General features: G+C 42.9%; 2 protein-coding genes across 4 annotated transcripts; one reads left to right on the plus strand and one right to left on the minus strand.

Annotated features, from left to right (window-relative positions):
* Positions 1-3052: 3052 nt before the first annotated feature.
* LOC118726772 (protoheme IX farnesyltransferase, mitochondrial) lies at positions 3053-113528 on the minus strand. 2 transcript variants are annotated; one of them, XM_036451915.2, is made up of 7 exons: positions 113406-113528; positions 108597-108730; positions 107062-107383; positions 85335-85459; positions 34604-34674; positions 12680-12912; positions 3053-3797 (listed from the first exon to the last, which is right to left on the minus strand). In XM_036451915.2, exons 1-7 carry the CDS (start codon positions 113446-113448, stop codon positions 3397-3399), a joined length of 1329 nt encoding a protein of 442 aa, XP_036307808.1. In that variant the 5' UTR covers positions 113449-113528; the 3' UTR covers positions 3053-3396. The 2 variants fall into 2 exon arrangements, with proteins under 2 accessions (XP_036307808.1, XP_036307809.1); XM_036451916.2 differs by lacking the exon at positions 34604-34674.
* On the plus strand, positions 112810-119706 carry LOC123652937 (translation initiation factor IF-2-like). 2 transcript variants are annotated; one of them, XM_045586519.1, is made up of 3 exons: positions 112810-113941; positions 118699-118941; positions 119437-119706. In XM_045586519.1, exons 1-3 carry the CDS (start codon positions 113126-113128, stop codon positions 119455-119457), a joined length of 1080 nt encoding a protein of 359 aa, XP_045442475.1. In that variant the 5' UTR covers positions 112810-113125; the 3' UTR covers positions 119458-119706. The 2 variants fall into 2 exon arrangements, 1 of the variants encoding a protein (XP_045442475.1); XR_006742524.1 differs by having other exon boundaries at positions 113686-114023.
* The last annotated feature ends 24473 nt before the right edge of the window (positions 119707-144179 follow it).

Consider the following 144179-nt stretch of genomic DNA (forward strand, 5'->3'; position numbering starts at 1 on the left):
TCATGTCATCATCTTCTGGAACATCATCATAACAATCCAATTCCTGAATTTCCTGGTGAATTTCTTGTGACTCCATTTCTTTCAGAATCAGTGGACCAAATCTCCCATGTTTAGCAATAGCATTCTGAGACAGAGCCTAGGGAGAGGAGGGGGCTTATTTTCGGGGGGATGCCTTATATTTCACTCAGAAGGAAACCTGTAAGTAGGTCTTATTTTCGGGGAAACATGGTAGGAAGTGCGGTCCAGCGTTCTTTGACCCAGAACATCACTTTACATGTTATATTTGGTTAGAAAATGCTGGCAATCTGCCCAGCATGAGGGACATTATACTTGAATTCCACCAGAGCAGCAGATAGACAGCTCCTCTTAGCTCCACTCAGGCAGAGGAGTAAACACTCTCATTTGGGAAGTGGACAGCTAGCAGGTAGACCGCAGGCAGCATGCGAGCGCCCAAGCTGATTGCTGGACCGTTGGTTGGTTGTCTGTTTGCCTTTTTTCTGATTGCCTGGCTGGATGACACCACTGAGCCTAGGGCAGGGTGAGTGGGTGGTCACACCCCATCGGGTTCGTCACTCGTCAGATGAGGTGCCCTCCAGGCAGTGAGCACGACTCGGGGGGTCGAGTGGGCATTGCCAAGCCCTTCCGTCGAGTCCCGCTCAGCTCCACAGCCCACCACTTGGAGCGTGTCGGGAAGGGGAGGGCAGGAGGTGGACACAGACCCTCACTCCGGCTGAACTCAGGAGTGTCCTGACACGAGTCGGCAAGCAGAACAAGCTTTGGTCTGCACCTGGCACAGCCACTGGGCACCCAGTGCCAAGTCCCAGCTGCTTCCGTAGCAAAGGGGCAGGAGAGTGCTGGGCAGGACGGACCGCGGTGAACGCGCTTCAGAGGGAACCCCAGCCTGCATGGACCCGGAGCAAAGCGGTTGCCAGGGTTTCCTCCCCAGTGCGGGGCGGGCCACCTCGGGCAGCACAGAGCCAGCACAATTTGGGAGATGGGCCCAGTGACGAGGCAGAAGCCCGTCCAGCACAGACAGCCCTGTGGGACATGTGGTTGTATCCTTACCTAACCCAGCGCTTTCACTGAACGTAAAGGGAGCTGGTAGAATATTCCCCACGTCAGAGAAATTCAAGGTTAAAATCGTGTTTTTAAAAAGCTGAAGGAACAGCCGTGCCCCTCTTCCTGCTCCTTAGCTGGCTCATTTAGAATAAGCAAACCCTAAGCGGAGTCCTGCTCCACAGCTCGAGCCCGTCCCTGAGGTGTGGCCCCCACAGAGCCGGCCTCCAGGCCTGTCTGCACTCACAGCCCGGAGCCTGGAGGACCCAGCAAGCTGGGGAGGGAGAGGAGGTGCAGGCAGCACCCCAGGCTGCATCCACCACCGCTCCATGGAGGGCTGGGAGGGGTCACACAGACGGGCTGGTTACACAGGGCCCTCGAGGGGCCTGCAGTCCTGGGAAACTCCAAGGTGAGCAAACTTGGATTTCATATTTCTAACTTTGAGATTAGGGCCAAAGGAGAGGCGGTCAAAGTAGAGCCTCTGGGCAGGTGTGGAAACAGGTCCCAGGACTCCCGGGGCCTGGGGCTGTTGGGGTCCTGGGAGTGTGACTTGCACAGTCCATCCATAGAGGGTGGGGGCGGGGAGGCGTGGGAAGCAGCGAGAAGGCAGTGGAGGCCTTGCCTGGCAGTGTCCCCGAGAGAAATCCGGGTCTGAGGGCCCGGAGGCGCGGTCCTCCGATGTTGGGGGACAGCAGCCCCGGGAAGTCCCCGAGCAGAAGGACAAGTAGAGTCCCCAAGGAGGGTCTAAGTGATGGATTGGAAGGAAGAAGGGGGACATATGAGCTTGAGAAGGCGGGGTGGGGCAGGGCGGGGCGGGCAGCGGGTCATGGCCTCTTGCTGCTGCTTTTGGGTGCACAGGGGCTCCTTCCCTCCCTGCAGTGGAACCACCAGAGCCCCCTCTGCTCCGCTCACTCAGGAAAAGGAGTCAGATCCGTTCTACCGGGGGTGTCCACACTCCGCACGGTGACAAATGAAACCAGCACAGCGCCTGTTCTCATCCTCATTTACTGCAGCAGACAGGAGGACGGATGCATTTACACATTCCAGGGTGCGACAGGTCCCAGGCGTTCTCCCAGCCACCCCGGCCACGTCCCCACAGAGGTCACCTGGCTCCAGCAGGAGGGAGCACTTCAGATGCGCGGACACAGGGTCAAACGGATGTGCGACCGCTTTAGCCATCTCTGAGAACAGGCATTTGCAGTGGCCGTTTCCATCCACTGAGCCTACAGCGGGGGCTCAGTTGTTGTGCGTTGGCCTGTGTATGAACCAGGCCGAGGTTTGATTCCTGGTCAGGGCACAGGCCTGGGTTGTGGTTCCGATCCCCAATGGGGGGCGTGTAGGAGGCAGCCAGTCAATGGTTCTCTCTCTCTCTCTCCCTTCCTCTCAGAAATCAATAAAAATGTATTTTTAAAAAATAAGTAAATGTGGTTTAACTCTCCACATGAATCCTGGCCCTGGAGACTGAGCAATTAAAACACCGTTAAGCTTCAAGACCTTCAGGGAAATGGAACTGGACAGTGGACAGTGAGCCCACAGGTGGTGAGGTCACACCTGGCCACAGGGAAACCCTCACGGAGCCCCAACTGGAAGCAGCCCCCAGGAGTCACACTCCCCAAGCCCGTGAGTGCGGGGTAATTTCTGAATTCAGGAGGAGGAGGGAAATGTGTTTCTTGCTGAGGGAACCAGAACAGGAGCCCGTGGCTGGGGGCCCGCTCACTTCTGATTCCTTCCCTACGGGCTGAGCGGGCCCCCAGCCACGGGGGGAGGGTGTTGTGCACACAGGCTGAGGGACAGCCGTGGAGCGAGCTGGGGGTTTGGGGTGTTAAGTCTAGCGCTCCCCGACCCTCCTGGAAAGATGCCTTGGGTTCCCAGGGTTTGGAAATGCTGATGTGGGGGACAGGGCCCCTAGGCAACCGTTTGGGATTCTCCCTCCACATCAGCGTCGCTGGGAGGACTATGTGGCTGAGTGGAGGACAGAGAAGATTGGGGGGGGGGGGAGGTTTGAGATGGGGGAAGGTGGTGGTGGAAGAGGTGCACTTATTCATGGAGGTGAGGAAGAACAGCAGTGGGGGGAGGGGCGGGAAGAGATATGTAAAGGCCCTGGAAGGGAAATATAGGCTTTCTTTGTATTAACCCACTGAGCCAGCCCAGATCTTATTTGGGAAGATTTTGTGTGTCATCACTGAAAACGTTGTTGCATGATCATGAAGCACCAAATCGCTTTGCAACCTTGTACTGAACCCGGGGATTTCTTTTCTCCTCTCGAATCCCCACCATTCTCGCCTCCCGGCAGAGGGCAAGGTGTGCGCTCCCGGTGTTTTCCCCGCGGCCGGAGCGACTTCAGCTCCGGGGCTGCCCGCCGTCCCTGTCAGTCGGCCGCTTGCAGGTGAGCATGAGCAGTAGCAGCAGGGGCAGGTGCCACAGGCTGCAGAAGAACAGCTTCCTGGAGCTCTTCCTGTCCGCGTCCACGTAGAAGCGGAAGCCGAGGTAGGAAATGTACAGGTTGATGGGCAGTGCGATGGCGGGGAAGGTCCACGTGGTGACGCCCAGGGCGGGGGCGGTGGCGGACAGCACGAGCAGCGCCAGGCAGTGGCGCAGGGCCACCCGCCGGCACAGCGCGGGGTGCGTGACGGACATCATGCAGTAGCCCCCGCGGGAGTAGTCTTCCCGGAGGCCCCAGCTCAGCGCGTTGAAGTGCGGGAACTGCCAGGAGTAGAGGATTCCTCCCAGAAGAAAGGCTCCTGCGGAGACAGGGGAGCAGAGCGCGTGGGGGTTTGCCAAGGCACCCTTCCCTCCTGCAGGCACCCGTTCCCTCTGAAGGTACCCCTCCCACCTCTCCCGACGGCACCCCTTCCCACCAGACAGCACCCTTCCCTCCTGAAGGCACCCCTTCCCACCCGCAGGCACCCTTCCCACCCGCAGGCCGCCGGCCCCAAAGGGCTCTGCCCGATTTCACCTTCATGGGGGCCCAGGCCCTGCCAGCCTGGTTCTCACCTCCATGTGCCCAAGCTTGCCAGCCTGCTCTCTGTGACCTCCCCGCCCCAGCTCTCACCTGGGTGGGCAGGGCACTGGCGGGGGAGGGGGATGCCATGCTTCAGGGCTTGGAGTGACACATTTTGAAGCTCCTTGGCCTTCCCCCCACCCCCAAGAGAAGCCCCTGCAGCACAGGGAATGCCTTGGGAGGGTCTGCCCCTGGCGCTCTGTGCTGGGCTCCCGCTGTGCCCACATGACAGCCAAAGAGCATCTTTAAAAGAAGGGATGTGCACTGCTTTGTAGACATAATGCCAGCGGGCGCTCAACAGACTAACGCGTTTCTGTGGACAGTGAGTGCCTCTGGGGAATCAGGAGGCACAGAGGGCAGGTTAGACCACCAGATACAACTGAGTCACACCCGCGGGGAGAGGAGACTGCTCCTTGCAGTTTGATGGGAAAACAGATATTCCTCTGGGCTTTAAAGGAGCCAGTGAAGAGAAAGTGCTCAGAGGCTCTCAGGGCTGGGCCACTTGGAGGCTTCTGAGCACAAAGTCCAAGGACTGGCCATCCCAGCACCTGTGCAGCCTCTGGCCTCCGGGAGGGTTAACCAGGACAGCGTGCAGCTACGCAGCCATGCACAGGGGACAGAGCAGCGTCAGCCATGATGTAGAAGCCGAAGAAAATGGAAGTCAGAGCCCAGTATCTGTCTATCGAAGTGGCTGAGAAGGAAACAGCCCTGAAAGGGTTAAAATCAGACCCAGATGGATTTCTCCCTCCTTCTCGGAAGCCCCCTTCTCAGTGTGCCAAGGGCAGGATTCTGCTTCGCTCAATGCACACTTTTCAGTTATGCTTCTCCTTAAAATAACAACTTAAAAAATCATTTTCCTAAGAGTAGCTCGCTGCTTTCTATGAGAGAGGAAATTGTATGGGTTTGGCCCATGTCACAAATGAAAGCGCTTTGGAAACACAGTGCAGCCTTAATGGACTAATCAGAAAACCACCGCCCCCACAGTTCTACTCGGCCGCAAATGCGCAGCGCATCCACAGACGGAAACAAATTCCTCCCTCATCAAGATAAGGACTCGACCGGAAGACCTGGGTTAATCTGGGCTGTGGGACCCGCCTTCCTTGTGCGGTGAACACAAAGCACTGTTACTAATTCAAAGGCCTGCCCTCAGCCCTAAGCCCAGAGTGGCCTATTTTTATTGGGCCGATCTGCGGTAGCAATGAATATTCCTGTGCGCCCACTGCGTGATGGGTGCAGCCTGGCGCCGAGGCCTCAGCTGACCCGGGAGACAGCATCAGGATTACAGCCCGAGGCGGTGCTTACGGAGAGCACACCCGGGAGGAAGACCAAGTCAGCCTGGGAGAGGTCAGGGAAGGCTTCCTGGAAGAAGCCATTTGTAAAGTGGACCTGAGGATGGTCTTGGAGGTTCACACAAACTGTGTGTCCTCTGTGACTATTAAATGTATGTTCTCATTTTCCTATCTAATTGCAGCACATACTTGCTTTAACTGTATTTGGAAGAAATGTCTGCTTCCTTCATTTTAATCCGTTTTTTGCTGGTCTGTGAATATATGAAACTAGAGGCCTAGTGTATGAAAATTCATGCACTGGCGGTGGGGGGAGGGGGGTGGTGGTGTTCCCCTCAGCTTGGCCTGCCCCCTCTCACAGTCTGAGAGCCGTCAGGGGTGGAAGGCAACCCGGCGATCAGGGGAAGGTAACATGCCATCACACCTCTGCTGCTGCCACTGCCGGCAGCGTAAGCCTCAGCCTGCCCTGGTTACCTGAGCCTCGGTCGGCCCTGGGTGGCTGAGCAGCTGCCATCCAAGGCTTGCATGCACCTTGGGCCGACCCTAGGAGGCTAGAGGGCTGAAGGGACTGGGGACTTGGGAGACAGGAGTATGGAGTGGCTAGGCCTGCTTGGGGGCAGACCTGGCCTTGCCACATGCCTGTGGCCCTGGCGGGGCTGAGGGGACAGGGTGCAGCCATCTTATGGCTGTGAGCACCACCATCTTTGAGGGCAGGGACAGTCAATTAGCATATCCCCTTTTTATTGGCTGTGGGTGCCATCTTTGTGACAGTGTGAGGGTCAATTAGCATATTCCCTCTTTATTAGATAGGATACTGAGAATCTGAAACGGTGGCACGTCTGTGGGTAAGTTCTCCGGAGAACAGCAGTTTCCTGAGACCACGGTGCCAGAGGCCCAGCCACAGGCCACGCCAGAGACGACACGGGAGTCGGCATGCTCACTGCCCTCCACACAGAGGACTCAGGAGCAGGCCTGCTAGCTGTGTGTCAGCAGCTGGGGGCCCTGCTCTGACCCGGGGACAAGGCTCAGCAGCGTCTTCCGGGAGACTGAAAATACACCACAGCCTTCTGAACGCAGAACCCCTGTCAGTCACTCTGCGGGGAGGACCTCCGTGGCCACCTCTGCTCCAACCGGAGTGCTGCCGGCCAGCGTGCTGCTGTCGTTCTGCTGGCAGACAGGCCCGGCACTGGCAACCGGCAACCCAGCTGACCCCTTTCCAACTGAGGTCCTCCGACTCCCTTCTTCCCAGAATGTTCTTCCCAGAGTATCCCTCTGGGCGGGCCCGCGGCTGCAGCTCCTCTCTCTGCTGCCTGGGGCTTACACTCACCTTCCTACCCAGACACCCAGTCACTCGCTGTCCATGCGTGGCCTTGAAGAGGATAGAGAAGGGTTCCCACCGTCGGCTCCCTCTCCCCATGGCCCTCACAGCCCCTGGTACATGCCTGGCTACCTCCGTGCTGGGTGTAAATGGGGGAGGGGCGGCTGGGAAGCAGGGCCTCAACCAGGGCTTGGTGCTCAGGGATCTCAAAGCCTTTCCTTTGAGGTGAGCACAAAGCGGCAGGAAACAGAGGCCTCAGCTGCAATAGGTTGGGGTGGGGGGAAGCGGAGGTAGCCGGCGCGGGAGATAAAGGGGAGAGGACGTGCGCCAGTTTAGGGCAAGGCCTCAAGTCCTCGGTCAGCTCCTGGGGAGTGGCCGGAGTGCTGCCCAGGCCCAAGAGGGCGCCTCACCTCACTGCACTCCTATGTCCAGTGGACACCTGGGTTTCCTTCGAAGGGAAAGAGGAGGCTAAGGAAGTCACCAAGCTCTGATTCCAAACAAAGTGCTCCTTGCCCTTCCCCTCTTACCCCTGGAGGGCAGTTTCGAGCACCTGCGAGTCCAACACACTCAGGCAGTCCCGAGGGACCCCCACTGGCCTGTTCCTGATCGGTGCCTGGCCAGGGCTCGGCCACCAGGCACCCGCTGCCACTTCCTTGGGGGAGGCGCCGACCCTGCACCCTAAAAGCTCCGTCAACTGACAAGATGAGCACGCTGAGGCCAGAGCCGGCCCCTCACCCCGCCAGCCTCGGCTCTAGCTTCACGTTTCCAACCCCCGCCCAGCCTCTGCTTTCGCCCGGAGGAGAACGGCCTGAACACTGTTTGCTGTGCTAACACTCCCATGAAAACATCCCTTGTTCCTCTGTCTTTAAAATATCATTTGTCTTAATTAACCTGAGCTCTAAGGCTAGTTATGAACAAAATCTCACACAAAATGAACACACTCATTTTTGAGTTTGATTTTAACGGGCAGTATTTTAAAAAAAATCTTTAACAGTGCTTCTTGGGTTGAACAGAGTCTGGGAAGCCCTCAAATATTTGCTGGGTGAATAAATTATTTCCATTCTTTTTTCTTATCCTGGAGTGAAGGAGGTAAATAAAGTAAAACAGGACTGAACATTGTGTAGTTTACCAGCTGTAAACTCATCCTCTTTTTGTTCTAAAACCATCCATCTGCAAAATGCCACTTCCTGATAAGCGCCCAAGTCTAAGTCCTCATTTGTACCTGGACGGTGTCTGACATAATGCTCACCACACAACAGCATTTGAACGACAAACCAAAGGTAATTTATGAATCAGCTCCACGAGCCTGTCACAGGCCCATGCCATAAACACCCAGACTGGGGTTTACTCAAATTCAGTAAAACTATAAAATAGAATCTGAGCCTTTTTAAGAAATGGGGATGATGAAAGGAGAGGTGGGCTTGGCAAGGAAGGAAGGAAGAGACTCTAACCTGAAACCCCGGGCAACTAGATAGCCTCTGAGATAAGCACTGGAGAGGCTACTGCTCGTGGCCAGGCCCTCGGGGAGCTGGGTTGTCCGCTGCCCACACTTGTCTGCAGAGCCCCCACCCCCACAGGCCACTCCCTTCTCTGCTGTCCACTGAGAGCAGAATCAAACCCAGTACCTCCACCCTAAGGCACAGGGAGGTGCCTCTGAACACCCACTTCCTTATTCCCCAAGCCCCTGGCTGCACCATTTTCTACAGCGAAGGATCTCCCTTTATCTCTGCCAACTGGATAGTGAGCTCTGCCAGGCCGTCCACAGGTGGGCTGCGCTGCTTCCTCCCCATCCTGACCTCCATCTGATGGCTGGCCCCAGGGGAGGGCTCTGCACAGGCACACACGACCCAGAGGCAAAAGCGACCGTGCTGGGCCGCCGATGCCCTGGCTGTGTAGCCAGGGGAGACGGGAAAGGAACGGGATGTGCTCAGGGACTCGCTGCCCTTCATTTATCCTTCCCTCCCACCTGTGCGTCACTGGTGCTCACCAGCTGCTCTTTCAGTGCCAGACCGAGGCCTCCCGAGTGGGGCAGCCTCGAATACGGGGAGCCCTACTGGAGAGGGGAGGAGCTGATGGGGCAGGAGAGGATGCCAACCCCACAGAGAACCAGCTCTGCACACGGCAAAGGTGAACCAGCCCTCCAGTGGAAACCCGCTGCTTCCTGGGAAAGCCTCCAGTGGGTCACTACCTCCTTCCGATAACATATCAACTCCTCAGGTCATGTCCGTGCTTGCTCTTGTTCCCATGGCTACATGCTCTGTGTACATGCTCTTCCCTCTCCTCGGAAAGCATGTCCACTTCGCAGGTGAGCTCATCATGACTTAACCCGGAACCCGCTGTGCTCCACGGTCGCCTCAGACCGGCTCCCAGCCCGCTGCAGACCCCTTTTCTGCTACGCCTTCGCTCTGTTGTACCTGCCTGCCTCGCCCTAAAGAGGGAGTGAGGCCTGGTTTCTGGGAGGACTGGATTGTAGTAATATCTGTGTCACTCAGTGCCCAGCACACAGTAGGGCCTCAACTGACCCCTGCACAATGAAGCTGCATATGAAGGTGGAGGTCTCAGCAATTCCTAGTCCAGGCTGGTCCACTGAGAGGTGATCGCCCAGCCTCCTCACTCTCTCCTCACCCTCCTCTCCCTCACCACCAATATAGCTCAACGCAACATTCCTCACGGGCTTCGGGCTTCTCCTAAGTGATCCGTCTTGGGAGGTTCAAAGACAACATGGCTTGGAGATACCACTGAAGAGGGATTTTCAAGCAAACAAGTCCCCTAAGATAAGAACTCAGATGAGAGATGTAACTTCTGTGGCTAATACAAATGAGACCATTGGTGCATTTCAAGTAATGCCTCTGCCCATGCCCTCTGCCCAATCCCTGGGTATTTCCAGGAATTCTAGCAGCTGGAACCCTCCGGGTCCTGTCTCAGTGTGGTGTCTGCACGGGGCACCAGCAGCAGCAGCAGCAGCACCACCACCACCTGGGACTTGTTAGAAATGCACACTCCCAGGCCCCTGCCCCAAATGGGAAGTCCTGAGCCTGGGATCCATCTCAGCAAACTCTCCAGGGGTTCCCGAGGCACTGAGGTCCGAGAACCGCTATGTTCGACTTTGGTGAAACCACAGGTATGGACCCCACAGTGCAAACTCGCCTGAGGAAATGGGGCGCAGGCTCACAGGACATCCGTCTGTCCCTCTGGGTGTAACTGTCGTGATAGCATGCGCCAGGCCCGTGCTGTCACACAGCAGCTGTCAGCCACACGTGGCTGTGGGCGTTTGGAACAGGGACAGAGGGACCAAATGACGTCTTATGTTTAAATTGAAAAGTAAAGAGCACATGTGGCTAGTGGCTGCCACATGTATGAGACAGTGCAGTCCTAGGAGATGGCAAAACGACCTAAAAATCGCATTCAACCTCATTCCTAAAACCTAGCAACAAGCATCTTTAAACTTGATCCCTTGGATGCCTACTTCTTCGTATCGCTTCCTCCTGTGAGGTGCCTTTAATAGCTGAAACTCAGCAAATATGTCATCTGTTACATAGAAGGCATTTACGCACTGATTCATTCATTCAAAGATCTGCTGCTCGTCTCTAGTTTGCTCTATCAATATAGTGCTTGAGCACCTTTTGAAGCTGTTTGAAGCATGATGTAAAGTAGCATTATTCTTTCTGTGCCAGTATGATGGGCTTTGGGTGCTCGGTGTGACGGTGCATTAGAACGGGGCAGTAAGCCCTGCCGCGCTGTGGGACCCGCACGCATCATTAAGAATTATAGGAAAGGGTGACAGCTGCGAGGAAGTGCCCTGTGGTAGCACAGCCCTCTCATGCACGCCAGGTCACTTCAGGTAGAGGAAGGATCTCCTTTACAAGATAAATACACATTTTCATTTTGCTTCTTGAAACAAGGCATAGCCTGGCTCTTAGCTGTCCCTCATTAATGAGTTCGTATGTAAATGCTTAAATCTGGATCACGGAAAAATCATACCCCAAACTGCCTTTAAAATATGTCTACAGCAGCTTAGCCAAGTCCAGACCGCCCCTGAACAGTGGGGGCTCCTGCGAGGGGGGGGGGGTGCTTTTGCAAAGCTCTCTCTCTGGCCGACTATGCTGAGGCTCCCATTCTAACAGGAAGCTGCCTGGGAGGGTGACAAGGGCACCGAGCCCTTAGCAAGAGCCTGGGTCCAAGACCCCACACAACTGAGTGACCCGTTCTCCTGACCTGGATTCGAACCCCCCCCCCCCCCCCCCCCCCCCCCCCGTCTCCAATGATAGCTGTCCTGCAGCTGTTCAGATCTGACACTGGTCCCCTCTGGCCTGGGATTCCCAGGATGGAAAAGGCAGCTGTGGTGCCTTGCTCCTTCGTACAGGTGAGAGGACACGGAGGAGGGCCTGGCATTCCTGGCTTGTCAGGCGGGTGGCTTGGCGAAGAGCATGTAAGTGGCAAGCAGTTCTGCCTGGTGTGGAAGGGATGGCACCAGAGGCTGAGAGCCCGAGAGTGCTCACGTTCTTTCCCCGCCTCCCCCACTTGGCCTGGCGGGGCATCCACTTGAAAGGCATGGAGGGCCCAGGAGGGGAGAGCTGGGCTAGCGCGGAGAGGGAGTCTGGACCAAGTCCAGGTTGAGACTCCAGGAGGAATCTGAGCAGGAGTGTGGGGTGTGCAGGTTACTCCTTACATTTTAATTGTAACCTGGGGGGAACTCCGACATCATCTGGTCCAGGATGCCGAACCCATGTGGTCCACCCTTGCCTGCCTCATGCAGTGCAGACAGCACGGCGCACCCCCGAACTCTTTTCCACCAAGCCAGGAGCCCCCCACAGTCTCAAACAACAGCCAGGTGCATGCCGATAAGATCTCATGACCTTTCTTGATCCATATTAATCTGCCCACTGTATGAATGAGGAACACAAACATACCAGTAATTCATTTAGTCCTCAATGTGACGAGAAGGGACCGTTATTAGCCCCGTGGGGGGGGCGGGGGAGGGAATAAGAGGACACAGCATAAAGGGCTCAAGTACGTTCTGAAGGGCCTGGCCGTTAGGTGGAGCTGGGCTCACCCCGCGCCCCCCTCCAGGCACATGCTCTGTGGGGACGAGATGGCCGGAGGCTCCGCACAGACCAGACAGGCGTGTGCCTTCTGGAACGCTGCATCTGTAGGTTCACGGAAGGCCGGCTTCCACAGGATATTAAAACCATCCTCAGAGACAATCACGGTAAAGGTGCAATCATCTCTGTTAGCTTGCCAAATCGGAGCCTCAGAGCTTTTATGAAAAGTTTCAGAAATGTGGCTTACAGGGTAACGGTTTATGGTCAATTGCCTTTTGATCTCTCATGTGAAAAATATGTACTTACATATATTGCAGGAAACCTCACCACTTCCTAAGTGTCGGGCAAAAACACTAATTACTTGACTAATTAGACTGTGAAACTTCCCTTACAGATGGTAAAAACGGGCCATTCACCCCACAAATGCAGTTGTGACATACCGCCAGAAAAATGTAGCAATGTCTCAATGGTTTTATTGTAGACAGCATGAACAATTTAGGCAAACCATATAAAAATAAATGAGAAACTAATGAAAATAGTCTGTTCTTTCAGAGGGGAAACACCGGGTCTGTGGGAGGAAGGAGCTAGTGCCGCCGGCCTGCCAGTGAGGGGCGGCGGTCCCGGGGAGCGGAGCCTGCCAGCACCTCCCGGAGGGACGCCCCCCCGTGAGCCCCCGGCCAACCGACGCGTGCTCAGAGGGCACTTTCCTCCCCTGCACTTGCAGCCGAGGCTGAGGCAGCTCCCTTTCCTCCCCCCTTCCCGTGAGGGAGAAGCCAGGACAACCTCCGTGAGCCGTGCACACGCTATTTCAGCCTGCCCGGCCCACTGCCCAGAGCCCACTGACATGCACTCCACCACCGAGTCCTGCCGTCGGGGGAGGAAGCGCCTCTGACCGGTGCGTGCTAACGCTGCGGGGAGAGCCTGGGTGCCTGCACCCACACCCGCCACTTGTCTGCTGGGCGCGGGGGCCACTCACCAGCATCCAGGCTGCCCGTTGCTGCTGTCCAGCCCATGACGGGGGGGATGGCGCCCACCACGGCTCCAACCCACGTGTTGGCGATGCTGACCCTCTTCAGCGGGGTGTAGCAGCAGGTGTACAGGAAGATGTTGAAGAGCCCCAGGGCTCCGGTGAGGGGGTTCACCCCCCAGGTCAGAAGGGCGACTCCGGGGACGGCACAGCAGGTGGCGAAGGCCACGGCGAGCAGCGGGCTGGAGAGTGGAGCACAGTGGTCACTGTCAGCGTGAACCCCCTCACACCCCCCCCCCTGCCCCCCCATCTGAGGAAGCCAGCTGGGAGCAGGGCCGGCTCCTTCCCGTCCGGGCATCTTCTTCACAGAACTGGAAAAAGTACGAAAAATGCTACGGGAAGCTGCTATGGCAATGACGGCCGCAAACATCATTCTCAACAGTCTACCAGCCTTTTCGAGTAAACTTTGTGCCGAATCTCGTGGAAGACTGAAGTGAACATACACTGGATGTACTAGTTTCTGATAATACGCCTGCTCATTTATTCCTTAAGAAACCTGAGGTCACTCCACCGGGCCTCTCCCTACAGAGGTCAGGCCGGGGCCTCTGCGGACACCTCCCCACGGCCACCTGTGACCCCACCGGCAGGCTCCACACTCGCCCACTGGGAGGCGGGAGTCAAGGGTGTGCAGCTTCCTGGGGGCTCAGGTCTAGCTACGGCCAGTTCCCCGGGAAGACAGCTTTCCCCCCTCCCTGCCGCCCCCCCACCCCCGGGAGGCAGCACCCTCCGTGCCCAGGGATGCAGGGTCCCAGGCAGGAGGGAAGCTGTGCTCCCAACGCTGCCTCGCCAGAAAAAAGCCTGCCTTGTAGAAAAGACAAGTCAGGCTGGGAAGGGCTGAGAGAAGCCTGGTGGGTCAGGGAAACAGGACAGAGAGCTGGGAGGGACTGGGAGAAGCCCCGCTCCCCCTGTATGCTGAGTGCTGGGCCTGAGAAAGCGCCCAGGAAGTGGAGTTGGAGGGAGCAGAACACACAGGGATGCGCTGCTGTACGAGGCTTTAGGTGGAAAGCCCGGGGCTACACTGAGACTGCCCCCTGCACGCGCAGTCCCAGGGAGGGCTTCCTCCGTCCTGGCCGCGGCTCCCAAGTCCTGTCAGCTACGTCTCCAGCCCTCACTCCGCACCCTGTCTTTATTCTGTCTCTCCCCACCATTCCCACCCCGGGCCCCATCTCTGAATCTGCCTGCTGGCCCGCTGTGTCCACTCCTGCTACAGAAAGCCCTATAACCAACCACTTCCTCTCCCCTTTCGCAAGCCTCTAGATTTACCCTCCTCTTCACTGCCTGACCCTTCTCCCATTTTGGGGGGAAGGGGACACCTTCTCCATTGTTAAAGACAAACTCTACTTTTGCTCCGATTTAACCTCCTCCCGAACCTGTCTTTATCTCCTATCTCCACTGTCCACTGACCTTTTGCATCCTCTGAACAGTTACTTTGTTCATATTTCCCCCGAAGTTCTTACTGTCCTTCTTCAAACCGGAACATGCTGATGAAGCAGACTGCCCAGGGCTCATCCTCCAGCCTGGCTTCCTACCGCACCCTCCTCCCCCTGTCCTCTCCCACCCTCTGCACAGGGCTCATATCCCCCCCCCCCCCACACCCCCTCTGCCCAGGGCTCATGCCCCCACCCCTCCTCTCCCACCCTCTGCCCAGAGCTTGTGCCTCCAGCCTAGCTTCCTACCTGCCCTCCCCCCTCTCCTCTCCCACCTTCTGAAACGACTTCTCACTCGGTTCCCAGCTATGGCGTGCAGTGTAGCTTCACAGAGTCAAGTTTAGGATAGTGCCTGTGTTGTTCCATCTCAAGTATACCCAGAACTGAGATGGCTAAAGAGCAGTGCAAATATTATAACTTGTTCTTCTTTCATAATGTGCTTTACAGCTTATAAGAACAGATTTCCCCCTTCCTATGGGATTCTACAAAGCAGGTTTTATTTTGGGTGGGAGAAAAATGTGGCTCATAAACACTTTTATTTTTCCTCAGTTGGACCTTGTGTGTGAAGAAAAGAAAAAAAGAGAAGGTTGTTCATTCCTTCTCCCAGGTCTGTGGGAGCCAGCTGTATTCAAATTGTGGAAAGCCCCCTTAGAAAAGCACACCTGAATCTAATTTATCGCGATGGGCAATTGCATGGGGAAGCTTAATTCCTGACCCTCCTCGGCATGGCAGGAAGTCATGGGGCTTACTTCTGGTGTAAGCCAGCGTGCTCTGGGGCACGAGTGAGAGCGGAGCAGGTGGCGAGGCCCGCGGAGGACACGAGCACACCTCCCGGGGGGCGGTCACTCCGGGACCAGCCCCCCACCGACCGCCGCCCCTGGCCGGCCTGACCCGGAGGGCAGGGCGCCCACACGCCCTGGGCAAAGAAGACCAGTTCTTACTCTGAAGTTTGTTTTCATGATGCTTTATTTTCCCTAAAGCATACCTTATAAAAGCAACATATGCTCATCTTGCAAACACTGAAACTATCAAAAGTCATAAAGAAGAAATTCTAAATTGGTTATTCAGGGAACCATATTGGTTTCTTTCTTTCTAGCCTTTTCTTAATAACATAGCTACCTAAAAAATAACCGAGAATGTACAACCAAGAATGTACTGAATTGTGGTTTTGTTACTTACTTAATTTCAATATGTCTTAATAATTTCCCCATGCCATTAGGAGTTCTTTTACATCATCATCATTAGTTACACAGTGGCCCATTCTATGGCTATACCACAATTAATTCCATCTCCTGGCCCTGTTTGGATACTTGGTATTTTTCCATTTCTTTACATAGAAAAAATGTCGGGACGCATACCTTACAGACAGACCGCTATTCACAGCCCCGATCAGGATACACTCTGAGGGTAAGTTTCTAGATGTGCGATTGTTAAGCCAGACTTCAGGCATTTTGCACGTTTTAGGGATTTGGACTTGCACCACCCACCTACACTCAGGAGGTTACACTGGTTTATCTTCCACGGGCGGCATCGGAGGGAGCCTGTTTCCAGGACTTGTATCAACACTGGGAACGGCATTGAACACAAAACAAAATGAACCAAGTACAGCCTGGCTATGAGACAGTCTTGCCTTCCTGTTATAGATGAGACACGGAGACTCACTAAGGAAATAGCTCGGGAGCAGGACCTGGACTCAGGTCACTCGCTGGCTCCTCATTTGGCCCAGAGCTCCCCCGGGGGGGCGGGGGGGCCCGCACTGGTGCAACAGGGCTCACTGACTCCCTTATTTCTCGGGTCTGCTGTGAGCTGGGACCCCCAGCCAGCTTCCTTTAGCGGGGAGCAGACTCCTATTGGGTTTGAAAGTTCCTGCAGCTCTAGCTGGTTTGGCTCAGTGGATAGAGCGTCAGCCTGCAGACTGAAAGATCCCAGGTTCAATTCTGGTCAAGGGCACATGCTGAGGTTACAAGCTTGATTCCAGAAGGGGATGTGCAAGAGGCAGCCAATCAATGATTCTCTCTCATCATTGATGTTTCTATCTCTCTCATCCTCTTGCTTTTCCTCTAAAATAAAACACACACACACACACACACACACACACACACACACACACACATATATATATATATATATATATATATATATATATATATATATATATATATAAAGGAAAGTTCCTTCAGTTTGCCATACTGTACTATAGCCTGACTTTCTATGGTACCCCTTGAGATAGAAATGATTGGAAAGCACTAAAAAGCCCGGATAGAATGTGGGAGCTGGCAGGCAGGAACCAGGCAGCAACAGTCGTGTGTCAGCAGAGGAGATGGCAGCCTGGGAGACCGATGGACAGAGAGGGGCGGAGGGTGCCCAGGGAAGGTCCCAGGAAATAGTGACCTGCAAACAGACCTGGCAGATGGGTGGGTGGGAGAACAAGGGCAGAGGCGGGATCCAGGCAGGGAGCCAGCAGGGCAGGGTCCACCCGCCTGGAGTGCAGCGTGGGGGTGGGGGTAGGGGTGGAGGTGGGGCAGAGAGCAGAGGTCGGGAAGGCCCAGCCAGACATCTAACATCGCCTCTGGGCACAGGCAGGGCAGGGCCAGCATTTGCAACCAGGGCAAGAAGAGATCAGACCTGCTTTGCTCCGCCTGCCAGCATGATCAGCAATAGACGTGCATCCTCCGCCTCACAAGGGAAATCACGTCAGACATTTCGAGGAGAAAGAATCGTGGCGTGTGTTTATCACATGCTAGCTGAAAGGCACAGAATTCGCCTCGCTAGCTCGTCAATCCACCGTCTGATGTTCCCAAATACGCTGGTGGCGTGGACCAAGGCAGCAGAGAGTAGGCGCCCCTTCCCCTGTGGCTCTTAGACTCACAGGGGTGGCCATGGTCTGCATTTTCAGATTGATTATTTTTGGCTTTACCTTATCTCTCCCAAGTCTTCTTTTCATGCGGTAGATTTTTAAAAATATAATTTTATAATATAATTTTTTGAAAATTGATTTCAGAGAGGAAGGGAGGGGGAGAGAGAAACATCAGTGAAAAGAGAGAATCATTCATTGGCTGCTTCCTACACACCCCACACTGAAGATTAAGCCTGCAACCCAAATATATGCCCTGACTTGGAACTGAACTGTGACCTCCTGGTTCATAGGTCAACACTCAAGCACTGAGCCACGTCTGCTGGGCTTCTGGACAATTTTGTCCTATTTTACATAGCCTTACAAGTTAACAGAGCTTTGTCTAAAATAAGGTAGAGTACAAGAGCTAGATAAACAAAGGGTTTATCTCCATAAATGGCAGGGTTTGTACATAATGAAAATACGTCAGTAACAGAAGCAAATTCTTTGTGAAACTGTAAGTAGGAGGACTTGCAGAAATGATGGTTTTGGGATAAGGAGAAATGATATCGAGTGGATTATTTTTTAAAGTCTGATTTACCACAAAATCTTTGAACAAGGTGGTGATTTAAAGTTAAGTTTAACTGTTTTAAAGAAATCTATTCCTGATACAGAGATTAGAGAAGCTCATTTCTTCCCTCAGGCCAACACAACTGACTCACCAGGGCCAGGGCCAGAGCAAGGCCCGGGTGACAATTGTGTCACTGACTTATGTGGTATTTTAGCTCAATTATTCTTCCCAATCACACTGCTCAGCCCTGATCAAAGCCTCATTTGCTCCCCCTATTCCTAAATGGGTATGGAAAGTATCCCACAGCTGTAGAGAGAGAGAGGAAGGCAGACAGACAGATAGACACACCCAGAGTTATTTCTCCTTTTATCATTTGTTTATCTTTTTAAATTCTCATATGAGGATTTTCCCCCCATTGCTTTTCAGAGAGTGGAAGGGAGGGAGAGAAACATACATGCGAAAGACCACATCAACTGGTTGTTTCCAGGACGTGTTCCCCTGTGGGGATATGGGGCAAACCTGAAACCCAGGGATGTGCCCTTGACGGGGAATCGAACCCCTTTGGTGCTAGGGCTGATGCGCCAACCACTCAGAAACACCAGCTATGGCATTTATTCTTTATTTAAAATTAAAAAAAAGGTTTTTTTTTTTTTTTTTTTTTTTTTCCCCCATTAGCCTTTACCATTTTAATTCCTTTTGCTCCCTTTTACCATGTAAATTCACTTACTTTTCAGATGCTACTCAAAGGTCTAATTTCTAGAGCAGACAAGAAGGCAGGCTAAGCAGGCTACCTTTGTTTCCTGGGCTGAGGGGAGAGGACTGAGCACAAACTTCTGGGAGAACCTAGGGTTCTAGCTAAGTGTGGTCCCTGGACTCACAGTGTAGCATCCCTTGGGACCCTGCTACGAATCCAGGCGACGTGGAGGCTTGCTCAAGTCAGAGACCCACTGCACCCATTACAAGGGTGATGCTGGCTTCAGCTGCCACTTCTGATGAGCTGAGCCCTCCACTGTCACCTGGCTTCAATGCTGACTATGGCTGGCCCGGCAGGTCACCACTTTGTTTGCTTTTGCTTTTTTTTTTTTTTTTTTTTTTTAAATAAATCTTTATTGCTCATATTATTACAAATGTTCCTCATTTGTTTTTTTTCTCCCTCCATTGTCAGTTTGCTTTTGACATATTCCAGGGGGAAGAACACAGGGCAGCAAACTAGTCCTGTTATCAGCTGAGGGACCACAGGCGTATCCCTCCACTTCTGTGCTTCAGCTGCCCTAACTGAATGTGGCCATCCAGCTGAACGTGCTTTGGCCTTTCAAGGGTGAGATGAAGCAAGTGTGGCAAATAGTAGACAACTCAGCCCCTGGGTGGTGGGATATGGGGTTCACTGTACGATGGTCCCCATGTGTCTCCAGAAATGCGTTCATGTTCTTCACCAGCACTGCTATGTGGGGTTGGCACGCAGTAGCCTAAATAAGCATTCTGGATAGGAAGCGGGTTGCTGAGGCTGTGTTCTGATTCTGATGTTCGCTGGGTATGTAAAACTGGGCTGATTATCAAACCTCTCTGATTCTTGGTTTCTCAATGAAAAAGTAAGGGATATATTAGGGCTCTGCTATTTGTCAAGACTGAAACCTTAGTCAAACTGGCTTATACAAAAAACTCAGTGACAAGACCACGGGGGAGGCGGGTTCTACCCTATTTAGCTGTTTAATTATAACGAGTTAGAGTTTAGTTTCTTTATTTGTAAAATAGGGACAACTTACTACATAATAAAAATCAAATACTACTACAATAATGTAAGTAAAGCAACGTAGTGTTCATTTGTTCATTCCTTCAAATTTCTCATTGCCTATAAAGTTAGCCACAATGCTAAGTGTGGGTATACAGCTGAGAACAAAATAGACAGCAAAGTTTAGTCTAGAAAGAAAGGTAGACATTAAACAAATAAACACAAGTATTACAAACTCTCAAATGATAAAATCATCTATCAGAAAGAGAACAGGTGAAATAATACAGAATTATGTATTTAAATAGGATGGGCCTATTTAAAGTTAGAAGTAGGGGCAGATAAACTTAAAATAAATTGTTTTCATTGATTTATTTTTTTTAAACTCAAAAAAGCATGTGTGTGTGTGTATATATATATATATATACACATACTCAAGAATGTCATTTCTCAATTATAAATGATAAATGATGGCTGTGAATTAAAATGGCAAAACTATTTTTATTTTCAATTACACCTTTAAATTAAGAATTTAATTTTATTATATCAAATTACAAAAAAAATAAAGCAGCCCGAGAACAGACAGACTGTCACTTGCAGACTGTTTTTAAGAACCGTTGCTCTTGCACACCTACAGCGTGGTGCGATGGCCTTCATTAGGACAGAGAAATTCATGTCTCTGGGAGCGGCGCTCCCTGGAGTACCACTCCAGGAAATGTGTACAGAAAAGATCAGAAAAGCAGGTGCATGGGGCATGATGACATTGCAAAAACATTCTAATTTTTAATAAAATGGAACAAATGTGTGAATAAAGAAAACAGTTCTATTTGATGGGGGAGGAGGGGAGGAACATGGTGGCAGAAAAAAAAAATCTAATAATTTCCTTGAAGTAAAGAAACAATTTGTATTCATTCACTCACTCATGCAAATAGGTTTATGGCTCATGCTGAGGGTTGAGTGATGACCTATTTCCAACTCATATCCAAAACGGAATTACATTTTAAATTGCGGCATCTTTCCACCGAGCATCAGTGCCTGAGATCCTTCCCGGCCGCCTTCCCTGCCCCAGGCTACCTCGGGAAGAAACTAATAGACTATGAGGGAGGGGAAATCTGTCAACACGTTTCTATGAATTATTTATTCCTCCTTTAAAACACAATACTTCTTTGCTTACTAAACGCCAATCCTTAGTTAGCCTGATCAAAGGGGAATTTTCTATAAAAATTAGGAACAAATGAGAATAAATATACAAGTTTTAAAATTTGATTTCTATTTATTGCACTTAATAAATGTAATTTAAATCACCTGACTTTTAAAATAACTTGCTGGAGAGATGTGGCCTTTCTGTGTAAGCAGCGTGTCAGAGAGGGTGAAGAAACGTTATGATGTTAAGCCAATAAAGCTTTATATTTTAAGCAGCTCTGCAGGTAATTGGTTTACACAAAAATTAATCTCGTACTTCTGGCTCATTATTTCAGCACAAAAGATTTTTTAATTACAAAATAAAATTTCCTTTCTTCAAAAACAAAAGAAAACCCCAAACCTTAATCAAATCGAACTAACTTAACTTTAATTTCATGTGTAAATTTGACATTTGAGTTTTGGCTTGCATTTTTTGAGAAAGTCTACAAAGATAACTGTTCTAAAAACATCTTCCCACACTCTTATTTAGGAATCTTCTATTTCTGAAGAAGTCTCAAGTGATAGGTACTGTAGGCAGCAGAGGACTGATGGAAATTTAAGGAAGTAGGAAGAAAGAGAGGACACAAAAGAAAATTGATTACAGCAGTGTTTGGAAAGCTATCAATTACATAAAAATGAGAGCAACCTGCTTAAAAGTTAAATTAAATGTCTAAACATGTTAAAAAGAAATTCAAGAAAAAGGAAGTATTTTGGGCATGATTATATTCAGAACACAGGGACTGTGCATTATATTAGAAAAACTTTCTTCAAGGGAAAAAACAAAGCAGGTCTGAGCTGATGAGTTTTTTTTTTTTTTTTTTTTTTTAAATGACAGGCATCTTATTAATCTACAAGGGAGATAAACAAATAAACAAAAAAGCTTTGATGACCCTCCACTACTGATCTCCGAGGCCCAGCCTTCTAATTCAGGAGGAAACGATGGGGACCCGAGTCTGTGATATCAATTCAGTTTGCATTTCGGGTCAGCAATGCACAAAGGGGAGACTGGGAAGGCTGGGTTCTCAGAGGGGAGCCTCCCATTATCCCATCCACCCATGACAGAGTCACCTCCAGCCAGCGGTCCAGGCTAGGGCTTCCTCTCAGTGCCTGGTGCTTGCCCAGGACCACCTCCGGAGGCCTCTACGGTCCCAGCTCCATTACTCCTGATGCAAGGAAGCACATATTTCCCTTTCCTGACTGGGCCAATGGCTTCATCCTCTAGTCCGTTTTAATTTACAAGATTTTATGTAAAAAAAAAAAAAAAAAAAGAGAAAAAAGGAGCAGCATCTCAGTTCACCTACATAAGATGCAGACACAGTAACTCCATCTCCTGCGCCCACTCAGGACCGGGCCTTGGTGTAGGGCAGTGTGTGCAAACAGACACCACAGGGCCAGGCTGGCGTAGAAAGGAGTAAAATGGGGCCTACTGAAAGAAAATTAGAGTGGTGAGGACTGTGGGAACTGCTATTCAGGTTTGGCTAGCAGATACCATGGAGAAATGTGCCAAGAAACCCAGAAATCTGGGGCTTTATGTTAAATTTTTCTATTTTTAATGTTGGCAAATGTAGAGCAGCACAGCAGGCCAAACAAAAAGTGCCTCTTCAGGACTTGGCCCGCTGCTGCACCCTGCAGCCCTGGTCCAGGTGCCAGCGCTCCCTGAGCCCTGCACCAGGCCCTCGGCCCCAGGACTCACAGCCTCCCACTTCACCTCCCAACAGTCCCCTCTTTCCTGGGAGCATTTCCGCCTCTTCCCTTAAGCATCAGCCTAGACAGCAGACAAGCCCTCCCAGAGCGCCTTCCCTGGGCCTTTCCCCTCCTCGTCCCCTCCCTCCCTTCCTCTTCAGTGCTGTCCTCTACACATCTTCACAGTCCTTGTACCCAAGACGGGCTCAGAACGTTGCTGAAACAAACCTTTACCAACCATGCAAACGAGAGCACTGTCTTCACTCACAGGCTCACATAACACCGATCAGTGAGAAGAGCATTTGATCATCATGTTACTTGAAAAGAGAAGGAATTAAATATAAGGACATTAGACCAAATAGCTCCGGATTAGTAAAAGGTGTTTCTGTTATGACTTCTCAAGTGGCTACAAATGATCAATTTAGTTACTATATGATAGGTAATTCTTTATATTTATACTAGAGGCCCAGTGCATGAAATTCCTGCATCAGCCTGACCTGCACCCTCTCCAATCTGGGGGGCTTCAAGGGAGCCCTCTCCAATCCAGGAGCCCTGACGGCTTAGGCCCACTACCCTCTGCAGGGCTTGGCCACTCTGTGCCTGTTGCCCAGAGGCTTTCCTCAGCTGGGGCAGGACGCTTGCCTCATTGTGGGCTTGATCCCCAGTTGGGGGTATGCAGGAGGCAGCCAACTGCTGATTCTCTCTCACTGATAATGTTTCTGTCTCTCTCTCTCCCACTTCCTTCCTCTCGGAAATCAATGAAAATATATTAAATTAAAAATAAAGAAGAAGAATGAATAACACAAAGCAAAAAAACAGCCATTCTCCAGATCATTGTCCCAACCCCTTGAAATTCTGCTTCCCAGAAAGTGTGGACAGTTTGGTTCAAGTAAACTCATGGGAGTTCTCTACAGTAGGGGTGTCGAACTCAATCAGAGAAGGGGCCAAAATCTAAAATCCAGCCTAAATCGCGGGCCGAATGGTTTACTGAACAGTCAGAAACTGTCATTGTGATGGAAACGCAGCGGAGTGCAGTGATGACAGCGCAGTGCGGGCCACATTGCAAGGCCTGGTGGGACGGATTTGGCCCGCGGGCCTTGTGTTTGACATGTGTGCTCTACAGGTTTAAATGTTTTTACGTGGGAACATGAATATACACCTGTTGGTTTCTGAGGGTGAGGCAACAGAATCAGTCCATGAGGTCTGCTGTGAAACTGTAGAGGAGTCTGTTTTTGCTGCCAAAGCCAGGTCACCCTTAGAAAGAGGGCAGAAAACCGGAAATGGGGTTTACAGAGAGAAAACAGACAGAAGAGAACAGAGGGATGCTCCCACAAGCACTCTTTTCCACCCAGACAGGCCTGTTTCTCAAGCATCCTCCCTCCCTGAAGCTGGTGAGCTGTGGCCTAAGGGGCCTAAGGGTGGGGGAGTCAGAAGCCTGAGGCAAGAACTGAGGCTCTGACATCACAGGAGAGCTTTCTGGATTTGAATGAGGCCTTGGAGTGAGATCCTTTGGAATGAATCACCCTGTCCTCCTCTTCTCCTGCTTGCTCCCTACCCCAGCCCCTACTCCCTGAGCCCAGGATCTGTCTGCTCCCAGCTGCCTCCCAGGAACACGCCAGGCCCAGGTGGATCCCAGAGTGGGCACTGCTCCCCACAGCAGCACCCAACTCCGGAGGGTGCCAGCGCCCTGCTGCTGGTGGTGCTGTGGTCCTAGGGACAGCAACACCCAGTAATGGCGGGTCCTCAGCCTCTCCCTCCAGACACAGGAGGAAAGACAACCTAAGCAGCAAGCCTAAGGGATAGCCAGGAGGGATGTGCTTGCTGAGCTTCCATATAGAAGGCCACGTGTGTGTGCTACCCAGAAGTCCGCTGGGGGCCGGGGTGGGATACTTGCCTTCAAGCAAGGGTCTGGCCCTGGCTACTCTGCCTCGGGGGCAGAACGCTTGCCTCATGGCTGTGGCGATGAAGCAAGCATTTCGCCAGGCCGCTCACATTGCCTGCTCTCAGTGGTCACCCCTCTTCCCCCACCACTCCCAGGACTGGGGGGACTCTGGAGGGTGGAGGGAACTGGGCGCTGCCATCTTGTGGCTATGGGCGCCACCATCTTTGTAATGGAGTGACAGTTAATTTGCATATCACCCTTGTATTAGATAGGATTTATTAAAATACCTGATTATTTCATGGTTATAAGAAGGGTCATGAGAACTGAAGAACCTCCATCTCAGGATTACTGTCAACAAATGCTCATGAGTCACGATGCTTCAGGATAATCATGAATGCTCTCTCCTCTCTGACCTGACCTGGGAGGAAGATGCCTTTTGGTGCTCCTCTCCTTCACCCCCCATGACAACCAGGCCTGACTGACCTGCACAAAACCTTGTTGTTGACTCATCATTTTGTGGCTCATAACCTTGAATGATAAGGTCAGAGTTCTCTATGTCAGCACCACTATGATTAAGTCGAGACAAAATTTGTTTTTCCTGTCACTTCAAATGACTAGCTAACAGCAAAAACAGAAATTCCTACACTTATAAAATGTTTACGTTCTTATTTGCAATCTATCCAGGAGGCAGCGATGGAGACTGATCACAGCCACCTCGGGAGCAGTGCAGAGTGGCAGCCTGGCCAGCACTGTGAGCCCAGTGTGACTGCCGATGACTAATGTTCACAGCTCCCCTGCAGCCCACAAAACGTTTACATTTGCTTAAGTGCTTACTGGTAAAACCTTCAGTAAATTTGAAAAATGTCTCCTGCAAATCCCTATAATACTTAGGCTAAACCTGTTCTTTGCGTTAATAATGCCAGCTAAATAATCCATTTTATTTTTAAAACTCAATCTTTGTCATTCATGAAACACCAGGTATTGGCCAACCCCAATTCCAAGTGTTTAAATTTCTCCTCTAAGTAACCTTTCACTCTGCCTTATCGCTCTATCTCCAGCTTACAGCCCACACCCAAAGCTCAGAAGTTATGGATCACTCCCATCTGATCCATTAAGTTGGAAAAACTAATGCTGACATGTATTATTTCCCTGTCAACACCGCCAAGCTGAAAAACAGCTAATCAAAGGAGATGTAGAGAAAATAAAGATGATTTAAAATAACAAGGAAGATGGCCCAGCGCAGGCTCCTCCTCAGGAAGCTCCCCCTGGCCAGGCTGTCCTTGCCTGCCACAGGCTCCTCCTCAGGAAGCTCCCCCTGGCCAGGCTGTCCTTGCCTGCCGCCTCTCTCTCTGACCTCCGGGAGAACTTGGTGTTTGTGCCAACTCATTCATTTCATTCACTACATGTTTATGGGCTCCTCCGTCCTGTCTGCTAAGTATTTTATACATCTGGCTAATTTTTTCACTGCGATTATAAGCCTACTGAGCATTATAAAAACAGAACAGACAGTGCTGCTGGTAACATTATAGGTAATCAATACATTCTTAATGAATTGTATTAGACAAGGGAATTATTAATTCTAAAATGTATAGAAGAGACATTAAGCTTTGACATTCTTAAGAAAGATGAATATTAATTAGGATAGACCAGAAAAAAAGATTATTACTTAAAAAAAATACATGTGTAAATACATTACAAATTTAAGTCTGAGGGACTTCAATTTAGATAAAGATGACAGACCAAAATCAGAGACATAAAACAGAAAATTTCCTCTTTGAAAGAATCAAGATACAGTCTAAAGTTCCTTCAAACTATAGGGAAGGCTGAGGGAAGACACATACCCCTGTATGTCTGAGACAAGAGGACGGAGTTAATTTTAGATTTAAGAATTTCTACCTTAGACTGCAAACCATGGGAGAACTGGATGTAAAATGTGTACTGGGGTGAAAGCTGGATAAGTTAATCGGGGCCTGAGACCACGCCTGGCTGAGTGAAGCTCCCCTCTGCAGAGGCAGCCCTGGCAGGAGCAGGGGTAGCCTTGGGTGCTCTGTCCCCACACCCTATCCATCGCCACAGGGACTGTGCACTAGGGATGAAATGTCTGGCCCAAGCTGAGCCATCCCATCTTCTCTCGAAGGCTCTGGAATGGGACAGAGGATTCAGCTGGAAGACCTTGGGGCTCCGGCTGAGGTCACCAAGTTGATGATGCGTCAGTTTAAAGTGAAAGTGGGTCACAAGAGCAAACCAGAGAGAGGATGAAGGGCAAGTACAGAGAGAAGCAGAGGTGCACAGTGAGGGGGAATCAAGGAATGGTGCGCGGACCACCCCTAGCAATCTGCCTACAAGAAGAGAACAGAAGAAAGCTGACTAGTAGATTTCTTAGGACAGAGTGTGGGGCTGAAGAGGCACCGAGAGACCCCGGGGTGAGGCTGAGCTGCACACCTGCTCCAGGCAAGCTGGCCCCAGGTCTTAGGCACACAGAACATAAGGCAAAAACGGGCCCTACAGGCCGATGGGGTCTCACAACTCCCCAAACAGGTGTTAGATTCTGGCAGCTAGAATCTTAGGAAGAACTAGTGGGGATATTCACTTGTACCTACACCTTGTTCTCACTCGCCCTCACGGCCACCCTAAAACTACTAAATCCTTATCCCATTAGCCAACGCTGCAAGTACCACAGAGCTTCCTGAAGTGGAGGAGTTCGAGGACCTGGGTGCTGGTGTGATACATAGGGTGAAAGGAAAAAAGTTACTGGAGAGGATGTAAGAATGGCAGAGAACTGTGAGGTGTCAGACAAACCGCATCTAGGTTTTGCCCATGACTAGTCCTACTATCATGCATGCGTCCATTCTGCCAGCATCGGGGACCCTCTGGCTGGGCAGCTGTGGTGCTTACGCTCAGGCAGGGCAGATGCAGTGGTTTGGCTCCACGTGTACAGGCTCAGCCTGGGGTGAGGAGCCAGGCTGGAGGCAAGGCAGCGCCACCCTGGCCCTCTGGGGCCCTTCTCTCCAGACGTCCTCAGAGGCAGACGCTGGAGCAAGTGGTGCCTAATGCGCCTGACTCCGAGCTTATCCTGTGCATCCGGGGGCTGGAGTGATGCGAGGGGCAATGAGCTCAAATCCACCAGGCGGCCTCCAGCCATTAAAGACTGATAAATAATTCCACCATCCAGGCCCAGAGCTGACGTAAAAAGCAGAAAGCCACGGGGTCAAGTGTTTCCATAGGAATCCCATTTGGTAAATGGAAGCTGCAGAGGGATGTTTCTATTAACCACCTGCAATCATAGTAAAACCCTAGACTAGACAGAGCAACTAATAACTTCGTGTCCCTGCAAAGTGGAGATGAATTTAAATCTGAAAAAGCAGTATTTCCCCAGGTAGTTGATAAGAGAGACAATCTTTTCCTTCCTTCTTTTCTTCTTTTTTTCTTTTACTGTGGTATTTTATTTTTTTTAAGAAAATTATTTTTATTGATTCCAGAGAGGAAGGGAGAGGAAGAGAGAGATAGAAACATCAGCGATGAGAGAGAATCACTGATTGGCTGCCTCCTGCATGCCCCACATCAGGAATAGAGCCCACAACCCAGGCTTTTGCCCTGACCAGGAATCGAACCTTGACCTCCTGGTTCATAGTTAGACACTCAGCCAATGAGCCATGCTGGCCAGGTCATTGTGCTACTTTAGACATACAGAATTGGCATTTTATGTAGGTAATAAAGAGATAAAGTACTGCCCTCTGAATTTTCCTTGGGGATATAAAACAAATTACAATGTAATCTTATAGATTTTATTCTCATTAACTGGTATTTTAGGTGTAAAGATTTTCCCCTTTGATTCTAAAAAAATTAAAGATAATTTCTGTTGCCTAAATATAAAGGGTATGTTTACATTGTAATTGACAATTTCAAGAACAGTCAACGACCTTACTATTTTTTTTATTATATATATTCAATGTCATTTTCTCCATCATCTGAAACAATACAAACAAAAGGCAGCGGCCCCACCAAAGGAGAAGCAGGCAGCCCAAGACTGGCAATCAAGCGCAATGGGCCGGATGCTCGTGCATCTCCTAGAGCTGCAGTCTACGGAGTTTATTGAGGTCAGTCCTAAGGTGGATGTGTATTATACTCAAATTTCCTACGAAGTCTCCTGAAGTCATCCAGAAAGGACACATAAGGTTACGTGTATACAATTCTAGAAAGAAAGAAAAAATAACTGCATCCACTAAAGTTTGAGAATCACTGAATTACGTAAAAAGGGGGAACAAAAGGAAAGTCTATATTTAGTGGCTGGGCATTCACAGCCCCTGACTCTCGGAGGAGATGAAGAATTCTGAAGGGCGCATCCCTGCAGGGTCTCGCCATTCTGCCTGATTAACCTCGAGTGCTTCTGCTGCGTTGGTTGTGAGGATGTGACTGGCCTGGGCTGCGTCTCCTCAGGGTCAGGTTCTCACGTCCCCTTTGCTGTTCTGCCTTACGATCAATTTTGTGGTCCCTGTACAAAGAGCTACAGAATTTAAGGAAGGTAGACGTACAAGCAGAAGGGACAGAAATACTCTTTAAGGAACAAACATTGCAGGGCAGAGAAAAGACAGAGGCTGGCGGGGAGGGGCAGAGCTGTGATGATCCATGGGAAATGCGTTGGAAAGTAGACACAATTTAACACAACAGGGGTCGGCCTCAATTCTGAACTGATGGACAGCAAGATGTCACCTCTGCCGTGTCCACCTGGTCCAAGCTGCCCAGAGCTCCCGCTGGACCTGCGATAGTTCTCTGCTCACTCCTGGGACCCGCAGTGCCCTGTGCAGTGCATGCACTCCCTGCCTTGGCGGAGCTCCCTCAGTGCGGTAATCAGAGCAGAGGACACAGACAGGGCGTGTGCTCAGGGGTGCTCTGACAGGGGCGCTCAAGGAACAGAGACAAAACACCCACCACCATCTCCCCCGGGTATGGAGACAGCTGTCCCCTCCAGGGGAAGGAACACTCGGCATGAACCCCAGCCAGGCAGTGCAAGAGCAGGTGAGCACACCAGGTGGAGACGAGGGAAAGCATGGCCCTTCAGGACAACACCAGCAGTTCCACTCGGTCACACGTAAGGAAGAGGATGAAAGAGAAAAATGCGCAGAGTGAGGATGAGATGGGAGGACGGGAAGGATCAGACCCTGAAAGGCCTGCTATGATATGGTGAAGAATTTAAAATAAGAATTTATCTTAAATATATTTAGGAAACCCCAAAGTTTTAGGCAGAAATGTGATCGTTTAAGAAACCCCTATCTGCCAGCTGAGTGGGAGGGAAGAGAAGGGTTCAAGAGAAGGAGAGCCCGGCTGGGATGCTGTTGTAACAACCAGCAGAGAACTGCTGATGGTCCGAGACGGCAGCCCGGGCCAGGGCACAGACTGCGGGTGATGGAGGGGCCTGAAAAGACATGGCTCCTAGGACAATCAGGTGAAGGGAGTAAAAGGAAAAGAACACCCAGAATGACTTACAGGCGCCTGACTTTCTGATGTAAAGTTACAATTATAATGAAAAAATTTGGGGGAGAACATGATGAATTGGGACCTTAGATGTCTCCAGGGGCATCCCTAAAGAGATTTCCAAGGGCCCGGGCGATCTGGGCCGGAGGCACAGCAGATAGAATGCAGTGTCTGGATGGAGTGAGATGAGGAGGAGGCTGAGGACCACCAGCAAAGGAGCAGGAAGTGGAGGAACAGAAAGAAGTCTGGGAAGGCACTGCCAGGGCAGCTCATTCTTCCTCATCCTTTGGTTCAAGTTCTAAGACATCACGCCCTCCCAGCCACCCAACTCCTCAGTCTGGGTTAAGTTCTCCACCTGTGCCCATCACTTAGCACGCCCCTCTCCTGGTATTCACCACCGCACCACACTGTCAAGCGCAGGCGGCTGGCAGGCGCACTGAAAACACGCACTGCTGAGTGGAGGAACCTTTGCAGGCACTCATGTCCTCATGCATGCGCACTGCCTTCTCCTCCGGTAATGCTAAGAGGATGGAGACGGTGTCCTTTACCTCTTAGGAAGCTGAGCAACCAGAACACTCTTCAGTGACAGCACCCTCCACAAGCACTGATGATGACAGCATGAAGAAAGACTCAGGAACTGCCCACCTGCCACTGCTGGGCCCACTCAGGCATAATAATGCAAACATGTAACTTCCTTCCCCCTCTCCCTGTAAACTAATCTGACTTGCCTGACAAACATGGAAATATTTATTTTAAAGCAAATTTTGAAAACAGATAACAGTTCTGAAAACAAAGCTACATTTCTCTAGAGTTTGAAACCCATTCCTCAACAACGAACTGGTATTTACAGGATTTTATTGCTCTTACTGTTATCCCTAAAACGTTATGTGTAAGGCGAACATGGTTGGAATTTTGACCCATATATGTGAGAAAGTGGTGGTGTGGAAAGATCAATTCAATGGCTTGCCCATGCTTAGAGTCACCTAACATTCTAAATTTCCATATGAAGAATATCTGAAGACTGTGAAGTTTTCTAGTACATACATTTTAAAAAGCTGCAAATTAACTTCCTCTAGGCACCAAGTTAAAATTGGATTAACCAAATCTGCCTGTCTGATAAGAAGGTGAGCTCATCTTCATTACATTACAGGAATGCGATTTCTTCCGTGGGTTTCCTCACCTTCAATATAAGTTCCCAATAGGTGACACACGCAATTTCAGGCGTGCTCTTGGCCAGAGAATAAAAGGGAGCTCTAAACCCAACTTTCCTCAAAACAGTCATTCAGAGCCGTGACATTTTTGCCAGAAACATCCAAACAAGTCAGTTGATCTTATTCTTTTCCAATTTACAAGAAAACATAAAGATATTGAGTGTCACTTTTAAAAAGCAATTCAAAGACACCTGCATTGCACTGTCTACCTACAAACTGATTTACATACATCACACTTTCCTTTTATGTATTTCTTCCTCTTTAGTGCAAAATAAGCAATTGGAATTTGTATGAAATAGCCTTAAAAATAAGGAAATTCTATTATCACAGTCATCACTATCATATGGCATACAGTTATCATCCAAACTGGACACTGCTGAGAGTGAGAGGGCCCAGCCAGTGTGACTCAGTGGATGAGCGTTGACCTAGGAACCAGGAGGTCACTGTTTGATTCCTAGTCAGGGCACATGCCCGGGTTGTGGACTTGATCCCCGCTGTAGTGTGTGCAGGAGACAACAGATCAATGGTTCTCTCTCATCATTGATGTCTCTCTCTCTCTCTCTCTCTCTCTCTCTCTCTCTCTCTCTCTCTCTCTCTCTCTCTTTCTCCCTTCCTTTCTGAAATCAATAAAAATATATCAAAAACAATAATTTTGCTGAGACAAGAGGTGTAAACCAGGACTCTCCTCAGCAAATACAAATGTGTGGCCAATAGATTGAGCATATTTTGCAATCTCACCATGTGGCTCAGCACTCTCCCCTACATTATCTTTTCGATTCCAGCTGTCACCTGATATACACGTAACACTGCACCCTCCCTCCTCTTCCTCCCACTGTCTCAGTCTGATCTGGGACCAGCTGCTAGACTCACATCCTTGGGCTGTTATGCTTGGCCTAGAGCCCCCTATCCCCCCACGGTGTCAGGACCACAGAGTCTAAATGCTTCTCACTAGGAGCTGTTTGCTCTTTGATATTTTGTCTCTGGCTTGCACCAGGTTGCCTTAGAAATCTGCTATTTCTTTGGTCTACGGAATTCAGGAGGACATTCTTCTAATATCATCACCAAGTGTCCCTTCTTATTTTTAAAAAGAGGCAGAGGTTGGGTCTCCCTTGAATGTTGTTTTGTTCTCAGGGACAATGCTCTTTTAGAGACAGTTATGAGCAGGGTGAGCAGTCAAATGGACTAGGTAAAATTTTTGTTCTGTCAGTTATTCATGATTCAGTTTTATTACCTGCAAATTGGGGGAAATTGAACATCATCTATCTTAGGACCAGCAATAGGATGTCTGTAGCTATGATGTTACCAGGAAATGCACAATGAAATGGACAGGCCAGACTTATTAACTACTAGAGGCCCGGTGTTTGAAATTCGTGCACAGGTAGGGTCCCTAGGCCTGGCCAGCGATCAGGGCCACACAGCCTTCCAGCTGCTGGCCAGGGCCCTCCTTCCAGCTGCTGGCTCCCTTTGTTCCACCTGGGCCTCCCTTCGTTCCAAGCCGCCCCCTGGTGGTCAGCGCATAAGATTATGAATAATCAAACTCTCAGTCTCCCAAACTCCTGAGGGGACAATTTTCATATTAGGCTTTTATATACATAGATGTGCATCTGATAAACTTCCATTGTGACCTTATCATTTATCCCAAATTCTATTTTTTATATCCCTTATTGCCTACTTCTCTATTTAACTATTGTAGTGTTATCCCTCAAATCTTTTCTGGAATAAAAGTAAACTAAACAAGAAAACAAAAGCACTGACTCCTGTGTCAGCTCTGGAAGGCGTTCAGTGTGTGCCCACTGAACATGTGCCATGTCATTCTGGAAAAAGAGGACCGAGAGCTCAGAGCAGGGGCGTGTCAGATGGGTGCACATGTGCAAAGGGCCCCTCTGGGTCCTCCGGAAATCTCAGACCAGCTAGTCCAAGCACACGTTTCTTAAATAAAAATTTTCAAAGTAAATTGCAATCACTTGAAAAAGTTAATGAAATACATTTTCTTCATAAATGTTTATAAATGTCTTTAGAATGAATAGAAACCAAGCTATGTACAAAGGCTGAAATAGTTTTCAATGGCAAAAGACTTGGAAAGATTCCTTTCCCAGACCTACTATATTACTGCCCATCAACAATAACAGGACACACACTTTACATGCCAGATTGTAAATGACATCTGTTGTATAGATTCAACAGGCAACCAGCCCAAGTAAAATGGGGCAGTAAACGCCAACATAAATAAATAAATAAATAAATAAATAAATAAATAAGTAAATAAAAAATATTGAAAATACACTGGCTATCCTGTGCGCTTAAATGTGCAATAGCCACTGTGAATGTGAGAACCACCAAAGCTGAGAAGTAAATGTTAGCAGATAGTCTGTAAGACTTTCCAGTGTACCCCTACAGCTATCCACTCATAATACATCTGTGCAGTGATAGTAATTCACCGATTCATAATACACACTAACTGACAAGATATAAAGTCTTCTGCCCCAGACTCTTAACACCTCCTTGTACATAGTTAATAAAATACATCCTACATATAAAAGTAAGTTTGAGTCTGTGTCCGCCTATAGCTTGCTCTATAAAACAGCAATTAAGGTTATCATGCAAACAAAAGGTGAAGTTATGAGACTAACAGTTGTACCGTAGCCTCTGTCTGTGACCATCCCCAGGCTGTGTGCTGCCCTGGGAGTGCTGTGCATGCTGCTCCCCGGCGGGCAGGGAAGGACCGCACGGGGCTAAGTAAGGTGAGCTCCTAGGAGTCCGCTGGCTTTCATCGAGTCACGCTATATGCCTGAGGACCACATCCCGGTCTATCCTGTTATCCCACTGGTTCTAAAGAAGAGGATACTATGACTGAGGAAAAGTGAATGAAAAGAATTTCCAAAGAAGTAAGAACCTGGCGTGACTTAACCTGTGGTGAGAGCAGCATTTGAGATGAGTTACAGAATTTGCATTCTTCCACCTAAAACTTGTCTCAAATAAAAATACTGAGAGATTTTCTAACTATAATCACAGCAGGAAGCATTATTTATATTCCCAAAAGGAAATAAAATAGAAGTAGATGATATTTCTGTTCTTACAAATTTTCATCTGGCTTTCTTGCTCTTTTCAATAAAATGACATTTTAAATTCAGTAAGAATGGTATGGCTAAAAGCAGTTAATATTAAGAACATTTTTACAGACTCACTGCCTATCCCTGCATTTGTTTCCTTTATTGTGTTATCACCCTGTGTGGTTATTTGCTCCCAATGGACGGGAAGCTCCATGAGGGTACAGCCTGGACCCCGGAGAGAGGCCTCTCTGTCTTGGTCAGGATGAGGCAGCTAGCTCTTTTTATTCTTCTCAGCTGAGAATACGCTATTGGATTACAAATATTTTAAGTGCCAGTTTCAAGGCCTCCAGAAAGTAAAAGATTTAATTATTAATCATTAGTGATATTAAAATATTTATATGCCTTTTAGTTTTACTTAATTGAATTCGGTGAAAAGGAGAGTAATGGAGGCAGTAATTGGCTAGGCATAAAACAGCATTATCAGTTTATGTGAAAAAATAAGGCTTCAGACATAACTTTCTTCCGTGACCCCATATGGATGTGTTGGAAATCATTTGTGTTAACGGAATGCTTTTACTTACAGCCACTATAAGTGAAAGAATTCACGTCTCGAAATGGAACTGAATGAGTAAGTCTACTGCATGAGTTATCCCCACAACAGACTGTAAATCTCAGATCCACTCCAAGTGCTCTGGTTCAAGTTAAGAGCACAATGTATCCAAACCTTTGGGGCGTGTTATTTTCAATTCACGACTCAAGGTAAAGACCGGGGAACGATTTGGGATGAATAAGCAAAGGGATGTTCTGCAATGTGAGACTTATATTCATGGTTTTACCTGATCTGCCCACGAACCAGAGGTCTGTTCTTTGTCCTATTCATGTTTGAATCAAACGGCACCTCAAAAAACTGCAAAGAAGTTGAAAAAAGATAAAAAACATTAATTATAAAACAAAACAATTCTCTTCTGCTTTAGTTCCATAAAATTCCCCACAGTAAATACACAGTGAATTTCACTTAACTTTGACGGTACACATTAACCCTGCTGGTACCATTTGGAGGAAGAGCTCCCGGAGACGCATGTAAACATCATCTGCATTAATGGTCAGGAATACACACAGATCCTCTGTTACCCACTGTGAAACCACTTACACATACAGGTGCATTCTTCAAAGCCACTGTTTCAGGTTGGGAGAGAAATACTTTCATTGTGTTTGACAAAAGCATGGCTTTGCTACTGCTCTATTGGAAGTTAAGTATGACTGCAGGATGTATCCAAGTGCCAAGCCTACAAGGTGAACGTGATGGCCACGTTGCAGGTTAGCTAAGCCGGACTACGCTGCCCAGAATGCCCGTTCCTGTTTACCTGCAGCTCAGGGGCAGCCACAGGAGATGCTGCAGGAGACCGGGGAGGTGGGCAGCAAGCGGCAGCTGTGTTTACGCAGGGAAACTGGGGTGAGGTCAGGCACTACTGCAGACACACACGTGCGTGGGTCTGCTGTGTCACCTGTAGCACCGAGCTGCAGCCTCCCCAGCTCCGGCCAGACCTCGGGCTTCCAACAACCCCTGCTCGTCAGTGTCTCCCAGTCCCGGGCTGAGTGCCCGTGCTGCTCCACACAGTGCACCGCTCTCTGCAGTCCCTGTAGCACCAAGTTGCAAGCTTAGAAACTTGAGAGACGCACGGTGCCATTTGCTCTCATGAGCTTTCTCACCCTCGTGGGCTGCAGTCACTCTCACTTTCCTCTGCTTTCCCGATGGATGGCTCTGCTACGTCAGACCAGCACCAGGGACAGGTCCAACAACATCGTAGCCCGCCCACCTCCCAGGACCACAGCCCTCACACCACTCAGCGTGGTCCTGACCCCTCATCAAACCCTAACTCATACAGGCTTCTTCCCATACTTTCAACAAGGCCACCATTTAAATGCATCTAACCTCTCAATATGTTCACTCTATCTAATGATCTAAATGGAAGGCTTCCTGAGGTATGTGAATTTATATTCTTTTTAAAAATATATATCCATTGACTTCAGAGAGAGGAAAGGATAGAAATATCGATGAGAGAGAATCATTGATTGGCTGCTTTCTGCACACACCCCACTGAGGATCGAGCCCGCAATCTGGGCATGTATCCTGACAGGAATCGCGTCATGACCTCCCATTCATTGACTGATGCTCAACCACTGAGCAATGCCAGTTGGGCTGAATTTACATATTCTTGTTAAAGACAGGTATGCAAATAGTTACTCAAGAAGTAATTTGTTAAATAAATCATCAGAGCAAAAATATGTATGTTTGCAAATCGCCTTACATTCATTTAAAAATAATACATAATTTATGTGTTAAAACATTCGTTGCCTATAAGAATATACACTGAGTGGCCAGATTATTATGCATTCAGAGATAATAATACTCTGGCTACTCAGTGTACATTCATTATTGAATTAGTTCAAGTTACAAGTCATTAAAATGTTCTGTGTTGACACTCCCTCCCTTCCCAATATTCAAACACATTCCATAGGTATTTCAAATAATCTTTCCTTCATAACCATTAACTCAATTTCACAGAACTAATGAGGACTGCAAAGAAAAATAACATTATTTAAATGCTGGTAAGATATTATTTATATAACACAAACTCTTGCATTAATAGCTATTTTGGTAATTCTCAAGTCAGTGTGTGTGTGTGTGTGTGTACACATGCAAGTTCTTAGTTCAGGAATTCTAATGAGTTATTTCATCTGGATGAAGAAATATATTATTTTTTTCTACATTCTGGCAAATCAGCCACCCAAAGATGGGAACTGAGGACTGGACTGTGTCAACCGGCCTGCAGGTGCATCACTTGGCAGCCGCTTCTGTGCCCTGAATGCTTACACTTATCTGGACAAGCAACCTCTGGGCAGAAATACCACATAACCCAGACTGAGGACTCATTCCAGCGAGGGCTGGGCAACGCTCTGGCACGGAGGGGCCAGAGCTCGCCATGTTACTGCATTCTGTTTTTCAGTATTTTCTGTAATGCCTTCTAATAGTTAGGTTTACTGCTTTGGTTTGGATATTTAGACCACATCTTTAAAACACAAGCACAGTATTTCAGATGAGAAATTTAAACACTTTAGAACCTATAGTTTGCTTTGGTCTGTTTACATTTTTCCCTGTGCTTTACATAATTTTTTAATAACGTGATTAACATTTCAGTTGGAAACAACTACTTCTATAAAAGGAGCGAAGGACACAGGGAAGTGGAGGCGTGACCCAACATTGATTCCTTGGGTCAAGTCAGGTCCCTGGCTCCACCTCTGCCCTTTCCAGGTTACGTCAACCCTGTATGGGTCTACACTTCTTGCCTCCAATGTTCTAATACATGAAGACTAAAAATTTCAAACATCTGAGCAACGTACTGCACAGAAATGAATACCATGCTTTCTCCGTCAGCACACAACTTATTTTCTGTCTGTTACATTTTCAAAAAAAAAAAAAAAAAAAAGGAAAAAAAAAATTTTTCTCCACATCTCTTTCTTCATAAAAATCTATCTTTTTTATTCAAGTTCACTGCCTCACCATCTTCCTTCCAATCAATCAGATAATCCTTCACATTTCTTGCCTTCCAGCAAACCTAACATCTTGGGTTGCAAATAGCAAAAACAAAGAAACACACAGACAAACGGAAAACAACCCAGACTAGCTCAAATTAAACTGGGGCTGTACCTCTTACAACAGGTTGTCAGGCTTTTAGAAATGATTGGATTCTCATGCCAGGCCTTGAATCTGCACCGTGTATGCCTGTACGCGGGCTCTTTCCATGAAGCAGGCGAGACGTCACAGGCAGGCCCAGACTCTTCCTCAAGCAGCCAGAGCAGAAAGGCTGGCTCCCATGGCTCCAAAAGACAAGTCCGGCCACCACGGCCACCACGGCCACACACCGTCCTGGCTAGGGCACCAGCGCCGGCCCGGTGCGCAGGGGAAGGGTGTGGGTGGAAGATACAATGACATAGTTCTCACTAAAGCCACAATATTGTTTTTCTATAGAAAAGGAAAATTCTATTACCAGAAGAAAGTGGGAAGATGTCAAGCAGACAGATGTAGTGAAATTATTTAAAACTCAGAGTAAAGTTGACAGCCCCAAGTCAATTCATTTCTTACGTGTCTCACCTATAAAACAGCTTGCCTATCGTGGGAGTATTCTTAGTTTAAGTACCTGTGAGGCATTAATCACTGTAAACAGCCCTAGCTGGTTTGGCTCAGTGGATAGAGCATCAGCCTGCAGACAGAAGGTCTCAGGTTCGATTCTGATCAAGGGCACATGCTTGGGTTGCAGGCTCGATCCCCAGCAAAGGGCATGCAGGAGGCAGCCGATCAATGATTCTTTCATCACTGATGTTTCTATCTCTCTCCCCCTTCTTTTCTGAAATCAGTAAAATATATGTTTAAAAAAATCACTGTAAACATAATTTATATTAACCTCTCTCATAAGCAGTTTAATAGAGTACTAAATGGATTGCCCCCCATAGTCACATGATTAAGACATAGGGCACTATTAATATCAATGGATATATATTTATTAGAAATCTATTATAATATTTTTGCTTTCTATCATACTGTGGTTTTGGATTAGTAGACAATTGTTATTAATCCAAAAAGATGATGCTCAGCTATAGCGTATGCATATAAATCCTTCTAAAAGACAATACACACTTATGATACTATCAAATTTTGTAAGCTAAAATGAGATACCCAAAGTGAACAGGAATGTAACTTGGCCCAAGTGGTGAACTTTTCGTCCCTACGTTGATTGATTATATTCTCTGAAAAAATAGATGTAGTCCAGAGATGTTTGTCAGGCTCAGAAAACATTTAATGTGATAATGAGGTGCAACTTTTTCTTTCCCTCTACTAAACAATGACAGCAACATTTTTTCTCAATACTGAACAGAAAACCAAACCCCGAACCCTGTCAGAGTTTGTTGTTCCATCCATCTTGTGTCTGTCATTCCAATGTGTCTCCCATCTTCCAAGTCCAAGATAACGTCTCAATCAATCTCAGAGCAAGTTGAAGGGATGCTGAACAGAATAAATAAATACACAGGGAGAGGCACCGTTCCCAGCAGGCCCTGTACACCGCATTTCAGTGTACACATCAGCTGCACACCTGGCCGGCCATTACTCTGTCCTTGTCACCAGTGTTTTCCTGCAATGCCCAGAATAAATAATTAACTGGGCTCGTGTTCCCGCGAGTTTTCCCTGGAGAATTTGGAATGTGAGGGCACGTGACTCTGGCAGCCCTCTCAGAGCGGCTTTCCCTCATGTGGGGGCTACAGCAGAATGCTCCTTAACCTCTCATGAAGCTGCATTTAAGTTTCCCCTTAAAGGAAGACAATAAGAGGTATAAAGGGTCCCAGAACACTCAGTGGAGGCAAAGTGCCACGCTCTGCAGGTGAAACACTCAGAAAGGCACACTGGTTTGGACCAGTCACACTAGTTTTGACCTGCTATGTGCTTATACTTTCTCTGCCAGGAAGATCTCACCTGGTAACACTGCTTTCCAAAGAAGATAAAAGGAAACACGGGGAAATATTTATAATAATTGTCTCTGGGTAGAGAATGTGGGATGATTTGTTATTCCTTACCTACTGTGTTTTTCAATGGTCTATTAAAGTCAATGCATTTTATACTTAGGGAAGAAAGGTAATAAAGTCTACCCAAATGATACAAACACACAATCCAGACAAACACTTTTTAGGTAAACTAATAAAGAATTACTAAACTGATCTAGTATAAAAGCAACACTAACGAAGGCATAGCCAATTAGGACCTTCTTGCACCCAGAACAAGCCACAGGAAGACCAAATGATGCTAGTGTTTCTGGAATACTTCCCCTTTCCCTCCGAGCATCCTCAGTGGCAGCTCCTTCACTCGGGCTGCTGGTTTATTTTGCCCAGATGAGCTCAGCCTCCTACCCACTTCCTCCCTCCCACCGATGCTCACACAGTCCAAGTGATCTTTGCAGATGCAACACAGACCACACCACTCTCCAGCACAGGGCTCTGGCTGGGCCACCACTGCCCCAGGAAGGCCACGCTGTACTGTGGCCGGTACAGTTCTTCACAGAAGCCTGGCCCCAGCACCTGCTCAGGCTCCTGGCTGCTCCGCCCCCTGCCTGCTCCTCTCTAAGCATCCTGAACACTTCTCAGCTCCTCCAGGACATGCTGTCCTTTCTTTACATACTCTACCCCCTGCCACATCCTACTGCTCCCAGGACTATATCCTTCTTCAAACAGCTCTTCCCAGTCCCTGGCAATCTTACTGTACCCCTCCAGTCAACTGGACCTGCTCTGCTCCTCCCCACAAGGAGGCCTCACGTCTGGTCCACTCATGAGCATCTGACTTCTCCTCTATCTCCACACCCTTCCTTCCATACATGACATGGCCTTCTACTTCACAAAACACAGAAGTCCTCTGACAAAACACTCCTTCTCTCCTACCAGGACTACTTAGTCCCTCCCCCTCACTGCTATCCTGTTCCCTCCCCGTCCTACAGTTCCACTGATTGATTACCCCATTTCCTACACAGCATGTTCCGCCCGTGTCTGTTAGCTGGATTATTCCCATCTATAACCACACATGCTTAATTTCCCCATCCCAACCTCTCTCCAAGCCCCCGCACAGCCCCAGTGTCCTATCTGACTTTAGCATAAGGTTAGCATTTGCAAAAGAGAGAAAACAGCCGCTTCTCTTAATATACATGGAGTTTGGGGCCCGCATCTTAGCCAGCATGTTTAGTAAAACAGGGTGTCCGAGGTGAAGTTAAGAGTCTTCTGAAAATTTCCAAATAAGCTCAAGGGAATTTACTCTCTAACAGCTGCCAAGGGCTACACTTCCATTTTTGCAAACACCATTTTAAAAGGTTAATTCTGAAGGCCACTTTTAAGAACACATAAATGCATTAAAGCCCATTAAAGCTCATATGAACAGACTTTTTAAATTGCAAAATAGAAAAGATCTTTTTAAACTAAGGCTTAAAAAATTAGAGAATCTTTCTTCAACTAGTGCTCTGTCATCATAATACAATGTGGACAACAAGACCATCATAGAAATAAATTCCTGTGGGTCCCTCCACAGCTATAAGACAAACAGGCACGCTGGCTGACAACATGGACAGTGATAAAATAATGACAACAGAATGACCTCAGAAACAGTTCCTAGAAATACTACAAAGACTTTAAAAGCCACTACTGAAAAAAAAAAAAATCAGAACATCAACATTTGTAAAAAGCAAGAAATAAGTAAGATCATCTCTATCTGGGACTCCGTGGCAGAAGAGGGCTCCGACACTCATAAAAAAAGGTTATGCCATATGCTGAGCAGTAAAACTGGCAAATGCAGAGGTTTAAATGCTGCTATTGCGTACATCTGGTCCCGATGCTGTGGGGGTAGAGGCTCGAAAATCATTAAGCAATCTGAGAACCGCCAAACAAAGAAACTGTAAAATTCTGGACTATAAAGCAAAGGAAACACACTTAATCCCGCAGGAGCTGCAGTGTGTGTTTCACTGGGCGCCCCTCCCTAGAGGACCCAGCAACCCGCCCGGCTGAGTGACACAGTGACACAGTATCGCTGCCGCCGCCTGTGGCCCGCAGCCAGCTCACTCCCACCCCGGCACCTGTTGCTTTAATCTCGTTTCTCTACGCGGCAGAGAGAAACAGGCGAGCAGTGAGGAGGTGGCCGGAAGGCACTGGGAAAAAACAGTCTCATTCATTTTGTCTATCAGAGAGTATACGCCTTAAAATAAAGTTACATGTGTAATACTTTCATCAATAAAGATTAAAAAAATAAAGTTACACATGCTTGCTGTAGGTCTTTAATATGAAAAGATTAACACATTTATTCTAAGATTAGTTAATTTTTGAACTTCAGATACCAACAATCGAGCAAAACCAGATTAGATTTATTAAGAAACATCCACTTTCTATGGTAGCGTCTCAGCAAAGCGATTTGTAACCTTCTCTTAATGAGCCCAAGTTTCTGTGATGGGGGTACAATCATGTGTGTTTCCACTAGTAAAATTTTCTCTGTTGCCCATTTCCCCCACAATCCTAAAATATTCTTGATTCCCTATCATTATTTTATGATAACTTTATGACAACCTCCATGTTTAAAGCAAGTACAGTCTATTACAAAATGTTCTTTATGAATTTAAGTGGGAAAAAATGGAATGTAAATAAAAACAATGACTATTACATGAAACAACAATGAATAAATAATAATAGAAAGAATAATACTTGCATCAAAGGATACAAATAGCCCAGAAATATACTGTGTTGGGACATTTTGAAAGAGTCAGAAGGAAACACAGGTGCTAGACAGTAGACGTTAACTGGAATACTTTTCACAGCTTTTTACCGTTGTTTCTGTTCCTATGTCCCCAATGCCTTCCCTTCACCTGCTTACTAAGAGCGCCCCATTGCTGTGCCTGCTGCATTCGGAATGTGCACCTCAGCACAGAGTGGGGCTATCCACGAGAGAGGAGGGCCGACAGCTCCTTTGCTCAAAGGTGAGAAGAGCTGAAAATCCTTTTAGTCGGGCAGGACACTGGTCATGCACCAAGAGACAGGATATCGGGTAATTTCCCTGAAACCTCTAAGGTTTCAGCTTCTTTCCTGAGAATCCAAACCACAGCCCGGAGAGTGCTCCGAGCTCAGCCACTGTGAGCTGAGTGCAGGACACGCCCTCGCCCACCTTCCAGAAAGGCCTGCAGAGAACACAGTGGGCAATCCATACGCACTATCTTTTCAGTCTGTTGAGAGCAGGCTGGGAGGAAATGGGCCTTTGCTGGAATATGTACCTTAATTATGTATTTATGATTTTCTATGTTTCCACAAGCTATCCATGTAAAGTAGCAATCTAATTTCCTGACAGATAGGAGTTAAGAGTGTTAATGTCTCGATGAAGTATTTCCAGAAAAAAAGGCTTTATTTTTTTTTCCTTTTTATTTCTTTATTGATTAAGGTATTACATATGTGTCCTTATTGCCCCATTACCCCCTCATCCCTCCACTCGTGCCCTCACGCCCACGCCCCTGGTGTCTGTGTCCATTGATTAGGCTTATTTGCATTCATACAAGTAAAGAGGCTTTACTTTTACTAAATATCTTTTGGTGGAAGGGCAGGTCTTCTAAGGGAGCCCTCACTCCCTTTCGTAGTTCCGTTAAATGGGAGCAGTAAAAGCACAGAAGAGGAGAGTAAAGTAAGGGCACAACAGAGAAAGGGCTGATAGTAGTCATCAGTTTGGTAAAGTAGCAAATGGTGACAAGCTGGTACCAGACTAAATTCCAAACAATACTCCAAGTCAGATTTTTCATACAAAACATTAAAAAACTTATTTGAGTGAGTTTCTAATCAGTGATTTTACTTTATAAATGTCAAATGGATCACAATTCTCAATTTAACATAATCAACTACTTAAAATATCTCCAGGGTCAGGTGCTCCTTCTCTTATGTGAGGCAGAAAAATTCTAAATTGTATGTACCAGCATATAACATGCAGTATTGAGAACCATTCCCACCCCCACAAATCAAAAGGTAAGCAGACCCTTTATAATTAAATCTGTACTAATATAAAGCAATGTTAGATATAAATGTCTTTATAAGAAAATAATCTGGCCCTAGCTGATCTGGCTCAGTGGAAAGAGTGTCGGCCTGTAGGCGGAAGGGTCCCGAGTCCCGGGTCCAATTCTGGTCAAGGGCATGTACCATGGTTGTAGGCTGGATCCCCGGACCTGGTCAGGCATGTGGAAAGGCAACGAATCACTGTATCTCTCTCACATCGATGCTTCTCTCTCTCTCTCTCTCTCCTTCCACTCTCTCTAAAAATTAGTGGGAAAATATCCTCAGGTGAGGATTAAAAAAAGAAAATAGTCTGAAATGTTGACTATTAACTACATTTATTTTAGCCTAGCCACTTCACAGTGACTTTTAATAAGAACAGTCTAAAATAATCCCCATTTTACAAAAGGCAGCCTTTATAGGTACAATGAAAATTAATAAGACAAGTCACATTGGGGAAAGGCACTGGGAGTTTTTCAACTGATTTTTAACAGTCAAATAAATTAGCACTTTAATTTATAGTTAGGCTTAGAAATCCTAAACATTATCCGGGTATAAATTTTTGAAAGAACACATGAGGAACAGCAATAAAGCAAGATCTAATTTATGTCAATATAATTTTTCAAAATGATAGCTCTAATAATTAAGTATATTTGAGGCATCATTTCCTTCATTTATCGTAATGCAATGACTTAAAACTAATTTGATTAAAAGTATTTTTTTTTAAATTACCACCACTAGTCAAGATTTTGAAATCTATGCAACCAAGAAATCAGATATAACACTGCGATTAATGAAGAGCAGCTCATGGAATATTATTGATCACATACATTACATGATATTTAATAATGTAAATTTTTCACTGCCTCATAATCAATGGGACTACCATTAAGAATATAAAATGCTTAAATTAAAAACAAAAACATAAAGACTATGAAAATAAAATACAGTATTTCAATATTATCATTTACAAATAAAGAGGGAAAATGTTCTTTTAAAAAATATACATACTGGTTATTATTGATTTCAGAGAAGAAGGGAGAGGAAGAGAGAAACATCAATGATGAGAGAGAATTATTGATGGGCTGCCTCCTGCACACCCCTACTGGAGATCCAGCCCACAACCCAGGTATGTGCCCTTGACTGGAATGGAATCTGGGATCCTTCAGTCTACAGGCTGATGCTCTATCCACTGAGCCAAACCGATAGGGAAGAAAATATTCTTATCAAGAACAATAAGGAACTCTAAATTTAATGAGTTTAGTTCATTTCTAATAAATTTCACTTCTGAAATTACATATTAAGGAAACGGTCCATAAGTAGAGGAGAAAACGACAAGCTAAAAATAAGAAACGTGCCTGCTATAGAGAGAAACTGGAAGGAGCACTAGAGCAATGGTTAAAAGGAATGGCTAAAATGTGTAAAACGCCTTGATGGAATATCCGGCAGTCATTAAAAACAGAAGACTGTCCCACTCCCTCTCCTTTCCTCTCTGAAAACAAACAAACAAACAAACAAACAAACAAACAAAACAGAAGACTAGCCCTAGCTGGTTTGGCTCAGTGGATAGAGTGAAGGGCCTGCAGACTGAAGGGTCCCAGGTTCGATTCTAGTCAAGGGCACATGCCTGGGTTGCGGGCTCGATCCCCAGTAGTGGTGTGCAGGAGGCAGCCAATGATTCTCGTCATTGATGTTTCTATCTCTCTCTTCCTCTCTGAAATCAATACAAATATATTAAAAAAAAATAAAAGACTAATAATATGGAAAAATGCTTCAAACATTAATATTGTAATCTGTTTCATAGTAGTGGGTCTGTGTTTTTCTTTTCTCTTCTTTTCAGAAGTTTCTTTTATTGTAATAAAAAGAAGAAAAGTAAACAAAAAGTATAAATTTTACAGACAGATGTGGCTACTACATTCTTTATAAGAGATTTGCACCCAGTTCGCAAATATTTTTAAAAATTAAACGTTACATCACATTTTCCAAACCACATTAAAACTTTTAGGTTTTCTAAAACACATTAGAAATGTAAGTTTTCGTCACCGATGCTTTTGAAGGTTAGTCTGAGGGAGGGAAGCCCTTTTAAAGATGGCAGGTCAAACAGACTTACAGAAGAAGCTCCTTTTAGAAAAGGCTTCTTCACTTTCCCCCCATCTTTATTTGTTTATGCAGAGCTGCAGCTCGCTGAGCCCAGGTTCCTCAGGATTTCTCTTTTCTGGGACTATTATTTTAGCGCACACTAGTTTGCTCAAGCACTTACAGGCATTCCTCCGAAAGGCGAGGTGGCAATCCGGCAACTACAAGCTGAGATCGTTTTGATACTTAAGTTTTGGAAGCAACAGAAGGATCCTCATATAAGTTTGCCAACCATTGTCAGTGGTCGGCAAACTCATTAGTCAACAGAGCCAAACAGCAACAGTACAATGATTGAAATTTATTTTGAGAGCCAAATTTTTTAAACTTAAACTTCTTCTAACGCCACTTCTTCAAAACAGACTTGCCCGGGCTGTGGTATTTTGGGGAAGAGCCACACTCAAGGGGCCAAAAAGCTGCATGTGGCTTGCTAGCTGCAGTTTGCCAAACACTGTCCTAGGTATAAAGACTCAGATATGCACATCTGCAGCTTTGAGCTATCATGTCAATGAACAAAATATCTAAGTGTGCAATCATTATGCAATTTTATATTATTGTCAAAAGGTCCTTTTTATTCATTTAAGCAAAAACAATAACAAAAATCTTTTAACTAGGTTACTTCATTTGAAATTTCCTAATGAAAATTTCAGTAATAAAATTATGACACCATTTATTTTGATCAGCTTTCCACTTGTATACTGTTCTCAGCTATGGCTTTAGTAATTAAGAGAATATATTTCCTAGGAGGTGAAACAATATTTGTTACAAAGTGGTAACTGACAGATCCTGGCTGGTGTTGGGAGAATTCCTTAAAATGGGAGTCTCTCATGACAACCATTCACAACTTCATCAAAGCAGGTCAAAATCTATAGTCTAGAAACTGAATGAATAGAATAGAATAGACAAGCAGAATACAGAACACCATGGGACAGTGCCTTTTTTAATACTGGTAAGACTATAATAATGCAGCCTTTTTTAAAAAGCAGGAACAATGTCCTAGTGACTGAAGACTTAGTGACTGAAGGTTTACTGTTACCAAGCTGGGCTGTTTTGGGCAGCAAGCATTATCTCATGGATAATCCTCACCATAGCTCCATTAGGTATATGTCATCATTATCTTCACTTTAAGATGAGGAAACAGATCTGGAAAAGTAATTAACCACAGTTGTAAGGCTTGGATTTGAACCCAGGCAGTTGGATTTCGGAGTAATCACTCCCATATACCACACAGCTTGGACAAGAGATAACGGCTAGGATGAGGACAAGATGAGGCAGGGCGAGATTAAGACCCTGGCTCCGGCTCACAGTCTAGTTCAGGAGATAAATCTTATAAAACGGTAAGAGGCAGTATGATAAGATTCACAGAGATGCAAATAATAACTGCCAATAATAAGTTCAAGAGGAAGGACAGGTTCTGACTCTCCATACCGATACACCCCAAATTTGGCCTACCAGGCACTTGAGAACTTTTAGCAAAAATCTACCTTTACTTTTGCAGCTATTCAAGAACTGGTAGGAGAACTCTTCACAAGTAAGAATTGTGGACTTGAAAAACCAATTTTGCAACCAATGAAGCAATTATCATTAGGAGGATAATACAAAGACTATGTTTCAAATGATTTTATTATATTCAAAAAGAACCACTGGTGTGATTACCTGTGGTGGAAAAACATAAATTATTACACCTAATTTCAATGTCCAACAATATGAACCTAATGGCAAAATATACAAAATTTAAAAAGTTCTTTAAAAGCATATAATGTTTAGTAACCTGGGGAAGTTCTTGATTTGCTATGAAGATAAACAAGTCACATTATACTATGTGATTACAGAACAATGCCTATTTGTGTGCATGTGTATTGCAAAAGAGTGGACAAGAGCTATTCCTCTGTAAGGAAATTTTATTCATGTGTGTCCCTTTAATGATTATCACTTTATGAAATGATTGAAAGAGTCAGAACCAATACCCAGTTTATTTTAAAGTAGCAAGATTGCTCAGTTGTGGGAATGTTAAAGGCGTGTATTGAATTGGCCCTGATATTTAAGGAACATTTTGGAATAAAAGAGGTCTGAAAGAACCATAAAACTGAATCTACATAGAAAAAACAATAACACAGGAATATAGGCAATATGTTCAAGAACATACCAATTAAACTAGACTTATAAATTAATTACATTTGACAACGGAAAACAGCGATAATTTTCCCAATACTGAAGTGAAGATATTTTTGCCCCCAAAATGTCAGCACTCAAAATCTTCCATCCTTTTGACACCCAATATAGTAGCCTTTCTAGTCGACATTAGTGCTATTTATTTTTCCTCTGTTCACTCATTTGTTATTTTAAAGTGATTTGTTTAGAATGTTCTTCTAGTCCGTAGATAAGCATGCATTGGAATGCCAACCATACACATTTAACACTATCCTTAAAATTTCCGGTATTGAAACATTAAATATATAATAATTTTCACAGGGAGGATTATTTTTACTCTCCTCATCTTTGTTTAGTGTTTTAAAAAGTGGTATAGCTATTTATTTACTTTCACTTTAGATACATTGATTTCCAAAAGGAGAATCGCTGGTTTAAAAGGTATAAATAGTTTTGGATCTATCACTTAGACATATAGGTATTATATACACCATTATAACTTGATGTATTTTCGTTTAACACTCATAAAGTTCTGTGTCGCTATTATTTGGAAATGTGACTTTTATGAGATTGTTCAGTATTCCATTACATGGATAAAACATAATTTTCTTTAGCTGAGTTTGTATGTTGAAATTATACTTCATGTTTTTATAATATATAAAATATTTGCATATATTTTGATAACTTATTTAGAAAAAAAATTCTAGAAATGGTATGCTAGGTTGAAGGGAACATACATTTTTAAGGATTTTACACAACACGTCTAAAATTTCCCTCAAGAAATATTGTTCCAACATATATCCTCACTAACTTTAGGTAAAACAACTAAAAAATAAGAGAACCTAAAAACTTCTTTACCCACTTAATTGCTCTTAATCTTAGCCTTCTTATTGATTTAACAGCAAAAAACAGAAAACAAAATTCTTAGGACACTCTAAGTAAACTTGAAGTGCAAACAATTTTAAGTGAAAAACATCAACAAACAAGCAAAAAGATTCCAACATAGGATATAGACTAAACCCTACAATTTTATAAAATCTTTAGGTGAATAAAGTGTTGGTTTTTAAAACGAAGGAGTGAGCCGCATACGCATGAACAAATTGTAGTCACTCATGTCTTTTCCTGTCTCTTTTTGCCGTAATTTCTAACACCGAGAATCAGGCTGTTCTGGTTCTGCTAATCTCATAAATAAGGGGAATTAAAAAGAAACACCCAACCAGAAAAATGCATTTTGACGTAAGAGACTCCCCGTTAAGTTTCGAAATGTGCACATCAAGAAAACAACTAAGTAGAGAATCCAAGTAACCAGTGTCTCAACCGTGCTTTATGGAGAGAACTTGCTGAAACCTCAGGATGTCACAGCCAAACCAAATGTCAAAGGTGAGGCTAACTGTAAATAAGCAAAAGCAAATGCAGACTTCTTTGTTAATAGCAAGTAAGTCTTTAAAAAAAGATATATATTATATATATATATAATCATCCATCTTTTTCTTAGAAATGCCTATTATTCAAAAGCCAAGTGAATAATAAAAAGCTGCACACAAGTGAACTTTCTAGATTAATGAAGTTACTTTCCACTTTGAATAGCCATATTTATAAAATTCAGATCAGTTTTTGATGAAAATGTTTCCAAAATTTCTATTTCTCAATTTTTAAAAGAATTTACTGAGCACCATTCACCTTGTTTTCCATGCCTGGGATGGGATGCCTGCCTTCACATCAGACTGCTCTAACTCCTCAGCTTTTAAAAAGAAATCTCCTTTTTATTTCCTTTATTTTGTCCTTTGCCAATGTTTTCTTCTTCTCTGCCTTCATGTCTAATTCTTAGCTTCTTACTTTTACTTTTTACTACTTAAAAACTTGATGGAAAAATAAAACTCAACCAACCTAAAGGAAGGCAGAGCTTTTAGGGTGATTCTCAACCTCTCTTCCAAGGTCTTTGCTTTCTGTGCAAATGCCTTTGCTTCCTGTGAGTTCCCGGCCATATGTTTGAAAAAGATTTGAATTAGAGGACAGAGGCGTTACTGATTGCGATGCTAAAATGTAAAAATTCTAATAGCTTAAGTAATAAGGCTATAAAAGACAGTAATTCCATATTTGTACAAAACTCTGGAAAATAAGAACAATGTTCTTTATACACACTTAGAGAAAATTATAAACATTCTAATGCTTCTACAGTATAATGCTGGATAGCCTCACTATCTAATAAAATCAGTGGTGTGCTTGCTACTTACTAACACATTTTTGTTTTACTGAAATAGCTTCAGTAACTCCAAAGAAATGTTATCATTCTGATTACCAAAATTATCCAAAGATTTCCACTTAATATAATCTGTATACTATGTACTCTAATAAAACAAAACAAAACAAAACAAAACAAAACAAAACAAAACAAAACAAAATTTGGCAATGGAACAAATAAATTATACTGCATAGAAAAACAAAGAACAGTCCATATAAAATTTATTAAGATCCACCTATTCAAAAATGAACATCTTCATAGTATGAATCTTTGTGCCCACACAGTAATAAAACAAAACTCATATATTTCAAGTGTGAAACTTTAAAGATAATGTACAGGTACGCACTGTTGTCCTTTATTAAGAATAAGAGAAAATCTCCTTTATTAAGAATAAGAGAGAATGTGCTATGCTTGGGCTACGTGGAAAGACTCATAAAGCATTTTTTAAACATGAAAGAGAGTCAACATTCTGGCTGTGAGACTAGACTATGATTCTGTAAGATGTTATCACTGGAGGAAACTGGGAGAAGGATAGGGAACATGGGATCTTTGTATTTTTTCTCAGAACTGCATGTAAACCCACGATGATGTCAAAATAAAGAGTTTAATGAAAAACATACCAAGAACATTTACTTTACCCAGGTCCAGTGAAAGAATTACTACTTTGGAAGGCATACTCTCTGCTATGAAATTAAATGGCATTGCTGTTGGTTGTTGTCTTTTAGATTATTAAGCTACTTGATTTCAAAATCCTACCCCATACTGTACTATAACACACATTTTTTTTTTGGGGGGGGGGCGAGGAACAAGTTTAATCTTCTTTTTACGTGCTTGCTATCCCTTTTTGGAGGTGAAAACATCTGTGTCCCACATTCAAAGTAAAATTAGGCATCTTACCAGTCCTCACTCCGTGCTCTCTGAAACACTATCTGGCGAAGGCAGATGCTTTCATCTTCCGCTGGGAGCAGCCATTAAGGTAGTTCTAAGCCCCAGTTAATTTTTTCCAGAAAACAAACGTTTTCTAACATATAGGTTGTTTACTACAGCAAACAGAGAAGGCATGTGTGCGTTTCCATCTCTTCAGATTCCTTAAGAATATGTTAACAAGCATGGAAGTGAACCATTAATAATATTCCTAAAGGTCATGAGTGTCAGAGACAACTTGATGAAATGTGGAAAACTATATTCTTTAAAGATCTGTCTATGATGGATTATGAAGAATCATTGCTTTTTCTTTCATGCACTAACATTTGTTAAATCTGAAGATATTATGAAATCTACATCACAAAACCTTATAATTACAAGTAACTGAAAAACTATTAATATTATTTATGGGGTAAAAAGAAATTCTTTAACCCCAAAACAAAGAAGAACTAGACAGTTTGGAAACACTGACTGGAGGAACTGCTAAGAAGACCAGGATCCTCTCGGTACGAGTCAAGCCATTCCGCGCCAATGCTATTACACATGTTTTACCAAAAAGGAAAAGGATTTCTACCTGGTAACATATAGTCTCACTTGTGCCCTAAAACACCACTAATTAAGATTACAATAGAACTAATAAAAACATGAATTAAAGACTAGTTTAAAAAAAGTTTCTTAATTTCAATTATGATAAACATTTCATGAATTTAAACTTTACTAATCAGTCATTTCCCCCCCCATCAACCATATTTAAATCAGGATGAAATAAATGATCTCCGTTCAGGAAATCTTTTCATTGTACACAGTGTTATTCCATAGTTTTAACACTATTTGCTATTAGGTTAGGTACTCGAGTGACGGCAGGCATTTAAAATGCTTGATAACCAACTGTTTCAGTGTCTTCACGCATATTTAATCAAGTATTTTATGTCATACATTGAGTATAAATACAAATAATGTTTGCTAATTCCATGAATTATACTGTTAGCTCCTATGGGGCACACAAAAACAGATACAATAACCACTCTCAAAGATTACTCTTAAGAATACGAAACTCTTCAAGGACTTTATTATCCTAATTTAATTGGAAAAATAACAATATTGGATTTCTTCAGAAATATTCCATAATTTGAACCTTCCCCAAATCCAGTTAGTACAAATTAGCGTAATTTAACTTTAGCTATAATAATACAGAGTACAAATTAGTGTAATTTAGCTACAATAATACAGATTAATGGATAACCAGAGGTTCCCTCGATTCTTTCTTCAATGTCTGATTCACAAAAGTATTTCATTAGCAATTCTCCTAGATGTAAATATGCATTTCTAAAATATATTCAATTATTAAAAAATACATTCAACAAACTACAAACACAGTTACTACATTTTTTTTGTTTTCATAGAAATTGTGAAAGTAAACTGCAGCCCAATCTAATTAAAATACAAAGTTTAATAGCTAAAAAACAGTGTCAAAGTTTTACTAAATCATTTCTAAAAACAAACAAATAAACAAACAAAAAACCCCTATTGACTAAATTATTTTCAATAAATTCCAAGGAAATTCTAGGGAATTTTATCAAACCCTTCACCTTACTTAGTTACTTTGTAAAGAACTTTACAAACACCGTACATCATCTCTATAAATAAGCTACAAAAGTAACATAACAAATTTTTAACTTAAAATTTCAATGAACTCTCCATATTGATTGTTGTAGTTTCATTTATGAATTAAATAAATCTAAAATGAGCTAAACTTAAAATAAGAACCATTAAAGTTCTAATCACACAATTCTTTCAATAATGATTTACTAGATTATTAAAATTCTACAGTAATAATGCATAATTTTTCTCTAATACTACCTAAATATTACTTATGCAATGAGATAGTTTTCATCATAAACACAGAAATAAAAACATAATGGATTATTCTCTGATATAAACGTTTCTTACAAAAAACATTTCTTTACTTCCTCAAATAATTTAGTAGGTCAAACTATTGTATATGTTTGATGGGAAATTTAACACTTTTTAAAAATATTCTGCAACATGCTAATATGTTTGTTAATACTGAAAAAATACAATTTTATTTTTTAAGATTAGGGGAAAATGAACAGAAAATACAAAAACACAAATTATTGTGATCACATACTGCTATCCAACCATTCATTAAATTGTTTATAAACCCAAAGTGATAGAAAACAGAGAATCAAGGGAAGAACTATTTAGCAATAAAAGCATCATACCTCATGTTGTACCAATTGATATACCAGTTGTTCAGATGGAATTATTTTAGGTAACAGATTTGACCATCTACGCTTACTCTCCTTCAGAACTTAAAAATAACAAAATTGCAGAACCTGGTTTTACATACATATCCTAGGACAAGTGATCGCACAGCTGTGGAAATCTCAAGTATCAAAAATTCCTGATATAATAAAATGGTGTAAACTTAAACCACCCATTTCTAATCCAATTACTTTATCTCCTCACCTCATCTGCAATGACTTCATGATGTTGGATAAGGAATGATGTGGCATTTTGTTCATGATTAAATTCTAACAGAATGTAGAAGTATTGTGGAAAATGAAACCCAAACAAAAGCAAATTTAAGTATTTTTAACATAAATGTAAATGAAAATGCACATATTATTAAGGAAAAATCATTTCATTCCATAAACAACTGGTTGTTCATCGTTTTATAATTTAATCATTCAATTTTGTGAAGTCAGAAAAAAAACCTCTAAATGAAAAGGATTTTGACAAAAAGCTACTGGCTTGAGGTTTCAAAATCTCCGATACATTTTCCATGTATGATGAATGTTAGTATGGTAACATCCATAACAACATTTGTTATTACACTAAGTTGGTCTCATCATGCTCCTATGTATTTGCTAACACATGTAACAATATAAATTTTAATATATAATAATTTATTTAAAGGGAAAAATCTTTTTATAATATTTTTGAGTAATGCTTTCTAAATTATTGCCATTAGAATACTTGAAATGCATGTTTTGTCTGTCTTATTTGCTCTCTCCAGTATATTTTATTTTATTTTTTAAAATGTATTTTATTGATTTTTTACAGAGAGGAAGAAAAAGGGATAGAAAGCTAGAAACATCAATGAGAGAGAAACATCGACCAGCTGCCTCCTGCACACACCCCACCGGGGATGTGCCTGCAACCAATGTACATGCCCTTGACCAGAATCTAACCAGGGACCCCTCAGTCCGCAGACCTACGCTCTATCCACTGAGCCAAACCAGTTTTGGCTCTCCAGTATATTTTATGGCACAGTGATCAGTCGATCCACACTGAGCTATCTAAAACTGCTTCACCCAGCAAAGCCCAGGCCAGAACAAATCCCCTCATGGGGAGCTTACCTTCCACAGTGAGAATAAGTTGAGAATCGAATTTTCCCTTTCCCACCCCTGGGTTTTTGCTAAGGGCCCTGGCAGACATGGAGGTAGCTTAACATCATCCCAGTTTTTTCCAAGAGAAGAAAAGCCAGAGGCAGAAGCACCTTTGTGAGTAAGAATTCAACAGGGAGCAGAGGAAACAAGCTAAGGCGCGTGTTTTGCATGTTTCCTTGAACTGTTTCACTGGTCTGTAACAGGATTACCATACCTGCCGCCCAAAGTTGTTATAAGGATTAAAGAATCCAGTAGGTAAATCATCTAAATCTGGCACAAACTACGTGCTCAATGAAAGATTGCTTTCTTATTTATTACCATCCCATAATCACCATTCAACAGTTTTTTAGTTGCAATCAACCTACTGTCATGGAACATTTTAAACCTTTCAGCCTAAAAGAATTAATAAATTACCCTTAAATAGCATTTCACAACCTACATGGTATTTTCACACGTATTGTTTCACTTGAAAGTGTTTTCTCCTAGACATGTTTTTATAAAATCTTAGGTAACATGAGAGGGGTAGGGTTGTGCCATTTGTTGTTTCTGTGTATATTATCATTTAGTTGCTTCTAGATTTTCTCTTGGCTAAGATTCTCTTACATAAAACTGAAATCTTTTTGGCTAAAATGATTGTTGATGCAATCTTTTAACTACAACATGTAAGTGATACATAGTATGGACGACTCAAGATATTTAACAACGAATAAAGCATGGGCATGGGCCAATCCAAAGGGATCCTGACACCTCGCCACCACCACTGTTCGGGAAGTCTTGGGGGCCCTGGGAAAGAGGGGGGTGGGCTGCCTAGGGGTAGTGGTTGTTTACCAGCTCATATTATAATACCCAGGAACTGCTGACTACCAGCCCTGCCCAGAGCTTGTTGTCCCTGTGTTTACACTGAGCTATTTCACTGATCAGAAGAGATGTGAGAATGGATCCTAGGAACTCATTCTTCAAATTTCATTCACACAGCCCTCAACTTTTCTATCTTCCTTCTTGTACACTGTACATTTTAAATACCTCTACAATGGCTCTGGCTAGATAGTCCAGTAGGTTGGAGCATTGTCTAAAGAGTTGTGGGTTCAATTCCCAGTCAGGACACATACCTAGGTTGTGGTTTGATCCCCGGTCAGTGTGTATGGAAGGCAACTGATGGATTTTTGTCTCTCTCCCTTGCTCTCTCTCTAAAATCAACAAAAGCATAACCTTTGGTAAGGATTAAAAATAAATAAATAAATAAATAAATACCCCTAAAATGGTCTCTTGTGGTAAGAGTTCTGGCTTGTACATCAGAGGCAGAGGTAGAAGCTCCTGAAAACTTAGAAATCTGAGCTGTTACAAAGTAGGGTTTCTACCTCTTCACATTTAAGTTTCACAGAATTGCTATTTTTGTTTCAACAGCAATATTGATGGAATTAAAAATTGCAGTGAATCTTCTCTTATATTTACAAATGAGTAGAAAATAAAATAACAAAAACCCTAAACTAGGGATCAGAGCACTGAGAAGGAAGACCCGTGTCTGCAGTGTGCACCTTTCAGCATCACTCACTGGAATGAGCTGAGGGATGGTCCACTCAATTGTGAAGGAAATACTAAAAACTTTAAAGCACTGAGAGAAAAGGTCTAGAAATAGATCACTAAAGATTGTGTTTAATTACTAAAACAAATGATAATTTTAAGCTTGATGGCCATATTCATAACCCCTCTAACAATAGGCAAGTCAATCTGTTTACACATTATCTATACCAGTGGTTCTCAACCTGTCTAATGCCTGGACCCTTTAATAATACAGTTTCTTATGTTGTGGTGACCCCCAACCATAAAATTATCTTCGTTGCTACTTCATAACTGTAATTTTGCTACTGTTATGAATTGCGATGTAAATATCTGTGTTTTCTGATGGTCTTAGACAACCCTGCTAGTGGTTCTCAACCTGTGGGGCGACCCACAGGTTGCGAACTGCTGCTGTAGAGGATTTCCCAAGAGTATTTGGAGAGACCCAAGTTTCTGGCAAGTTCCTGAAAGCTCTTACATTACAGGGGCTGCTGGGCTGCTTAGTGGGGAAGAGGAGGAGCAAAGGGAAGGGAGAGATGGGGAACAGGAAATGGGTAGAAGAGAAGTAAAGCACAGGAGAGAGAGAAAACCAGATGAGGATGATGAAGAGTAAGATGCACATGAAGATGGATCATGGCAAAGGCAGCGGTGACCACCGGATGACAGCCAGGAAACGCAGGCAATGCCAAAGGAGAAAGTTTAAAAGAACAGACCTAAATTAATCCTTACACAAAAATAACCTTTGGGATAGATGTCGCAGGCCGTGGTTTCTATATGAAAAAGTGGTGGTTCAATGAGAGTAAGTGGTTACATACACAACACACCCAGAGAGTGGAGCTAGAATCGATGCCAGGCCTGTTAGACTCCCAATCTGGAATCTAAACAGATGTAATGATATAGATTTCCATCTATTACAGATACTGGATCAGAAGTTCCTAGTAAATGTTAACTGCCTATGAAGCTGCATTTCAGAGGCAGTAATTGGACTTCCTATCTTCCAGTCATTGATAGACATTGCACAGATTTTACCTTTAAGTAGTAAAATTACTAAAAACAATCCAGTGCCTTTACCTGTCAAAACACATTACAAACCTGGGAACAATGTTTTCTAGAGAGGGAGGAATTGTTCTGAGGGACGCAGGATACACTTACCCCCAGGGAACTTAGTTCTCCAGTGCCATTTAATTGGGGATAAAAATCTCAGCATTTATGTCCCAAGGATTTCACTTCCTTGACTTGTTGCAACTCCAGGCTCCAGCTCTCCCACACATGCTCCCAGAAGAGGACACGCAGGGAGACGGTGGGGCTCACAGGTACACAGGCTGCCAGTAAGGAGTGCCACAAGCTAATGTATGTGTTTCTTAACATGTGGCTGTCGTGCTTCCTAGACAAGCTGCCACAGAGGCTAAAAGAGGAGAAGCGGGCTTGCAATCTTGATTCTTCAATAAATATAAAAAACCACCGAACATATTTGGCCACAGTCACCCCAAGTGTCCCGTCCTCTTGCTCTCCTCCCTCTCAGATGCTGACTCTGACGGGCATGCTTTCCAGGTACAGAGGCCTGGCTTCCTGGAACACAAAGAGCCTGCGGCTTCACACCTTTGTCACAGGGACACGTAGGTTACATGGGTTACAGTGCTTAGGGTGCGTGATAAGAATCAGGGTGATCATTATGAGTGTTCTCAAGGGGCCTTCAAGAAACAGTGAAAGCAAGCAAAATTAGAGCAGGATACAGAGCTAGCTCCCCCACAGAACAGGAAATAAGAATAGCTCTGCCACTTCAGCATTCAGCACCACGTTCTGGTAAAGATGGGAAAAGATGTACCAACCACCGGAAGTGGGAAGCTGCTTCGGGCAGTATGCACATTACCAAAAATCAAATGGTGGGATTCAGGTAGGATAAACTAAACTGGAGTGAACAGTTTTTAGTGGCAAGGGGCTCATCAGCTGAGGAACGTTTACTTTATTTAGACAGTGATATAGAAATATAAAGTGCTATTTCATCAAAGAGAAGAAATTTCATTTCTGCAAACAAAAATTAAAACGTAGTGTACCTAGCAGTATCTTAAACAGAAAGAAAAAGATTTATTTCACTAATGCAAAACGGATGTCTAAAATAAATAAATGTAGAAATAAAGGTTTTAGAAATGTACCTTGAGGTCTGCTCTCTTAAAGCGAAACGCTTTGTTTAGGTTCTGTCCTCGCTGTAACTCAGTGCAGCTGTACAATCACAAATCCACCCCTCACGCACTTCACTCCCCATCTCAAAGCTCCCTGCACCCTCCTCTAATACCTTTTTTATTTAATTACCTAAATATTTGAGGTGGAATCATTTTTACAAGAATTCATGCATGCAAAAAAACACAGCAGAGAACCCCTACTCTATGCTTACTCTATTAGGAGAAATCTGGATAATTTGTACCATAAGTCACTAAACTTTGATAGTTTATTATGACCAAATGAATATTTAAAAAGTTACTTTTAAAGTTACTACCTCTTCACATTTAAGTTTCACAGAATTGCTATTTTTGTTTCAACAGCAATATTGATGGAATTAAAAACTGTAATGAATCTTCTCTTATATTTATATTACAAAAGTATATTTCTGTCCAGAAATATAAAATAGACTACAAATAACACAGGTATTATAATCAAGTTATAATTAAAGAAATTACCTATCTGATAGTCAGCATTTTTGACCAATGCTAGGATAGCCTTTGTTATATAAGTACTGCTTCCTTGTAATGTTTAGACAAACATTCTTTATCTCATAAGTATATGACAACATAAAAAACACACAATGGGTTACAGCTGAAAATGCAAATGCTCATTTTATCTGCCACTGAACTGTAGATAACAAGACATAATTCTATAATCCCTGTGATTTAAAATCTATTTATAAGCATAAGGTAGTTTAAATTTTTAAAAAACTATATAAATCCAGTTCAATGAAATTTGCTTGTTAAACTGTTAGAGAGGTTGCAAAGTAAAAATAAATAAATAAAAAAAATTCAATGTAAGATGTCTACACTGTAAAAAAGATATATCAGATTCATATACAGCATCTGCAACAAATTTGAGGTACTGGCCAAGCCTTCAAGGTTCTATGCTGTAATTTAAAAACCACACACACACACAAACACACACACACACAGAAATTCAAATTACTATTAAAAATGCAACTTTTGACGAAAGTAAAAACATTTCTGAAGGTGGTTCTAACTCTGATGTGGCCATGTTACCAGACTGTTTTGGTACTTGAGGGAAAAATAATCACTTCTCAGTGGCATGTAATTAATAGAAGAACATCTCAGTGTGCAAAAAATATTGCTTTTTATATTTAAATATAGAACAACAGAGTATTATTAATATGTAACAGGGAAAAATATATAAATCCTCACTAATACATATGCAGAATGTCCATAAAGAGTATATACACACTTTAACAGCTGATAGCTCAATTTTGAAAATGAAATGTATTTTAATAAACTCTGCCTTTATAAATTATTCAAAGTGTGTGCATACATTTTTGGGGACACCCTACATAAAATTTTTATTTAACAGAACTCACTAGTGCAATATTATTTCTTGGTTTTGATATACATAAACATTATAAGCAGAATGAATTTACTGCATTTGAATTCTTGGAAGTGATCTTAAAACTTCCTATAGGTACAGAAAATGTAAACTGATTAGAGCTTATTTTTATTTATAAACACTGAGATTCACATGAGGATGTCTCTTACCGCCACTCCTCTGCCACCAGCATGTAAATGTATGAGGAAGCTGAGGTAAGAATAATAAAGGACTGAAATATGCTTATTATGGTGCAGCTGTCAGCAGCCCCATCAGAATCTCTCAGTGCTGTAACTCTACTTAGTAGTAGCACCAAGAAATAGACACATGAAAAATACCCTTCCATAAATAATCTATTCAAAACATTAAATATAAAAAAATACAGTGAAGTTGCTTTAGTAAAGAAAGTACATAGCTTAAATTTACACACTGCTCCATAACCTGCCTTAAAATTAACTCTCTTTAAAAGAGCTAACATTAATTCAAAAGTTATACCACAATCTTGGTCAAATTAAGCTCTTTTCTTTCAAGATTATATTTCAAAGATTTAGCTATGAAGCCTAGGACTTTCGGTCCTCTGCACCAAATCTATGATTCTATTATTCAGAGAAGCATGAAATATAATTTTCAACAATCCATTTTTTTCTAAAGTTAAAAACAACTCAGAGGCTAAATCGTTATAACTTAGCATATTTCAATAATTCTCACACTGATTAATACTTAAAGTATTTCTTCATAATGCCTAAACACTAATAAAACATTTCATAAGGCAAAAAAAAACAAATAGATTTTAATACTTCAAGAGCTTGAGAGAAATAAATAAAACACCAAGTTAGCAAGGCACAGCACCAGTCCTCCCATTAAATTATGCTCCATTGCTTGCCTCACCAACAGATACCCCAACACCCTCAGATCAATGAGTTCCCAAAGATTCTTTTCTTTTTTCTTTTTAAAAAATATATTTTATTGATTTTTTTACAGAGAGGAAGGGAGAGAGATAGAGAGTTAGAAACATCAATGAGAGAGAGTCATCAATCAGCTGCCTCTTGCACACCCCCTACTGGGGATATTCCGCAACCAAGGTACATGCCCTTGACCGGAATCGAACCCGGGACCCTTCACTCCCCAAGCCGACGCTCTATCCATTGAGCCAAACCAGTTTCGGCCCAAAGATTATTTTCATCCAAACAAGAAGAAAACCAGAATTGTGACTACTGTCACTATTAAATACACATAGTTCTATTAGATGGTTTAAAAAAAGAATAAACATAAAAGTAAAAAATATACTGAAATGTATAGAGTTATAAAGACAGCTATATAAAGTCTGAAAGTTGCAAAGAGAAAGAGTTTTAGTTTCAGTTAATTAGCTATGGTAACAGGATGTTTATTAAAGCTGGACTTATTTAAAAATACATTATACATCTTCAAAACCAAGAAGAGGATTAAAGAAATCAGAAACTTTTAAAAGTGTGTTTGAATGCAGTAATTCAAGAGTTTATACTGAACCTTTTATTCAATGGTTTGCCTAAAAGAATTTAAATTAGTGAGACCCAAATGGTTTAAGTTTAAATGGATATTGATGGAGAAGTAAACATTTGCGTACATTTTAAAATAAAGATGAAATGGTAAAGTGCCTTCAAACTAAACATATTTAAAATAATAAATAGAAAGTAATGAAAGATGTATCCTTATAAGGAATTAGAAAAAAAAAAAAAAAGATCCCAGCAATGAATCAACACAAGTACCCCTTATTAATCGCAGTGTTTTGTTAGAAGCATTTTTCTAATTGACACTGAATTAGCATTTACTACTCCAGAGAGAATTCTCCATGGCAAACACTTTAATGGAGGTTGTCTGATGGCTTTGGCTCGTATTAGAGGTGTAGCAAAATAGATTTAGTGAGCAAAGCTAGCCATGGTGGTACAAACGGCACCATGGAATAATTCTCCTCCTGAACAGAACAAACTATGCATGAAGCTCCTGCCCTGACTAACATACGGGGTCCTCTAAAACAATACATTAATTATGCATTCACTGTGAGTTCAGACACTGTGCTTAATATGATTAGTGCTGCTGTCTACCCTACTTAAGTCCTGACATGTATTTTAAAGGCTGAGAGTGAATCGGATGCCTTCTACTGCCCAGAACATTAGCTGTGAAGTCTTCTCAGGGAACGTACAACAAAGATGAATGCACACATGCCTCAACTACTAATACTTGTAGGAGTCTGCTTTAGTTCTTTAAACTCATAGGCATTTCCCTTTGTAATCCATTCGCGAATTTATTGGCCTCCCCAAAGAGCTGCATTTCGTCCTCTGGCTCTGAACACTGGCCTCCGAATATGTTTTAAATTTTATAATGTGGTTTTTGGTATTTAAGTAAAAATTTATTTTTCAATAGCCCACATTTTTTTGTTCTTTCTCTCAGTGGCAATGAAGCCCCTTGATTCAAGGCTAACTCAGCAAAGAATGAATGTAACACTGCAAAATAAGAAATGAATAACACCTAAACGTCCATTCTGGAGGCCGCAGAACTGTTACATTTTTATTAATAAGATGACAGTGTTGTGCAAGAAGTGCACGCTGTCACTTCCTATCAGCCGCAGGAGGCGGCCTCCCGTTTTCCGGGCACTGGAAACCGCAGCCTCCGTGAAACGTTTCAACTGGAGGTGACAGGATCAAAACATTCCTGCCGTTACTTCACCGAGGTGCATTCATCAGTGACAACCTGTGTAAATACATTTAAAGATGAAGTTCACATTTCAGGGGGGGAAACCCAGCCAGCATCTCATAAATCAATTTGTCACCTGCTTTTACTGGCCCTTTTCTATTGGATTTCAACCCAAGGCGAAAGCTGATAATGCAATACAAAAGAAGAATAAAATTTAAATAATTTTAGAGACAAAAATAATTTCTAAAACTGGAGACCATTTGATTTAGAAATAATTTGTAAAATGGTTGTGACCCAACATTAAACAAATAATACCCAACGTTAAAGCACCCCTCACAAGTCCTTTGTACAATGTGGGACAGACCGAGGAGCTGAGTGCAGGCAGGGAGGAGAGGGAGCAGGGGGACGGAGGGCTCTCTGCACCAGATCACCAAAGGCAAGAACATGACAGGTCATTTTTCCCTCCTGAATGCAATTCCCACAAGTAATCACCTAACAACCGGGTGTTATGAAATGAAAACACCATCATAATTATCAAGAGGCCCATTAACAAATGACATGTGCAACACGGACTGTGAGGACAAATAGGCATCAACAAGGACAGTGGGACTAGCAACGGCTGGATCAAACTATAATACTGTGAACGGAGTAAGACAAGGCAGCTTTGAATTGTTCTGTGGAAATGTTAACTTCATAATTTTATGTAATGGGAATTAGGAAAAAGCCAAATATGGCTTACTATTACTAAAACTCCCTACTTCTCTAGCTTCGATGAAATGGCAGTAAAGTGTATAAACTCTAACTACAAATCTCTCTGAAGTGGTTTGTTAACCATTCACAAGTGTTGTGCCAAGTTAGGAGAGATGAACCGCTCCTTCCCATCACTGGAAAAGAGTGGTACGCAACTACCAGAGTGGTCGCCCTGCAATGTTTGATGCAACAACTAACCTATTTATAGCCCGGCTGAGCAGAAAACAAGAATAAGGTAGCTGATTTATTCTTTAGAGACGCACTGTCACACTGACAGGAGTGAGAAATGTGAAACTAACCACCATGCAATCAACTGTAACTGTTGTAAACATTTTATCTGCTTTTAAGTAACAAAAGGCAAGCCTGGTTTCACAGCTGGATACTACTAATATGGAGCTCCGAGAGAAGGGAAAAGTACTTGATACTGGAAGAAAAAAGTCTGTGTTTGAACATCATATGGTTTGACTTAAAATGGACTGATTAAAGATGCTTAACTCACTCTTGGACATAAATTGCATGCACCTGTTGTTCTCAGCCTGGTAGCCCTTCCACGCCCCTGTGAGCATGAGAAAGCTGCCCGTGGACAGAGCCCTGCTCCTCCAGCTCATGTTGCCTGACGCGGGAGGAGAGTGGATTTATTAATCAATTTCACAGATTCTTTGGGATACATTATTTACATTAAAATGTAATACTGAATAGGCCACAGGAATAACATTTACATTCTCTATTTAATGCCCTTCATTATAAACTGCCTTTCTAATTTTATGATTTGTATACATTTTCCTTTTTAATCAGACAAATTAGTTTCATGTGTTTCCATCATGCTCTAGGCTACTCTATCCACACTGGGAAGAATCCTGAATTCGTAAAAAAAAAAAAAGTTTTAATTTTCACAGCTCATGCATCGATAATATGCCTATGTAAGTCTATTCTATTCAAGGAGTCTTCAGAAAGCTACCGAGTTAATGCTGGTGGGAAGCGATTCAGGATTCTGGGTCCAGATTCAGTATGCCACACTGTGAATCTGCAGCTTAAAGGAGAATCCTGAAGCAATCACATCCCCAGGTCAAAGGTGATAAAGGAGCTGGCAGAACTCCAGCTCAGTGATAGAAGAAAGGGGCATTTAATCTCTGAGCCTCAGTTTCCTAACCTGCAGTCATGGTGACCCATCTTCCATGTACCCCAAAGAATTGTGGGGAAAATCAAAGACCTGGCCCATGAACTAGGTGCTCTAAAAATGAAGGCACCACAGCATGGTTCTCACTTCTAGCCCTCTCACCACATGCAACCACAGATCCTCTCTGCTGCTCTTTGGTTCCAGTGCTCAGCAGCCTTGGCTTCTGCTCTCACCCTTTTTGAAGAGGCAGGTGACATGTTGAGGCCACTTCCAAAGGCAAGCACTGGATCGCCACCTCGGTGTTTCAAAAAACTATTTAGTGCCTTGGCTTTTGTGAAGTCTGAGAGACAGTGAGGTGTATTTTGTGGAAGTGAGGAGGCAGGCCTGAGATCACAGCATCATTTGCCAAATGAGGGCATAGTTCAGTCAGTCAAGGGCATTGTGATTTGAGAAATGTTATTCCTGTGGCCTATTCAGGATTACATTTTAATGTAAATAATGTATCCCAAAGAATCTGTGAAATTGATTAATAAATCCCTCAGAGATTCCCAACCATCATGGCCACATCCAGTCAGCCCTGCAGCTAGAAAACTTCACACAGCAGGGGGAGGAGTGGAGCAGAGAGAGGTAAGGCAAGACTTCAATCACCAGGCAGAACACATCACAGAAGCAGGTCAGATTCAGAAATCTGCTGCCAGCACAAGGGCGGTAAAACCTGCAAGAGGTGCATTGCACGTTGATGTTTGGTCAAAGCAAAGTAGGTAATCAAGACTCAAGACATAAAGAGCTCAGGAGCCAAGTACAACTGGCATCACTTCTAGCTGTCAGTTGGCCAATAACCTCCGGCACATAGCTTAACTTCTCTGGGCATCCTTTTCTCACCTGTCAGGTGCTATAAACAATCCCAGGTTTACAGGGTTGCTATGAAGATAAAATCAGGTGATGTATGTAAAGTGCCTGGAGGGCTAAAGTGATGCTATTATTATTATTATCATCACTGCCATCATCATCATGACTAAGGTTATTTGCAGAGTAGCCAAGCTACAGAGGAAGCCAAGGCACAGGCCTGGAGGGCTTGCATGCTTCCCACAGAGCAAAATGGGAAGTACAAAGTATAACCAGGAGGCACAGGAATTTATGCGGAGAGGGCCACCAGCCAGTGGGCAGATGGAGAATTCTGGTGATGGTCTATAGCATTAACATGGTTCCACTGAAGACAGGAACCAACCCAATAAATTCATTCTACTAACAGATTAGAGAAAGATGAAAGCAGGTTATTGGGCATGCATGGTGTGGATCAGAAGTGGATTGAGAACAGGAGCAGCCTCTAGCGGGCAAATTTCAGCCCTATATTTATACGGATAAAGGCAAGATTTCTACTGGGAGATTAGTTTTCGTAATAGCTCAATGAAACTCACACCAATCTCCTCTTATAAGAGACAGACCTCTACCATCCCACTCCATCCATCCTCACCAAATTTGGACAAGTGCAAATAAAAATCATCCACAGAAAGAACTAAATCCAAATAGGGAAGCAGCAGGTTAGGTTGAATCTTCACTGAAATGGCCGAGTCCTCAGGTCAGCAAAACTGTCATGGTGCCCTAATAGCCCACTTATAGCTTCAAATATGAATAAGAATTTATAAGAAATGATTTTTAGCCAGAGAAGTCTGTTTCACCTGTAATATAACCAAATTTTAACATTCTTGAAATTTTCCATGTAGCAAAAGCTAGGGAATTAACTAAAGAAATAAGTGAGAACTAAAGATTTAAATAAAAAGGTTGGCATTTCTTAAATTCCGCCCTCCCTCCCCCAATTTCATGAAAAAGCACTGCCAATCATTTATTTGCAGTTAAAAATATAGAAACAATATTTTTCCTCTCATCATAGTCTTATTTACAATTGTATTAGCCTTCTCTTGATTTTCACTATTTTTTTTTTAACCAAAGAAACTATGATAAACTATATAAGAAGTGGGCAACAAAGGACTTGGAAAGAGCACAGTTGAACACCAACATGTTAGACTGGTGGAGAGTGACTACACTTCTCTTGGTGGACAGTGATGGCCAAAGCATGTGAATGTTCTTCAGCTTCTATGAGGAAGAGGACTTGAATCACAAAGCGGTGTCTGCCACCAGGCCACGTGTGCATCTGCACACTATGAAGCCATAACTCAAAGTAAATAATTCTCAGAAAAAACACCTTTTCCTCCCTCAATCCATTTCCCATTCTGTATTATCACCGCCATTTCTGAATTAACATTTCCCATAGTTGCTGGGGCTGGAGTAATAATATCCAACTGGTCAACATGCCTGTAGGCTTTTTCCATGCCAAAGGCTCTTAATTTCCCATCTGAATCTGAATTCTTTGCCTTGCAATTCTGACATTAAACAATATGGCCTTAGTTTTATGGCCAACTACTTCCTTTCTGTAATCTGACATCCTAGCCCCTCCACACACCATACTTCACACACACACACACACACACACACACACACACACACACACATGCATGCTTTCCAGCTCCCTGTTTTGGCTCAGGTTATTTCTTCTGACTGGAACCATCCTCTCCTCTTCAAATCATGCACACCCTACCAAGCTAAAATGTGCCCCCTCTGGACTCCGTCCCTAGCTCTCCGCCTCACCAGTGATAATCTTTCCTCTATCACATCCTATACCACTATATTTCTTATTCATTTTCTACCCTCAACTGCAGTTATCTATGTTTATATCTTATACTTCCCCCTAGGCTGTGAAAGCAGAAATAATGTTTAGTTTTTCTGTCTCCAAAGTTACCACATGGTACAGGTAGATACCATTACTGCTGTTCTCCATTTTACAGATGAAGAAATTAAAACATATAAAAGTTAAGGATTTTGCCTCATGTCCCACAACTATTACAAGCCAGGATTCAAACCCATGCTCTTAACTATCATGCCATGTAGCCTGTCTATCAGGGCACTGCAACAGTTGGCACTTAACAATTATTTTCACATTGTCTTTGATTACCAAGTTGCTTAAAGCTTAAGTGACTAAGTTTAGCTACTATAGCGAAGGATAATAGAGATGCATCTCTAAGCATTAACCTTACTTTTAACTTTTTCAATTATTCTTTTTTTGCTTGCTATTGTTCTTAAACAGTGCCTGGGGATAAATACATAATTTTAAAAATGGACATTTACTTCTTATTTATAGTAAAATTCAGATCATAAAGCTTGAAATCAAAGGTGAGATGAAATACAGCTGGCTGAGGTAGATAAGATATGAGTTGGAAAACACGAATAAATAAATTTAATATTAATTATAGAATTAAAATCAGCACTAGAAATAAAAAAGAACAAAATCCACCCTGATAAAATTAAGGCAGTCACAGGCAGAATGAGGATGACACATTCACCCAGATTACAGAAGGAAAGAACAAAGAGATGAAAATGTCAAGATGGTATGGGCGACAGACAATGGACAAGGAAAACTAACTCCTGAATGGGAAGACGCAGTGTCACAAAGATATAGACCCTCCACATCACAGTTCCTGTATTTGTAAGGATCTAAGCTTCAAAGGTACAACGCCATCAGCTGGAGAGACCAAGCTTGGACAAGCCTAAGGACATTATACTCTGGTGTACTTTTTACTCACCATTTTCAGGTGAAGTTCCTGTGCTCACTGCCTCCATTTTAGCATCTTCTTCTATTCCTCTTTCCACTCTGGCTTCCCAAGGCCACAGTGCTGCAAAACTCCTGGAAGTCCCATTCACTTTATTCTATGTGGACGACACCTCTGGAATTCTGCATCACCTGGATTTGTGGCTTTGCCTCCCCACAGACCATCAAAACAGCTTTTCTAAGGTCAGCAGGGATCTCCTCATCATTATCACCAAGAGACTTTCTTAGTCTTCCGCTCACATAAGCTTTTGGCAGCTTTCCACATGACTGGCTACTCCCTGCTTAACTATGCCCTCCTCCTGATACTGTGGTTTCTTCTCTTTTGGTGTCCACTGAACTGTCATTGTTCTCCTCATGCCACTAAACCCTGTAGCTCCTCCAGGCTGGTCCTAGGCCATTTAATCTCAGTTATCTCCACAACTCCAATTACCAACTGTATGAAGACGACTCTCAAATTTTCATCTGCAGCACATTCCTGTATTCTGACCTCCAGACCCATATACTCATCTGTCTATCTGGCATTTTTGCTTCGCTACACTAAAGACACCTCAAACTCAGTTCAGTCCAAAACTGAACTCATGATCCTTCCACCAAACCGGGTCTTCCTTGGGAAGTTAATGGTATCACCATCTGCCTCATTTTACAAGTTCCATTCAGGGAGTTATGCTGGACAACTTCTCTTCCTCTTTCCTCCACTGATAACCAGTCTCTAGGAACTGTTAACTTTATCTCTTATCTCTCACAATTGTCTCCTCCAGCATCACCCTGGTGTAAGAAGCTTCACCTTTTGCTGAGGGTATGGCAAAGCCTCTGGGTTGTTCTCTCTGTATCCATTTGGCTCAAATAACAAGCTTGATTCGGTTATCCCTCTCTGCTAAAGCATGACAATGGCTTCCAAATGCTCTTTAAGGGAAGACTTAACATGACCCTTAGGAACACAGACATGGTCTGCTTGCTGCGCTCATCTGCAGCCTCATCTCACTCAACACTCCTCTTTCCTGCTTCTGGCTAGTGCCAGTGCTCTCAGGTCTTCTAAACCACTTTCCTCCAGCTGTGTGTTTGGGCACATAATGGTATTACTTACTCTGTCCAGAATGTTCACTCCCTCCTCATTTGCCTAGTGAACTCCCACTCACTTTACGATCTCAGTTCAAGTGGCACTTCCATCCCTTCACAAACGCAAATAATACCAGGTACCTCTTATTTATAGCACTGACTAAAGCAATACTTTGCAAATAAAATGTGTGATTATGTCTGCCTCCTCTCCTGCCATCAGGCATCAGGTCCAGTGAGAGCAAATATGGTGTCTGTTTCTTGTCTCCGGGGCCTAGTGACTAGTATATATAATATACATTTAGTTGAAGATACAATAGTCGAACATGAATTGAACACATAAACCAACTGCTTCAATAAAGGTATCATTACAAACTTCCACAAAATATAGGCAGTGGGGCCAGGAAATATCAGCTCAGAGCAGGTGAACACTCCATAAACATGAGTTAGGTGAGGGAGACACACATCCATTACAGCAAATCACAGGGAAGAAGCCTACATGTCAAGCCCTGCTGTTTCAAGAAAATACTACACACTCTGCATAGGGCAAATCCTCTCACTGAACACGGCTCTCTTAGCTCAGTGGTGAATAAACAGGGGAAATAGCAACAGTGGGACTGCCAAACCTCCCAACATAAAAAGGGCAAAATGTACCTACAGGCAGAACATATGTTAGAAAAAAATCTAACTAGGAAAAAAATAAAAGTAAATTTTGGCAACCATAAAAATAAAGTGAAGGAAGATATGACAACTACGTGAATGGAAAAAAATGCCTGAGTACAGGCACATATAAAAAGAAAAATAGGTAAGAAATTGAACTATTTTAAAGAAACTAAAAATCTAAGAGCTGACTAATAAAACCTAGGAATGAACACTTATATAAAGTACAAGACCTAAATCTTAGAAATGACATTTTACTAAGAATATAAAGTGTGAGCAATGGGGGAAAATGAGCCTAATGCTTCAGTTACCACAGGTGCTCTTCTGTGGCACACTGTACCATTTCTGACCAGGCTCCCTCCTTAGGCTGACGGAAGTGCAATGCTGTCTAGTGTTCTACTGGCACCCCCTGCTCTCAGGTGCCCATCAGTGGCCTCAGAGTCTAATAATTACTTTTATTTAAGAAGATTAAATAGAGCAAAGATGTCTACTTTGCCCAAATAAATTTACATGCACAATGTAGTTCTAATTAAAATCTCAAAGGGTTGTTTTAAATAACTTCAAAATAATAATTCTCATCTGCATTTAAAACCCAAAACCTCATGAAAAAGAAGTGCACTGAGGGAAGACTTGACTTCTCAGACATTAAATTATATAATGGAAATATAATACCTAAAAGGGTGTGGTTTTGGAAACAGAATAAATACAGAAATACTGTATATATAAAAGCCTAAGCGATCATCGCAACTGAAACAACCGAAAGGACAACCGAACAGGCTGCATGGGGCAACTAGGCCGGCAGGGGGGTTAGTGAGGGAACACCAAATGATTGAGCAGTAGGCAGTGAGGGGTGACCAGGATAGCAGGGGTGGCAGTGAGGGGTGACCAAGGCTGGCAGAAAGGGGCAGTGAGAGGAAACCAGGTGACGGAGGCAGTTGGGAATGACCAGGCAGTGGGAGGAGGGGGGAAGATTAGGGATGACGAGGTCGGCACGGAGGTCAGTTGGGGGTGACTAGGCCATTGGGGGGGGGCAGTTAAGGGTGATCAAGCAGGCAAGCAGGTGAGCAGTTAGGAGCCAGTGGTTCCCAATTGTGAGAAGGTGCAGGCTGGGCTAAGGTGAGTCCCCCTCCAAATCAACCCCAAAGCACAAATTTCATGCACCAGGCTTCTAGTTTGGTTATAAGCACAGAGAACACATAACCTCATGATACCTCCAAGTCACTTTGGAAGACCAATTAATGAAGAATAATTTTTAAAAGCCTTCAAATAACACAGAAGATAAAATTAATACATAATACATAATTTTATTTAGTACTATATGAAAATCTTAGTTTGCTTTTATAAGTAACTTTTATATTTTCATTAACTTTAGCTTGATTTTACCTGCTACCTTAGTATTACCCAATTTTAATTCAACTTGATTTATTACAATCTCAATGTTAATTAATCCTTTCAAAAATTATTAATAACTTTCCAAGAAAATTTGTACACAAAATAAAATTATATTCCTCTCTACCCTATAAAATGTATTCTCATTTTAAATATAGCTTTGATCAAGTTAGAATAACACAAGAAAAACATAACACTGTTTATTCAGGCTCTTTTAACCATGAACTTAAATGTTCTCATTTACTTATTCATTTTCTCATTCATTTATTCAATAGTCATCCACTGACTACCTTTCAGCCCTATTTGTCAAGTACCAGGGATGCAGATAAATAAAAGTAGGACCTAACAGACAAGTTGAACCTTCAGGCATGCAAAAAGAGAATTAAAGTTCAATGTAAGAAGGGGGCAACACAGCAATAAATACACAAGGAGTTATGAGAACAATGTAGAATGTGTCAAAATCCAGCCAAGGTAAATTAAACCCTAACATACACGTTTTGGGGAAAACAAGTACAAAACAAATACTGATGACAGTGACCTTAGTGGGAGAGATGAACTATTATACAATGAGCCTGGACCTATTTCTGTGCTACCACATACTAACTTCTAATGACCATGCTTAAGAATATCCATGTTAGGTGCCCTCCAATAACTAACAATTATACATGCGTATGACTGTAGTTCTTTCGCCAAATGACTTAGCTCTAAAGCAGCGGTCACCAATCATTAGTCTGCAAACCACTGGTGGTCCCTGAGGTCTGAAAAGTAGGCGACCGCTGCTCTGAAGTACTCATCAACCACCTAAGGGTGGACCTGCTGTTAAATGAGACTGAGCTGGTTGGCTTCAATGCCTTGGCAGCCTCCACAGACAAACCTTTTAACACCTAAGCCTACAGGATAGTGCCTTGGTTCAGAAAGCAAATCTGAGGACAGTCAACCACAACAGCCACTGAGGTTTCCCAAACAAAGCACTGCTTAAGCTTCAGTCAATCGAGCAAGTTCCCGGCTCCGAGACAGCATCTTCTCTGGAAGCCTTTCCCAGCGCCTCTCCTCTCCACTTTCAGTTTGGTGCTGCCCAACTTGAATCATTTTTTGTTCAAATAAACTCTTAAAAATGTTAAGATGCCTCAGTTTACCTTTTAATGCCTCTTTTACAGAAGACTGTAATGTTAAAGTAACCTGCTGGCAGTCTGAGATACTTTGAAGTAAAACATCAGTGACATATCCAGATATATTGCTTTGATCAATGAATTATTAAAAAAGAATGAATTAGCCGAAACCGGTTTGGCTCAGTGGATAGAGCGTCAGTCTGCGGACTGAAAGGTCCCAGGTTCGATTCCGGTCAAGAGCATGTACATTGGTTGCGGGCACATCCCCGGTAGGGGGTGTGCAAGAGGCAGCTGGTCGATGTTTCTCTCTCATCGATGTTTCTAGCTATCTCTTTCCCTTCCTCTCTGTAAAAAAATCAATAAAAAATATATTAAAAAATAAAAAAATGAATGGATTATTTATCACACCATCCTATACAGACATTTAGAAAGTGAATGAGAACTCAATGTTCAATCACTATTTAGATTTCAACTTGACAGAAATAATAAAATTAAGGATGAAAATAAGCATGACAATAAAAACTAAATTTAAACAATGGGATGAATTGGCTGTCTAATTCAAATGGTTTTTTTAAAGTTCATGTAAATTTTTTAAAACTATGCTTACAAAATAATAGAAATTTACAGTATCAGAGAAAGGATGATTAAGAAATATGAACAACTATTGAAAACTAAGCCAAAAAATGTACTATTATGGAATGGCACAAAATGTAAATTAAGTTAAGGAGCTAGTCTTTTAATTTGACAACTGCAAAATGGGAAACTGACCTCAGACAACAGCAAATAAATGAGGGACGATAAAGCCAAAGAATTTCATATAGAATGATATAATATGTATTGTAGAAACTCCTCACCAGGGAATAGATAAATGCAGGCTGAATTTTTATTGTCTTTGAAGGTGCTGATATTCAATGGACTTAAATTTCACAAGAGTTGTGTGTTACTCTGTTACAATTAATGGCACTTTCTGAAACATAACACCTCATAGAGAAATAATTGTAAACATATTTGAAGTCTCCAGGTGTTTCTTAAAGCAATTTACATTTGACCTTTCTTGGCTTTACCTTTTGGATGCTAACACAGTACCATTCCCCCTTTTAAATTTAAAATAATGAGCTCTTCCACAAGATAACTGCAGAAGATGCCCATGCCCACAAGCCAGCAGCTTCACCAGCGGGCACAGATTCAGAGACATGCTTGAGTCTATGGAAGTGGCTGGGAGCTTCTGTGCTCCCAGCCATTTCTTACCATGATGAAAATAAGTAGAGGGAACTATATCCCCCGGTTTAGTTGTAAAGAACCCTGTTTTCAGAGAAAGCATTTTCTTTTCTTCAGAAACATTTTTTTTTTTTTTAATTTTGGTAAATGATGCTACATTAAAATATTTGTTTTATTTCAAAGGCCAGAACTGAGGTGGTGGTGGGAAGTGATGGGGTTAGGGGAGGCTCAAAGTAAATTCAACCCACTGACTGGTTTTGTTTGGTATGCACAGTATTAAAAAAAAAAAAAAAAAATGGAGCCAACATTTTCCATTTAACACACAGGAAATTTCATCCCAAAATCTAAGTGTCCGGCTTATACTGAGAGCTTGGGAGGTTCTAGCAATACGGTCAGCATTTTTCTAGGCCAACGACAATAGCTGCCCCACTGGCCAACACACCAATCCAGAATCACCACCGGCCCTAAGACAGCAAGTGGAACATGGAAGGAAGAGACCCAAGAGCATCTGCATCTGAAATGCAAACGTCACTGAGGTAACTGAGATGAGCGCCTCGTAAACAGAGAACAGCTTTTAAAAAATGCTATTCCTGAGGCTATGTGTTTATAATCACTTCCCAGCAAGACTGATTCTTACCACTGCTGAAAGTACAAGGGGTTCCACACTAGAATTCCCCGGAATTCCTCCTCACCCAGGAATCAATATACAGAAGACCATGGTCAGCAAGGAGAGGCACACATGGGTTCCCAGCGTGGTCTCCCACCCAGTAGAAATCCTCAGGGCACGTTAGGGTCCTCCCTGCATTCTAGAATGCCTTACCACAACTGAATTTTACAGTAATTGGGGTAATGTTTGATGACTGTGTTTCCCACATAATGAGCAACATTCATTATTCATTCATACATCGAGCTCCTACTGCACACCATACAATTTTCTAGGCACTAGGGTAAGGGTAATAGATGAAACTAAGTCTGTGTTCTCATGGAGTTGATATTCTAGTGGGAGAAACAGACAATGGACAGCAAACAAGTCAGAGGAGAGGGAGAAGCGCAAAAAGGGTCAGTGTGGCCTACATCCTAGAGGAGCTAGCTGAGCAAAGCTCGGAATGACGCCACGTGGCCACCTAGGAGAGGCAGAGGCAGGGAGCTGCCATGGCGCTAGGGCAGGAGAGCTCTCAGTGGGCTGGGGAATGAGTGACACGGAAGGCAGTGTGGCGGAGAGGAGTGAACAAGGGTGCCAGAGGGAGAAGAGCAGTAGGGGAGGCCAGATCACCTAGAAGTTTGGGATTTATTCTAAGTTGGTCCTTCTGTATGCCAACCACCACCTTTAAGGTACTAGCTGTCAAACAGTTTTATTGTCTACTTCCTGCCCAAATCTCTCGAGATCCAAAGATGGCTCTACTCATCCCCACCCTGGATGACCTTAAAGCACAGCAAAATCACAACTCCAATCCCAAATATCCAAACTGAGTGATTATTATTATTATTATTATTATTATTTTTGCCAAAATTTATTCCTTGGCTGGTTTGGCCCAGTGGATAGAATGTCAGCCTGCAGACTTAAGGGTCCCTGGTTTGATTCAGGTCAAGGGCATGTACCTTGGTTGTAGGCACATCCCCAGTAGGGAGTGTGCAGGAGTCAGCTGGTCGATGTTTCTCTCTCATTGAAGTTTCTAACTCTCTATCCCTCTTCCTTCCTCTCTGTAAAATATCAATAAAAAATATTAAGAAAAAAAAATGGGGTTAAGTTAAAAGGAAGTTATGAGAGTGGTCCTAATCCAATCTGAGTGGTGCCCTTCTAAAAAGAGGAGACTAGCACACAAAGAGATACCAGTGATGTGCACACAGAGGGAAGACCTTGTGAGAACACAGCAAGAATGTAGCATCTGCAAGCCAGGGAGAGAAGTCTCAGGAGAAATCAAACCTGCCAACACCTTGATCTTGGACTTCTACCCTACAGAACTGTGAGAAAATAAATTCCTGTTGTGTAAGCAAAAAAAAAAAAAAAAAAGACTTATTCCTTCTTCTGTATTTCCTACATTGTCTGGTTTTATTTTCATCGAAGTACTAGTCCCTACCTAATATTTTCTTGTTAACATATTTATTGCTCACCTCTTGCTATCCCACTTAAACTCCACAAGAGCAGTGACTGGCCCAGCATCCAGGACAGCGCCTGGCACCTAACAGGTGCTTGGATCTAGGGGCTCTGTGGTCTCAGATGAGGGCAGTGGAGGGAGAGGGGGCTGGAGAGAAACAGACCATATGGAAACTGAAGGTCAAAGTTAGGATTCTCTTCTCTACTATTAAGAGTAACAGAAAGCCCTCACTATGGTATGGCCTTGTTAGCCACAATTAGGGTTGCCCAACTCCTACAAGGTACGTAGGTCTCATTGCTTTAGCGGGCATGCGGGGCCCTGCCCACATCCCCACTCACTGCCTCCGCCAGGCCTCACAGTGCCTCCAGCCTGGTGATGCTCCTGTGCGCTGCAGTGTTTGCAGGCCCCAGGTGACCTCCTGCTACTAGAGTTCGCATTTCTGTGTTGTTACTCATGATGTTCTCTGCCTGGGAAGTTCCCCTCTCATATGCATCTACCTGGCAGACACCCACGTAACTGCCTGCCACCCCGGTCACTTCCCTGAGAAGCGCCCCAGACCTCCAAAGGTAGAAATGACTGCTCCCTACATCTTGCACTGCTTACACCTAAGGAACTGCCTACATTCCACACCAATACCAACATACTTTATTGTTTTACTGTACTTTATACATCTTTCTCTATCAGACCTCAAGCTACTTCAGAATAGGAATCAATCGTTACATCGCTAACAAAAGTAATCAATAAATGTGCCAGGATCCTTTCTAAAAGTAACTTTCAAGGAATGGCCACAGTGTAGCATCAGCACTTTCTATGCTATGAGCATCTTCTTTCTGGTCCTGAAAACCAGGACCACTCTCCAAAGGCACGTGAACACCAAGAGGATTTCAACAGCCTCCCCACCTCAATAATCTTCACCTGAATTAAGCAGAATAACCAAAATTCTGTGCAAGAGAGAACTAGTTCAGACACGTTTTCTGTCCTTCACAGGCATTAAAGCAGCCTTAGAACCAGAATGCTCACCTAGCACCCATGAACAGGGTCATTTTTTATATAGACAAGCCAGAAGTATTCAGAATGAGTATCTGTTGAAAAATGTACAAACTAGCTTTCTTTTTATGGAAAACACATTAGATTTTTTAATTAAGGGACTGTCCACATCTCTATGTTCAAGATTAACCACATGCTTATCTAAACAAGCCTATTTCGCTGTTCGGTCAGTCACTCACTCAAGCATAAGTGAAAATCGTGGAGGGAATCCTGGCTCAGAAAACAGTGTCCTTTACCAATATCCTAATTTACAAGCCCCCGAATATTTCTGTATGTACTAGGAATCTGGTCTAACGATATCTTTATATTCTTAAAGCCAGAAGTTATATTTAATTCCCATTATTTTATATTAGGAAATAACGACAGTGACTTTGAGGGAGGGATCTTTATCCACGTAGTTTCAGGCAGCTGTTTACGGCAATGACACCCAGCACTGTGTAATCCTTGCTCAGTACACCTAACAGCAGCAATAAGCAATGGCATGTTCTAGATCAATCATACCTTTGCTAGAAACAATATCAGAATAACCATATTTTTACTAACATATATTAATGAAAACAGGATATTACATCAGTCTTTTATTTCAGTGATATATATTTTCTTTAATAAGATAGCAGGTAAATATTTTCCAGTACTAAAGAAACCTCAGTTGAAATAAAAGTGAAAACTGCATATTAGTATTTTAAGGTTACAAAGTGTATTTTAAGGCATAAGGACACTCTAGATTACATTACATAAATCTTATTAACTACCAACATTTCTCTTTTGTTGCACGCTATCTCTCCATGCCATCATTCAAATCCTTAGAGTTCCTTTGTTCCCTGTGATTGCTGCTTCCCGGAGACATCTGGCATAGGATCTGAGGGAAATGCCAGAGTGAAGTTTTCCTTAAGATTAATCACATAGGTAAGTCACTTCCCTTTCTGCCAAACAATACTTTCTAAACCTTCGCATAGGACTAGGTGGTCACAAGAATGTGAGAATGTGAGTTTTAGAATTTGCTTAATCACTTACACATAGATTTTCAGGTTGAATAGCTTGCCTAAAGAAGTCTGGAGCTCCATTACTAGGTAAAAATAGCAACAGCCAAAGAATGACCAGAAGTTGATCTGGGTTAAAGAAGTGTAGGTGTAACAAACTGCCTCACTGTCTAACCACCCATAACCCTCCACCCCAATTCTGGCTCCTATCCAGTGTCTGGGAACTCAGTATGGAAATCAAAATGATCAAATAACCTTGATTTTTAAAGCATAGATATCAAGGGAATTTTTAATGTATTAAACCTTAAAAGCAGTTTGTCACTGGGAAAGAGAGGAGAGTATAAGATAAGCAAACACAGTCCTCAGGGATCAGCCACAAAGTCCGTTTCCACATCAGCGCCATCAGGCAGCCTAGTCACTGCGCCTAGAAAACGGCGAGGGGGTCTGGGTTAGGGCAGAGGACAAGCTGGCAAAGGGATTCAGAAGAACAAACTACTAGGAAAGGCAAAACGAACTTTGGTAAGATTGACAAAAAAGATAATCTGTCAAGAAACTCAGCGTGGCTTCTGCTAGGCGGGGCTGACAGGGAAACATCTAGGAAGGAAGCAACTCTCCTAGGCGCCCAATCAGGTTTCATTGCAACATGCTACCCACAGACACAAACCAAGTATCAGAGCCCCCCAACCCATACTGGCTTGGTTTCCACTATTTCTATTACATCTCAAGATCTCAAAGACTGCTTTTTAAATTTACCTACCTTTTCACCAATATTTCTTAGACTTATCAGAACTGACAGAATACTATAGTAACTATAAAATGGTAGAGAACCAATAATGTCTGCTGAACCTAAGTTATCATCACATATTAAAAAATGAAGAATTCACATATAGTTATATACACACCTGAAACAAATACACATGTATATTCATACACACACATATATTGCAGTTTGCAACTGTAACTCATCTCTTAGCACACTGAGGAAAATAAACACTTTTTTCCTTCCTATTCTCTATAACAAGGCTCTAACTGGAGGCAATTGAAAGAAAATAAGATCGTGAAAGCTTGGGGGATGGGTGACAAAAACAGAAAAACTTTTAGATTAATAACAACAATAATAGCTAACGTTCATTAAGCACTTAGCGTGTAGAGAGCAGAGGTGCTTTAAGTCCTCCCAATCTCATTACAGAAACAAGCCCTATGGTATGTTCAGCACTTCCAGTACCTAGCAGCAAGAATGCCAGCAGGTAATTTGGTGGAAGAAAGTCACTGATGGAAATAGCCTCATTCCAGGGTGGTGCCTGGATTAGGACATCACGGCCGAGAGAAGAAAGTGGTAAACTGGGAGCCTGTGGTCTATAAATTCTGCTCCCAATTTGACCATTTCAGATATGTCATCAGTGACATCACTAAGCTTCATCTCAATCTTCCACAAACACTGGAATAATACCACCCACCCCACCCACTCAATTATTGTCAGAAGCAAATAAAATAATAACCAGTTAATATGGTATGTAATTTATAAAATACTATCTACAAAAACATGTTCAAATTATCATCTCCACATTTGCTGGCAAAACTTCATCTACAGTTATTTTAGTTATGAAATCTATGCCAAACCCACTCTGCTTAGATGGATCATTCTGGAAAGTGGGATCAAATGTAATTTAGGAACTATTTGGGTTATATATTCAGAAAAAGAGACTGCATTTAAAATGCATTTTCCTTTTGACATTCAGTCATGCTCATGATTTTCCTTTTACAAAGAACATATTTAGTTGGCGAGTCTTTCCTGAATACTATTCAGATACTCTATGCAACCTGATCCAATGCAGTAGCTAATCTGAATCATCAACAGGCCACAATATGGACCTCAGAGGCCACTGGAGGAATGCAAGTTGCCCCCCAGTTAAAACATCAAAGTCCAACAAATCACAACACTAAGAAGAAAAATATATTTCTTGTATTGATTTTTTTTACCAAATGATGTTCAATAAATGACATCACTGGCATTTGCTAACTTCAGTTCTATTCTCCTAGAATACAACACCACATTTAATAACCACTCTTGTTCAACGTGAAAGATGAAAGTCAATTCCTATTGCTCAAGGCAGACTGCAGAGTCAAAACAAAAGAAACATCAGAGAAAGGGAAAATGGAGAAAGATGCATTAGATATTAATCTCATATTCAGAAGAAAACAGAAAAATCTTTAACTGTTTCACCTTCAGAGTTTTAAAGGCTGTACATTTTATTTTGCCCAACCCACCCTGTAATTCAGAGCTTTTTATCCATAGCCATTCCTTTTTACCCTATTTCAGCCACAAAAATCCTCTCAAGTATTATCAGTATGAAACAAAAAACATGTCTCTTCTTGACCCTATTTTATTTCCTTCCATAAAAATTCTTAATTCAAAGATACACTATATCCTAAAAATAACATACCTTATCAGCTTTATCTTTCTAATTATAACCTACCTCTCTGATCTGAAATTCTACTTATGTTTTGTGCCTTTCTTATAATTTTCTCCAAAATAAAGTCTCTGAGAACATCAATGGTTCTTCTTAAGGCTAAGACTAGGTTATAAAGTCATTCATGTATTTGATCTTTCAAAAGAGCCATTTTTGAAATCCCATGAATCCAGACTTAAACAAATGAGCTAATGTATGTAAAATGCTTAGAACATTACTTGGCATATAGCAAGTACAAAATAAGTGTTAACTGCAATTGTTGTTATTATTAACACTTCTTGCTACAAAGCACAGGACAGACACCCACAACAAGGTTATCCAGCCCAAACAGCCAAGAGTTTAGAGGTTGAGAAAACCTATATTAAAAATTAAAAATTAAAGGATCTGGCTAGTTGAACATTAGAAACATCTGTACTTCAAAAAAACCCTTAAAAACCGCAGAAAATGCCCTAGCCGGTTTGGCTTAGCAGATAAAGCATTGGCCCAAAGACTGAAGAGTCCCAGGATCAAGGGCCTTTACCTAGGTTGCAGGCTCAATCCCTCGTCCCCAGTCCCATCGGGGGTGTGTGTAGGAGGTAACCAATTGGTGTGTCTCTCTTCCACCCTTCCACTCTCTCTAAAAATCAATAGAAAAATATCCTTGGGTGAAGATTAAGAAAAACAAACAAACAAACAAACAAACAAACAACCTCAGAAAATATTTAAGTACTATTGATTGTTAATAGTCCAATCTACATACCTTAAGCTAAGGCCTGATCAACAAAAATGAGTGCCTAATAGCAAAATGGAAAAAACTCACTGGTAAACATAAATTGATCAAAAAGCATAAAAAAATCCCCCAAACAGAAAATAACTCTACCTCCTAAATAATCAAAACAACTTAATTCAAAAGGGCACATCTAATGTTACCTATAAACCTGGCACAGACTTTCTAACATGGAGTGTTGATGACGACCACTTTCACACACTGTCCAATCGAAGTTTACGTTGCTATGAAACAAACTAAAGACTTAGGAGAAGAAATTTAGCTGTACTAAAAATACGTACATATCTTCTTGCCTTAGTCGGTGCAGCTCAGTTGGTGGGAGCACAGTCCCACACACCAGAACGTGGCCGGTTCATTCCTGGTCAAGGCACATACCCAGGTTGTGGGTTCAATCCCCAGTCTGGATGCATAAGGAGGCAAGCGATCAATGCTTCCCTTGCACATGGATGTTTCTCTCTCTCTCTCTCTCTCTCTCTCTCTCTCTCTCTCTCTCTCTCTCTCTCTCTCTCTCTCTCTCTCTCTCTCTCTCTCTCTCTCTCTCTTCCTTCCTCTCTCTAAAATCAATTTTAAATATACATATATATTTTTTTAATTTTAAGTTTTTATTTTGAAAACTGCACATCTTTTAACACGCCACATGATTTGGGAAATCTACTGAAAGACATAGTTAAAGACGTGTTCAACAACTTAGCCACAGGAGCTGCAGTTCAGCATTGTTTATGTTGAACAAAAGACTGGAGATCTCTACAATGTCCAAGAAGAAGAAATTGATTAAACAAATCATGGTGTATCTATGTATAACTCTTAAAATCATGTTATAGCAAATATTAACCTGGAAGGATGTTTCTGATATACTATTCATGGAAAAATATATGAATTAAATATATTACATAATTCATTTCCCTGAGGAAAATTATATTGGAAGATATACGCCTGAGTGTTAAAGAAGTCTATAAATGCACTGGGGTAACACTGGTTAATAAGCTCAGAGAAGTTTCAAGTGTTAAAAGGGATCCTGTAAGCACTATGAGGGCAGGAGTCTGGTTTGCTTTCTGCTGTAGCTCTGACACACAACAGTGTCTGACATAATGGAAAAATATAACAAAAACTTGTTCTTTTTGCTTATTTCCATTTTCTCACTGTTCTACAATAAATAAATTATTTGCATAATACATTTTTAAAATGTTGCCTTTAAAAAGAATAATTCAACAGCTAAACTAATTTTTTTACAAATAGAAATGGAAATGTCACCTACTTCACAGGGTGACAGGTTTAAATAATAATTTATGTAAATATGCCTTGTAAACTCAGAAGCACCGCATGAATGTCAGAAATGAGTTATTTTGTTAAGATCATATATTTCAAAGTTAAACGAGTTTCATATACACTTTGGCTGGTAGCCTTCCTCTCAGCAGTTTCACTTCTGGTACTTTGTGTTACCTTAGAAGCAAAAATTTGCAATAATACAGAACTGGGGCATCCATAAAATGGAATAGTATGTCACAATTAAAATGCATCCTGTAGAAATGTATTTATTGACATATACTATTAACCTCTTTTAAAAAATCCATATATGTAACTTAAGTAAAATAATCTTCAATACAGTTTATTATAGCATCTATGAAGTCAAATATTCAAAGTAATTATGATAATTTTTATCTTTTTAAATTTCTTCATTCATTCTACTTGAATTTATTCAGCTTTTCGCTTTTAAGTCATTTGTTTCTCAAGATTCAATCAGTCAAAGCCATCAACAATATTTTATCTTTTAGTGGCTAAATTAAAAACATTTTACGGATGGCTTTCATCCTTTGAAGGCATACCTGCTTTAAAGCCACACTACAGTGTCAAATTAAGCATGTGTATATTTTACAAACCATGTAATTCCTTCCTACAGTTTAATGTTAGTGGTTTCATATACATATCTTTATGCACTAGTCACTACTTCATAAATCAGAAGCTGAATCTCATTTTCTCTCCTTAAAACAAATGTAAGAATCATTTTCCAAGGCTTTATTTTTCCTACTTTTACAGAGAGATCACAGAAGTAGGGTACAAAGAAGAGTCACTCAGAACTAAATTAATAACAGCCAAAAAAAAGTATTTTGAAATGTGAACTGGATTGGAATTCCTTTATAAACATGGCCAGCAGGCATTTTTTTCTCCCAGGGATCTCTACTAGAAGCTGAAGAACTCTTACACCTACCCCTACATATATGCATTCTTGGAGTGAGTGAACACTAGCTCCCTAAAAAAAAGTAGTAAGTGCCTCCAATTCCCCAAAGACTACTTCTGTATCTGCTTTCAAAAACTCAGCTAAACCCTTGTGGGCCAGCATTATACTATTAATAATTAAAGGCACTAATGAAATGTACTCGCCTTCCTTTAACTTGATTTTATAAGAATGCCTACCAACACTAGAACTAAAACATTTCCAACATGTTATTTACAGAAGATTGTAATTTGGGAAGCTGATCAATAATGTAATAACAACAGAACTGTACAGTTATGGGAATCAGCAACATTTTTAAACTACTGTGAAGCTTCCGACTGAAATGAGAGCCCAAGAAAAGTGGAAGGAAGCAATATGCTGAATACAAGAGGATGAAGTCATTATTCACGTACCCAACAAGCATCCATTAAGGTGACAACACATCCGACACTGCAGAGGCCTGTGGGTGTAAGTGACATGAGGAGGGAGCAAGGGACGTGGTCCAAAGGAGAGCAGGGAAGGTGCCAGGTGAGCAGCAGGGCAGGGCTGGCCAGCCATCGAGGCAGGCAGCCTCAGCACTGGGAGGAATCCCATCATGCACTCTGAGGCTTTCCTCAGGAACAGTTTTAACCCACAGACCCACTCACTTTCTACTGTGAATAAACTTCCTACAGTCTCTGAGATAAAGTGCCACCTAAACTTGTAGTCTTTTTCAAGTTTCTAAAACCTAAGTCTATATTCAGTTTCTGTAAATTACTAATTAAGTGTAAACCACTCAATTTTTTCCTCCAGATAATATCTTGCTACAACTGACAGGTTTTTTAATTTTTTTTCCCCCCAAGACAAATTCTTTGAACCACCATTCTCAGGGCAGTGGCATGTTGGGGTTGTCGTAGCTTCAACTCAAAGTGGCTCAGTATTATCCTATATAATGAAAGCCTAAAATGCTCAGCGTCGGTTGTCCATTCAACCAATCAAAGCATAATATGTTAATGATATGCTAAGGCCGTGCAACCAATTGCTATGACGTGCACTGACCACCAGGGGGCAGAGAGTAAACTGGTTAATCAGTCGCTATGACATGCAGTGATTATCAGGGGGCAGATGCTCTGACCAATAAGTTAGCTTGCTGCTGGGGTCTGGCCCATAGGCATTGAATGAAACGGGTTGGACATGCCCTGGAGTCCTCCACGGTTGCTCCCCGGCCCTGATCGTGCACCCGTGTACTCGGCCTGGCCTGCATCCTCTCGCAATCCGGGACCCCTCAGGGGATATTGGAGAGCAGCTTTTGACCTGATCCCATAGGCCAGGTAAAGGGACACCACTGGTGCACAAATTTGTGCACGGGGCCTCTAGTCTTTTATAAAATCCTGGCATTTCTACTAATTATTTGATGTTTATTAGTTTGTTGTTGCTACTGTTTTGTTTTTCCTGAATTCCCACAATTTTATTTTAAACCTTTCATTTAAATCCATGTAATTCAAATAGGTGACAGCAGTTAGTACCTCAAGGGTAAATACAGCCCTTCAATTTAACACACAAGCCTGGGAACGAGATTAAGTTCCTGGCTGAATCTTATGGCCTAGACTTATAACTAAACAAAAATAAAAATTTAAAAAATTTTCATAAAAGATTCAAAATAGCCATATAAATCCATTTTGCTTATATTGCTTTTCACTCAAACTTTCATTAAAAACATGTTCATTGTGAAACCATAATTATTCTCTTAGCCAAGACATAGGGGAGGGCAGCAAAAGGAAGGAGCGACTTGGAAGAGGTGGCATCACAGACCACAGGCATCGACAATACTGCTGTAAAGTGGGAGGGCTATTTGAACCTCACTATAAGACTGTTTTGACTTTAAAAATAACAATAAAAATAAATCTTACTTGAAATAGATTCATACTTCTCCAAGTAACTGATAATACATTATAAAAACACAATGAGTTTAGGCATTATAACACTAAAACCCCCATATTTTGTGGACTACCAACTTATATATCCACTCAGCCAAGCTGTTTTCCTGCTGCTGACTTGAGTTCCTGTTGTAAAACTGTGCCAGTTCCTCCTGGGTGTTCTTATGATAAAAGCAAGCAGCTTTCCCTAAGTTTTTGCCAAGCTTTTTCACATAGTATCTTATGAAAAAGCCACAGCGTTGGAGCACACCACAATGACCAGACCGGAGAAAAAAATATTTCAGAGAATTATTTTGATGGTTTAAATAATGGGGGGGGAGGGGGATTCATTAAACATAAGATGCTAATTAAATAACAGGCTAATTGAAAATAATATGCTAAAGAACACATTAAGTACAATTAGCTAATAACATTCTAAATTTGATATAATCTGATGCCATACACCAGGTTTACTGAATTCTGAGTTACTAATTTTTTTAAAAGTTGGATATGCATTCTGTTTTGTATACCAGAGACTTAAAATGCAAAATCAAACGAAAGAAAGACTAGCACACAATGATGAGCTCAGGGAAATGTACCGGAAATGGACAAGAATGGAGAAGTTTGACAGCTTTAAAGCACTTTCTAACACAAGGCATGCCAGTCACTTGAAGCAGATATGCTATTGTTTTCTCACCAGAACCTAAATGAAAACCATTCACAGCGAAAGAAAAGACACCTTGGATACATTCTTACAAGTTCATAGTACCTCTTCATGCACATGTGACTCTGGAAGTTTTTTTTTAATGTGATAATACCACAAGCTGGGAATGAGTCACGGTAGCATGATCTACCTGGAAGGCGACAGACCCACCTGATTGATGGAGTTGGCAGCACAGGATGCCAGGCCTGTTCCCAGGGAAGTGAGCAGAAAACAGGACAAGTCGAAGGGCCCCGGGGCCAATGCGAATCCCGCCGAAGTGGTGCTGACAACTAAAGCTGAAACACAGAAGCAGAGCAGGCATCTCGTTACCAACACAGGGCCCACACTGCAAAGGGCAGACCAGCCATCCTCCAGGGAACCCAACCGAGGCTAACCTCCCATTGAAAACCAACATTTCCCCCATTATAAAAATTATGTGTGTTCATCACAGAAAAATGCTCATTTTCCTTTAATTCCATTATACAGGAGAGGAAAAAATAAGGTGGATGTTATATTTATTTTAAATATATTTTATTGATTTTTTTTTACAGAGAGGAAGAGAAAGGGATAGAGTTAGAAACATCGATGAGAGAGAAACATTGATCAGCTGCCTCCTGCATACCCCTCCCTGGGGATCGAGCCCAAAACCAAGGTATATGCCCTTGACCGGAATCAAACCTGGGACCTTTCAGTCTGCAGGCCGACGCTCTATCCACTGAGCCAAACCGGTTTTGGCAATGTGGATGTTTTAAGATTGAATCACTCTCATTCACTCAACGAACATTTATTGAGTACCTACTTCACAACCAGTACTATGCTGGGCATTAGGCATTGCGTGGGATGAAGGAATGAACGAGGTCTCATTCCTGCACTCAGAGCTTATTTGTTAGGGAGATGACAGACATAAAGTAGTAACTGTATAACACAAGGCAGCAAAGAAGTAGGCCCTGCTTGGTGGGTCTTAATTCCACCTGAGCAAAGGGCTTGCAGGTAACAGACAGTGCCCCAGGGCCCAGAAGATGACTAGAGAATGACTACAGCCACCAACAGAAACAGAGGGAAGAGGCAAGATGCAGAAGCAAAGCCCTGCAATCCAAGCATCCCCGGTGACTGCCCCTGGTCCTTCTCTCCTGGGGGTTCACAGAAGCTCAGGGCCAGGAAGTGTCTGGTACTGATACAGAAACTGAAAAAATGGCCACCGTTGGTGAATTAACTGGAGAAGACTTCAAGAAGATGGCATTTAAGCGGGGCCTTCAGCGGGATGCAGAAACAGAATAGTGGAATGGGCTACATTATAGGTGGCTGGATAATTCCAAGAACCAGCACAGGGGCAAGCGACCACTGTCAGACGCTAACGCACCTGTGATATCTGTCTAGATTGTCAAACCAAACAGCTAGGAAGCATTTTTGAATCTCTCCTTTCTCTCCATCCTCTCCATCCCATCCACTGCAAAGTACTGTCTGTTCTCCTCCACAGTGCATGTCAAACACACCTCTGCTGCCATCCTCTCGTCCCAGGGTTCACAGCCAGGGGTGGTGCTGCCATGGGGACAGTCAGCAATGCCTGGAGATAGAGCTGGTTGTCACACTGGAGGGGAGGATACTGCTGAGCTCCAGTGAGTGGATGCCAGAGAAGCTTATAAACATCCTATAAGACAGCCCCAAACAAAGCATTTTCTGGCCCCAAATGCCATATGCTGACACTGAGAAACATGTCATCTGGCCCAAGCTATTATCTTGCCCGGACAACTGGAAGGGCCTCGTTCCTAATTGCTCTCCTCTTTCTTCCACCTTGCTCCAACAGTATATAATGACATTTTAAAATGTACACAGGTCATATCACTCTGCTGCATGGAAAATCCTTTGACACTACACCTAGAATGAGATGCAAACTCTTCCCCCAGCCACACAAGTGCATCTGGTACCTCTCTCTAGCGCACTGACTAGTCTCCCCTCACAGGGATCTTCTGTTTTTAAGCCAAGCTTCTTCTTGACTTAGGGTCTGTGCAGTTCTGTCTCCCCTTCCTCTCTTACCATCAGCTCCTTCACCTCCTCCAGATCACATTGTAAATATTACCCCTTAGAGAACTCTGATCCTCATGTTTGCAGTGGTCCTCTCAGTGACTCCTCCCTCACAGCATCCTTCATCATCCCACACAGCACTCATCATGCTGTGGTCCCGCATGGAACATGAGTCCCTGGAGGGTGGGCACCCTGACCTGCTCTCTGCCATATTTTCAGGATTACCACTAGGCCAAGTACAGAGTAGAATTTATCAGAGGAAGAGGAGGAAGGGTGGCAGCTGTCAGATTGCAGAATACCAAGTTGAGGAGTTTGTATTTCATTTGATTGGCAGTAGAGACCGTCTAATCAAGAAAATGACCCATAACTGCAAGTTTAGCCTGGTAGCAATGGCACCAGGACTTACAGCAGGCAGTTATGCCGAGAATCAATCTCAGTCTATGCCATTCACCCACTGTGCATAAATGTAGTATGGATAGGAACCAGACAGATGTAAAGGGTATTTTGATGGGACAACTGTTAGGACTTTTCTTTTTTTTGTTTTTTGCTTTTTGTTTTTGTTAGGACTTCTTAACTGTGAAAGGTGGAAGATAAAATAATGGCATAAAAGGATAAAGGTAATTTTTACACCAATGGATGAAGACAAAGGCGGTGGGTAAGGGCATGGGGTGGAGTTGAGGATTAGGTGGAGGGGAGCTATGGGAGAAGAGGGAGGAAAGAGGAACACCTGTAATAATCTGAACAATAAAGATTTATTATTAAAAAAAAAAAAAAAAAGGATAAAAGGTAAAGGGCTGCACCTGGGTGCATGAAGAAGAATGGCCACACTGACAGAAATAAGGAAACTGGGGGGAGGTGACCCAGCTGGCTGGGCTCAGGAAAAGGCGCTGTCTTTGAGGAACTGCGGGCCATCCAGGTAGGAACATACAGAGCATTACCTTGGAGCCCAGGAAAGAGATGGAGAAGGTGGGAGGCACAACCTCTGGGTCCTAAGCCCACAGACCATGGCTGAGCCCGAGAGAACAGCCAGCAAAGAGAGTGAAAAGGAGTGTATCAAAAACACCAGAAGTTTACCTTTGGGCATAAAAGAATCCCAGACAAAGAATATTTGGAGAAAGGATCAGGAGAATGAGGTGTCCTGGGTGTCAAACGTGTGAGGGCCACTGGAGGCAGACTGGAAGGCACCACCACTGACATCAAGAAGCAAATGTAAACGCGAGAGAAACTGACATCCCTTCTAATGACTACACATGCCCTTTAGTCCAATTTTATCAGCAACATCCAGAAACTTTTAGTCCTTCCATTGGACACGCCTTGTCCCTAACACCTAGGCCAGGCACAGGCTTCTGCATATTTCTATTTATTTGATTGGGATCAATATGATTTGCTAAGGTGACTTAAATGCCTATGTGGAGATCGCCAATCTAAACCAGAAGTTCCTAAAGAGTGTGTATTTGGCAAAGAGGTCATTCCTTGACCTTGGTGGTCCTACACATGGTGTATACCCGAGCCTCCTGGGGAAGTGTTGGCTCCAGAAAAGAGGACTTGAGTAGAGTGAAGAACAAGGTCCAGAAAAAGAGAAAAGGTGGGGAGACAAGCAGAAGAGGAGCAGCTAAAGGCAAACAGGGGCTTACGGTAAGTCACAGAGGCACACCCAGAAGAGCCGCTGCTCAGGCTGTCCCCCTCTCCGCTCGGAGCACAGTCTGCCTGGCCCACACACCGCACTACAAGTCACAACACAACCCTCTCACCTCTGTGCAGAACGGCAGCAAAACCCCGTGGACCAGGGCAGCAATCCAAGACTAAACACTATTTCAAAGGAAACATTCTAAAGAAACGTTTAGCTCTCTAATTCTCTAACGACTTATCCCAAAATTAAAGCCACAGCGATTCCCGCTTTGGGAACAGCAGTTAGTGCATATAAAGGGTATCTTATGCAGATGAGACAGGACAAGAACAGCCTGTCATGGAACAGCCAGCCTTGCACAAATGTAGTGACCACCAAGAAAACAGCTTTTGTAAGAGAGCAAACAAAGGTCCTTTTAGGGAGTCAAACAGCGCCGTTCTGATATCACACGGTAACGCGCAAAGCCTCAGGGATGGGCTGCAGGCATCCTCTGCACCACTGCACAGCCTCCAGGAGACTTAGGGTCTGTGCAGTTCTGGCCACTGCGCACACGCTGCCCTGGGTGTGGACAAGCCAGGGTTGGAAGAAATGTCTTAACACCCAGCCACCCCTCCGCGGTACGGATGGATGATGCCCCAGGAGAGTCTGACGGTGTCAATGGGAGACTGAGAGGAAAGGGGCTGCATGGCATTCCCTTTCAAAATGCTTTCATCTACAGAATAAGTCAGTCAAAATAATTCATGACTATTTTAAGGCCTTGAACCTTACATCAGAAGTAGACTACTTATAAACACCTTTTAGAGCATAGAAAATCCTTTCTCAATGTATAATTAGCAAAAGCTAGTCACCAAAATAAAGAACAACCTCTAAATACCCAAATAAAGAATACCTTTAAATATCCAAGTTATATTTTATATAGTGTTTTATAAACAAATAAGAAAAATCAATTTACACCTAGTAGATAAGATAGCACCATAATCATGAAGCTGTCAAAATAAAAATGCTGTAAAAAGAAAATTCCACTTTGTTTAAAATAAAAAAGAATATGTAGTTACAGAAAAGTGAAACTCAATAATTTTTTTCTTTATATTCACCTTAGGGCTTAAATGAGCGATGAACAATATACAAAGCACATCAAATTTTAACGAATGGAGTCAGCTAGTAAGTTGAGAGATAGAAAGTAATTTATAAAAAATTGACCATGGCGAAAGGTAAGACATGATCACAAATTAAAAACAACCCCCCCCAAATTACTGCCTAATTTAAAAATGTACAAATTGTGAACGGTAATGTACATTACAAAATTATAGGGGTGATTATTATAAGCCAAGGAAACTGTAATTTTGCAGAACATTTCCAAGAAAGATCAAAAGCTAACAAAGAGCGTATTTATCCTTACTGCATCAAAGCAATTAAGGTAAAGAAAGGGAAGGGTGGAGGATTGATAAATTGTGCAAGTAGAACTGACCAAAGCAATACTCTCACACGGCACTGCCGCAGCTGTAATTAAGCTTCTCATTGATTTCCTGGGATTCATTACAGGGAATCATTTTACAACACCCGGATCTCATTAAAAAAGAATGTAATACATTCTTTCATTAATAACATTGAAATTATATTTTATTTGGTAACCTCATAGTCTGTCTCTTCACAAGTAAACATAAAATCAATGCTGCCCACGAAGCATGACCTGTCTGACGAAGGCCCAAGGAGTTGCCTTCCCGGCCCCATGGAGAGGGCCTCCTCCTGTCCTCGCTCCTGGCGGGTGTCCGACCAGGGAACCACAAGCTCCCCCGGACAAAGATTCACTACATCCTGTGGGGTGCTTCCCAAAAGGCAGTACTAACTATGAGGCCCGAGTTTTTCACAACTCAGCCTCTCTAGTCAATCTCCTCTGATCCATCCCATCATTAACAGGATTCCACAGAAACGGTCTCTGGTCTGCCTGCTTTCTCCAAGGAGTGCTTACATATGCTCTCCATAATTAAAACAAAACTATTCTGAAAGAGTCACAATGCGGCAAGTCCATCCAGCCTGGAGGAAAGCCAGCGTCCCTGGTGTGAACTACGGGTGGCCTCGGAGCAGAGCAGGCCACAGCCGACGCTGGAAGGGAAACAGGCCTCAGTCCAAGAGAGGCGCAGGAATGAATCCTGTCAACAAGCAGAGGGCCTGGAAGAGCCACTGAGCCCCAGGAGAACACAGCCCTGAGAGGCGCTGACTCCAGGCTGGTGAGACCCTCAGCAGAGGATCCAGCCGGCCGTGCCCAGACTTCTGAAACACCACTTTGTGTTGTTTTAAACTGCTAAGCTTGCGGTAACTTGTTTTGCAGCAGGAGAACACGGATGTCTACTGTAACAAGGGAGGCATTTAGGAAAGGTGCGTCTGTCTACCAACAGCAGAGGACTGACAGACGGACTGGAGTGGAGTGGATGGAGACCACCGCAGGGCAGGGCGGCAGTGCTGAGGGCCTGGGAGGAGGGCAACCATGCAACAGAGGGAAGATCCGTGCTTGGGAGGATGAATGTATGGGACCGCAGCAAAGGAGCTAAACACAATTCAGTAACTGCTGGTCTAATCTCGGTCCTGAGAACCCCTTCCACAGCATTTCCGATGACTGCTGTCTCTGAGCCCGGGGACGGGAGCCGACTTCTCCCTGGACACCTCTTCCGTAGAGAGGAGCACTGGCTGCTGGGCAGCTCCCTCTCAAACCAAGTCAAACAACTTCCCAGAAACCCCAGCCTATGGATGAAATTTCTGGGGGCTGGAGCAACGGTCAATGAGCTTTCTCTCAGCACCACCCTCCCATCATGCAGATGACACAGCCCCAGGGCCATGCTTTTCCAAGCTGTGTCCCCGAGGATCGCCAATCCCCGACTTCCACACCCCTGTGCACGCAGTGACACCTTTCAGAGACATGCTAGTGTGTCACTGTCACAAAGGCACTTAGCACCGTGCCTGGCAGAGAATAAGGCTTCTTAAGTGGCATTCTTGGTAACTATTAAAATGTGGTTCCTAGAATTCTACATGACATATTTCTCTGGCTACTAAGCTTAGACAGAAAAGCAGTGTATGAAGGAAGTTCGAGAAAATAACAAGACATTTCATAAAAGCACCACACACCTGTCTTAGGATCTAAGTTACTTCTTTGTCATCCCAGGCATGAGTGCAAAGCAGTTAATAAGATGGACTATAATGACAAGGATAAAAACAAAACACACCTTTGTGAAGCATTTCACAATGCCTGTGCTTTTACATTTATGTAAATCTTGGAAACACTTGCGGTTTCAAAACAGTGTGGAGACTTCAGGATATGAGAAGAAAATGTGAAAACTTTCACTTACATTTCACTTTTTAATTCTTTCTTTAAAAGCACTTTATTTAGCCTATCTTAAAATGAATATAATTCATTTGTGTACCAGTACCTGAATTTTATTTTTAAATAACTGCATTGTATCTTATGTAAATATATATATATATATGCACTTACAAATTTTTTACTGATAAAGAACATGACGAACAAACTTTGGAGAACGTGCCCTAAAATAAACAGCAAGGCAAGTGATGGCAGGTCTTAACGTCTGATTTTCCACAGGAGACCCCCGGGCAGACCTGCCGCGGCAGGGAATGCAGTCGAGGAGCTAAGAGGACACAGTTTGCGTGCAGGCTGGGCTCTCTGCTTTAGACATTCTTTAACAGGTACCCCAAAGACTCATTCTCAGAAGAAAATTCAACGCAATAAAGGGAAAATACAGAAAGGCGCACACATTCACACAATCACCAGCCAGGTGGCCGAAGTGCTAGCCCTGTGTGCCTACAGGACCCCGGGGACTGCAGTGTCACCCTCCCCGAGGAGAGCAGGGTGTGAGTGGGAGGAGCCTCACTGCACCTGCCACCCTCCCTCAGCAGAGGCCTTGGTCACCACCAAAGGCTGCGCGGACCAGAATGGACCGGAGGGCAGGTCAACATCTCCGGAACAGCAGGGAGCTATCTGGAAGGGTCTGCCTTCTCCAGTATGCAAGAGGCTTTTCTGAAGAAGCAGCTTTATCAAGAATAAGTTGTTGTTTTTTAAACATTCCACACTGTGAGCACTATTGTTTCTCTGAGCCTAAGCATAATGGAGGCACTTTATTTCTGAGATCACCAATTAAAACTAACTATAAGGATTATATTTTAAACACTGGTCACCTATATCCAGCTTTTATAAAATGTTGTCTTTTAATGCCTCACTATTTTCTAGCACTGGCCTCAAAAGAATTAAGTGAAAAACAAAACTCCAATAAATCAATTGGGTAATTATCAATTCTGATAAAAGATTTGGCAGAAAGATTAAAACCACTGGCTAAATGGGTTTGAGATTCTCTATAGATTTTAAATTACCCTTGTGATCTATTATATCTCATTATCCTCAATAGTGGATACTATGTAACATTGTATTTCAAATCCTACAAACCCAACATGTATTCTCTTCAAGGCTCTTTAGTGCACAAAGCAGACAGAGAACAGGCAGTTAATAAATTTGTATGTGGTTTGGTTTATGTGTGTGTCCGAGCTATGGAATAAGTTTTTTGGTTGATCTCAAAGTTCAAAATTACATGTTAATTAAGAGGCAGGAATTAAGTCTCTTCAGATTTCACAGGAACATGCATTATTACTTCTTAGCTGTACTTGTGATTTCCTCCTCTCTCTCCATTTCTATTAACACCTTAAGCTTCAAATGGTTCAATTTCTAATTTGAGTTTTTTAGGCTTCTTGGCTTAGCAGTGCTCTGTGAACCTCCTGACACAGTCATCTTACCAGCACCCATATCAAAGAAGGCGGTAATGCTTCTGCCTATTGTTAAGTTCAGATGAAAAGTCGATTGATGAGAGACAAGGTATTTTTCCCTCAGCCACATTAAAGAATATCAATCAGAGGTAACTGATTACAAACCATAACCACTTCTGGTTAAAAGATAAGACTTTATAGAGATTTTTAACAACACAGCTGCAAAACTAAGAACTTATGGTGCCTTCCTGTTTTCTTCTTTCTTCTTCTTATATAGTTAATGACCAAAGCTGGTCTGAAAAATCATGGGACCAAATTAAAACTCATCACTTCAAATGCACTGAGTAACACTGTTACATCTCCATAAGATCAAGGCAGTCAAGCAGAAAGCATTTGGTTTGCATTGATAGTCAGCATTCAGAAAAGGGAGATAAGATAGCTCTCAGACCTGTTTAAATAAACATGTAAATAAAAGCTGTTTAGGAGGTTAATTATGCAGCACTGAGGGAGATCCTCAAATGTCTTTTCAATGTTCTTCCATTGCTTTTAAGCTTTTCCACTTCGTCATCTTATTTTTTAGTTTTTTTCCTCTTCTTCATAAACATTTCTTCTCAATATACTTTGTAATTAGCTAAGAAACTTTTCCATAAAACTGATGCCTACCAAACTTTTAAAAATATATATATATATTTAAATTGATTTCAGAAAGGGAGAGGGAGAGAGAGAAAAAAATCAATGATGACAGAGAATCGTCACACACCTCCCTCCCCCACAAGGGATGGAGCCCGCAACCCAGGCATGTGCCCTTGACTGGAATCGAACCTGGGACCCTTCAGTCCCCAGGCTGACGCTTTCTCCACTGAGCCAAACCATCTAGGGCCTTCCTAACACTTCTTTGAAAAATGCATTTGGCAAAAAGGAACTGTCAAGCAGTTTTCACTAAAATAATGAAGCCTTTTCTCAGTTTTATATCAAAATTGTGTCACTGTCCAGAGAACAGATATTTTATGATATACACTTAAAATAACAAATTAATATTAAGCATATATTTAAAGTATTATTCTGATTTTGACAGTATTTAGTATTTACCTACATTTGATTATTTTAGACAACACATATAACAGTCAGTAAAATGAACCTCTCACTTGTTCTTATTTGGACATACATATATTAATGTATCATTTTCTTTTTCACTGAATACTTTCATTTATTCCTGGTAACTAAATAGTTATGTGATAATATTGGCTATATTATTATTGTAGGTATCCAAGATAATTTTTTAGCAAGAAAAATCTTTTAAGATGATGAATAACAGGAAGAATTCCCTGAATGGTGTGGAAGTCCCTTTAAGAGAAACTGACAATCAATAATCATCATTTGCCAATCCTAATAGACAATTCATTGGTAACTTTTATGTTCACTACTAATCTGAAAATGAAAAGCCTCCTGGCTGAGGAATATAGCAAAGTGAAGTCTTTGAGGATCCCTCTGAGCTTCCAGGGGTATAACTTCCACAAATTCCAAAAACATGTAGAGAAACCCAATAGGGCCATTTCAGTTCCCCACAGGTCTGCTGAGTACCAAACAAGGTATCGGAGAAAAACCTCAGGACACGAGAACAAGTGAAAGCAGCGCCTTAGAAAGCAGACAGAGGAACCACAAAGCACAGCAGCCTGAAGTCACTGGAACAAACTTCTCAGTCATCGCAATGCTCAATGATAAACACAGCAGGTCCTTGAATAAGATCATTTCATCCAATGCCCTTTCCTTAAAACGACGATCAGAAAAAAAAAAAAAATAATAATAATCAGTTAAAGCAGGAACACGGTCTGTGTGGAGTCTGCACATTCTTCCATGTATGCAGGGTCTTCTCCAGTGTCCTCCCACATGCCGAAGATGTGAGGGAGTGAACTGATGTGTCTAACCTGCTCCAGTCTGAGTGTGTGTGTGTGTGTGTGTGTGTGTGAGTGTGAAAGATGTACATGAGTGAACTGATGTGTCTAACCTACCCCAATCTGAGTGTGAGTGTGAGAGTGAGTGTGTGTGTGTGAAAGGTGAACTGACGTGCCTAACCTACCCCAATCTGAGTGTGAGTGTGAGTGTGAGAGTGAGTGTGTGTGTTGAGTGGCCTTGCAAGAGAAAGGCATCCTTTCCAGGGCGGGTTCCCACTTTGCGCCCTGAGCTTTATGCTCTGACCACTGACCCTGAACTGGAATAAGCAAGTTGAAAAATAATCTTCTTTTAAAGTTAAAGAATTAATTTTACTTTAGTGTTTATTAGTATAGCTAGTATATATGGTTACATGTATGCATAGCTCACATTTAATTCAAAGTTTAATATTGGAAGTGTTTTGGGTTTTATCTAGAAGTTTTGGTGATTTCTATGACCAGAATTTAATTCTTATTTATATCAAGTAGTCTATAGTAAAACTAAAAAATGATACAGTTTTCAAGAGCTGAGAGAAGAGCGGATAGGGGAGAGGGTGTTGAATGAGTTTCCCAGAGAAGAAGAATTTCTCAAAGTATGTTCTGGGACCATTACTAACAGGACTTTCTAGGCCAACCCCAGGCATAAAGTAGTTTATGGAGATGGGGCGTAGGTATTTGCATTCCAAGTATCTCATCTGGCAAATAAAGTTTTATCATGATTAAAGATAGTGAAGTTCTGGGCTGATGGTGGGAATTGGGGTGAAGAAGAAAACCGGAAGCAAGACGCCAAAGCCCTGGGTGATGCTGGAGCGCAAGGAAGTTGGAGAGGACGGCTTCATGGCAGCACCTGCTCGTTTCCTTGCTCGGCTGAAGTTTCACCAGCACCGAAACTTCCCCGGTGCAGATGCATGCTTGGGCTAGCTGGCACTTCTCTACTGTACAAGCCAGTCCTGTCAGTTCCCCAACCCAAACCAGAGTCTCAAAGTGTGTCTGGTCTTTAACATGGTAGGGAAAGTGACTACCAGGGCAGTGCACACCTGCAGCCCCTCCTGGAAGTCAATGTGGAGCTGGGAAATTAGTCTCCTTCCCATAGACCGCACCTGCAGTGCGCACGGGAGGCCGTGGCCCAGCAGACTATGGGGTGGCGGTCTATTTCCTTGGGAAACTGAGTGGTAGAGAGGTGGGCAGGCTCACCTCCCTTTCCTACTGCACAATGAGGTAGCCTAGTGGGTGCCCTGAGGACACAGAGGTGTCGACGACTGGCAGAGTTGATCAGGCTGGACTTTAGATGCTCTGGCTTTTAAAACGACAGAGGTAAGGATTATGCCATACTTAGACCTTCTCTTGCAGCTAGAGGTAGCCATGTTGTACAGTATTGGCCGGTGTAACAGAAGAAGTTCCTATCAAGAGCTTTCCTTCCCAAATAAAAAGGCAAATTCTTGTGAAGAGGTTTCTGACCTTTCACACTGCCCCCTTCCTCATTCCTCTTGCCCAGAACACACAGGATGACGGGGCAGTGGCAGCCATCCTATGGCCTTGGAACAGAAGCCACAAGCTAGTAATTACAGAACAAAGAGAAGGAACCAGGAATGCTGACAACATCCTTTAGCACTAGCTCTTCAGGCCTAGTTCAGCCTCCTTGATGTAAGAGAAAAATAAACCCTTAATCTGTTTACATCACCGTTCTTCAAATTTCAGTACGTATAGCTGAGCCCATTCTCAACTCACAGCTTTTTTTCTCCCTTTTTTAAAGGTGTCAATATTATTTGAGATTATCATCCTCATGAAATTTATCTGTACATTCCTTTACTGTAGCATTTTACACTTAGAATCAATCAATTAATATCAAATGCGTTTTTCATCTAACTCAGAACACTGGCTCAAGCGTCTTCAAGGTTCTCTCCCATCAGAAACCAACTGGAATGGAAGAATGAAAATAAAAATCAGAGAAAAACCAGTATCAGCATAAATTAAGTAGAGAGGTGATACTGATACTAAAACCTCCGAGAAATGCTTGTCAACTATGGTACAGATGACATTAAATTGTAGATGGCTGCCGAGAGCGGACTTATTACTTTCATTACTGAAATAGCCACATAATTAGACTGCCTAAATATCACCTAACAAGGAAATGGCTAAACATGAGCAGTAAAGGTTAGGTGCCAGCACCCGTCCCTCCCTCCTGCTTTGAGAGGTGTGATAAGGAGCAGAGGCTGGTGGACCATGGGCGTGAGGGCCCGCTGTATGAAAGTCCGCTCACTGTGGAAGCTATAGCACAGCGCGGGGGAGGGAAAAGCAGTCACCCCAGAGAGAGGGCAGGTGCTCGCCCTCACATGACTCTCACTGAGACAACGAAAAGCAGTTCTGCATGCCCTTCCCCTGCAGCAAGCCACCCACTGCCTATGCTGGCAGGGCAGGGTACCTTTCCAGCTCAGCAGGAAGCAGCACAGAGAAAAGGCTGGGCAGAGACACACTGTGTGCTGAGAGCAGAGACAGACTACACCAAAAGCCAGATGTGGAAATTAAAACACTGGCACGTGTGGTTTCAAAAATCTTGAAAATAGCTTGCAGAGAAAACAGTGCCCTGCTGGCAGTGGCAGCTTCAATCCTTCGGGCCCTAGGAATGTTACCTCAGTAACATGAACTGACAGCCTCCATCTCCAAGCTAAACTGTTAGGTGATGAAGAAAAGTTGTATCACAATTCATTCAATGAGCAGCTACTAGGTGCCAGGCTCTGCATCAAGTGTGGAGAGAGCAGTGCAAACAGACAAATCACCCTGTGCTCGAAGAGCTTATACTTGTACTCTTCTGGGGACTTACTGCCACCTGGAACTGTCTTCTCTTCACCCAGGAATGGACAAAGATAAAGAGAGGTAAAACAGGTCAATCTAAGACTTATAAGAAAGATTCCACAACATTAAAAAAAAGAAAAAAAAAGAGAAAAAAAAGGGCCCTAACCGGTTTGGCTCAGTGGATAGATTGTCGGCCTTTGCACTGAAAGGTCCTGGGTTCGCTTCCGGTCAAGGGCATGTACTTTGGTTGCGGGCACATCCCCAGTGGGAGGTGTGCAGGAGGCAGCTGATCGATGTTTCTCTCTTATTGATGTTTCTAGCTCTCTATCCCTCTCCCTTCTTCTCTGTAAAAAAAGCAATAAAATATATTTAATAATAAAAAAAAAGAAACATGAAAGAAAAAGAGGTTGGATCTATAATAATAAAAGTATAATATGCAAATTAGACTGGACGTCCTTTTGGACGAAGCCATGGCTGTGAAGACAGCACGGGTACTGGGTGCCTGCTGGTGGCAGAGGGAAGCCAGGGTTTTCAGAGCCTGTTGGTGGCCAGAGGGAAGCCTGGGTCCTGGGTGCCTGCCAGTGACCAGAGGGAAGCCCAGGTCCCGGGTGCCAGAGGGAAGCCGGTGCCGGCAGCCAGGGGAAGGAAGGCCTACACTTGCATGAACTTCGTGCATCAGGCCTTTAGTATATTTATAACGAAGATGCACCACAGAACCAGACTCTGAGCTCCTCATTAAGAGTAAGACCCATGAGGAAGAGACTCACAGTTACCCCATTCTGCCCATCCTACTCACTGCTTCACCCCATTCTACCCAGTTGGAAGGGTTCACTTGGTACATAACAGGGACTCAATGAATGAGTAGAGGAAGTGGAAAAAAGACACCCCATGAAACAGATGAAGTGGGTTAAAAGAACTGTACACAAGCAAGCTCTGCCATAGCAGAGTGTTAAAAGTCATGAGAATAAAAAGTATGTGGCAATAAATAAAACGAGTGCTGTACATAACACATCTCAAGAATCCTTCAAAGTGAAGCAAAAAATTATAGTGAGAAAAGCAGATAGAGAGTCTAACAGAGAGGTAATCACACTGGAAAATTAAATAATTGGTGCAAATATAAAAAGGGAGATAACCTGATCATTATTTGATTGGCTACCTAAAAACTCATAAAAGAGTTAACTAAAAAAAATTTTTTTTCAAATACCCCAAATTAATTTATCAATAAATGAATATAATCTATTTGAAAAAACTATAAAATTTAAGAGGCATAAAAGAACTTTTGAATAAATGAGGGTGATGAATATGGTAAAGATCTCAATCCTCCCTGCTCAAGTTAATATATAAATATGTTGAAATTCCAATTAAAAAACTAATACAATTTTAGGGGGTTGGAGGTGATTAAGATTTGTCCAGGGATAGAGCCTCACGAATTATTAAAAATGTGTGTGACATTCACCACTGGTAAATGGTTTATTAAAAACTGGATATATGCCCACTTTACACCACTTTCTATAAATGAAAAATTTAAATGTAAAATATAAAATTATAAAAATACGAGAGGCCCAATGCACGAAATTTGTGCAAGGGGCTTGGCTCTCAAAACCCGACTGCCTCAGCCCTCGCAGCCCGGCTTTATCCGGACAGTCTTGCTGTTCGGTTTAAATAGCATATTAGCTCTTTATTATACAGGATAAGATTAAAATATTGATAATACAATAGTTAGAAAACTTTTGTGTGGGAGAGCCCAAGCATTATACACAAACCAGAAACTACAAGAAAAAAAAATTGATAGATTTTGTTACATAAAATTAATATTGCACATAAAATAATAATATGTGAAAAAACAAACAAACAACATATAAGGGATAAGACATCTACAACAGGCATATAGAATGGGTTCAAATCTTTACTATAGAAAGAACTCTTACAGACAATGAATAAAGACAAATACTGAAGACAGGAAAGGACAGAAGATAAACAGAAGGCCATTCACAAAAGAAATACAAGTCACCAATTAACAAGTGGAAAATATTACACCTCACCACCAATTTAAACGCAGACTTAAAACCTTAAATGCCACTTTTCACCATCAGGCTGGTAGTTATTTAGAAAAGTGTATTATCATCTATCATTTATTGGTGAAGGATGATGCATTGGTGGTCACTGTGGTAATAGCATACACAGGTAAAAATCTCCAGGGAGATTTGTCAGTGAAAATCAAAGTTTTCAGAGTATGCATACCCTTTGAACTAAGAAGGCCACTCAGATGCACTTAAACTAAGAAAATCACCATAGCTTTAACTTCAAATATAGTTAAGACAAAGAGAGAAACATGGATGTGAGAGCTACATCAATTAGCTGCCTTCCATCTGGGGATTGAACCCACAACCTGGACATGTGCCCTGATGGGGAGTCAAACCCTCAATCTTCCTGTGCACTGGAGGACTTTCCAAATGAGCCACCCAACCAGGGCCAAAAGGAGGTAGTTTTTTATGGATTTTATTTTATTGTTTTAGAGAGAGAGGAAGGGAGAGAAACATCGATGTAAGCGAGAAATTGTGACTGGTTGGTTGCTTCCTGTACACACTCAGATCAAGGATCTAACCTGCAACCTGGGCCTGTGTCCTGACCAGGAATTGAACCAGTGACCTTTCTGTGCACACCACAATGTCCAACCAAATAAGCCACACTGGCCAGGGTAAAAAAGAAGGTAGTTTTAATTATATTGATGAGAAAGCATGCCTATTTAAGGAAGAAAGCAAATAACTGAACAAAATATATGGTATGACCCCATTTTTATAACACAAACACAACAGAACTATATATGCATTAATAGAATATAATTAATAGGATAAGAAATATGCCGGTATAATTAACCTTCCTTGGACCTTTAATATGTGCTAAGTTTGTCACTAAATTATTTACCTGCATTACCTCTATAATCTTCACAACAATCCTAGAGTTAGCCTCTGCTTACAGATGAAGAAGCTGAAGTGTAGGCATTTGAAAACATGTGACATCCTCACAAGCAGTAAGTGGCAGACCAGAGATTCCAGCCCTGCCAGTCTGACTCCAGAGGTGCTGCCCTTAGCACTAACTACAATACAATGCAGACTGTGGGCACCAAAGGCTGAAAAACTGTATGCAAAGAGTCAGTAACTGCACAGCCTCGAGGGCACTTTTTGTTATGTTTGTTCTGTCTTAAGAAAATATTACCTTAAAAAAATTTAAAGTTACCAAAAGAAGGTAAACATATTAACACAGAATACTCCAAAAAAAATTACACAAAATATTTACATTTTGAGCTTACATTTATTTAAAAAGCAAAACTATATGAATGAGTTGTATAAAAAAATTCTAGAATACACCAAAATCATGACAATGGTTATTATAACCGGGTGGAGGGGAGCTATGGGGAGAAAAAAGAGGAACAATTGTAATAATCTGAATAAAGATTTATTAAAATACAAAAAGAAAATGGTTATTATTTTGAGAGGATCGAACTCTTCTCACTTTTGCTTATCTGTACTTCCTATTTTTTCTAAGGTAAACACATAATATAATATAATAACAATTCTACTTTCACATTTAATAAGCATATAATTATTTAAAATATAAACTAAATTTCAAGAAATACTTCTACTCAATATTTTTATAAAAATGTGAGAAATCTCTTGTACAGTATCTGATAGGTGCAATATATTCAAAACTATGAAGCAATCTAAAATAAGATAGTATCCTCTATTCCTGTTTCTTTTTTCTTTTAATAAAAAGCAACACTCTGGGCCCTGGGGGAAAAATCTATACACTGATAGACTTGACATCAGTTCCATCAACCACATAACCTATTGGTTCCAGTAAGCAATCTATTTTGTTGTTCTGGTCTCAGAAAATGTGTTGTAGCTTTTCTGCACAGATGTTAGTTAGGAAAAACTTTCTGCTTTTTACTGACCTACCGTATATTAAGTATAAATTCTGTTTGGTCACCGAAGCCTCTTATGATCCTCAGCCAACATTTCTTTACCCCAGTGTGGTCCTTGCAACAAAGTCCAAAAACACATTGTAAATAGCTCAGTTGGCAAGAGAAACTCAAGGGGGACATATTATTTCTTTATAAACTCAATCGTACTTCCTTTCAGAGAAGAAAAATCTTTAAATGACATTAGCACCAGCACACATCTGGCCCAGATCCTGGCATCAATGCCAAGGCAGCAGGCTACTGCTACCCGACTGTCCTGCAAATGGCCACTATATGGCCCTCCACCTTTTCTAGTTAAGTTTCCTCAGTGTTTCATAGCAACAAACAAAAAGAGGCCAAGAAAGAAAGACTAGTTCTATAAAAGAGACCATCACTAAGTCCCAGATATTTCTGCCTCGGCTATCATTAGCAATAAATGAATTGCCCTTAAGAATACAAAAGAAATCAAATAATAAAGAAAATAATCCCGCTGACTCCAAGATGTGTAAATTCAAGTAATAAGCTAAATAGGGAGGGAAAAGGTCAAATAAAAGGGTAGAGGTCATGCGAAGGGTGCTGCCTCTTTAAATGGAACGAGCAGAAGGAAACGACTTTAATTCAATTAGCTCATCTAGAAACCTGGGGCATGGAATATATGAAATGGTGCTGGAGGAATTTACTGCCTGGGACTTTGTGTCTGTAGCACAGGGGCAGTCACTGCGCCCTCTCTCCAGTGCATCCTGCTTTTGTGTGGTCCAGGTCCTGCCCGGCTGCTTTTCCTGCTGCCCAGTGGGGAGGACTGCTCTGGCTCCCACTGGGCGAGTTGTCTGCATCCAGCCAGACCAGTGGGCCTGGGGCCGGCACTCTGCCCGCACAACGCTTACTTCACTTTCTCAAGGGGTGGTCCAGGACCACCTAGCATCAGGTCTTCCCGCAAGCTTGTCAAAAATGCAGATCTCTGGGTCCTGTCCTGGCCTACAGGATCTGAATCCCTGGGGACAGTGGCCAGGAGCACCATCTGAGCCCACGTGCTGTGCAGGCTCCTTTGCATGCATACTCACATATGGGAAACAGTAAGCCAATGGGCACCACACAGCATACATAGTATGTACTATTAAAGAAATAATGCAGTCAATGCTATAGATTTTAGACTCGAAAAAGAGGAAACATGGAGAATTATTTCTTCATTTGACAGTCATTCAAAAAGCTCTTCCTAGCAGGCATCTCAGACTCCAGCATCTAGAAGTGTGGATCACTTCCTTTGTGAAGCCTTTTCTCCTTCTAGTGTCTGTGACAAGTCACTTCCGTTTTCCTTCCTCTGGTTAGTTATTCCCTCCCAGTCTCCTAATACACTCTACCTAAGTTTTAAAAGGAACGCACCCCATGGCCCTGTCCCTGGCCTTCTGCTTTGCTCCCTCTACACACTGACCCTGGGCAACCTTATCACCCCCATGGCTTGCAGCCGACTCCATGCTTAAGACCTCTCCTTCTTCTGGCCCAGGGTTCTCCTGAGCTCCTGTCCTTCACAGCCAACTGCCCCTGCCCACTGGCCCTCTTCACTGGATATGCCGGCGACAACGCAAATTCCATGTGTCCAAAACTCCGCTCACCATCATCCCCAAATAGTTTCTTTCTTCAGAGTTCACAATCTTAAGGCTCAATACCACCAGTCATCCACTGTGTCATATCAGAAGGCTGGGAGTTTTTCTAGAGTAGGGGCAGCTAACTCAAATGCCTGTGAGGGCACCCAGGCATTTTTAACGTAAGAAACAAGGACATAGTTCTTAACACAGTCATTTCTATGTAGTTTGCAAAGGTTAACTTATTTAATACTCAGAACAACCCTCTGAAATAGGTATTATTATTATCCCTACTTTATAAATGGGTAAACTGAGGCATAGAGAGATTATGGAACAGTTCAAGGCCTCTCAGTTAGTAAGAGTGAGGACTTGAATGCAGGAACTGTGGCCCAGAGGCAGTACACAGTACTCTCTGCCAGAGAACTGAGTAGAGCAATGGTCAGCAAACTGCGGCTCGCGAGCCACATGTGGCTCTTTGGCCCCTTGCATGTGGCTCTTCCACAAAATACCACGTATGGGTGCGCACGTACAGGCAATTGAAACTTCGTGGCCCATGCACAGAAATCAGTTTTCGGCTCTCAAAAGAAATTTCAATTGTTGTAATGTTGATATTTGGCTCTGTTGACTAATGAGTTTGCCGACCACTGGGGTAGAGTATAGAACAGTAAGGAGCACAGGGCTCAAAGATCTGGAGAATGCTTGCTTCACCAAATGGTGGTCAAGGCCTTTGCAACTCCAGGTCCTAAACCTCCTCAGCACTCTACCACATCTGCTGTTCCGTTAATTCTATTTCCTTCATATGTTTCTCTATCTTTCTCTCCCCCTTCCTCCTTCCCCACCACAGCCTTAGGTCAGCCCAAGTCATTTCTCAATTGGCCAACAATGATTTATTTACCATCATTCTTGAGTCTCAACAGTCAATGCTCTTTAGCTAGGGCCAGAAAACTTTTTCTATAAAGAGCCAGAGGGAAAATACTCAGGCTTTCCAAGCCATAAATTTTCCTATAATTACTCAATTCCGCCAACATAGCATGATAACAGGATAGAACAAATTGGCATGGCCTTGTTCCAATAAAACTTCCTTCACAAAAACAGGCAATCCTTTCTCAATATTACTGCCACTGCAGACTTCTTAATCCATCCCACTTCTTATACTAAAAGACATTCCACATGGTCCCCACACCTCAGAGAATATAAAAAAAATATTAAAGCATTAAAAAAAAGAACCACCCACAGTGAATGCTTTTATAACCATAGAGCAATAAAAATATTTCTAAGCATAAAAAAAACAACAAAAAAAAGAACTAACAAATTTGAAAAATCTCAGCAGGGCAAAATAAAACAGTGAAATATCACAAGTAAAATAAAGGAAAAGAAAATGTTAAAAAAATTAATGCATTTGATGGATAAAATGCTAAAGAGAGCTCTAAAAACATCATTAAGAAATGACCAAGGGTATGAGGTAAATAAAAGAAGGAAACATAGAAATGATCAATAGAGAAAAAGATGCTAAATCCCACCAAAACTTAGAAAATAAAAACAAACACACAAAAATATTTTCAGTTTTCAAATAGACAACACTGGTAAAAACAGATAATTCACAAGCAAGGAGTACAGAAGGAGTCAGATTCCCACATGCCATTGGAGGAAATACTATCTACTAAGGAGGGAATATGCTAATTGATCATCATGCCCTTACAAAGATGGTGGCACCCACAGCCAATAAGGAGGGGATATGCTAATTGACTGCTACTCCCTCAAAGATGGCGATGCCCACAGCCACAAGATGGCGGCACCCAGTCCTCAGCCCCGTTGGGGCAGCAGAAATGCGGCATGGTCAGGCCCGCCCCCACGGGAGTCCAGGAGAGGCGAAGAATATTGGCTTTGCTGAAAGAAATGGGACATGAGAGCCTGAATCTGCAGACTGGTGTACACCGAGAAGCTCCTGCTCATGGCAGAGCTCACTTCTGGCGCCCAGACGGAGAGGCCTTGTTTTCTGGGTGACATCCTAGAATCATGCCTTATCTAGTCCTTCTTCACATGTCTACATGACACTCAAACCAGCAGAGTAAATGACAAGGTAATGCTCTAGCAACGTGGAGACGCCTTGCTCAGCCACTGGAAAGCACTGAGAGAACTTCAAAGACACCACTGAACTCCGTCCCCCCGCCCCCCCCCCCCCCCCCGCAGAGCCGCAAACTGTAAGCTTTACTATGATTCTCTGTCAATTCCCCATGTCCAAGTGTCATCCTCCGAGAAAGGTTCTTTAAGTGAACTTGGTCATGAGGAACAAGATGTGTCTGGTTTGTCTTCTTTCCCCCTGGATTTCAGGCTCAACTCTCTTGAAAGACAAACAGCAAACAAACAAACAGAAACCACTCCTCTGTCCGTCTTTATTCTCCACTCCCAAAGCCTCTCTGCCTCATCGGCTCACTTGCCGATTTTGACTCAACAATATCATTTACCACTTTCTGTCCTCAGACTACCAAATACAACCTTATGGTTTACCCATTTCTTTTCTTTCTCATCCAGAAGAAATGGAGAGACCAGGTCTGTCTGCAGGATGCCCCAGGACATATAGTCTGAACAGCATGAGCCCAGAATAAGCTACTTCTAAGTTTAGCTATGAGATGGGATGATAATAACAAAGTTTCACCTGACTTGTAGGGTGGTTGTAGTAACCAAATGACATTAGGGTTAACACCTAAATGCATGCAATTATTTTGGTGCAGTTTGCTACAATTAGGCAAAAAGTCTGGTTCTAAACCGCCTTTCAGAAAAGCACTCAAAACCCCTTCATACCTGGGACAGTCCCAGAGGTCCTACAAGAGGCAAACATCAGTGAGTGGGAGTCCCAGTGGCCACTGTGGTTCCACTGCACACCACGCACAGCAGTGCCGCCCATCCTGCTGTGAACTCAGACAGACAGACTCATTATCTCACTGCAGCTTTAAAGGACAACAGGTGCAAAAAAAACCCAAAATTCAAAAATAAGCAGGGAAGTATTCCACTTTAATTGTAAATAAATGAGGATATTCTAGTACATGTTCAATATAATACTATTTATAATTCTGAATAAACAGAATTCAGAAAATTTGACTTCAGATCTCAATCAGAGAGAAAAAATATTGAGTGAATCTGCAGTTCCAAAATATTCCTTTTGGGGCAGTAAATAAAATCAGCATTCTGTTTAACTAAAATTAAAGTTTCAAGGAAGACAAAGTACCTGTGAGTTTGATTTTGGACAGTCGAGCCAAAATTCCTGGCAAATCGTCTACACGCAGCTTCATCTCTTTCCACTGCTTTTCATCTTTTGTCTCTTTTCCCACATCCACTGAGCCTTCAATTATTGAGGCAGGTTCTAGTTCTATCAATTTGGTTTCATTAGGCTTTCTAGGCAAAGATAGGGAGGAGGGTGCAAAAGGCTTCATCTCATATACTTCCGCTTTGGCTTGACTCGAAGATGATTTCTCAAGGAAAGAGGAGGTCATTGGTTCTGACTTCGGCTTTATCTGTTGGCGGAGGCTTCTGTTCAGCTGTGTGACGTACTAAATTTAAAAAGAACATGTCACTAAACCAAGCCAAAATGCTCTGAAATGGATGTTTAGTTATACCTTCTATCGGTCCGACTTTTATGGTACGTAAAAGATTTTCCTCTCACTTTATAAAACACAGACACATGCACTAATATTAAAGTGCTTGTTACATGGAAGTCACTAGACTAAGATATAAGAACACAATTAATTCCTCTGCTATAGTTTTCAAATTTCTAGAAATTCCTAGGAATTTAAGTTCCTTGAAAGATGACCTTTTTATTTCTTGTTCATTTTTCCAGAATGTCCCCTAATGTAGTACCAAAAGCTGGTGGTTTAACATTCAAGTACAATGAAAACATTTTCTATAATCAAGAGCCCAGAGACCTGTTGAGTGCCAACAGCACAGTGGGGCTCAGCGGACGTGCATATCCCAGGCCTACGTGACTACATCAGTGTGTATGAGGACAGGACATGGGCTTTAGAGCTAGGCACTCTCCATCACTTACTTGCAAAAAGTTATTACTATGAGCATTCGTGAGGCACTTCATAGAGTGCATATTGTTGCAGTTTACATAACATACAATATTATTTCATGCTTGCATACCAAAAGTTTTTTAGCTAAGATTTCTCCATTCTATGAAACTGTCTATTTGAGAAAATGTCAAATGCCCTTATTGGTAATTTAGAGCTAATTACTATGTTGCCCCTAATATCATGAACCCAACCTTGACACAGGCCTACAAGAGGACTGAGATATATTATCAATGCCACTACAGAATGCTGAGCAAACTACTAAAAACTCAATTTGTTCAATTCAGACATACATGTGTTTAAAAGGCTTTTTGAATGAACTGCTAATGTAAAAAAACAGGAGGGCCACTGTCAGGGCAATTATTTCTGTATTACTGTTGTATTCACAGAATTTTAAAGAATTTATAATTTCTATAATTTTAACCTAGTAAAACAATGCAAGATATTTTCAATCTTTCTCCAAACTTAATCAGAAGTTCAAAATCATACTTTAAAGCTCAAACACCAAAATTACCCTGGTTTCAGTTAAGAATAATCAAAGCAAGGGATTTAAGTTCTGGATAAACTGAGGACACTAAAAGTCCTTTTTAAACAGTACTTCTTACTACTCCTCTTGTAACATGAATTTCTGAAATTCCCGGAGACAAAAAAGGAAAGGCAGAAGCAGCAGAGAAGGATGGCCTTCTGAACGTACCATGCGCTTGAGGAAGGCGAAGTGCTGAAATGTAACCCACTGCTTGCCGGCGTTCCTGAAGAGATGCATAAACCTGTGCGGGGATCCCTGCACAGCTCTTCTCTCCAGATACCAGACACACCCTCCTGCCCCTCCTGGAACAGAGCGGAGGGAGAAAAGTGTTACAGTGGATAATGCCCCTCACCAGCGAGGAGGTAATGCACCTACCTGAACCATGATAAGCAATGCACATGAGATGGGTTATAAGTCTGAAATGATCTAGTCCAGATTTGTAAATAAACACAACTTAAGAGCCTTAATGATAAATCTGCAAAATTCTTCACAGGCTAGGGAAATCTTCCAGTTCAGGATCATTTTGCTTTTGTTATATTAAATGCCAAAATGACCACACTATAGATATTTTGAAGAAGAAACTTATAAAGCAATCAGTTCAATCACTTCTTAAAAGTATAAAATGAGAAGCATAATTTTTCTCAATAAATAACTGCAAACTGGAAGATACACTTCAGGTTACTATTTTGGCCATGTCAGGTAAGCCAAGTTAAAGGGGTGAGGAAACAGTTCTCAATAAAGTATGAGCTTATCAATCTTGTTGGGAAGAAACTATTTCTGTAGTATAGGCCTTTGGCTTTTAATCATTTTTTTAAACCTTCTTTCAAAAGCAACAAATCCAACGCTCCTGTACAAGGTCTCTCTTAGGCAAACCTTCCACAGTATAATGGCCCAGACTCCCTTTCTGAGTCCCTGCTCCCATGGCTTCCATGACACCAAAGATTCCTGCTTTCTCTGCTCTGCTCATCACTTCTGTTTCCTTTCGTGTCTCCTCTTGCTGTGCCTGCCACATTAATCCCTGAGCAATTGCAATTACAGGCAAAATTTAAATCTTCAACACATTTCTAGAGTCATTAAGCCTATTTCCAACTGCTCTCTTAGTATCATGGTGGGTTGCAATATGCTCTAAGTACACTTTATCCTCACCCACATCTCTACTCTATCCCTACTGAAGAGAAAACCATTTCCTCAGGTACAGCTTGAATTCTTCCTTCATCATTTAATAACCATCAAGTCCAGTCAACTATGGAAGATATGCCAAATCTGTCTACTTCTTCCCATTCCTATTTTCCATCCCATTCCCTTATTATCTTACATTTGGACTACTGTAATCGTTGCAGGATTCAGGACAGTCATCTCTACTTCAGTAATGTCCTGCCCCGTCCAACTTAAGTTCCACAGAGCAAATGGTTTTCTTCCTGAAGCACAACATATATGACCAACCCACACATGTAAATATACCTCACTGCAGCAACTGTCTCATCATCGCACTCCACACTGGTTCACCTCTTTGCCCTTCGCCTGCTTACAGCGTCTTGCTTCACCTGTCGAATTTTCAGTCTCTTCCAACTATTCTATTACTTTATACTTTTTTACAGCACTTTCTAATACAAATTGTTTCCACTGTGTTCTTTAGTTCCTTGAGATTTACTTTTGCTATAACACAGCAGAGTGCTTTCCATATAACAACGAAACAATACTTGATGACTGTATCAGCCCCACTGCTTACAGGGACTGGGGGAAGAACTTTCACTGCCCTTTGGAAGGCAAGGCAATTATCTTAGGAGATAAGTCACTTCTTCACTAAAAACAGGTTCTCAAGCCTGTTAATTATAAAATGCTTATTTTCCACATAGGTGAATGTGTGTTTACGTGTGTGTGTGTGTGTGTGTGTGTGTGTGTAGATAGCAGTGTGTTTTTTGTGTTTTTTTTTTGGGGGGGGGGAGATTTCTTAAAGCCAATCCTTTAATATTTCAGTTTTATTTATAATTTAATGGTGCATATTTTCCTTCTTGGCCTTAACATTGTTCTTTAAGGTAACAGGACCTCAATATTAACCTGTTAACCGGGGAGTTCCCTTTTTAATTACGCAATGTGCAATGGACGCAAACTCTTTCACTAGGACGTGTCAGTACGTCACACCCAGCAGACGTAATTTTATATTATTTTTTATTTATACTTAATTAAAATAAATGAAATATATATTTTTTCGTTTATTTATACATAAAGCACAAAGTAAAATACAAAATTACAAACAAATAGAAAAGAATACCAACAAAAAAATGGAAACATCGAATTAAAAAATTATAAATTTTACAAACAATTATAAAGATTACAGCCGAAGCTGGTTTGGCTCAGCGATTGCGGACTGAAAGGTCCCAGGTTCAATTCCCGCCAAGAACATGTACATTGGTTGTGGGCACATCCCTGGTGGGGGGTGTGCAGGAGGCAGCTGGTCGATGTTTCTCTCATCGATGTTTCTAGCTCTCTATCTCTCTTCCTTCCTCTCTGTAAGAAAATCAATAAAATATATATACCGTCCCTCTCAGGGCGCAACATATATTTCAAGGACGTATTCATATGTCCTACCCGTTCCCGATAGTGTTTATGTTTGACGTATTTATAGGTCCCGCTCGGTTAACAGGTTAATGTCTAGAACACATTAAGGTTTTATTGTATGGGCCTTACATTTCAAAATCAGTTTTTAGTTCCTTACGTCCAAAGAGAAATGCATGTTGCTGGGAGGAAAAGAATCACCTGGAAAACTCTCTCTCATGAACAGGCAGATGAAAGTGAGATTGTACAGAATGGCAGTAAGGAAAAAAAACAAAACAAAACAAAAACCCACACCTAGGACACTGCACTTTTAAATGTTGAAAATACTTTATTTAGTCCAAACATGTTACATTTGTATGAAGTGGTGCCTAGAATGTCAAAGACATTTCAGCCCTTTGTAAACAAACTTTGGTTAAAAGCTACACAGGATACAATAGATCCATTATAATAGATACATTAAAAATCTGGAAATATGTGGCCACATCCACTATTCATCATCCACAATGAGTCATGATTGTAGGAGTTTTAAATTAGGTGAGTAGACAGGTAACTGAAGGTCATGAATTTTCTTTTTAATGATATAAAATACTTCAATTTTTAATAGTAAATCAGACACGGCCAGTAGATACTTAATATGGTCCTAGATGACCTGTCTGTACCCCTTCACCATGCTGTTTCCATATTGAGCTCTCCTGGTGGATATTCATGTGGATCAGAGTAGGCCACACAGATCTTTTTGGCCATTATATTCACAGCTCAAGAGGCTGTCTATTAATTCCTCCTTACCCATGCTAAAAGACTGATCCAGCCACAAGCCAGGTCTAGGAAGTGGGCTTCATATACCACATGTATATGAAGCCCACTTCCTAGACCTGGGGAATTCTGAGCTGCCTATAGAAAACTGGAAGTACAGAACTGACAGGCAGAAAACCAGCTAGTCTGAGGGATCCAAATTGGACTCTCTATACAGAGGTGATATAATTCAAGCAACAAGAAAGGCTGAGTTCTCTGAGAATGAGTGTCTATAGTCAGGGTCAAAGAAAACTCAGTCAAGGATGGTACAAGGTAGCAAGTAATTCAAAAAGAACCACAAGCTTTAAAAAACAAAACACTTTTCATTATGGGAAACTTCAGTCACATCCAAAAGCAGAATACAATGAGCCGCATTACAGTCAACAATTACCAAACCAAGGCCAGTCTTGTTTCATTTATACTCCCTCCTACTTCCCACCCTCTTCCCCACTGTTGGGCTAACAGGGACCTTTGAAACTATCTAATTAAATTGCTTTATTTTATAGATGAGTAACTTCAATTCCAGAAAAGTCAAATGGTTTTCTCTGAGATCACACAGACCAGAAAAGACCCATAAAATAACAATGCCACGAGGAAAAAGGAATGTCAGACTTTCAGAGATCGATATTGCCAGGTGCTGGGATTTGAGAAAAAAAGGGAATCCTGGGATTCTGTCATCCCCCATATGGACCAGCGGTAACGAGTCCTTCTCATAGCTATTCGTTATGCCCTAAACTACCGAGGGGAAAATAATTCTCAGCTCCTCCCCAATACCGCCACCGGGGCAAACTTCATTCATTCACAAGTAATTACTGAGAGCCAACAATGCACACCAGGGACTGTCCCGGGATACTGGGGTCAAAGAGGGGAACCAGAGAACTGTCCTGCCTCCACAGTGTTCATATTCCAGTTGGCAGGAACATGTGATAAACTGGTACTCAAGTCAACACTTGCAGCCTGAGCTAGCCATCCTGGGAGAAACAGGATAAAGAGGGAAGAGGGGCGGGGCTCTGCTGGAGATGGGGTAGGCGCCTCAGCAAAGGTGACATCTGAGCTGAGACCTCGCCAAGGGGCCAAGAAAGCGCATTCCACCTTCAACTTAAAGTTGTTACAGGTTTTTCAAGCGGGAGGATGGCAGCAGGGACCACGCTGAACGGCTCAAAGCTAAGAGTCAAGCTGCGGCCCGCTGCCCGTAGCAGTCATCACCGTTTCCGTAATCGTGGCAGCACCAGGACCCTCCACATGGCAAGAAGGCTGCGGGGCGGGGGCACAGCTCCCTAGTCCTGACTGCCGGCGGCTAGGAACCGAGGCTCGGGAGCCAGGAGGCTCGGGAGCGCGAAGGTTCCGCTATGTCCTCCACGAGGTGCAAACCAGCAGGAGCAAAGCTGGCGGCCCTCGGGGCGGGACGAGAGGGGACGGGGCACGGGGTGGCACCAGCACCGCAGAGCCAGCTCAGACCCCCCAGCCCCGCGTCCCCTCCACCTCAGGCTACCCCGAAGGTCACACCCCCACCGGCGCTCCGCCGACCTCGCCAAGGGCTCCCAAGGTTGCAGCCAGCCACCACCGGGCGCCGGACGAGCCCTAAACAAGGGAATTTCCCCAACTTTGCCCCCGAGGGCGGTGCGGTACCTGCCAGGAGGCGTGAGGAGAGAGTGTGGGGGGAGGTGGCCATCGCGCACGAGTCCGGCCGCTCTCCGAGGGCCCCGTGTCCTCTCTCCTCACCGGCTGCTGGGCGCCGCCATCTTCCTTCCCCGCCCCGTACGGGAAAGGGGCTTCCGGTGTGTCACTTCCGGAGGCGGAACCCGGAAGTAAAGGACTGTGCCTGCGGACCTGTGGAACGGGACCCGCGCGACACCGCAGGACGAGAGGCCAGAGGCCGGGAGGGATTTTCAGGAAACGCGAGGCGCTCGTGCGGCTGCGGCCCCGGAAGGGCCCGTAGCGGGCGGCGGGCCGAGGTCGGGGTGTTCTCTGGCCGCTGCGAGCGCGCTCGGGGACGGGCTGGGCCTGGCTGCGGGGCTGGGCCTGGCTGCGGACTCCTCGCGGGCGCTTCAGAGGCCCTTTGGGATTCTCCTTGGTGCCCGAATCGCTTAGAGGAAGTGGTTCTCGGGACGGGGCTTGCACCCTCAGGTCCATCGCAGTTGCAGCTTTCCTATGTTCGCTGTCAAGTGGGAGGACCGAGGTGCTGGAAGTTGCGTGTTCGGGGCACACCCCGGGAGGCGGCTGTTGGAGCATCTTAAAATGAAGCGGGTGCGCACGGCGGTTGGATTTCGGGCTCTGGAGGGAGATCTGCATTGGAGTCCTGGCTCCACCCGCAGACCCATGACCTGCCTGAGCTAATTGCTCAAGCCTTCTTACCCTAATAGCTGTACAGCGGGAATAATAATACTGTTTGTGTTGTAGATGGTTGAGAGAATGAAATCGTCTCTCTCCGAGGGCTGCCAGGTGCCTGCACATATAAGAGCTAATAAATTGTCACTTGTGCAGTGATTATTGGGGTAGACCTCAGCAGCCCTCCCTTGTTCTCTTGTGTGAGTTCCACAACTAAAATACACGGAAGAGAAAAGATGCAGCCTTTGAAAAAGAACAAACAGGTAACTGGGATTTGTAAGGGCAATTTCTGTCTGTCTTCAAGGGTAAAGTGGTAGTATTTTGGCTCACCTTGATCTACAAATACAAGGTTGCCCTGATTCTGTAGGAGCTTGCAGTGTACCAGCAGCGGGGAGGGGCTTGCCAGGTGGGGGAATGTGGTGGAGCTGGGGCAGGCAGGCCTCAGAGATTTAAACTTGGTACTCCATTGGAGGAACAGTAGATTTTTTCTTATGTACAAAGAAGGGAGAAGACACACCATGGAGAGGAAGAAAGCATTAAATGCTATGTTAAAAGTTTTGTAACTCCTTATAATGTCCCATGTGTTTTATGGATATGTGATAGTAAACACTGTCCTCTTTGTGAATAACTTGTGAAGGCTCAAAGAGGTTTAAGTGATCCGTCCAATATGACCTAGCTGCCGAGTTCCATACCTGTGACAGTGTTACTTCGCCATGCCATTCACCCAAGCATCTGGAAGGGTCACAGCTTCTTGATTTATAAAGCACAGTAGTTCAATCTTGGCTGCCTGTCGCAATCATATATAGAACGTTAAAAACTACAGATGTCTGAGCCACCTCCAGACCTATTAAATCAGAATGGCTGGAAGGAAGCTGTATTTTTTTTTTAAGCACCACAAGTATTTGGGCACATAACTGAGACTTACTGAAGTTCAGATTTATTTATTTTTATTAACTTGACAACACAGTTATTTCTAAAATGTTGATTAACATGAATATTTTATTTCATGTACTCAGAAATCATGAATTCCCAAATTCTGTAGTCTTACAATAGACAAGGGGTTTAATAGACATTGTCCTTCCTTGGCCAACATATTTTTTCTTTTATTTAAAATCTTTTCTAAATACAGGGCCATGGTCTGATTAAGTACACAAATGACTTCATAGGTTACTATTTATTGAGAGGAACCAGAGTAAATGTTTTATGGGAGACATGCCTAAAAGACGAGTGCATTCTGGCTTGATTGGTCAGAAAATGCATTCATCTATGTAATATTTGTAGTTAGCCTATGTCAATAATACCAGAGCATATTCTCCTGAAAAGTAATCCCTGAAGATACTTCTGGAAAGAAGAGGGTTCATGGTCACATACATTGCTATGATCACACATATCTGCAGGGAGGCTGCAGAAATGAAGGCAGTGATTCCCTGGGCCAGGCACCAGCCCTCACTGTGACTTAGGCTTGTTGCTGCTCTGAGGACCTCGGAAACTTGGGAAATCCCAGTCTTCTGCAAGCACACACACACACACACACACACACACACACAAAACACACACACACACACACACACACACACACAAAAAAAAAACAAACAAACACAAACACACGTGAACAAACAATATTGGAGTATATTTTTAGGACAATTTTTATTCTAAGGTGAATCAGATTTCCTGGTTTCAAACTATCTCACTTCATTTGACTAACTTTTCCTGGACAAGTTCCCTTAGAAAATTCCTTATACAAGCTCTGCCTCATAATAGAGCTTGATACCCATAAACTCCAACTTCTCAGTTCATAAAGGTTTAGAAACTGAGGCCCAGACAGGTAGGTAATATACTCTAATGATAAAACTGCCTCTGGACATCCAAGCCAGCATCTTTCCCATCTCATTGTCTTTATTGTCCCTCATTCTACCCGTAACGTTTTCACAATGAAATCATGTAGGTCTCACAATTATACATCTTAACTTTGGATTTTTGGATATGTACATTTCAAGTAAAACGTATTGTGTAGGTTATGTTTTTAATTATCTGTTTATTTTGTTAGTGTTGCTATGAAAAGATACATTATAAATATTTAAAAACTTTTAGCTGACAGCATAATTTTAATTATCTCATAATTGAAAGTTGAGTTGTAGCATTTAATTTTATGTTAATGTCATTAACTACAATTATTACTTGCTTATATATTTTATTTTACTTTTTGGTTAATCCTCACCTCAGGTTATTTTTTCATTTTCTTCTTTTTTTTACTTTTTCTTTTTCTTTTTTAGAGAGAGTGGAAGGGAGGGGGAGAGACAGAGAGAAACATTAATGTGAGAGAGACACATTGATTGGTTGCCTCCCGCACACACCGTCGATGACCGGGGCCCGGAATAGAGCCTACAACCCAGGTCAGTGCCCTTGACCAGAATGGAACCCAGGACCCTTCTGTCCATGGGCCCAAACTCTATCCACCGAGCCAAACCAGCTAGGTCTGCTTATGTATTTTTAAACATGATTCTAAATAATCAATATAAAGCTTTGTATCTTACCTTTTAAAAATTGATGTTATCAAACTTTGCCTAGATAATGGCTCCTCTTATTTTCCTTTAATGTTTCAGCACTTATTTAAAAACCAAGCTGTTCTTGAATCCAACTTTGTTCTGTAGGGGAATTGTTGCAAAATTGAAAATAAAATTTCTTCTTGAGTCTTTCTACATGCACTGAGTTTTATACCATATGACAGGGCTTCTGAGTAGATGCTAACTCTTTCAAAGTCCAGAATAAAGACTACATTCCCAGCCCCCCTTGCAGCTTGGTGTGACTTTGTGACTAATTCTGATCAATGGGATGGAAACACAAGTGATGTGTTTAATTTCTAAGTTTCCTTAACAGTAGAGAGCAAGTCTTTACTTGATATGGAATTGCCTTACTAACCCTGGCCTGATTACATGGGGGAAAATAAAATTCTCACTTGTTAACACACTGTTCCTTTAGGTTTTCTGCACTAATATGCCTGGCTCATGGTCAGCTCAAAAAATGATAGCTCTCACCATTACATGATTCCCTATATGCTTCAAAAAGCAAAAATAGCCGGGACTGGTTTGGCTCAGTGGATAGAGCGTCGGCCTGTGGACTGAAAGATCCTGGGTTCGATTCCGGTCAAGGGCATGTACCTTGGTTGCAGGCACATCCCCAGTGGGAGGTGTGCAAAAGGCAGCTGGTGGGTGTTTCTCTCTCATCGACGTTTCTAACTCTCTGTCCCTCTCAATTCCTCTCTGTGTAAAATCAATAAAATATATTTTTAAAAAAAGCAAAAATAAAATATTAGTAGTTTTTAAGAAATTTGCACCAGTAGCTTTTGCTGCAGAGTTGACTTTGGGTAACATTCTTAAGGATGAGGGTACCCCATCCTCCAGAAAGAGCGCTAACTTTGATAAAGTACCAGGCTATTATGGGCCTGTTATGAAGAGTCAAACTTTTGGAGAGAGGTCAAAGGGATTAAAATATTGGGTTTTGACTTCACATCTCTTTGGATTCAGTCTCTTGGGATTCCTGGCCTTTAGATTTTCCTCCCTTGAAATATATTCCTCACTCCTACCCATCACTTTGTTTTTTAATCCTCACCCGAGGATATGTTTTTATTGATTCTGGAGAGAGAGAAATATTGATCTGTTGCCTCCTATATGGGCCTGAACTAAGGATCAAACCCACAACCTTTCGGTGTACAGGATGATGCTCCAACCAACTAGTCACCCAGCCAGGACCCCACCCACAACTTTATTTATTTATTTATTTATTTATTTATTTTTATATATATTTTATTGATTTTTTACAGAGAGGAAGAGAGAGGGATAGATAGTTAGAAACATCGATGAGAGAGAATAATCAGCTGCCTCTTGCACACCCCCTACTGGGGTTGTGCCCGCAACCAAGGTACATGCCCTTGACCGGAATCGAACCCGGGACCCTTCAATCCGCAGGCCGACGCTCTATCCACTGAGCCAAACCGGTTTCGGTCCACCCACAACTTTTAATGGTTCTTCCCCTGGTACCATGATTTTGGGAGTGGGTGGTGATAAGTTAGGCCTGGGTATGCTTCTTGCTTGAGAGAGGTCCTCTGCTTTGAAAGGGGGCCCTGGGAAAACGTGATACTCAGGCTCCTAGTCAGAGGGGATCTGCCCTTCTAATCCTTTAGGGGCGTGGCAAAAGTATCCTCTGGTACACTAAGTAGTTTAGGGGTAAGGAAGCATAGAGTGTTTATTTCAGAAGGACTGTGCCTTTGGCTGGCTGTCTGCATGACAATACTACTGAATCAAGTCCAATCAGAAGACAGAAATCACACCAATTACCTGAACAGAGAATTTATTTAGTTTTTTGAACAGAATTTAACATAAAGATTAGCACATATAAAGTTTTTAGCTAAGTAATTGGGTTAAAGGAAAACTGGTGCCACAGATGTACAACTACAGGAAGCAGCTACCACTTCTACAGCTGGGTGACTGAAAACGAAGTCAGGAGTATTACAGTTGAGACAGAGGAGCAGGGGCATGTGCCGCTGGTGCTGTGGTCTTTGAGGGAGACCTGGCCAAGCTGGTTCTCTGTGTTTTAGAAAAACCGTCCCCTGGGCTCAGCTACAGCTACTGGAGTGAAGAAGCATTGGGCTGAGCTGTGCAGGCACTGCAAGCAGACAGGAAGCAGGCGGGAGGAGGAAGCTCCTACTCCATGTCCCAGTCTGGCACCATGGCTGCCCCTCACCTGCAGAGCCAAACTGAGCTTTCAGGAGTGTGGTCTGCAGACCGGAGGCTTCAGCACCACTGGATGCAATAGATGGGTGGCTTTGGAGCCAGAGCAGGTAACTCCTGGTTCTTATTTGAATGGATGTTTCGCCAAGTGTACAGATTCAAGCTTACAAATCAGCCTCCTCTTAAGCTTGAGTAGCTTAAATCGGTGCCTGGGACCTCGTAACAATTCTAAGGTGACCACTAACAACAGGTTAGGATCCTAGTCCAAGATCACTCCAATGATACATTGCACCTCAGCTGTAACCTGCCACTAGGTTTCCATCCCAGGGCTCGCTTCTGTCCATGGCGTGGGCTACCAAAAGGGAGAAGTGCAGTCCAGGGATGCTGAAGTCGGCCAAGCCCAGCCAGGAGCTGAAGCATGGCTCTTCATCAGAGGAATCTGGTTCACATGTGCCTGATTCTCCCCCAGAGTGCTTTTACAGCTTGGGGTGGCCACATTACTCAATTTTGCCAGGAGAGCTAGGAGGAGAAACCTGCTGGCAAGGCTTTTGGGGGTAATTCATTTACTGCTTGAACAGCGGGCATGCTTTGCCTTTTATCCTCAGGAAGCAGGGCTAGGAGTGTAATTTTGGACACCGAGGCAGCCACCTTGAACTCTGACATGACAAGCATGAGGACAGCAAGCACGCTGAGATGGCACCATGGGAATCAGAGCCGGTCCTGATGAAATGGCCGAGCCACTGCCCAGGTACTGGACATGCACCTGCAGGCTTACTGCTCCAAGCGTATAGTTATGCTCAGGCTGCCGTATAGTTTCCTGTTCACTGCTTCCTGGCCACGCATCCCTCTGGGACAGGATTGCTGAGCAACCTGGCTGTAGGGGGCCCTTTGGGAATGCACATGGATGACCCTAAAATTAATGTCAACTGAGTCCGAGGTGACAGGCAAGGCCATCCCCCGGGAACAACCTCCCAAAATATCAGAGACCCTATCAGTTCGGATTTCTTATCTTTATGCAAGTGCTTGGAATGAAGAACGAATAGGACCTTGACTTACCCAGGTCTGGATATGCTAAATCCCAGGAATGAGGGAATGGATAGGACCTGGGCACACCCAAAACTCCTTTGACCTTAAACCCTCCTCTGGAAATCAGTAAATGCACTGTGTTGTCTGTGGTGGGTGGTTGACTGTCTCTCCATCAGAGTGGCAGCCCCCACCCAGATCCCAGCTTGAATCTATTTCTGCCTCTTGGTTTCTTTTTTTTCTTTAATTTCTTAATCCCCAGCTCCTCCACTCAGGAACCTGTCGTTTTCCATGCGGCTCTTGGAAAACAGAGAAACAGCCCCCCCCCCCCCCCCCCACACACACACATCTGGTCTTGAGCTCACTGAAGGTAGAGAACATGGAGACACAATTGCAGTCTAGTCAGATAGCTAGGGAGCATGTCCTGTCACAAAAGTAAAGAAAATTTGAATATGGTGCCTGCTTCCAATACAATAGGGTACACAGTGGTTTAAATAACACAGAAGTAAAAGAAGAATTTTGTGCAGATACGTTTCCTGTCTTGTTCCTTTGTTCTTCACTGTGCCCAACTCCCTTGATGATGTCAAAATGCCCCCCCACTTTCCCACATCCCTTTCCTGGTTCCCTCCTCAGCATCTTAGAGCCTAGTGAAGAATACAGTGAAGGAAATCGTAACCCATAAATACCCTTAAATACACAATTTATATTTAGCTCCTAAGAACTCTTAAAAACGGGTCTTACGTATTCTGGTAAATGACCCATCAATATTATCGAAATAGAGAATTCCAAAATACAAGAAGACTTACTAAAGGCAAGTTAATAAGAGAATTCCAGAAAAGTTACTGTCCAAACCATAAGCTCCTGGGAAAGAGTGGGCATCACACCTTTTTTCACATTGGGGACTAGCTCTCATCTGTGGCTGTTCTTGCTCTCTTCATTTGTATCTTTAAGACAATAGTAGAAAGTGAAGATATTGATTTCTTTTTTATAAATGCCACTGCATATTTGCAAATATGCCATTTGTTTAGCACCTACAGTGTAGGAAATGCTTTATCGTGGCATCTTATTCACTTCTCACAACAACCCTGAGGCAAGCTATTTCCATTTTCAGATGATGAAGAATTCGAGGCCTTAAAAGGTTAAATAATCTTTGCATCGGTAGAAAGTGAGTGTTCCAGCTAGAATGTAATCCTGTCTGATTTCAGAGCATGTGTTCTCAATCCTAACACTGGACTGTCTCCCATATTTTATATATTATAGAGTCCTCATTATCTGGCATTTTTTCATACGAGTCTAGAGTTTCGCATTTCATCAAACTAGTAAAGTTATTGAAGTTGGGCCTCAAAAAATTACTTGATTTTAGCTTTTCTGACTTGGGTTCAATTACCTTTTATCTCAGTTTTCATATTTGTAGAACAGGAATACCAATATCAATGTAATAGAACAGGTTTATGACTTAAATTATGTTGTGCTTTCAATACTTAATGAGAGTTCATTTCTGAACACCTTCACATAATACTCATTCCAGAGGCCTACCCAAGATACTGAATCAAAGTATTTGGGGGTGGGCCTGGAATATAGTTAAGAAACAATATTATTTTATAAAAAGTACATAAGCTTTGCATAAAAATGCCAAGAGTTCAGAAAAAGAAAGAAAGCATTTCCAGGAGAGAAGCTACTCAAGGGAGGTGATGGTGGTAGAGACAATATTGATAACAACCATTCTCTTTATTAGATGTTCCCTACCTGCCAGAATGTACAGATCATCTCATTTAATCACATTTAACCTTTCAACCTTATAATTAACACATCCTTCATATTCTTTTAAGTAAAGTAATTGAAGCTCAAGGTCTTTGATACAACTGTATTAGTTTCCTAGGGCTGCCATAGCTAAAACCATAAACCAAGTGGCTTAAAACAACAAATGTGGATTGCCTCCCAGCACCATGCTCCCCAGAAACCTCTAGGGTAGGGGTCCTCAAACTTTTTAAAGTGGGGGCCAGATCACGGTCCCTCAGAGAGCTGGAGGGCCAGACTATATGAACTACTAATTCCTACTACTAATTCCTACTGTAACACCTCGGCTGCGCTCACTGCCCAAAAAACCTGGCGGGCCGGATCAGACTCCTCTGCGGGCCGCATGTGGCCCGTGGGCCGTAGTTTGAAGATGCCTGCGGGGGGGGGGGGGGGGGGGGAATCTTCCTTGCTTCTTCCTGCTTCCTATAGCCTCCTGGACTTGTGGCAGCAAGCTCTAACTCTGTCTCTGTCTTCACATGGCTTTCTGCTGGTCTCTGTCTTCAGCAAAATCCTGCGTGTGTGTGTCTGTGTCCACATTTCCATGTCATAAGCACATCAGTTCTATTGGGTTAGGGACCACCCTAATGGCCTCATCTTAATTTGATTACATCTTTGAAGATACTATTTCTAACTAAGGTCACATTCACAGGTACTGGGGTAAGAATGTCTACATATCTTTTCTTTTTCTTGGGGGGAGGGAAAGGGGAAAAATCATCCCATAACACTATCCAAGGATACAATGGCTAGTAAAGTGTGGAGTTAGATTTGAAGTTAGGTGATGCCAGAATCTGGCCCCTCGGCCACCAGCCACTACACATCCTATCTCAGTGGGCCGCACTTGGGGAAATTGCATTGCAATGCCTTGAGAAAGGGGAAGGTATAACACGTAAAACAAAAATCTTGAAACAACCCATTAGAAACTTATTTACAAAGAGCTCAAAACTTTGGGTTGGTCTCAGACATTTCCACTTCAACAGTTAGATGCCAAATGACTCCACAGGGTTTTGAGGGGGAAAGTTATGAGCTAAGAACTTTATACCCAGCAATTTGTCTTTCAGTGGGCCAGGCAGGCATCCTCAGAAACATAAGGGCTCAGAAAATATTCCACTTGTTGAAAATCTATTTGAAGATACATTCCAGTGGTTCATTGGGTTTAGGATTATATAGACCAGAAAAAAAGTTCAAGAATAATTTCGAAACCAATAGAGGAGTGCCAACTTTTAACTTTATAAAGGGATTTAAAACAAATCACCCTACCATCTGTAGTGTACATATAATCACTTCAGAAAAGATAATGTTTATGCCAAAAATATTAAAAGGACATAATCTGATAGCTGTTTAAATGGAATAGTTTAGTTAAAAAAAACACATTCATGTTTAATATATTTCACCCCAGAATAGCAAAAAACTTTTTCCATAGATAAGATCTCATCCGTGAATGGGTATTTGGCAACCAGGAACTGCCAGAGACACAAGGACGCATCAACTGAAAGTGACTGGCTAGCATTCGTGATTTATGCAACCGAGGGAAAAATATTATTTGAAACTGACTGTAATCATTTCCATTTTCTGGGGAAGGTTTCAGTGGGAAAATAAATCTCTGCATTGCTACTCCCTGCCACATGCGGAGATTGGAGGAGGGGAGAGAGAAGATAGCTTGTTCCCTCCACCGACATCTGGGTTTCCATTCAGTCTTTTCCAAGTTCTCCTGAAAACATCCGTGAAAGGACCGCTCGTTTAGAAGGATGTTTGCACATGTCATTAATTCCCCGTCTCAAGTTCTCTCTGAGAAGAACGCCTGCATTTGAAACCGGGGGTAGCACCCATTTGGCTGTAATTCCTAAACATTTCTGCAAATTAGAGTTTAGGCAAGGCCAGATTGAGAAAAGGACCCATCCATCCAGGATTCCTGGCGTATAAAGGATGAGACTCTTTCAGGGAGGAAGAGAGGGGCCAGTAAGTCAGCAAAATTCAATCAATACTTCCCTCCTCAAACCTGGAGCGAGAAGGGCCGGGCGCCAGGACAAACAGAGCCTGGAGGGAACGTCTCAGGTACAGACACAGGGGCCGCTTGAAGTGTTCAGTCACACTCAGGCTTGGAAGGAGTTCCCAGGCGAAGGAACGCAGGGCAGCTGCGAAGCTGGCTCCCAACTGAGGAAGTGGGTTCCAGTGGGGAAGCACTGCCTTGGAGCCCTGCCCTGAGCCCTGGCTGAGCGTGAGCTGGAACCACAGCCAGAAATAGAAGCTGCGAGGCGCAGCCGAGTAGTTCCTACCCTATCTATTCCCTTCCTCAGCCATCGCTGGGAAGTAATAATATGGTAAGCCAAACTGTGAGTTCCCCTGTCGCAGGATCAACCAAGATGTCAACATGTAGACATAAACTGAATAGGAAATTTGCAACCTTTACTGAGGGACTCTACTATGGTGATAAATAAATCCTCAAGTCGACATGACATGACACACACAAGGTTTACCTCTCGTTCACTGAAAGCTTGATGCTGGCTGTGCGACACTCAACACCGCCATCCTCCAAGCAACAGCTGGCAGGTCCAGGCTGCCTCCCTCCTGTGACTCTCCATTCCAATACGTGGCCTCTGCCTTAGTCACTACCTTAGAGGGAGAGAGAGTGTGAAGGACTCGCCTTACTCTTAATTCCCGGATCAAATGGCAAATGTCTGTTATGTTTCCAGCCCATCAGTCAGAACCAATCAAGTGGCACCGATATAACTGCCATTATAGCTCTAAATATAATGGAGATTTATTTATATTTAATAATCTAAACTATTATTAAATATAAATAAAGATTTATATTATTAATAAAATAAATATTAATTTATAATATATTATTAATTTATTTAAATTTATTTTAAATTAATATTAATTTATTTAAATAATATTTATTTAAATAAATATTATTAATTTATTTTATTAATAAATAAAATACATTTTTATTTTACTTAATAAAATAAATGTTATTTTATTAATAAAATAAATATTATTATTTAAACTGTAGGTGAGCAGTGAAATGTACAAGTCCTTCTCTACCACAGGAACATAAAAGAAAAAGAAGAAAATGAAAGATATTAGGAGAGATATGTAATGAAGTTAATTCTCTCTAATTTAATCTATGGCTATAACATAATCCCAGTTACAGTACCTAATAAAACGATTCCAAAGTTTTTCAGAAATAATAAATGAACAAAAATAGCCAAGATAAGTTCAAAAATAAAACAGAATAAGATAGGTCTCTCTGCTAAGGTGTTAAATTGTACTGCAAAGCTCCAACAGCTAAAATAACATGGTGGTACTTGCCCAAGAGTAGAGAGTAAGATCACTGGAACAGGATAAAAGTCCAACAACAGACCAAGGAAAATATAAGCATTTGGCCAATTTAGCTAAGGGTGGCATGCAAAATCAATATGGAAAAGAGTGCTTACATTAAAACAACTAGGGCCAGTGAATCTCACTTGGGAGAAAAAAAAAATGTTATGTCTATACCTCATGACTTCCAAAAATTTATTTCAGGTGGATTAAACATTTTAAATGCATTAATAGAAGAAAATCTTAGCTTGGAAAGGATAAACCTAATCATGTCTTAAATAATTGAATCCAGAAAAATGAAGATACATACATTTTTAACCTAAATATTTAGAATTTTTTGTGTCCAAAACAACTAATCAAGTTAAAAGTTAAAAAACAACTAACCAAGTTAAAAGGCAATAAAAATGAGTAAGGAATTGTATAATATATGAAGACCAGGAAGTACCACTCTTAAAATGTGAAGTAAATAATAAATGTACAAAATTACAGGGGCAGAATGAACTCAGTGCTGTTAGGGTGCAGAATGAGGAGGGCGTAAATTTGTATACTCTCTCTGGAAGGCAATTTGTATTAAAAGCCTCAAAAAGTTAATTTCTGTGCATTCTACTTTAAAGATTTTAACCTAAGGAAATAATAATATATTTGTAAAAAAGAATTATCTATTAGCTCATTAGAGCAAAATTTGAAAGCAACCTCTTAAATGTTCAATAACAATTCTTGTTAAATACAAAATGATATGTATTTACTGAATAAATTGCTTTATGTCCACATTGTAAATTTTTGTAAAGGCAAGGTTGTTTATAGGTATTAAAATGTTCATAGACTATACTTGGATAAACAAAACCAGTTCTATATAGTATGCTCCTATTTTAATTTTGAAGAGTATTATACACATTAAAAATTCTACTATCAATGATCCAAGATGGTGGTAAATCTGGAGATGCAAAGTTGGTACAATATCTGCAAATCAATAAATGCAATAGATCACATAAACAAAATGAAGGATCATATCAATGCATGCATAAGATCAGACAGCCATTTGGATAAAAACTCTTAGCAACGTGGAAATAGAGAGAGCACACCTCAGTGTACTAAAGGCTATATATGACAAACCCACATCAAACATCATACTCAATGGGCAAAAACTACAAGCATTTCCCTTAAGATCTGGAATAAGACAAGGGTGTCAGCTTTTACTATTCTTTTAAACATAGTGCTGGAAGACTAGCCTCAGTGATCTGACAAGAAGAGATAGAAATCATCAAAATTGGAAAGGAAGAAGTAAACCATCATTATTTGCAGATGACATAATACTATATGTAAAAAACCCTAAAGATTCCACCAAAATCTACTAGAACTGATAAATGAATTCAGTAAAGTAGCAGGAGACAAAATAAATATTCAGAAATTGATTGCATTTTTTAACATATTTTTATTGATTTCTGAGAGGAAGGGTGAGGAAGATAGAGATAGAAACATCAGTAATGAAAGGGAATCATTGATTGGCTGCCCCCTGCACGCCCCTACTGAGGATCAAACCCATAACCTGGGCATATGCCCTTGTCCGGAATCGAACCTGGGACCCCGAGTCTGTAGACCAATGCTCTATTCACTGAGCAAAACCATCTAGGGCTTGATTGCATTTTATACACCAATTATTAACTATCAGAAAGGGAAACTAAGGAAACAATCCCATTTACCATTGCATCAAAAAACAAACAAAAAAACAAAAAAAACCCCCACAAAACACAAAAAACAACAACACAACACCCAGGAATAAATATAACCAAGAATGTAAAAGACCTGTACTCAGAAAATTATAAGAAACTGAAGAAATAAATTGAAGAAGATACAAATAAGTGTAAGCATATACTGTGTTCATGGATAGGAAGAATTACAATAATTAAAATGTCCATACTACCCAAAGCAATTTATAAATTCAATGCAATTCCTATCAAGGTTCTGCTGGCATATTTCACAGAAATAGAGCAAATATTCTGAAAATTTATATGGACTCGCGAAAGATATCAAATAGCCACAGCAATCTTGAAAGAGAAGAACAAAGTTGGAGGACTCCTGCTACCTAATATCAAACTATACTACAAGGCCATAATAATCAAAACATCATGGAACTAACATAAGAAGAGATCTATAGATCAATATAACTGAATAGAGAGCCCAGAATTAAACCATGGTCAATTAATATTTGAGAAAGGAGGCACGAATATATAATGGTGTAAAGATATACCTCACAATTTCCCAACATTTATTTCAAATAATGTTGAAAAATTTGGACAGATATGTACAAAAAAATAAAAAGTAAAACTAGACCATCTTTTTACATCATTAACAAGAATGAGCTCAAAATAGATTAAAGACTTAAATATTAAACTCAAAATCTTACAAATTCTAGAAGAAAATGTAGGTAGTAAAATCTTGAATATCTTTCTTTGCAATATTTTTCCTGATATATCTTCTCATGTAAGGAAAACAAAAGAAAAATAAACAAATGAACTACATCAAACTAAAAAGAGTTTGCACAGAAAAGGAAACTAAACAAAATGTAAAGACAACCCACTGAATGGGAGAACATATTTGTCAATTATATATGTGATAGGGGGTTAATATACAAAATTTATAAAGAACTTGAAAACTAAACACTAAGAAAACAAACAATCCAATTAAAACATCGACAGACAACTATTCAAGTTGAATAGACAATTCTCTGAAGAGGACATATAGTTGGCCAATGGACATATGAAAAGATGCTCTTAATTACCAGAAAAATGCAAATTAAAACCACAATAAGATATCACCCCTATGTTCATTGCAGCATTATTTACAATAGCCAATATTTGGAAGCAGCCCAAGTGTCCATCAGTAGAAGAGTAGATAAAAAATGAATGGTACATTTATACAATGGAATACTACTCAGAATAAAAAAGAAGGATATCTTACTTCTTGAGACAGCATGGATGGACCTGGAGAGCATTATGCTAAGGGAAATAAACCAGTCAGAGAAAGACAAGTGCCATATGATTTCACTTATATATGGAATTCTCATGAACACAATAAACTAACAAACAAAATGGAAACAGACTCATAGATACACAAAACAGACTGACAGCTGTCAGAGGGGAGGGGTTTGGAAAGCTGGGTGAGAAAGGTAAAGGGATTAAGCAATCAAAACAAAACAAAACAAAAAACAAAAAAAAACAAAAAATCATAGAACAGACAACAGTATGGTGATGACCAGAGGGAAAGGGGACTGAGGAAGCTGGAAGATATAAAAGGAATAAATTATGATTGAAGGAGACTTAACTTGGAGTGGGGAGCACAGAATACAACATAAAGATAATTTATTATAGAACTGTACACCTGAAAACATAATTTTATCAACCAATAAGTTCAACAAAAATAAAAGTTCTACAGTCATATTCAAAATTAACACTGATTACCTCTGGTTGGTAGAGTTAAGGCAATTTTTAATCATCTTTTTGGTTGTCTGTATTTAAAAAATATTATACAATAAGCAGGTCTTAATTAAGAAAGGTGAAGATGGAGGAGAGAAGACTGAGGGCCGCCTGGAGCACCTACGCCAAGATCCGAAGCATGGGCCAAGAAAGGAGGAGGTCTGCTTTGGCCTTGCGGCTGCTGAAAACACGTATTTCAGAGCTGGCTGCATACTTTGTGGTCGCTTTGTATTCCAAGGGCTGAGTTTGCAAACAAGCTTAGCAAAGTACAGCGTGTGCCCCTTCAGGTGGTTTTGGGAGCTCATCAGGTATGAGTAACACTAGCCCATTGATCTTTGGATGAGTTGCATGGAGCGCTGAGGTGTTGACAGAGCCTGAGCTGAGAACAATGTTTATTTATATCTGCACACAATAATTCATGTCTCTCTAAATCGAGAACTTTCTCCTAATTTGCTCACCGTGTGCAAACATTTGCAGTTCTCTCCACTGGTGACGCCTGGTTTGGTTTGGCTGGACTTGTGCAAACAAAAAAGGAACATAAGACAGTGAATGGAGCTGAATGTTCTGATTCATACATGAAAAGGGGACATTTGCTTATGCTGATATATGTTGGAAATGGTAAGAACTCTCCACTTTTATTTTGCACCATTACAACTAATTAATATCTGCTTTGTTTATGCCAGAAGTTGTTTTCAACTGGGTGACTGTGTATGAGTGTGTGTGGTGTGTGTGTGTGTGTGTGTGTGTGTGTGTGTGTGTCTTGTTGGTGTTAGAGGGAAACTTTATAATGTCCTAGTGAGGTGATGAACCATTTGTAGTTATTGAATGTAAAAATCCCTATACACCTCTTTTTATTATGGACATTTTCAAGTATACAAAAAGCATAGAGATTTATATAATGCCCCTCCCCAAATATGGGTAGGTATAAATTTTATTTTCTTTATAATCCCAACCACCTTACCACACTATTAGACACTAGTAATGCTGCAGATATGGAGTTCAAGTTGAAAGTCTTAGGCTCTAATATGTAATTGTGAATTGTGGGGTGAGCCAGACAGAGCAAAAGGCTAGGGAGCCAGAGAGACCTGACCTTTTCTCAGGCTCAGCCCACACAATTTGCGGGTTGATTGATCTTATGTCACTTAACCTTTGTGATCCTCAACTGTAAAATGGAATATTAGCAGGTAACTTATAGGAAAACTAAATTTTACTTATCATACACTTAACGCACCAAGCATCATTCTTTCTTTGTGTCTACTTACCTAACTGTTATTTTATGACTATTTCTACTCCTCTATCTAGCAGTGGTTCTCAACCTTCCTAATACCACAACCCTTTAATACAGTTCCTCATGTTGTGGTGACCCCCAACCATAAAATTATTTTTTGTTGCTACTTCATATCTGAAATTTTGCTATAATTTTGCTAAATATCTGTTTTCTGATGGTCTTAGGCTCTACAGCAGTGGTTCTCAACCTATGGGATCGCCTAAGACCATCGGAAAACACAGATATTTACATTACTATTCATAACAGTAGCAAAATTACAGTTATGAAGTAGCAACGAAAATAATTTTATGGTTGGAGGGTCACCACAATATGAGGAACTGTATTACAGGGTCGTGGCATTAGGAAGGTTGAGAACCACTGATCTAGAGCATAAGATCTAAAACATAGAAAGTCCTCCGTGATGTTAAAACTTCCAAGTAGGGTGACAAGTCATTGTTACCCATTTGCTGAGGTCATTAGTCAGGAATGAGTAAAATCCACCACTGCCCATTATAGTTAGTGTGAGCTGTTACCTTCCCAGTGTAAAAGGTGAATACATACCAACATTGTCCAAAATTTCACCAACATTGGCCTGAGCAAATTTTTGAAGATGCCCCCATTAGTGAGTCATTTTGTGTTAAATTCTATAGCTGTAGCTAAGGAGATGGCTGAGCTCCTATCCATCTCATGCCTCTTCTACCAAGGAAGTGGAACCAGAGCAGGTATGTGTGATGGAGCCACTTCTCAGGGTGGTTTGACTTACAAAGAGAAATGAGGTGGACTGAGCGGTGAGGATGGGGGAGGAGGGAGAGTATGAGAGCATAAATGGTGTGAGCTGTGTAGGAAGAAAAGTCACTGGGTGTAGAACTGAGGACTCCATGGATAACTGTCAGCATGCGTTCCCATCTGATTTGGGGTCTGTGTGAATTCAGCAAAGGCTTCCAGCTCAAAATCAAGAGTAACATACTTTGAAGAGGTCTGTTAATTTCTGAATCACTCTTCCTCATTAATTTCTGACCCGAGGCAAGTCCCTCTGCTCCAATCAGGGCTCTCCTTATTGCCTTGGCTTTGAGAAGTGGGTCTGGCTGTAGTACTGAGCAGGTGCGTGGGTGAGCAGCGTGCTGTGGCACTCACAGAAGCCTGCTGCTCAGGTCTCCACGGGGGAACCTGCTCGTCTGCCAGGAGGGCACTTTGACAGCCTCCAACGCCAGCACCTCAGCATCACTCAGCTTTTAAGATGAGACCATACTCTTTCTAGAAAAGGCCCAACCCGTGGCTGAGCATGACACCAAACTAGGGCATGGCCATGTCCACCCACTGTGGGCCTCTCCCAGGGCTCCTCGCTGAATGAGCCTAAACTTTCTCCAATCTCATTACAATCAGAGGCAGGTGCTCCTTGAGAATCCTGCTTCCTTCTTTCCTCCCAGGTATGGGCTCAGCAGCAAGGTGTGAAGGCTTTCTCCGCTCAGTTCCATTTCCTTCCCCTTTTAGTGCTCACAGGCGTCCCACCCATCCCAACAGCATGGTCCACGTCAGGACCATGTCATCCTGACGTGGTCCCAGAGGGCTCACCGGACACACGCGGCATTGACACCTGCTTGTGGAAACACTACAGACATTACATGGAACTACATGGAACTACAATGAACAAGATGGCAGCATTAATAGAAGATGGACATTCAACCATAGATTGCCAAAGTTTATTCGATAAACAAAAATTAGACATATTAAAAAAAACCAAAAAACTCAACACTTGGCATTTTTATACTATTATGTCATCCTGGAACTAACACTTTAGAATTTTGTACAAGCCCATTTTCACCTTCATCATGCTTTTTGTGTCCAATTAAACAACGACCATGTTCCTTCCAGCCTTGTTTCTGTAATGAAGAATATGATTCTCCCATTCTGTTCTCTCTATCAATTCTTTGACCTTTTAACTTTTCTTTCTCAATTTTGCTTTTCTTTCTTTCTTTTTTTAAATACATGTTTTTATTGATTTCAGAGAAAAAGGAAGAGGGAGAGAGATAGAAACATCAATGATGAGAGAGAATCATTGATTGGCTGCCTCCTGCACACCACACATTAGGGATCCAGCCAGCAACAAGGGCATGTGCTCCGATCAGGAATTGAACCGTGACCTCCTGGTTCATAGGTTGATGCTCAACCACTGAGCCATGCTGGCTGGGCTTCAAATTTGCTTTTCTTGAAGGTTTTCAAAGAGTTTTTAAAGACTGATACTTTATATATTATCAAGAAAAGAAAAGTCTCCGTGTATGCTTTATCTGATCTAATAACTGAACTACCTATCTGACCTAGGTCATTCATTATGTAGTTCAGTTATTGGTCAGCATTTGTTTATAGGGCCCAATACCAGTTGGGGGTTACATTTGATTGCTATTAATAGCATCCCCCAAAACAGTAGTTTAAACAGGAGAAAGTTAAAGAAATCCAGAATGTGATGGCTTTGTAAGAGATCCACCAGACTTTGTTAAACTACACATCCCAGAATGCTCTCTTGTGTCTTTGTCAGAGTAGGTCACACAGAGGCTCTCTGGGAGATTGGGGGATTTGGAAAGTTCACAGCAGCCATTCTGTAGCTCATGTGTGCGATTAGTTACCTGCTGAGCCATCTCATCAGTGGGAGGCAGCACCTTGGCCCACACTGCTCCCCCTTCTCTTGGAAATGCCTCAGGGGCTCCCCTGCTGGGCTAGATGTGTACTCAGCTCTGTGATGTACACCCTCAGCTTCTATCTAAGGATATCACACCACTAAAGTCAGAGTCAGTATGACCTGAGAGACTGGGGTTCAGTCCATCCCCAAGGCTTCCAGCTATACTTCTCTTCCATCTCACACCTATCCTTCCTTCTCAAATGTCCACAGCTTCCAGCACCAGGGGCAAGAAGAACAGCTTTCCTGATACATGCTGCTTCATCAGCTCCAGCAATTGTGTAAGGTCTGTCTATTAATACAGCGTGCGCACATTAATATAACACACACACACACACACACACACTCACATACACACTCACACACTCGCACTCACACCCCCCCACCCACACCACGCATGCGCCCTCATACACATGCTCATATATACTCACACACTCACAGACCCACACACACTCACACTCACACACACTCATACACATCGGGGCTTTCTGATACACATAAATAGACAATGCAACTTTAGAACACAGTCCCATCTAGTCCCATCTGAACCCCGGCCATTTAGCTCAGCCGCCCTGTTACAGATCTCCCCTCTCACGGCCAGCAGGTGCAGCCATCACACTCCAGTCCCTGTGTCCTGTTTCCAGTAGAGAAGGGGGGAGATGAGAAAGCCACAAGAGGACACTTTCCCAAAAGCCCCATCCAATCTGCCCCTGGCATCCATCCCGTCTCCCCATCTTCAAGAAAGGTTGAGAAGTGTAGTGAAGTTCATTACTTCTGAGGATTCAGTTACTGAGAAAAGGAGAAGTTAAGCCCTAAGCGTGGGGTCTGAACTACATCCGTGCCTTGAAAGAACATGGAACTGAATGTAGAACAGTGGGATTCACGTGGTTCCTATACATGAGCAATTGTTCAGTGTCGAAGAATAATGTGAAAGGCGAGAAATAACTTGTGCTGAGTTCGTGTCAGGGGGATATATTCTTTCCTTGGGAGGGTATTCTGGAAGTGGTTGTTTCCACTCCAGTTTCAAGAAGGGGAAGAATGTGGTGTAATGGAAAGAATGTAGGGAACTACAAGAATAGGGCAGAGTGAGGGGTGTGAGAACTAAGAAAGCAAAAATAAACCTGCACCACGTCTGACTTGCAGTAGGTTGCAAATTGATGCTAATGCAGTGACTAATGACCACTGTTTGACTTTGTGTTTAGGTTTCAGAGTGTATGTTAATCTGTGTGCACAGGAGATGTCCACTTTTGGGGGAGAGAAAACTAAGTAATGTGTCCTTGTTTTCACCTGTAAACCAGAAAGGTGGTTTTTGTTTGTATAGCAGAGGTATTTAAATACAGAACACATTAAAAATGCCCATTAGAAATGAATTGTATCTTCATTCGGTAACAAACTTTCTAAAACTCCCCAGGACTTTTCCATAACGGTGCCCTTCAAACAAGGGCAAACCCAATAATAGATTCTGAGAGCTGAAGAGAGTTTAGAAAAGGAGCCAGTAGGAAAATTACTGTATTAAAAACATTTTTTATTCATCTCTTCCAACCATTGCTTCATGGAGAAGATAGCCAGAGAGCTTTATTTACCGAGCCTGTATTTATTTACTGGGTTGATGCTCTCAAAAAAGAACTAAATGTCCCATTTTGTTTTAAACACCTTTTTCATATAATTTCAAATACCTCTTCATTTTGACCCAAAACTAACATGTGCCCTAAAAATGAGAAGACAAGTACGCTGAACTTCACTAACTTAAGGTGTTTTGAACATTGAAAGAAGAATCAGTGCTTAATACAATTTATTGTTTTATCAATAAATGATGAAATATTTAAAATATTAGAAAACTATGGTCAGAATGTAAGCATTCAGAAATATTTAGAAACAGGGAACTTTAAATTTTCTCAAGAACTTCATACAGGTTGTTTCTGAGGATTATGCCATTGAAAAGAAGAAACAAACAAAAACTATTTCTAATTAAATTGTTTCATTTGCAGAGTTAAAAAGTAGCCACTGAGACCTGATTAGAAGCATGACTTGAAAAGTTTAGTTAGAAACCCTGTCTCAAGGATAAATTGTCTGAAACACAGAAATGTTCTAGTACAACTTGGGCAATAGAAGAAACTGCAGCACGTCTTCCTCTCTGGGCACAAAGACAGGGAGGCAAGACACATCCTAATATATAAAAACACTGGGTCCATCACAACCAGAGGCTCGACCAAACAGAAGTCAATCCAGCACTGACTGCTGAGGGGGCTGCAAATCAGGCCCAGATAGAGGCCTAAAGAGAGAAATAGGGTCTGATCCATAGCCTGTGTGGCAGCTATTGATCAGCACTTGCTTCTCTCTTTCTCACCAAGCTGGGCCAGCAGCTGCATCTCCATTTCTCTCCATGCCTCCACTGGGGCTGCTGATCAGCCCTGCCTTTCTGATCAGGCCCCATTGATAGGCCCAGAGACACTAACTGGCATAGAAACCCACCAATCAGAACCAACTATGGGTGAAGTGTGAGGAGCCAATGGCTGCCTAGGAGGCAGAGCTTTAGACACTGACTGACATAGAAACCAACTAATCAGAAACAAATTGGCCAGCAGAGGAGGGCAGTTGGGGTGAGATCAGGCCTATGGGGAGGGCAGTTGGGGGTGATTAGGCTGGCAGGAAAGGGAAATTTGGAGCAAAGTCAGGCTGTCAGGGGAGGGCAGTTGGGGTCAATCAGGCCAGCAGGGGAGGGCAGTTGGTGGGGACCAGGTTTGCAGGGGAGGGCAGTTGGGGGTGAGATCAGGCCAGCAGGGGAGAGCAGTTGAGGGTGACCAGGCCAACAGGGGAGAGAAGTTGGGGATGATTGGGCTGGCAGGGGAGAAGTTAGGTGTTAAGCCAGTAGGGGAACAGTTAAGGGGTGATCAGGCTGGATGGAAGAAGTGGTTAGGGGCAATAGGTAGGTAGTCGGTTGAGTAGTTAGGAGCCAACAGTCCTGGATTGTGAGAGAGATGTCTGACTGCTAGTTTAGGCTCAATCTCTGTGGACATCCCCTCAGGGGTCCCAGATTAAAGAGGGTGCAGGCTGGGTGGGGGACACCCTTCCCAGTGCCTGAATTTTGTGAACTGGGCCTCTAGTTTCTTTATAATTTAATAGAGGCCCAGTGCATGAATTCATGCATGAGTGAGGTCCCCAGGGTGGCCTGCAGGTATCGAGTCCCAGCTTGTTTTCCCAGGTTCACAGCCCTACAGTCCCACCTGGCACCCTACTCTGGCCTGGCCTATTCCACCATGCTGCTTGTGGGGTGATTGATTGGGACAGGGCCTCCCGCCTGGCTCCCTCAGCACCTGGGAGCTGGGTTTCAGTCCTGCCCCACTCTGTTTCCTCTGGTTGCAGTCTGTGGGACAAACAGTGGGGTGATCAGGCCCCCACTTGCACCCGCCTTGGCCTGTTGCTGCCCACTTACCTGCTCCACCATCCCGATGTGGTCCTGCACCCCTGCCTGCCTGCCTGATTGCCCCTAACCACTCTGCTTGCCAGTTTGATTGCCCCTAACTGTCCCTCCCATTGACCGCTTGCCCCTAACTGCCTCCTTCTGCTGGCCTGCTCAACCCTAACTGCTTCTGCTTCAGCCCTGCCACCATGACTTTGTCCAGAAGGTCTCCTGGTCTAATTAGCATATTACCTTTTTATTAGAATAGATACTAGTGGTCCAGTGCATGAAATTGTGAATGAGGGTTGGGGGGGGGGTGTCTCCCAACTTGGCCTGCATCCTCTCCAATCTGGGACATCCCTCTCCCAATCTGGGACCACTGTCTCTTAACCACTCACCTGCCTGCTTGCTTGCCTGCCTGCTCATCCCCAACTGCCCCTCCTGAGGCATGATCTCCCCCAACTGCCCCCCCCCCCTCCTGGATTGACCGCCCCTAAATGCCTCTGCCTCGGCCCCACCACTATGGTTTTGTCTGGAAGGATGTCCGAAAGGTTTCCTAGAGGGTCTCCCAGTCTAATTAGCATATTACTCTTTTATTAGTATAAATAGAGGTCTGGTGAATGATTGCAGGCTGGCTGCTCTGCCCTGAAGGGGGTTCCAGATCAGGGTGGGGATCCCCTTGGGGAGGCGGGGCCTACCTAGGCAAGGGGCCTGAGGCTGTTTACATGCCAGCTATGGCCCCATTGGGGTAAGGTCCTCACTGGGGGTGGTGCCAACCTGGGCAAGGGGCTGAGGGCCATTTGGGGGTGGTTTGCAGGCTGGCCACGCCCCCAGCTTTGTCTAGAGGTCTCCCGGTCTAATTAGCATATTACTCTTTATTAGTGCATTTGTCAGGCAGTGTGGGAGGTCAGGAAGCAGCATGGGTTGTGACTTTTCCCCTCCACCCAGCTTCTTCTGTCCTTGCCCTCTCCTTCCTCCAGTTTCTTGGCTGTAACGTTCACAGCTGCGGTGTCCCCCTGTCCTGTTAGCCCCACCCAGTGCAGCAGTTTCTCTGCGTGGGCACAGGAGCTGCGTGAGGTGAGGCCCTCCTGTCTCAGTCTCCACAGCAGTTTCTTCTCCAGGGTCTTCCTGTCTCCCCAGGAATCTAGGTGGAGAATGCAGCCCACATCACACAAATCCACATGCTCTCCTTACCTCCTCTGGGGCAGGAAACTGGGCCCCCTTCACAGCCCACTACCCCCCCCCAACCCCCCCCCCCCCCAGTCCTCTTCCAGCACATGTGTTGACCTTGTGCAGATCATAAGACCATAAAGGAGCTCTCCATCTGATGGCCGAGGAGAAAACAGCGTGCCCTGTGCTTGGGAAGAGCCAGGCAGGATCACCGCTTGGCGAGTGGAACCTTTGGGCAGAGAAACACTTGTCCTTCTCTGGCTGGAGGGGTCGGAGGTGGAGGTGGAGGTGGCACTGGTGTTACTCACCTGAGAGCTCACTGCTTCTCTGATCACAAGGAAGAAAACTGTCCAAAAGCAATGGTTTTGGAATCTGGACATTTGAAGTTTGATACCTAGAAAGAGATTCCTTTTTCTTTTTTTCTAGTCCATCACATCTCTGAGGCAAGTAGCCCAGAGCCTCCCGGCTGCCGCTGCAATGTGTGTGTCCCAGGAGTGGCTGAGAAGGGGTGACCGCTGATGGCCTCATCTTTCCAGGCATTTGGCATTCTAATCTGGCGCAGAAAAAGGACAAAATAGAAACCTTTATCTTCTCCCTTCATCTGGGACTGAAAAGTTTGAAAGGGAATGTAAACAATTCGGACAGAACCCATCTCAGCTTTCAACACAAGGCAAACACACTCTCCCTGCGCTGGGAGGAGCAAACAGAAAAATCAGCACACACACAGCAGTTCAAAAAGCAGCACACACACACAGCAGTTCAAAAATGAGCACACACACAGCAATTAAAAAATCAGCACACACACAACAGTTCAAAAATGAACACACACACAGCAGTTCAAAAATGAACACACACAGCAGTTCAAAAATGAACACACATACAGCAGTTCAAAAATGAGCACACACACAGCAGTTCAAAAATGAGCACAAACAGAACAGTTCAAAAAGCAGAACACACACAGTAGTTCAAAAATGAATACACACACAGCAGTTCAAGAATGAGCACACACACAGCAGTTCAAAAATCAGCACACACACACACACACAGCAGTTCAAAATCAGGGGGCCAGGGTACACGGCCAGCACAGAAGTTTCCTCACAGAATGGGTGCCCATGAGAAATGAGGTACACAGGGAAACCGAAGCCATTCCAACAGCCCTTCGGAGAGTAGTTCATAAAGTTGCAGTACAGTTCAGCCATTTTTTGTGTGTATTTTATTGTAATTCATAATCTTGCTCTTGAGTCCAGTGAGAGAGGAGCTGTGATTATATTCAGATTTTGAAGGGAATAGGCAAATCTGCCAAAAGCTTATTCCTGTCACAGACTTAACAGCATCTGTGTTTTAAATAAATCTGCTCGGCACTGGATTAGGTAAAGAACTGTGTAGATATCTTGAGATTATTTTTTGAAAGATTAAGAAAATAAAGTTTTCGAAGCATACACTCCCTATCGATCATCACCATCTAGTTGCTATGTCATCTGTCCATAACATTCCTGAGTTACCAGGCATGTTTTCATATGAGTGAGGAATGCATGTCCTTAGCCGCAGTGATCCTATAAATTATGGCCAGCCTCGAAATTCTGGAAGCATCCTTAAGTATTTGTGTCAGTGCTTCTCATTCCTTCAGTGCCTATGAGCCACCCGGGAAATTTAAGTACAGAGCCTGATTCAGCAGGTCTGGGTGGGGCCCAAACCCCTGCCTTCCTGACAGACTCCCAGGTGATGCCCAGGCCCGGATGCGGGGACCACACTGAGGCATCAGGGCTGCAGATGGCCAGGAGATCAAAGAGCTCCGCTGGAGTCTCCAGGGAACCCCAGGGCAGCCTCCTTCCTCTCGCCCCGCCCTGTTTCCGGCGGTGGCACCTCCCATGGTGCTAGGATGCGCTTGAAGCCGATTGCTTCCCGAGGAGCCAGTTTGGGCTGTGATTGCGTGGGAAATCTGTCCAGGTTGGGCTGTGTACCTGGCAGCATCATGATGTACTCAGTGTGCTGACTGCTCAGTACATCTGGGCCATCCGTGTGTCCAGAGCATTCAGTCCACCTGGGCAGGTGAAGGTTTTGTGTCTTCCCTACATCATGCCAGAGCCCCGGCGAGGGCCATTTAAGGTGGCCCTCGAGTTAGGAAGGCAGCCCAGGGGTATGCTCAGCAGGTAGGTCAGACTTCTGAAGCCTTAGAGTAGGGGTGTCGAACTCAATCAGAGAAGGGGCCAAAATCTAAAATCCAGCCTAAATCTCGGGCCGAATGGTTTACTGAACAGTCATAAACTGTCATTGTGATGGAAACGCAGCGGAGTGCAGTGATGACAGCGCGGTGCGGGCCACATTGCAAGGCCTGGCGGGACGGATTTGGCCCGCGGGCCTTGTGTTTGACACATGTGCCTTAGAGTGATCTTTCTATGTTGGCCACTTGACCTGCAATGGGAGTCATCCTCAGCCTGTGAAAAGGGGGTTCTGCCTCTGTCCCTTCTAATTCTTAGCCCCCTTTGCCACCTGGAGATTCCCCATATGGAGAGTGCCCTCCAGGCAGCCTGGAGAAAGAGCATCTGCAGAGACCACCTAGCTCACAGGGCTCCCCTTCATTCCCCATGGACCAAATTGACAAATGAAGCGACTTCCCTCTCCTCTCTCCTGTCTCTGGGCTTTTCCACGGAGGGAAAGCTAAGAAGAGCACAGAACTCTCCTCCGTCCCCTGCCCCAAACACTGAGTATCAGTTTCCTCATGGACATAATGATAGTTCTCACTTACAGGGTTGTTATAAGGGTTAAATAACATCATACGTGAAATGAGTAGAAAAATGAAGGTGATGGTTATTTATTTTAGCTATAAGAACTCTGAAGAGATGCATAATAAAAACAAGGATCAGTTAAAACTTGGGGAAACATAACTTTTATGTAGAGAATAACCACATAATTTATTGTCCAAACTGGAACACTTTTGAACATCAAAAATTCTACATTTAGCTACTAATAACTATGGCAGGACAACAGGTATGAACACTCTCTCAATAGGATGTATATTCACCTAATTTACATGTAAATGTGTAAGTTAAAAAAAATCTCTGGTTCATATTCTTGAAAGGAGTTTTTAGGGGCAAAATAGGAAGGTTTAGGGAGCTTTAGGAATTAGGGGGTCCATGGAGGAGGAAGGCATAGTTTGGTTGGGGGGTTGGAGCTGCCAGAGGCATACATTCATAGAGAAAAGAAGGTGCCACAGGATAAGGGGAGAGGAAGCCATCCATTCACAGAAGACAGGGACAAGCCACAGGGTGTGGGGAGAAAGAGGAGATAAACTCTCACAGAGGACAGAGAGATGCTGACAAAGGGGAGAGAGGAAAAGAGATTTGCACAGGAGACAGAGAATGCTACCACTGAAGTGGGAGAGCAAGAGGGGGCATCAAGTGGGTTTTGAGCTTTGAAGCTAATATTCTACCAATGGGAAGGCAGCGCCAAGAAACAAAGAACTGCAGCCTTTATAAACCTTAGAAAAAGGGGGTAGTGGGTCACCCCCTGGGAACCCCTTCCTATGTGGGAGTCTGTACTTGCTTCCAATAAATGTCCACCCTTTCCACCCACCACCTTTGTCCGTGGCTTCATTCTTTGAATCCACCTGCACAAGAACCCGGGAAAGAACCACCCTTGCATCCTGCTCAGGAAATTCCACCCTATTCATTCTCAAAGAAAACAGGAGAGATTGTTGTTTCATCATAAAACAATCTGAAGTAAGGAAAGAATCAGATAAAAGCCAACAGTGAATTAGAAATGATAAATAAAAGCCACAACCGGAACAGAAGACTGGAGAGTACAGAATATTAAATCAGCGACTTGAGGAAAAGAAGCAAGAAATAGTGCTGATACACCTGAACATACACATGCAAGAAAAAGAAAAGTACTAGACACAGCCTTTCACAAAAATCAACTCAAAATGGATCACAGCCCTAAACATAAAATACAGAACCTTAAAACTCTTGGCAGATAACACAGGAAAAATATAGATGACCTTGGATTTGGCTATGATTTCTTAGACAAAACACCATTTAAAAACCTCTGTTCTGAAAAAAAAAAAAAAAAGAAAGAAAAAAGGAAAAAAAAAGAAAAGAAAAAATGCTGTTAAGAGAACAAAAGGACCAGCCACAGACTGGAAGAAAATCTTTGCAGAACATAGATAAATAACTGATATCCAAAATATATATGGAACTCAGGCAACTCAATAATGAGGTAAAAGACCTGTCAACAATGGACAGAAGATCTGAACAAACACCTTCGTAGTGAAGTTATATGGATGGCAAATGAGCATAGGAGGCAATGCTCACCCTCATATGGCACCAGGAAGACGTCAGGGAGACGGGAGTTACCACTACCTAACTGTCACAGGGCTGAATGCCAAAACCACTGACAGCATCAAGTGCTGGCGAGAATGGGGAACACCATGAACTCTTAATCATGCTGTTGGGAATGCAAAATGGATGGCCACTTTGGAAGACAGTTCGGCAGTTTCACACAAAACTAAATAGAGCATGGGCAAAAATAGGCTTATAGTTTTTTTGTATGGAAAAATGATACAGTTAATAACATAATAAAGAATTCAAGAATAAGAAACTGTTGCATAAAAGGAATGGTGAAGCATAATAAAAGTACAACTGAGGTTATGATTGTTATTATGATCAAGAAAGGATAAAAACAAAAAACCTGAAATATTGAAAGAAATTACATACTAGGAGAGGATCCAAGATGGCTGCACAGGTAAACACCTAACTGCAGCCGCACACAACAATTTCAATAAAATACAACTAAAATATAAAATGAACATTACCCAGAGCTACAGGAAAGTCGACTGACTGGAAATTCTACAACGAGAAGCAAGGAGAAAACCAGAAGGAAGAATGGAGGAGCTGTAAAAGCCTAAGGTACGAAGACACTGGGTGTGCACGCGGAGAAGACGGAGCCGGAGAAAAGGGGGAGGCTGAGTGCCTGGCTGGCGTTCCTCGCGGGAAGGAGATAAAAGTTCTGGACTGTGCTGAATCCCAGACCTGAGAGTGTTGAACCCCAGTTCTAGGCCAGACCCTGGGGACCCAGGCTCAAAGAGAGGGAGCATGGGCTGTGAGGCGGAATCCCAGGGGAGTGGAGAAAGGCAGAGTCCCCGGAGGCATGCACATTGCTCACAGAGGATGGACTGTTGACTCTGCTGCCAGATTGCCCTAGCAGAAGGAGACAAAAGCTCCAAACTGTGCTGAGCCCCAGTTCTGACTGCTCTGAACCCCAGTTCTAGGCCAGACCCTGGGGACCCAGGCTCATCCAGAGGGAGCTGGACTGTAAGGCAGAACTCCAGGGGAGCGGTGAAAGGCAGAGCCCCCAGAGGTGTGCACATTGCATGCAAAGAAGGGACGGTTGGCTGTGCTGTGGGATTGCCCTGGTGGGAAGGAGACAGGGGCTCCAGACTGCTCTGAACGCCATCTCCAATCCCACTTCCAACTGAACTGAACCCCAGTTCCAGGCCCATTGGGGGAGAGACTAGACTGTTTGGTAGCAGGCGAAACTCGATGGCACCTCACTCTCAGAGGTGCTTGCAGCGAGTACTGAAGGACCCTGAGGAATACTGAGACTCAGGAGCCACATAGGGCATGGCTGAGGGAAGCTGCGAAAATGCTGAGACAAGGAAATAGATCACAAACGAAAGAAATGGAGGACAAAAACCGACTGGATATAGAGTTCAAAACCACACTTATAAGGTTGTTCAAGAATCTCCTAGAAAAGGCCGATAAAATAAATGAGACCTATGAGGATATGAAAAGGGATCAACTAGAAATAATAAGGGATCAACAAGAAATAATAAGGGATCAACAAGAAATAATAAGGGATCAATAAGAAATAAAGAATACATTGTCTGAAATAAAAAATTTTATACAGAGTCCTAATAACAGAATGGAAGATCGCAAGAATCAAGTCAAAGATTTGGAATATAAAGAGCCAGAAGACACTCCTCCACAGTAGCAAGAAGACAAGAGAATCCAGAAAGTTGAAGATAATGTAAGAAAACTCTGGGACTTCAAGCGAACCAACATCATAATTATGGGGGTCCCAAAAGATGAGAGAGAGCAAGATATCTAAAACATACTGAAAGAAATAGTGACAGAAAACTTACCCCACCTGGTGAAAGAATTAGACTTACAAGTCCAGGAAGTGCACAGAACTCCACACAAAAGGAATCCAAAGAAGACCACACAAAGACAAATCATAATTAAAATTCCAAGAGCAAAAGACAAAGAGAGAATGTTAAAAGCAGCAAGAGCAAAGCAGGTAGTTACCTATAAAGGAGCACCCATATGATTGTCAGATGATTTCTCAACAGAAATCATGCAGGCCAGACGGGAATGGCAAGGAATATTCAAGGTGATGAATAGTAAGAACCTACAACTAAAGATAATGTACCCAGCAAAGCTATAACTCAGAATCAAAGGCCAGATAAAGAGCTTCACCAATAAAAAAAAGGTAAAGGAGTTCATCACCACCAAACCACAATTATATGAATTGCTGAAGGGGGTTCTTTTGGAAGAGAAAGTAAATAAAGATAAAAACTATGAACAACAAATACGTAACTATCAACAAGTGAATCTAAAAACAAAAAAATCAAAAAAAATCTGATGAACAATATTAACTGGTGAATATAATAGAATCAGAGATATGGAAGGGGAGTGAACTGATGATTCTCGGGGAAAAGGGGAGAGGGGGATGTGGGAAGAGACTGAACATAAACTGTGCACCTATGGATGAGGACAATGTTGGGTGGGGAAAGGGCAGAGGGTGGGTGGGAACCTGGTGGAGGGGAGCAACGAAGGGGGGGTGGGAAAGAGGAACATCTGTAATAATATGAACAATAAAGATTAAAAAAAATTAAATACTTATCATGTAATATTTACAAATATTGATTACATTAGGGACCATGCAATTTTTATAAATTCCAAATCATAAGAATTATAGAGACCCAAAATGCAATAAGACCTAAAATATTAATGCAAGCATAAACACACGAAAATAAAACTTCTTGGCAATTTAAAGCTTTCTGAATAACTCTAGACAAGGACAAAATCTATGCAGCAATATTGGGCCACTTAGACATAATGTCAATTTAAAAATGACATGTCCCAATAAACAAGATGTGGACTAAGCTGCACTCACAGACAGCGTCATCACCTTAAGTGTAATGAGAGAAACTGAACTAAGATTTTAAC

Source organism: Pipistrellus kuhlii, unplaced genomic scaffold, assembly GCF_014108245.1.
Source record: "Pipistrellus kuhlii isolate mPipKuh1 unplaced genomic scaffold, mPipKuh1.p scaffold_m20_p_23, whole genome shotgun sequence".
Lineage (NCBI taxonomy): Eukaryota > Metazoa > Chordata > Mammalia > Chiroptera > Vespertilionidae > Pipistrellus > Pipistrellus kuhlii.

Coding starts and splice junctions, on each gene's coding strand:
- LOC123652937 (XM_045586519.1), top strand. CDS start 113,126: ATGTCCTCCACGAGGTGCAAACCAGCAGGAGCAAAGCTGGCGGCCCTC. Junction 113,942..118,698: donor TTTCCTATGTTCGCTGTCAA/GTGGGAGGACCG, acceptor TCTGTGTTTTAG/AAAAACCGTCCCCTGGGCTC. Junction 118,942..119,436: donor TGGCTTTGGAGCCAGAGCAG/GTAACTCCTGGT, acceptor TTTTATCCTCAG/GAAGCAGGGCTAGGAGTGTA.
- LOC118726772 (XM_036451915.2), bottom strand. CDS start 113,448: ATGGCCACCTCCCCCCACACTCTCTCCTCACGCCTCCTGGCAG. Junction 34,675..85,334: donor CTGCCAACTCCATCAATCAG/GTGGGTCTGTCG, acceptor ACTTCTTTGCAG/TTTTTTGAGGTGCCGTTTGA. Junction 12,913..34,603: donor CTGGTTCGTGGGCAGATCAG/GTAAAACCATGA, acceptor TCCACTCTCCAG/CCCGCTGCTCGCCGTGGCCT.